At 44.7% G+C, this 144,179-nt stretch overlaps 1 protein-coding gene across 1 annotated transcript; it reads left to right on the top strand.

The window, feature by feature from the left end:
• Window positions 1-23,676: 23,676 nt before the first annotated feature.
• On the top strand, window positions 23,677-131,257 carry FKBP11 (FKBP prolyl isomerase 11). The gene is made up of 6 exons (XM_069758341.1): window positions 23,677-23,864; window positions 27,304-27,366; window positions 64,544-64,631; window positions 78,230-78,263; window positions 112,322-112,392; window positions 131,020-131,257. Exons 1-6 carry the CDS (start codon window positions 23,751-23,753, stop codon window positions 131,235-131,237), a joined length of 588 nt encoding a protein of 195 aa, XP_069614442.1. The 5' UTR covers window positions 23,677-23,750; the 3' UTR covers window positions 131,238-131,257.
• The last annotated feature ends 12,922 nt before the right edge of the window (window positions 131,258-144,179 follow it).

Here is a 144,179-nt window from a genome sequence, read left to right as displayed (position 1 = left end):
GGTTCCATCTGTTGATCCTCCTGCCCCGGTTTTGGTGGAAGGGGAGTTGGAGTATATTGTGGAGAAGATTTTGGATTCTCGTGTTTCAAGACGGAAACTCCAGTATCTGGTTAAGTGGAAGGGTTATGCTCAGGAAGATAATTCCTGGGTCTTTGCCTCTGATGTCCATGCTCCCGATCTTGTTCGTGCCTTTCATATGGCTCATCCTGGTCGTCCTGGGGGCTCTGGTGAGGGTTCGGTGACCCCTCCTCAAGGGGGGGGTACTGTTGTGAATTCTGTGGCAGAGCTCCCTCCTTTGGTCACAAGTGGTACTTCGGCGGATTCTCTCTGTGAGCTTCCGTTGGTGGAGGAGAGTGGTACTGCGGCTTCTGAGTTTCCTTCCTCAGGTGATGTGGTGAAGTCTTTAGGTGCTGCTCTATTTAACTCCACCTAGTGCTTTGATCCTGGCCTCCAGTCATTGTTCTAGTATTGGACCTGTTTCCTCCTGGATCGTTCCTGTGGCCTTCTGCTCTGCATAGCTAAGTTCTGCTTTTGCTATTTTGTTTGCTGTTTTTTCTGTCCAGCTTGCTTATTTGTTTTTTCTTGCTTGCTGGAAGCTCTGGGTCGCAGAGGGTGTACCTCCGTGCCGTTAGTTCGGTACGGAGGGTCTTTTTGCCCCCTTTGCGTGGTTGTTTGTAGGGTTTTGTGTTGACCGCAAAGTTACCTTTCCTATGCTCGCTCTGTTCAGAAAGTCGGGCCTCACTTTGCTAAATCTATTTCATCTCTACGTTTGTCTTTTCATCTTAACTCACAGTCATTATATGTGGGGGCTGCCTTTTCCTTTGGGGTATTTCTCTGAGGCAAGGTAGGCTTATTTTCTATCTTCAGGCTAGCTAGTTTCTCAGGCTGTGCCGAGTTGCATAGGGAGCGTTAGGCGCAATCCACGGGTGCCTCTAGTGTGGTTGGAGAGGATTAGGGATTGCGGTCAGCAGAGTTTCCACGTCTCAGAAATCGTTCTATATTTTTGGGTTATTGTCAGGTCACTGTATGTGCTCTGACTTCTATGTCCATTGTGGTACTGAATTACCAGATCATAACAGTATCCTGTTGTTATGGCAGTGCGCATGCGCTGCCTCCTGCCCTGGTCATTTCCTGGGGCGCTCACTCCTGGGCTGTTTGCGTTCCAGCGAGCGTTCCAGGGAGCGCAAGCCCGGAAGTGAGCTTTGATACAGGAAGCAGGCAGTAACGCAAGCGCCGCAAATGCCTGAATATCGCTCTGTATCACTCGGGATCACATGCTCCTGCCGACCGCTCACCATTGGCGGAGGGCTAGAATAAAACCCCGCACTTACCCACCCTAGGCACGCCCCCGGAAGAAGCGAGGTGCGAAACGTGCGTTGGGGTGAGGTGGAACGCTGTACTGCAGCCTGCAGGTAGATATGATTACACATATTGTTCATGTATGCTATTAATGTTATACTCTGGGCATGCTTAGGCAGCTAGTTACGGAACTTAATATGCTGTTATAATACCACTACCATGCTTAATGATGTACTGCACATAGCCTCCACCTTATGTTAGGGTGCTTGGGCTACTTTTTAGCATGTTATTTTATTTCCAATAAAGCCTTTTTGTATATTGCTCTGGATCTCTTCATTATGGTTACCCTTTGGGCAACCAGGTGTTGTTTATAGTGTATTGGAAGTGCCAGTATTATCGGACATTGGTGAGCACATATTGTATATATAGTAGCCCAAGTCTCTCTTACATTATGTATATATGGCAGGCCAAGTGTTTCCTATATAATGTATATACAGCAGCCCCAGTTTCGCCTATATAATATACTAGCTGAAGAGCCCGGCGTTGCCTGGGCATAGTAAATATCTGTGGTTAGTTACAGCACTTCACTTCTCTTATTTTCCCATCACGCCTCTCATTTTCCCCATCACATCTTTCATTTTCCCTCTCACATCTCTCATTTTCTCCCTCACACCTCTCATTTTCCCCCTCACTCATCTTATTTTCCCCCTCACTCCTCTCATTCCCCCCTAACACTTGTCATTTCGACCTCACATCTGTCATTTTGCGATCACTCCACTATTTTCCCTCACTCCTCTCATTTTGCACTCACACCTTTTCATTTTCACCTCACACCTCTCATTTTCACATCAGTATATACATGGTTGTCATCTCCCTTATATATAGTATACACCTGTATGTCATCTCCTGTATATAGTATATACCTGTATGTAATCTCCCCTGTATATAGTATATACCTGCTGTGTGTCATCTCTCCTGTATATAGTATATACCTGTATGTCATCTCCTCCCATATATAGTATATACCTGTATGCCATCTCCTCCTGTATATAGTATGTACCTGTGTGTCATCTCCCCTGTATATAGTATATATCTGTGTGTCATCTCCTCCTGTATATAGTATATACCTGTATGTCATCTCCTGTATATAGTATATACCTGTAGGTCATCTGCTCCTCTATTTAGTATATACCTGTGTGTCATCTCCTCCTGTATATAGTATATACCTGTATGTCATCTCCTCCTGTATATAGTATGTACCTGTATGTCATCTCCTCCTCTATTTAGTATATACATGTGTGTCATCTCTCCTGTATATAGTATATACCTGTGTGTTATCTCCCCTGTACATAGTATATATCTGTATGTCATTTCCTCCTGTATTAGACCTCGTTCAAACGTTATTTGGTCAATATTTTTACCTCAGTATTTGTAAGCTAAATTGGCAGCCAGATAAATCCCCAGCCAACAGGAAGCCCTCCCCCCTGGCAGTATATATTAGCTCACACATACACATAATAGACAGGTCATGTGACTGACAGCTGCCGGATTTCCTATATGGTACATTTGTTGCTCTTGTAGTTTGTCTGCTTGTTAATCAGATTTCTATTTTTGAAGGATAATATCAGACTTGTGTTTGTTTTAGGGCGAGTTTTGTGTGTCAAGTTGTGTGTGTTGAGTTGCGTGTGGCGACATGCATGTAGCGACTTTTGTGAGATGAGTTTTGTGTGGCGACATGCATGTAGCAACTTTTTGTGTGTCGAGTTGTATGTGACAGGTTAGTGTAGCAATTCGTGTGCCTCAAGTTTTGCGCATGGCTAGTTTTGCGCGCGGCGAGTTTTATGTGTGGTGGCTTTTGAGTATGTGCAAGTTTTGTGTGAGGCAACTTTTGCATGTGTTGCAACTTTTGTGCATGTGGCAATTTTTCCGCGGGTGCAAGTTTTGCGTGTGGCGAGTTTTCCCATGAGGTGAGTTTTGCACGTGTGGCAAGTTTTGCGTGAGCCTACTTTTGCATGTGGTGAGTTTTGCGCGTGGCGAGTTTTGAGCGGCGACTTTTGTGTTTCGACTTTTATGTGGCGAGGTTGGTGTATGTGTGGTGAAATGTGTGCTGAGGGTGATATGTGTTCAAGCACGTGGTAGTTTGTGGCGCATTTTGTGTGTGTGTTCATATCCCTGTGTGTGGTGAGTATCCCATGTCGGGGCCTCACCTTAGCAACTGTACGGTATATACTCTTTGGCGCCATCGCTCTCACTCTTTAAGTCCCCCTTGTTCACATCTGGCAGCTGTCAATTTGTCTCCAACACTTTTCCTTTCACTTTTTCCCCATTATGTAGATAAAGGCAAAATTGTTTGGTGAATTGGAAAGCGCGGGGTTAAAATTTCACCTCACAACATAGCCTATGACGCTCTTGGGGTCCAGACGCGTGACTGTGCAAAATTTTGTGGCTGTAGCTGCGACGCCTCCAACACTTTTCCTTTCACTTTTTCCCCATTATGTAGATAGGGGCAAAATTATTTGGTGAATTGGAAAGCCCGGGGTTAAAATTTCACCTCACAACATAGCCTATGATGCTCTCGGGGTCCAGACGTGTGACTGTGCAAAATTTTGTGGCTGTAGCTGAGACGGTGCAGATGCCAATCCCAGACATACACATACACACACACACATACACATACACACACACATTCAGCTTTATATATTAAACTAGCTATTGAACCCGTTCTACGCCCGGGTGGCGAGCATTTATATTGGTATATGGTCTCCATCCTGGTATGTGCTGTTCCATCCTGCGTCCCCATCCTGTCATGTGCTGCTCCATCCTGCGTCCCCATCCTGTCATGTGCTGCACCCATCCTGCGTCCCCATCCTGTCATGTGCTGCACCCATCCTGCGTCCCCATCCTGTCATTTGCTGCACCCATCCTGCGTCCCCATCCTGTCATGTGCTGCACCCATCCTACGTCCCTATCCTGTCATGTGCTGCACCCATCCTGCGTCCCCATCCTGTCATGTGCTGCACCCAACCTGCGTCCCCATCTGTTATGAACTGGTGGTTCAGAAACACAATGGACCTGGTGGTTAAGAGCACACAAAGTGACCTGATAGTTACTAATAACATAGGACAAGCTCTGAGACGTGGGAACTCTGCTGACCGCAATCCCTAATCCTATCACACCACACTAGAGGTAGCCGTGGAGCGCTCCTGACCAGACCTAGGCGCCTCGGGCACAGCCTGAGAAACTAGCTAGCCCTGAAGATAGAAAAATAAGCCTATCTTGCCTCAGAGAAATTCCCCAACGGAAAAGGCAGCCCCCCACATATAATGACTGTGAGTAAAGATGAAAATACAAACACAGAGATGAAATAGATTTTAGCAAAGTGAGGCCCGACTTACTGAATAGACCGAGGATAGGAAAGATAACTTTGCGGTCAGCACAAAAACCTACAAACAACCACGCAGAGGGCGCAAAAAGACCCTCCGCACCGACTAACGGTACGGAGGTGCTCCCTCTGCGTCCCAGAGCTTCCAGCAAGCAAGACAAACCAATAAAGCAAGCTGGACAGAAAAAATAGCAAACAAAAGTAACACAAGCAGAACTTAGCTTATGCAGGGCAGACAGGCCACAAGACGATCCAGGAGAGAGCAAGACCAATACTGGAACATTGACTGGAGGCAAGGAACAAAGAACTAGGTGGAGTTAAATAGAGCAGCACCTAACGACTTAACCTCGTCACCTGAGGAAGGAAACTCAGAAGCCGCAGCCCCACTCACATCCACCAGAGGAAGCTCATAGACAGAACCAGCCGAAGTACCATTCATGACCACAGGAGGGAGCTCGACCACAGAATTCACAACACCCATCCTGTCATGTGCTGCACCCATCCTGCGTCCCCATCCTGTCATGTGCTGCACCCATCCTGCGCCCCCGTTCTGTCATGGGCTGCTTCCATCCTGCGCCCCCGTTCTGTCATTTGCTGCTGCCATCCTGCGCCCCCGTTCTGTCATGTGCTGCTCCCATCTTGCGCTCCCGTTCTGTCATGTGCTGCTACCATCCTGCGCCCCCATTCTGTCATGTGCTGCTCCCATCCTGCACCCCCGTTCTGTCATGTGCTGCCCTATTCTGTCATGTGCTGCTCCCATCCTGCTCCCCCGTTCTGTCATGTGCTGCTCCCATCCTGCGCCACCGTTCTTTAATTGGCCCCCATAAGATGCTCCATAGTGTATGCCCCGTACGCTGTTCCATAAAGGTTTATGACCCCCATAAGATGCTCCATGGTATACTGTATGCCCCCGTACACTGCTCCATTATGGTTTATGGCCCCATAAGATGCTCCATTGTAGATGCCCCCGTACACTGCTCCATTATGGTTTATGGCCCCCATAAGATGCTCCATAGTGTATGCCCCGTACGCTGTTCCATAAAGGTTTATGGCCCCCATAAGATGCTCCATACTATATGCCCCCGTACACTGCTCCATTATGGTTTATGGCCCCATAAGATGCTCCATACTCTATGCCCCCATACACTGCTCCATTATGGTTTATGGCCTCATAAGATGCTCCATACTCTATGCCCCCGTACACTGCTCCATTATGACTGATGGCCCCCTTAACATGCTCCATTCTATATGCCCCTGTACACTGCTCCATTATGGTTGATGGCCCCCTTAACATGCTCCATTCTATATGCCCCCGTACACTGCTCCATTATGGTTGATGGCCCCCTTAACATGCTCCATTCTATATGCCCCCGTACACTGCTCCATTATGGTTGATGGCCCCCTTAACATGCTCCATTCTATATGCCCCCGTACACTGCTCCATTATGGTTGATGGCCCCCTTAACATGCTCCATTCTATATGCCCCCGTACACTGCTCCATTATGGTTGATGGCCCCCTTAACATGCTCCATTCCAGATGCCCCCGTACACTGCTCCATTATGGTTGATGGCCCCCTTAACATGCTCCATTCTATATGCCCCCGTATGCTGCTGCAATATATATATAAAAAAAAAAACATACTCACCTATGGTTGCTGGGCGCCGAGTGCTGAGGGGCCTGAGCAGGCGGGGACACCGGCGCGCTGTGGGAGTCAGGTGCCGGTATCACCACCAGCTCAGGCCCCCCAGCACTTACTATATTCACCTGTCCTCCGTTCCACTGCTGCTCGCCGCCATCTTCCCAGTCCTCTGGCTGTGACTGGTCAGTCAGAGGGCGGCGCCGGTGCGCATTAAGCGCGTCATCGCGCCCTCTGAACTGAAGGTCACAGGCCGAGGACCGGGAAGATGGCGGCGCGCAGCGGTGGAACGGAGGACAGGTGAATATAGCCGATACTCACCCTCCTGGCGGTCCCTGCTTCTCTGTTGGAGATCGCGGTGTGCGGTCAGTGTTAACGCATACCGCGATCTCCCGGGAGCGTCACTCTTGTCACGCTTGCGCTTGCGCAGTCTATAAAGGCTTCGGACAGAGTGACGCTCCCAGCGTTATATTATAGATATACAGCAGTCCCAGTATCGTCTATTTAATGGATATACAGCAGTCGCACTCTCCTATATAATGCATATAAATGAAATAGAGGAGGAAAAGGAGTAGTACGGTTAAAAAGATTATTTTATTATATAAATATATATAGTAAATAGTATAAAAAAAAGAAAGTGCATTACAGACGGAACAAAACCAACGGTGCAAGCTAACAGCAAAACCTAAAGGATATACAGTTAGGTCCATATATATTTGGACAGAGACAACATTTTTCTAATTTTGGTTATATACATTGCCACAATAAATTTTAAACAAAAAAATTCAGATGCAGTTGAAGTTCAGACTTTCAGCTTTCATTTGAGGGTATCCACATTAAAAATGGATGAACGGTTTAGGAGTTTCAGCTCCTTAACATGTGCCACCCTGTTTTTAAAGGGACCAAAAGTAATTGGACAGATTCAATAATTTTAAATAAAATGTTCATTTTTAGTACTTGGTTGAAAACCCTTTGTTGGCAATGACTGCCTGAAGTCTTGAACTCATGGACATCACCAGACGCTGTGTTTCCTCCTTTTTGACGCTCTGCCAGGCCTTCACTGCGGTGGTTTTCAGTTGCTGTTTGTTTGTGGGTCTTTCTGTCTGAAGTTTAGTCTTTAACGAGTGAAATGCATGCTCAATTGGGTTGAGATCAGGTGACTGACTTGGCCATTCAAGAATATTCCACTTCTTTGCTTTAATAAACTCCTGGGTTGCTTTGGCTTTATGTTTTGGTCATTGGTCGTCGTTTCATACTACAGATGGACAATCAGTTTGGCTGCATTTGGCTGGCTCTGGCTCTCAGAGACACAGTATGGCTCTGAATACCTCAGAATTCATTCGGCTGCTTCTGTCCTGTGTCACATCATCAATAAACACTAGTGACCCAGTGCCACTGGCAGCCATGCATGCCCAAGCCATCACACTGCTTCCGCCGTGTTTTACAGATGATGTGGTATGCTTTGGATCATGAGCTGTACCACGCCTTTGCCATACTTTTCTCTTTCCATCATTCTGGTAGAGGCTGATCTTGGTTTCATCTGTCCAAATAATGTTCTTCCAGAACTGTGCTGGCTTTTTTAGATGTTTTTTAGCAAAGTCCAGTCTAGCCGTTTTATTCTTGATGCTTATGAGTGGCTTGCACCGTGCAGTGAACCCTCTGTATTTCCTTTCATGCAGTCTTCTCTTTATGGTAGATTTGGATATTGATACGCCTACCTCCTGGAGAGTGTTGGTCACTTGGTTGGCTGTTGTGAAGGGGTTTCTCTTCACGATGGAGATTATTCTGCCATCATCCACCACTGTTGTCTTCCGTGGGCGCCAGGTCTTTTTGCATTGATGAGTTCACTAGTGCTTTCTTTCTTTCTCAGGATGTACCAAACTGTAGATATTGCCACTCCCAATATTGCAGCAATTTCTCGGATGGGTTTTTTCTGTTTTCGCAGCTGAAGGATGGCTTGTTTCACCTGCATGGAGAGCTCCTTTGACCGCATGTTTACTTCACAGCAAAACCTTCCAAATGCAAGCACCACACCTCAAATCAACTCCAGACCTTTTATCTGCTTAAGGGCTTGTTTCCATTTGCGAGAAACACGTCCGTCTCTCGCATGTGGAAACAAAGCTCTGGTGCCGGCACTGCGGAGCGGAGCGTGCGGCTCCATGTGTTGCTATGCGGCCGCACGCTCCGCTCCCAAGTGCCGGCGCCAGAGCTTCGTTTCCACATGCGAGAGACGGACGTGTTTCTCGCAAATGGAAACAAGCCCTTATTGAGAATGACATAACGAAGGGATTGCCCACACCTGTCCATGAAATAGCCTTGGAGTCAATTGTCCAATTACTTTTGGCCCTTTAAAAACAGGGTGGCACATGTTAATGAGCTGAAACTACTAAACCCTTCATCCAATTTTAATGTGGATACCCTCAAATGAAAGCTGAAAGTCTGAGCTTCAACTGCATCTGAATTGTTTTGTTTAAAATTCATTGTGGTAACGTCTATAGCCAAAATTAGAAAAATATTGTCTCTGTCCAAATATATATGGACCTAACTGTATTAACAGTGTTACAGTGGAAAAAGCCCTATATTTTGGACAGTGTTATATGGTATTAAAAATCCGCAAGGCCAAATAGCGATATGCATGATGCAAATTTGGGCTTAGCTTACCACAGTCAGGTGATCGGTTAGATGGTCACAAGTGACCAACAGAATGGCTCCACTGGCGCGTGCGCGCCACACCCGCTAAGTCCAGTGAACACAGTCACGACTGTCAAGCATCACTGAGCATGCGCAGGGGGAGGGACATGGAAGTCATGACCCCAGGCATGCGCATGAGGCTTGCAGATGCCGAACCGCACGCAGAAGACTGTAGCGTGGCATGCACACGCACCGCCGTACTACACTACATTTTTTCCCCAATGTGGAGCTTACTCTTTGCCACATGGTTTTTTTTTGCCTTCCTCTGGATCAACATGTTAGGGCATGTTAGGTTATGCTATGGGTTGAACTAGATGGACTTATAGTCTTCCTTCAACCTTAATAACTATGTAACTATATGTAACACTGTAAGTGCGGTCATCTAAGCAAGGTTGTATCATTTATAAATCAAATATATGAACCGTGTTGGTAATTTCAGCAATTACATAATAAGTAATCATAATCATAACAACATGAGTGGAGGCTGTAATGAGATTATTCCAAACGCCATTCAGGGGAAACAAGGTGGAAGCCAGGTGGGATGACAGCAGATGGAGAAACATGAAGGGTTGATAGTAGCACCACAGGACTGTCATGGCTGTAAACAATAACATAAAATAGAATAATAGTGGGACATAACAAAAACCTGGAAATAATTAAAAATCCAAATTTTATACTGGTTAATACTGTCCAAAATATAGGGCTTTTTCCACTGTAACACACCTGATATATCATTTAGCTTTAGCTGTTAGTTTGGCATCGTTGGTTTGTTCCGTCTATAATGCACTTTACTTATTTTCTATGATTTACTATATATATTTATGCTAGAAATAGGCCCGATGGTATTGCATCAGGATTGCGGTGAAATGACCATCCCCCTGGCGCTCAGCCAATGAGCAGCGCGGGATTCAAATCCCCCACCCCGCCAGCTGAGCCAATGAGCGGTGCCATGTGGCTTTGGGGGGATTTGAATCCCGCGCTGCTCATTGGCTCTGCGCCAGGGGCGCTCAGCCAATGAGCGGTGCCGCACGGCTTTGGCGGGGGATTTGAATCCTGAGCCGCTGATTGGCTCAGCCGGCGGCAGCTCAGCCAATGAGCGGTGCCGCGCGGCTTTGAGCGGCGCGGATTCAAATCCCCCTACAAAGCCGCATGGCACCACTCCTTGGCTGAGTGCCCCTGGAGCTCATCCAATGAGTGGTGCAGGATTCAAGTCCCTCGCCGGCTCAGCCATTGAGCGGTGCCGCGCGGCTTAGCGGAGAATTCAAAACTCGTGTGGCAACGCTCATTGGCTCAGTCAGCGGGCGGCTCAGCCAATAAGCGGTGCCTCGCAGCTTTGGCACAGGATTCAAACCCCCCCCCCAAAGCCGCGCGGCACCGCTAATTGGCTGAGCTGCCCCTGGCCGCGCGGCTTTGGCGGGGGATTCAAATACCACGCGGCACCGCTCATTGGCTCATCCGGCGGGGGATTTCAATCCCACGCCGCTCATTGGCTGAGCGCCAGGGGCTCTGGTAATTATATATTAGATAATAAAATTATCTTATTTAACCATACAGTACTACGCCTTTTCCTCCTCTGTTTCATGTTAATTATGGAGTTGGTTAGTCCCTTCCGGGATTCGTTGCACATTCAGGTGCAATTTTCATTGCAACAAATATGCAATCTGGTTCTGTCTTTCTAATAATTCACATACAGCAGTCCAAATGTCACCTATATAATGTTTATACAACAGCCCATGTCTCCCATATACTGTATATACAACAGCTCCAGTTTCACATATATAATGTAAATACAGCATTCCAAGTGTCACCTATACAGCAGCCCCCGGATCTCCTATATAATGCATATACAGCAGCTGCAGTTTCACCTATATAATGTACAGTGGCTACGAAAAGTTTTGCTTTTTTTAAAGTGTGATTGCTTCTGTCTGGTTGTTGTGATGTTGTTTTCCTGGTAACGAATTGAAAGTGCATGAAGTTGGAATCATTCAAGACCTTAATTTTAAATAAAATGCTATAAAATATAGGTATGGTCATTTAATGAAGGAAAACTGACTGCCAAAAGTTTTCCATATACTATTTATTGATCACAAAACAGAGAGTAATTCATTGTTTACATGCCATAACTTAGTATTTTGTAGTATAACCTCTTGCTTTAATTACTGCACTCATTCTTCCTTGGTGTCTGACGTCTAAGCTCAGCGGGCGCGATGATGTCACTACATGGCGCTCGCTGTGGCAATGAGGAGGAGAGACATGAATATTGTATTTTTTAAGTTGTGGTTGCCATAATACTGTATGGGAGGTGCAGTAAACTCTATGGAGGACTATGGGGAGTTAATTATACTGTACTAGATGGAGGCACGATGCTATTGCATCAACAGGGCGGTAATATCACGATGAGGGCAGGCTTTGCAGCGTTAAGAATCTCTCTCTCCATGTGCTCACTCACCTATCCACTCTCTGCTGACTTCTCCCATCTGTGCTCTCTTCTTTGACCTGTCTACCCCATGTGCTTTCTCCTTCCTGTGCTGTGTTCCCCCTCATGTGCTGTCCCGTTTCAGCTGTCTCCCCCTGTGCTTTGTCTCTCTCACCCCTGTGTGCTTTCTCTCTCTCCCATCTGCTGTCTTCTCCTCTCTCGTCATCTCTTCTTTGACCTGTGTACCCTATGTGCGCTCCTCTTTGTCTGCTATCTCTCTCCACCACTGTGCTGTCTTCTTCCCTCATGTTCATTGTCATTGGCGTACTTTTTAGGAGGAGCCATGTTGGCATTGATATTTGCTTTTTAACCCCTTAATGACCGCCAATACGTCTTTTAACTGACCTTAGATATAAGAGAATAGTATCCCCATACAGGTGACAATCCAGCATCTGTTGGTTGTACACTATAGCTGACAACTTGCTGTATCAGCCACGATCAGTATTTGCGCCTTCTAAATCTGTTTAACCCCTTAGATGCTGCTGTCAATAGTGACTACATCATTATAAATGGTTAACAGAGTGTGGGGGCTTCTTCTTTATCCCAATTGGTGCCCTCAGATCATGATTTTGTTGTCCTGATGTTTGCGATGGCAATTCATGACCAAATAGCGGCCTTAGAGTCTGCCGGCTATAGTAATCTGTTTAGAAGTTAGCAACATTTAGGTGGTAAAAATACACATTTTCATTTCTGTCATGCCATTTTGCATTAATTCCTGTAAAGCATCTGAAGGGTTAATAAACTACCTGACAGCAGTTTTCAATATGTTTAGGGGTGCTGTTTTTAAAATGGTATCACGTTTGGGGGTTTCCCAATATATGGGACCCCTAAAGTCACTTTAAACATGGATAAGTCCCTAAAAAAATAAATGTGGTAAATTTCTTTGAAAAAATGAAAAATTGCTGCTACATTTTTAAACCTCCTAAAATGCTAACAAAATAAAATAACATTTTACAAATGGTGCTGATGTAAAGCAGACATGTGGGAAATGTTATTTATTAATGGTTTGCTGTTGTATGACTATCTGGATTAAAGGGATAATCATTCAAATTTAGAAAATTGCTAATTTTTTAACATTTTTCTCAAATTTTTTATATTTTTTATAAATAAACACAAAAAATGTTGAACTAAATTTACCATTATCATAAAGTATAATGTGTCACGAAAAAACAATCTCAAAATCACTGGGATTTGTTGAAGCGTTGCAGAGTTATTACCACATAAAGTGACACTGGTCAGATTTCAAAAATTTGGCTCGGTCACTAAGGGGTTAAAGGGGTTTTCCCACGAATGAAAGTTCATTTTAAAAATTGTCTGTGTCTGACCATGTACAGAACATACCACAGCTCCTGGGCAGGGGAGGAAGCAAAAAACAATACTGACATTACAGCAGGAGATTGCAGAGGATACATTTTGTGAGGTTAAATATTGTATAAAAACAGTCAGTGAAAATATTTTACTTGACAAAATGAATCCTCTGTGATCCCCTGCTGTAATGTCAGTATTGTCTTTTGCTTCCTTCCCTGCCCAGGAGATGTGGTATGCTCCATACACGGTCAAACACAGTCAATTTTTAAAATTAACTTTCGTTTGTGGGAAAACCCCTTTAATGTGACCAGCTTCCTTTGCCTGTAGACACGTTGTGCATCTGTCACCGGGATCAGCCAAATGATTTGCGCAGGTGCAGTAAATCAGACCGCCTCCATCTTTGTACAGATAGCGGCGGTCACATTAAAACTGTGCATGTGCGCTTCCTGTACAAAGATGGTGGTGGTCAGTGAATCATTCGGCTAATCCCGATATTACAAGGTATGTATATATTAAGATGGAGGACTATAGGGAGTGCAGTATACTGTATGGAGGACAATGGGGAATGCATTATACTATATGGAGGACTGTGTGGAGTGCAGTATACTAAATGGAGGACTATGGGAAATGCAGTATACTTTATGGAGGACTGGGGAGTGCAGTACAATGTATGGAGGATAATTGGGAAGGAATCATACTGTATGGAGGACTATGGGGTGCATCATACTATATGGAGAGCTATGATGTAACCAGCATCCCTGCACGATTCCTCTTCCTCCTATGGGAGAGGACTATGGGAGTGCAGTATACTGTATGGAGGACTATGGGGATTGCATTATACTATATAGAGGACAATAGGGAGTGCAGTATACTGTATGGAGGACTATGGGGAGTGCATTATACTATATGGAGGACTATTGGAAGAGCACTTGAGTCGCCCCACGGGCTAGGGGTACTCGGTACCGGGTCCTGCGGTTCACAGAGGGATATCACGGTGGCTGCGACCCAGTCCGTGGCCCAGGGCGCCCATGTAAAAGGGGAAAGGTCTTTAAAGGGATAAAGTTTGTGTTCGTGACGCCACCTGTGGTATTCGGTCATGGTGACCGACGCTGCTTTAAGGGGTCCGCTGGGGTGATGTTATGGCAGCTAGATGGTATACCTTCCCACAGGTGAAGTATGTCCTCAGGGCTTCCCAATGTGTAGATGGTGGATGGTGAGAGGCGCAGAGAAGAACGAGGACACAAGGTTGCAGTCTCTTTACCTTTACTGAAGTACTGAAGACTTCAGCATCCACAGTCCAGGGCACTAGATCACAGGACAGGCAGAATCCGGCCGGTTTGGAGGCAAGTCCAGAGTCCCCCTATCCAGGTAGAAATCAGTAGCCATCTCCCTTGCGCTGCGGTGTTGTAGTTCCTTACTGCTTAAGGCTTCACATAAGGTCCTCACAACTGTTGTACGTGTTGTCTCTCTCTGTACCCCAACTAGGATAGGACAAACCCGTATGACTGGTGGCTTGAGGCGGTTTATAGGGACTCTATCATGCCCCAGCCTCTAAGGGGTGCCACCGTGCCACCTGGGTGTAGGGCGGAAAGGTAACATGAAATTAGCTGTCCTGCCGGTCTCTGGAGCAAAGCATAAAGTTCCTTACTCCCTCGGTGTTCCGGCTCCTGGGCTTCTGCGCCTCAGAAGGAGGCAGCCTGTGTAGGGCTGGTCCCCTTCTGGTATCCACTCCTTTCCTACGACTTCCTTGCACGCTCGCTGCAATACAATTCTACCTTCAATGCCTCTTTCTAGGAGCTGCAGCTCTGAAGGCATGCACAGCTCCGTGTCCTTCTCCTTTGCTCTCTGACAGGATCCCACCCCTGCCAGGGACCAACTAACTGAGTGGAGCTCAGCCAGCAACTGACTCACTTTCCCTACAGGCGACCAGTTTTACCAATGTGGGGAGTGACCTAATAAATAGGAGCAAGAGCTCCCCCTGGTGGCCTGGAGTATGAAATGTGTTGCATGTTTGTGATACCTGGATGCAGTTATCCTTCATTGCCTTCAAACGTAATATCACTCTCCCCGAGAGGAAAGCAATACAACTGCAACGACCAGGACCCTGGGGCGCCGCACACTATACTGTATGTAGAACTATGTTCAGTGCAGTATACTGTATGGAGGACTATGAGGAGTCCAGTATAATGTATGGAGGACAATGGGAAGTGAATCATACAGCATGGAGAACTATGGTGTGCATCATACTATATGGAGAGCTATGTTGTAATGACAGCTTCGGTGTTCCTGCACTATTCCTCTTCCTCCTCCTGATTTGCACTCACCCCTTCTGTTCCAGTCCTAGTCACATCTGCTTCCTCCCAGGGCCTGCACATCGCATGCAGGTCTCTTGGCAGTATGCTTAAGACATGCGTGAGTATTGTATTTATCTTTTAAGTTGTGTTGGCCATAATACTGTATGTAGGACTATGGGGGGGGGGGTACAATATACTGTATGGAGGACAATGGGGTGAGCATCATACTGTTTGGAGGACTATGGGGAGTGCAGTAAACTGTATGGACAACTCTTGGGAGAGCATTATACTGTATGGACGACTATGGGAAGTGCATTACACTGTATGGAGGACTATGTGGAGTGCAGTATACTGTATGGAGGACTATGGGGAATTCAGTATAATGTATGGAGGAATATGGGGATTGCATTAAACTATATAGAGGACAATAGGGAGTGCAGTATACTCTATGGAGGACTATGGGGAGTACATTATACTATATGGAGGACTATAGGCAGTGCAGTATACTGTATGAAGGACTTTAGGGAGTGCAGTATACTGTAAGATGGATTATGGGGAGTACACTATACTGTATAGAGGACAATATGGAGTGCATCATACTGTATGAAGGACTATGGGGTGCAACATATCATATGTAGAGCTATGTTGCAATGACAGTGCTGATGTCCCTGTATGATTAATCTCCCTTCTCCCGGTAGAAATATTGACATGCACTCACCTCTTTTCCAGTCACCGCCGGGTCTGCTTCCTCTCAGGAACTTCGCACAGTGCTTAGGGAACACGCGTGTACTCCCCGCTTCTTAAAGGGGCAGGGTGTTCGCTTCTGAAAAGTCCACCGCCAATAGCCAATAGTCTGATATTTCAGGCACCCTCCCCAATACGGAGGTGCCTTAGCAACTTTAGTCCTTAGTGTGTTACACATCCATTTTAGTTGTAAGGTCCCTGTACCCGTGCTCCCTACTCCTGTTCACCCTGTCAGTACCTGATCCTGCCCGTCCTCCTTATCATGTCCATTCTGTGATCCTGTGCCCCATCTGTTGCTGTGTTCCAGTTCCTGTCCTGACTACCCATCGTGCAGTATCCAACCCCCTGCTTTCCAGTTCCTCCGAGTCCAACCCTGCTCATGTACATCCCCTTAGGGGGTCTGCTGCTGTGACTCCGGAGTCTGTCCTGGAGTGGTTCCAGGCATCCACCTTAGTCCAAGTCTAAAGGTACCGTCACATTTAGAGATGCTGCAGCGATATAGACAACGATGCCGATCGCTGCAGCGTCGCTGTTTAGGTCGTTGTGTGGTCGCTGGAGAGCTGTCACACAGACAGCTCTCCAGCGACCAACGATGCCAAAGGCCCCGGGTAACCAGGGTAAACACTGGGTTACTAACGGCAGGGCCGCGCATAGTAACCCGATGTTTACCCTAGTTACCATTGTAAAAGTTAAAAAAAAACAAACAATACATACTTACATTCCGGTATCTGTCCCGCGCCGTCAGCTTCCCTGCACTGTGTCAGCGCCGGCCGGCCGTAAAGCGGAGCACAGCGGTGACGTCACCGCTGTGCTCTGCTTTACGGCCGGCCGGCGCTGACACAGTGCAGGGAAGCTGACGCCGGAGGACAGACACTGGAATGTAAGTATGTACTGTTTGTTTTTTTTAACTTTTACAATGATAACCAGGGTAAACATCGGGTTACTAAGTGCGGCCCTGTGCTTAGTAACCCGATGTTTACCCTGGTTATCAGTGAACACATCGCTGGATCGGCGTCACACACGCCGATTCCGCGATGTCAGCGGGTGATCAGCGACCAAATAAAGGTCCTGATCATTCCCAGCGACCAACGATCTCCCAGCACGGGCCTGATCGTTGGTCGCTGTCACGCATAACGATTTTGTTAACGATATCGTTGCTACGTCACAAAAAGCAACGATATCGTTAACGAAATCGTTATGTGTGAAGGTACCTTAACATACCATCAGAGGCTCTAGTGAAGCACCAGGTAGTTGCTTATTAATGCCCCTCCAGGCTCTCTCAGGACAGTGGCACAGTGGTTCCACAACCAGGGTGCATAACATATGTGAGGCCCATTATACTATATGGAGGGCTATATGGGGGCCATTATAACATTTGGAGGGCTATGTGGAAGCTTTTATACTTTATGGGGGGCTATGTACTGTAGTGGCGATTAGACTGTATGCAAGCAGTTATACATATATAACATATATATATATATATATATATATATATGTGGGAGCAATTACAATATTTAGAGGGCTATGTGGAAGCCTTTATATTTTATGGAGGGCTATGTACTGTAGTGGCGATTAGACTGTATGCAAGCAGTTATAGTGTGAATTTTTGTGTGCAGTCCATCACATTGTCTTGAGGGCTGTGTGGGGGCAATAGCACCGTTTGGAGGGATAGTGCGCGACATTATACAGTGGGGAGACATTATACTGTATGCAGGTCCATTTTACTGCATGGAGGGCTGTGTGGGGGTCACAGTTTTGGGATCATGCTGTGTTGGGGTCCGCATATTTAGCCAGTGGAGTTAATGTAGGACGCAGTTGGGTCATCATACTGCGCATGTGGAGGGTACTGTGAAGGAATTCACTGTGGGGATAACAATAGTGTTTATGGGGCACTTTTGTTGGCATCATACTTTATGGGTACAATGAAAGGGGAACCTAGGGCTTGCGTAAGAGGAACATCTATATATATATATATATATATATATATATATATATAATTGTCTAAGGGGTACTTCCGTCTGTTTGTCTGTAACTTCCGTCTGTTTGTCGCGGAAATCCCGGGTCGCTGATTGGTCGCGCCCGGCGGGCCACAACCAATCAGCGATATTGGGGCGGGATTTAAACACCTCTTCACTTTTTACTATTAATGCTGCCTATGCAGCATCAATAGTAAAAACATATAATGCTAAAAATAATAATAAAAAAACCAAACATTATATTCTGACTTTCCGGCGTCCGCGGCAGCCTTTCACGCTCCTCGTGACGCTCCGGTCCCAAGAATGCATTGCGGCAATGACTCAAGATCACGTAGCGGTCTCGCGACATGATGACATAGCGGTCTCGCGAGACCGCTACATCATCACGGGTTGTTGCCGCAAGGTATTACTGGGAACGGAGCGTCGCGAGGAGCATCGCTAAAGGCCTGGGCTGGATCCGGGGGCCACCTGAAGGTGAGTATATAACTATTTTTTATTTGATTTTTTTTTTAGCAGGGATAATGCCCATATTGCTATATACTACGTGGGCTGTGTTTTATACTGTGTGGCCTGTGTTATATACTGCGTGGCCTGTGTTATATACTGCGTGGGCTGTGTTATATACTGCGTGGCCTATGTTATATACTGCATGGGCTGTGTTATATACTGCGTGGGCTGTGTTATATACTACGTTGCTGTGCTATATACTACGTGGGCTGTGTTATATACTATGTGGCTGTGCAATATACTACGTGGGCTGTGCAATATACTACGTAGCTGTGCAATATACTACGTGGTTGTGCTATATACTACGTGGCTGTGCAATATACTACGTGGCAGTGCTATATACTACGTGGCTGTGTTATATACTATGTAGCTGTGTTATATACTACGTGGCTGTGCTATATACTACGTGGCTGTGCTATAAACTACGTGGGCTGTGGTTATATGCTACGTGGGCTGTGTTATATGCTACGTGGGCTGTGAGACTCTTTCGCCCAGGGCGCTCAAAAACCTGGAGCTGGACCTGGCTTCACTGATTAGTCGCACACAGCCGGTCGAACCCTGTGTATTCATTGCATTATTCTGAAATCTTCATAAACTGCAGTACATACATATTCTAGAATACCCGATGCGTTAGAATCGGGCCACCATCTGGTTACTTTATTAAGGTTGCAAAGTTGTGAGATATGCTCTTCTTTGATTCTACCGAATATATATATTTTTTAATATAGTGTACGCCCCTGCATGGGTCTAATCCTTATGCAGATCTGTGACATATCAACTGCACATCTGGAATAGGAATCCAAGTGTTCGCCATAGGAAAATCTGTGATGTGTGACCAAACCCTCTCTCTGTATGCATTACAAAGTCAGGGAAGATATATATCTTGGTACTGTGTTAGCCAGTAGATAGAAAAATATTTAGAATTGAGAGTCCTCAGTGGTTGATACCTTTAATGGCTAACTGAAAAGATGGTAACAAATTGCAAGCTTTCGAGACTACACAGGTCTCTTCATCAGGCAAAGACTAAAAAAAAATTCTGAATAATCACATATTTATGCACAACATAAGAGAAAAAAAATCAAAAAGGGGGAAAACCATGGATAAGACAGGTGACATGAAGCAGAATTATCATGAGTGATAAACAGTTATGTCCATAAATATTGAGGCGGCTCTTAGATAAGGAATGTTTTATTGTCCTCTGATTAGGGTCTCTGTTGTGATGACCCCTCATAGTCTGAGGGGCAAGTTCCTTAGTTGATGTAAAAAGACATAAATTCATGCGACACATTCATTCCTGCAGTGAGAGTGTCAAAGGTCATCATCAGTTTATATTCCCAGACTCTTCAGACAGACAGAGAGACAGAAAAGTCTGGGAATATAAACGGATGACGACCTTTGACACTCTCACTGCAGGAATGAATGTGTCGCATGGATTTATGTCTTTTTAAATCAACTAAGGAACTTGCCCCTCAGACTATGAGGAGTCATCACAACAGAGACCCTAGAGGACAATAAAACATTCCTTATCTAAGAGATGGCCCAATATTTATGGACATAACTGTTTATCACTCATGATAATTCTGCTTCACCTGTCTTATCCATGGTTTTCCCCCTTTTTGATTTTTTTTTCTCTATGGTGTGCATAAATATGTGATTCTTCAGAATTTGTTTTAGTCTTTGCCTGATGAAGAGACCTGTGTAGTCTCGAAAGCTTGCAATTAAAGGGACACTGTCACCTGAATTTGGAGGGAACAATCTTCAGCCATGGAGGTGGGGTTTTTGGGTGTTTGATTCACCCTGTCCTTACCCGCTGGCTGCATGCTGGCTGCAATATTGGATTGAAGTTCATTCTCTGTCCTCCATAGTACACGCCTGCGCTGTGCAAGATTGCCTTGTGCAGGCATGTACTACGGAGGACAGAGAATGAACTTCAATCCAATATTGCAGCCAGCACGCAGTCAGCGGGTAAGGAAAGGGTGAATCAAACACCCAAAAACCCCGCCTCCATGGCTGAAGATTGTTCCCTCCAAATTCAGGTGACAGTGTCCCTTTAAAAGGTATCAACCACTGAGGACTCTCAATTCTAAATATTTTTTTAAAGTCATGGAAATCATTCTAAAGGCTAGGTTCACATTGCGTTAGTGCAATCCGTTTAGCGCATACGCTAACGGAATGCGCTAACGCAATGTCCAAAAAGTGATCGCATTTGGCGATCCCGCTAGCGCAGATGCCTGATAAGTATAACTGTAACTAGAGGCAGTGGCGTAGGAAGGGGGGTGCGGGGGGGCGGTCCGCCCCGGGCGGCACAATGCGGGGGGCGGCCGGCGCTGCAGGAGAAAGGAAAAAAAGACGCCCCTTTAAATCTTCGGGCGGCGCCGTCCGCCGCCGCGACCAGGCTCCCCCCACCCCCGGGCCCCCGCCCCCCGCTCTAATACTCACCTCTCCTGGTTCCTGCGGCGCCGGCAGCTACAGCGCCCTCTGACTCTGCGACGTCTCAGAGCAGAGGGCGCGATGACGTCACTACTGTGCGGAGAGACGCTGACTGCACCGGACCTGCGCTAGGAACGGGAGAGGTGAGGATTTTACTTTTTTTTTTTTTTTTATTTATGTCTGACTCTGGGGGCAATGCTGGAGACCATTGGGCAGATTGCTGGACACACCGGGGCAATACTGGAGACCATGGGGTAGATTGCTGGACACACTGGGGCAATACTGGAGACCATGGGGCAGATTGCTGGACACACTGGGGCAATACTGGAGACCATGGGGCAGATTGCTGGACACACCGGGGCAATACTGGAGACCATGGGGTAGATTGCTGGACACACTGGGGCAATACTGGAGACCATGGGGCAGATTGCTGGACACACTGGGGCAATACTGGAGACCATGGGGCAGATTGCTGGACACACTGGGGCAATACTGGAGACCATGGGGCAGAATGCTGGACACACTGGGGCAGATTGCTGGACACACTGGGGGTAATATGCTGGACACAATGGGGGTAATATGCTGGACACACTGGGGTAGATTGCTGGACAACATGGGGGTAATATACTGGACACACTGGGGCAGATTGCTGGACACACTGGGGGCAGGACTTGGGGCATGATTGGAGACATGGGGCATGATTGGAGACATGGGGCATGATTGGAGACACGGGGCAGGATTGGAGACACGGGGCAGGATTGGATCATGGGGCAGGACGGATACGATGGAGGCTGGTGGGGCAGGATGGGGAGATCATATGGGGCAGGATGGGGAGATCATATGGGGCAGGATGGGGAGATCATATGGGGCAGGATGGGGAGATCATATGGGGCAGGATGGGGAGATCATATGGTGTAGAATGGATAGTCATGAGGGCAGGATACGAGAACATATGGCTGGAGCCAGGAATGAGATAAACGGGGCCAGGGTGGGGAATAGTGTTACCATAGGGGCTAATTAAGGGATATTATTACTGCAGTGATGTATTTATTTTATTTTTTGAGTATACTGTTTTAAATGGGGGGGCGGTACTGTTATTGTGCAGAGTGACACTATATCGCCTTTTTGTCTTCATGTGGTGTAATGTAGAAGTTGTGAAAAATTAAGTAATGTGTTCTGCAAGCGGAGCTCGAGATAACTGTGTTATTTCCTGCAGAAACGAGTCCTGGCTGGAAGGAATGATGGCTGTCTGTGCTGGATGAAAGATGAAGGACTTCACCTAGAGACGTCACTGGTGAGTCAGTGTTACCTATACACTGACACTATACACTGTATACTATATACAGAGGTCCTGTGTACAATGTCACCGGTGATCACTGTATTACCTCTACACAGACACTGCATACTAAGTACAGATCTCCTGTGAATACTGGCACTTATGGTGATAGTATTGTGGGTTTTTTTTTTTATTACTGATCAGTATTGTAGTATTCAGTCACTATGTGGTGGTAATATGTGGTCTGGAAATGGTGCGGTGGTATTTGTCCCTTGTATGTAGTATTATTCGGTCACTATGTGGTCTGGTCACGGTGTGGTGGTATTAAGTCACAGGTTTGGCATGTGGGGGTGACACCATTAGGCCCAGTTTAAAGGGAACCTGTCACCCCGTTTTTTGAGATTGAGCTATAAATACTGTTAAATAGGGCCTGCGCTGTGTGTTCCTATAGTGTATGTAGTGTACCCCGATTCCCCATGTATGCTGAGAAATAACTTACCAAAGTCGCCGTTTTCGCCTGTCAATCAGGCTGGTCAGGTCGGGAGGGCGTGGTGACATCGCTGGTTCTTCCTCAGCTTTACGTTGGTGGCGTAGTGGCGTAGTGGTGAAGACACAGCGCGCGATCTGCGCTGTCATCCCTTTCGTCGGTAGGGGCGGCCATCTTCCTGGGGCCGCGCGTGCGCAGATCGAGTGCTCTGCTGCACGGGGCTTCAGGAAAATGGCCGCGGGATGCCGCGCGTGCGCATTAGAGATCGCGGCGGCCATTTTCCCAAAGCCGAGTTTGCATCTCGGCTTTGGGAAAATGGCCGCCGCGATCTCTAATGCGCACGCGCGGCATCCCGCGGCCATTTTCCTGAAGCCCCGTGCAGCAGAGCACTCGATCTGCGCACGCGCGGCCCCAGGAAGATGGCCGCCCCCACCGACGAAAGGGATGACAGCGCAGATCGCGCGCTGTGTCTTCACCACTACGCCACTAACGTAAAGCTGAGGAAGAACCAGCGATGTCACCACGCCCTCCCGACCTGACCAGCCTGATTGACAGGCGAAAACGGCGACTTTGGTAAGTTATTTCTCAGCATACATGGGGAATCGGGGTACACTACATACACTATAGGAACACACAGCGCAGGCCCTATTTAACAGTATCTATAGCTCAATCTCAAAAAACGGGGTGACAGGTTCCCTTTAAGTTCTACAAAACAGGAAAACCATTTTTGGTAACCTTCGTGTGTATTGAGCTGGGGGGGGGGCGCCAAACTCGGGAACAGCCCCGGGCGGCAAAAGCTCTAGCTACGCCTCTGACTAGAGGGGAAGAGGAATTTCCCTAAACTCCATAGCCAAGCGACCCACCAGTGTCTTCTTCTCACATGCAAACTTAAAGATCTGCAGCGCGTAGTTCATAGTCCAGATGTCTCCAGCAGAGCAGCTACAGCAGTGATATTGAGTGTGAACACACGTATAGCTGAGTGTGGGCTGGGTTTGGCAGCAGATGACAGCGCTGGCAGCACTAGTGCTGAGGTGGACACGCTCACTCACACACACACAGCAGCCCCGCAGGCTCCCGGGAGCATCAATGAGTGAAGGTGTTCTGGGCGGGGACATACAGGCAGGGGGCGGGAGTACGGGTGGGCGGGGTATGCGGTTCCTCCCCTCTCTCTTAGCCCCCGTCTCACCGCTCTCGGTCCTCTTCTCCTGGCAGCTGTCACCTTCCCTCCATCCCGTGTGCACCATGTTCCGGGCTCCTCTCCTGCTGCTGCTCCTCTTCTCCTCCTCTGCACTGATCCGGGCGGACGCCGAGGAGGAGGACACTGAGAATGGCACCGAGCTGGTGATTGAGACACTGGTGAGTACAGGGGGCACCGGTGCACGTGTAATGTCACCCACAGGTGGCAGCTGCCAGATCCCCCTACACACCCCAGTGCCTTAACTCCCCCACTATACACACCAGCCCTATATCCCCCTGTACCATACCCACTACACACTTGGCACTGTACCCCGGTACTACACCATATGCCCCGGGCAGTATCTGCCCACATACCGGGCCGCCAGGCTCCCTGCTCCTGCAGACACAATGGTACTTGTATGCAGCCACTTATGTGCCCGCAGTGCCATGGTCCATTTACTGCTCATCTGTATGCCCAGTGTATGTGTGTGTGGTCATCGACCCATCTGCCACCTGCTCTGTGTGCCCCCTCTGTGCCCATTCTCTCTGGTGTTGTACCCCCTCTGTGGCAATTCTCTACTGTGCCCATTCTCTGTTGTACCCACTCTGTGCCCATTCTCTGCTGCGCCGCATCTGTGCCCATTCTCTCTTGTGCCCCCTATGTGCCCATTCTCTGCTGTACCCCCTCTGTGCCCATTCTCTCTTGTGCCCCCTCTGTGCTCATTCTCTGCTGTACCCCCTCTGTGCCCATTCTCTCTTGTGCCCCCTCTGTGCTCATTCTCTGCTGCACCCCCTCTGTGCCCATTCTCTGCTGCGCCCCCTCTGTGCCCATTCTCTGCTGCGCCCCCTCTGTGCCCATTCTGTACCCATTTTCTGCTGCGCCCCCTCTGTACCCATTCTCTCCTGTACCCCCTCTGTACCCATTCTCTGCTGTACCCCCTCTGTACCCATTCTCTGCTGTACCCCCTCTGTGGCCATTCTCTGCTGTGCCCCCTCTGTGCTCATCATGTCTGGTATTGTGCCATCTGTGTCCCTGTGATATTGTGCACCTTTATGTTTATTCTCTCTTGTGTTGCCCCCACAACCACCACTTTGTGTCCATCTTTTACTGTATTGTCCTCATCCTCTAAAGTGTTGTGCTGACCGTACTGGTACTGAGTCCCCTCTGTGCCATCCTCTCTAGTGTTGCCCACCCACCTGTTTCCATCCAAACTGGTGCTGTGCCCGGTCTGTGCCCATTCTCTCTGGTGTTGTGCCCGTTCTGTGCCCATTCTCTCTGGTGTTGTGCCCATTCTCTCTGGTGTTGTGCCCGTTCTGTGCCCATTCTATCTGGTGTTGTGCCCATTCTCTCTGGTGTTGTGCCCGTTCTGTGCCCATTCTATCTGGTGTTGTGTCCGGTCTGAGCCCATTCTCTCTCGTGTTGTGCCCGGTCTGAGCCCATTCTCTCTGGCGTTGTGCCCGGTCTGAGCCCATTCTCTCTGGCGTTGTGCCCGGTCTGAGCCCATTCTCTCTGGTGTTGTGCCCGGTCTGAGCCCATTCTCTCTCGTGTTGTGCCCGGTCTGAGCCCATTCTCTCTGGTGTTGTGCCCGGTCTGAGCCCATTCTCTCTCGTGTTGTGCCCGGTCTGAGCCCATTCTCTCTGGCGTTGTGCCCGGTCTGAGCCCATTCTCTCTGGTGTTGTGTCCGTTCTGTGCCCATTCTCTCTGGTGTTGTGTCCGTTCTGTGCCCATTCTCTCTGGTGTTGTGTCCGTTCTGTGCCCATTCTCTCTGGTGTTGTGTCCGTTCTGTGCCCATTCTCTCTGGTGTTGTGCCCGTTCTGTGCCCATTCTCTCTGGTGTTGTGCCCATTCTCTCTGGTGTTGTGCCCGTTCTGTGCCCATTCTATCTGGTGTTGTGCCCGTTCTGAGCCTATTCTCTCTGGTGTTGTGCCCGGTCTGAGCCCATTCTCTCTCGTGTTGTGCCCGGTCTGAGCCCATTCTCTCTGGCGTTGTGCCCGGTCTGAGCCCATTCTCTCTGGTGTTGTGTCCGTTCTGTGCCCATTCTCTCTGGTGTTGTGTCCGTTCTGTGCCCATTCTCTCTGGTGTTGTGTCCGTTCTGTGCCCATTCTCTCTGGTGTTGTGTCCGTTCTGTGCCCATTCTCTCTGGTGTTGTGCCCGGTCTGAGCCCATTCTCTCTGGTGTTGTGTCCATTCTGTGCCCATTCTCTCTGGTGTTGTGTCCGTTCTGTGCCCATTCTCTCTGGTGTTGTGCCCATTCTCTCTGGTGTTGTGCCCGTCTGTCCCCATTTTCTCTCGTGTTGTGCCCGGTCTGAGCCCATTCTCTCTGGCGTTGTGCCCGGTCCCATTCTCTCTGGCGTTGTGCCCGTTCTCTCTCGTGTTGTGCCCGGTCTGAGCCCATTCTCTCTGGTGTTATGCCCGTTTTGTGCCCATTCTCTCTGGTGTTGTGCCCATTTTCTCTGGTGTTGTGTCCGTTCTGTGCCCATTCTCTCTGGTATTATGCCCGTTTTGTGCTCATTCTCTCTGGTGTTGTGCCCATTCTCTCTGGTGTTGTGCCTGTTCTGTGCCCATTCTCTCTGGTGTTGTGCCCGTTCTGTGCCCATTCTCTCTGGTGTTGTGCCCATTCTCTCTGGTGCTGTGTCCGTTCTGTGCCCATTCTCTCTGGTGTTGTGCCCGTTCTGTGCCCATTCTCTCTGGTGTTGTGCCCGTTCTGTGCCCATTCTCTCTGGTGCTGTGTCCGTTCTGTGCCCATTCTCTCTGGTGTTGTGCCCGTTCTGTGCCCATTCTCTGGTGTTGTGCCCGTTCTGTGCCCATTCTCTCTGGTGCTGTGCCCGTTCTCTCTGTTGTTGTGCCCGTTCTGTGCCCATTCTTTCTGGTGTTGTGCCCGTTCTGTGCCCATTCTCTCTGGTGTTGTGCCCGTTCTGTGCCCATTCTCTGGTGTTGTGCCCGTTCTGTGCCCATTCTCTGGTGTTGTGCCCGTTCTGTGCCCATTCTCTCTGGTGCTGTGCCCATTCTCTGGTGTTGTGCCCGTTCTGTGCCCATTCTCTCTGGTGCTGTGCCCATTCTCTGGTGTTGTGCCCGTTCTGTGCCCATTCTCTCTGGTGCTGTGCCCATTCTCTGGTGTTGTGCCCGTTCTGTGCCCATTCTCTCTGGTGTTGTGCCCGTTCTGTGCCATTCTCTCTGGTGTTGTGCCCGTTCTGTGCCATTCTCTCTGGTGTTGTGCCCGTTCTGTGCCCATTCTCTGGTGTTGTGCCCGTTCTGTGCCCATTCTCTGGTGTTGTGCCCGTTCTGTGCCCATTCTCTCTGGTGTTGTGCCCGTTCTGTGCAATTCTCTCTGGTGTTGTGCCCGTTCTGTGCCATTCTCTCTGGTGCTGTGCCCATTCTCTCTGGTGTTGTGCCCGTTCTGTGCCATTCTCTCTGGTTCTGTGCCCATTCTCTGGTGTTGTGCCCGTTCTGTGCCATTCTCTCTGGTGCTGTGCCCATTCTCTCTGGTGTTGTGCCCGTTCTGTGCCATTCTCTCTGGTTCTGTGCCCATTCTCTGGTGTTGTGCCCGTTCTGTGCCATTCTCTCTGGTGCTGTGTCCCCGGTGTCTCCTCTTGATGTCAGCCCTTTCTCTCTTTGTACAGGTGAAGCCGGAGTCGTGTGTGGACACTGTGGAGTGGGGAGACACCATCCAGCTCCACTACACGGTGAGTACCCGGTCTCTGCTCCTCGGTAACATCTGTAACAACAATCCCACGTCAGCACTCGGCCCGGCCTGCACACCCCGGGGGAGGGGACCGTGCGACTGGGGGCGGAGAGCCCGCACACTGGAGCTCCACGTCACAGCAGAGGAGAGCCAGCACTAGGTACTACACTTCTCTGTCACACTCGTGTCTGCCGCGTGGATGCACATTCCTCACTGAAAACAGCGGGAAAGATATGTACGAGAGCTGAGGAGAATGGAGCCGCATGCAAACCAATCAGATCACGGCTTTCATTGTGAATCCTCACATGTAGGGTGAGAGTAGGAATCCTATTGGTTGCATGCTCACATGCATTACGTTTTGTTTACATTATTTTTTAACCTCTTCCCACAGAGGCTAATTTTCATTTATCCATCTTTTCATCCCCCTATAAGAGCCATAACCTATTTTAACTTTAGCAGTATGAGAGATTATTTTTTTGCAGTCGAATTTATACTTTTGAATAAGACTATTCATTTTACTACTGATAATGTGTGCAAACTGTAAAGCGCTGCGGAATATGTTAGCGCTATATAAAAATAAAGATTATTATTATTACTGTGCAATGTACGGAAAGCCAAGCTTGGGGTGAAACGGTGAAAACAACCCACAATTCCACCATTATTTTTATTTTTTGGCTTTATTTTATGCCGTTCATTCTGTAATAGTCCCATAACAATATTATTCTTCATATCACTATGATTATGGCGACGCTAAACTGAAATACAGTAGTTTGGGTTATTATTTTAGCGGTTAAGAAAAATTTGCCTTGTGACGCCATTTTCTATTTTCCGTCCATGCAGCTGTGTGGCGAGCTGTCGTTATTATTGATCCTATTTCGGGGTACAGACGATGTTTTGAACACTTTTTAATTCATACATTTGTACGAGTTTCTTACGCCCTACAGCGGTGCCGATGATAGAACACCAGAAAAAAAAAGTCATACCAGATCATGTCACGTTTTGAGAAAAAAAAATCACAGGACCCCAGAAAAACGTCACAAGCAAATACTTCTATCTAATATATAATTGCCTAGAATACTACTTCCTGCAATTTGTGCCAACTTCCATGGCTTTGTCCGGAGCTAATGTCCGGAGATTAATTGCCTAGAATACTACTTCCTGCAATTTGTGCCAACTTCCGTGGCTTTGTCCGCAGCTAATGTCCGGAGCTAATGTGCGGAGCTAATGTCCGGAGCTAATGTCCGGAGCTAATGTCCGGAGCTAATGTCCGGAGATAATGTCCGGAGCTAATGTCCGGAGCTAATGTCCGGAGATTAATTGCCTAGAATACTACTTCCTGCAATTTGTGCCAACTTCCGTGGCTTTGTCCGGAGATAATGTCCGGAGCTAATGTCCGGAGCTAATGTCCGGAGCTAATGTCCGGAGATAAGTGACGTCAACAGTGTCCAGTGTCTGATTGGTTGCCGCCTGCTGCGAGCGACCAATCAGAAACGTGCCGTACTGTGACACACTCCGCCCGCCATTTTGGTGTGATTTTTGAATTTTTACCTCACAGCAAGTTTCTACTGCGTGGAGGCGGGCCCAGTGACGTTGCTCTTCAAGCTCCTGCCGAATTTCGTCAAAAAAATGATAATACCATTTACCAAAACTATATATATTTAGTTGTGAAGTGGTTCAGTGACATTTTCACACCAATTTTGAACTTTTGTTTGGTGTTTTCTCCATATACTGCCTATTATTTTTGTTCTTTTTTACTATTATTTATTAATTGTATTATTCTTACATTTGAATAAATAAAGTATATATGGATTCTAGACTCCCGATTCTTTAGAATCGGGCTGCCATCTAGTGTTAATATAGACCTTTGGGAACATTTGCCCATAACACTTTTTGGGGAAACCATTCATGGAAAAATACCACAACTTTTCCCCAAAAAACCGCTGTTTGTAAAACCATTGACTTGCGCATGAGCCATAATCCAGAGAACCCAAACTCGTTATTTCCTTCACCAATGGTTTTGGTTTTTCTTCCAAAATCCTTTGAACCATGAGAAAACTCTTGAACTAGCACATTGACTTACATTGGTCTGTGTACAGACTTTATAATGACCAGAATTACCTTCTTTCAAAAGAAGCCTAGGGAGGGGTATGGTTCACACGACCTTTCTTCAGGCAAGATTGGAGCTGCTTCGCTTCAAAGACCACCAAAAAAGTGTTCAGAAACCACTAAAAAGAATCTTACTAATAATTTCTACGTAAAAAACGTCTTGCCGTGCATATGTTCAGGCTTTTAAGAGCCTTTTAGTCATTTCAAGTGTCCAAAGATACCAAGCAGTTAAAAGTAGTGAGTGGACTGTGTTTCAGGAGTTTTCCCCTTGGACGACGCTTCAGACTTTACAATATAAGTGAATGAGAAGGCAAAAAAAAATAAACACGGTAGACGCCTAGGCATCTTTTGGAGGGTTTTGTGAGCGTTTCCACCAAAAGGAAGCCCCACAAAAAATACTTAAGAAAATGTCCCCAAAAAAGGTTTACAAGTCGCTTCAGGAAACACCTGATAATATGCGCAAAAAGACGCTTTGGGCTACTTTCACACCATGAGCTTTTGCTGAGTTTTTGATGTTGCAGATTTCCTGCACCATTTCTGCAGCCATTGCGTACAATAGGGTACTTGAATTTTTTGGAAAATACGCATTATAAAAACTCGCCGTTGGAACGTAGCCTTGCTATAAAAAAAGATGTTTAAAAAAAAAATTCCTGAAGCGGTTTCTGCTTCAAATCGTCATCGGTTCCCCATCTGGGAAAAAAAGTCCTGTGCACATACCCCTAGGGGTCATTCAGTATGGGTGAAGATATTTTTGGGTCCTATGTTATAGAGATCACACACAGACCAACGCAAGTGAATGCTCTAATTCTCATGAACATTTTACTCAGCAAAAATCCAGCGTGCAGTATATTCTGACTCGTTTTTAAGATCAGACTCGCCCATTAAATTCAATAGATGCTTAAAAATACAGATGCCGTATGAACATCATGAATATAGTAAAGAACAGACATAATAGTGACATACGGGCGTTTTAACCGGTCTCACAGAACATCGTATGTATGAAAAGCAGACAATTTATTCATAGGTTCATCTGCACCCGGACTGATATACTTGTTAGGCTGGTTTCACGCATCCTGATATTTCCGGTACCGGTAAACTCTGTACCGGAGATATCCGTGTCTGTGTGCTACATCCAAGTGGCAACCGTGTGCCACATCAGGACCACACGGACAGCCGCCAGGAAGCAGCGCTACAGTAAGCGCTGTTCCCCTGCGTGTGGTGCTGAAGCCTGCTGTCATCCGTTCTCCCATGCTCGGCCGGCGAGCAGCGCGAGCAGGGGAAAGGGAATGAAAGAAAAAAACAACGTGGGGTCCCCCTATATTTTACAACCATCCCGGCAAAACTCACAGGTTTCGGCTGCTATTCTCAGGCTGGTAAGGGGTCATGGATATGCCCCCAGCCTAAAAAAGTAGCCCGCAGCTGCCCAGAAAAGGCACATCTATTAGATGCGCCAATTTTGGAGCTTTGCCCGGTTCTTCCCACTTGCCCTGTAGCAGTGGCAAGTGGGGTAATGAGAGGTTAATGTCACCTTCCTATTGTAAGGTGACATTAAGCCAGCTTAGTAATGGAGAGGTGTCAATAAGACACCTATCCATTACTACTCCTAGAGTTGTTAAATGGTTAATAACACACAAAAAGAAAAAGGTCTTAATGAAATAAAACAATATTTATATTTTTTCCACCTTTATTAATCTGCCATTCCAAGCAAAGCCATCGATCTCCTGGAAAAAAAGTCAAAATAATAAACCAACAATATACCATATAGTCAGTCCCAAGCAGTAATCTATATCTAGGGGCATTTACAGTTTACAACCGGGAGCGCTGCTAATCTGACTGCTCCCAGCTGTAAACTACTGTCTGCGGGTGTCTGTATGTGTGTGTCGGTGTGTGCGAATGTCTGCATGAGTGTGCGGGTGTGTGCGGTAACGCTACCGCCGGTACTGTCAGTCACAGTGCAGTGTGATCATGCTGGCAGATGTTAGCGTGATTCTGTAGCTGACTGTGACCCGGAGCGGTGACCTGCGGTAAAAAACCAGGCATGGACCAGTGAGACTACTGCTCCCATCCAACTCGCGCTTCAATACTCGGGACTGCTGCCGGTGGTTCAGACTGGAGTGTTCAGCTGCATAGAAATACATTCAGCCACACACTCCGGTCTCGAGTGCCGGTGGCAGTGCCGGGTATTGATGCAAGTTTCTCACATTGCACACACACAAGTGTGACACCAGCCTAATCCAGATTGTCCCACGGCGATCTCATGTGTAGAACAGTCACATCCGGAGATGTGACCGCTCTACCTGGCCGCAGGCAATACACTGATAGGAGCTAATCACTCCCGCAGTGTATTAGTTGATCAGCGCTCACTTGCGGCACCACTGCGTGGGAAAGTTCTCACACAGCGGTACTGCCGTTAAGTGAGAGCACCAGAGCTGATGAACTCCAGTGAGCTCTCACAGCACTGCAGTGATATACTGTGGGAGAGATTACCTCCTGTCAGTGTATCACCGGAGGCCGGGTAGAGCCGTCACATCTCCAGATGTGACTGTTCTACACGTGAGATCGTCGTGGGACACTCAGTAATTGACTACGTCGGACAGGGCGTATTATATGTTGGTTTATTACATTATTTTTGTTGCAGGTGATCGAGGGCTTCGGTGGAATTAGGCGATGTTGTAAGTATGATAAATTAAGATTAAAAAAAGAAGTCAGTGTGATTATTTCAAATAAAGGACTTTAGTCTGGCTGTGTCTTTATTTACCATCTTAGAGATGTGCCTTTTCTGGGGCGGCTGAGAGCTAATAGTTTTAGCCTGGGGGGACCAGTATACATGGCCCCTTCCCAGGCTATTAATATCAGCCCACAGCTGTCTGCCTAGCTTTTGCTGGTTCGATTTTATAAGGGGACCCATGTCAATTTTTTTCTGGGGTTCCCCTGTAAACTATGTAAACTAGCCAGTAAAGGCTAAGCAAACAGCTGGGAGCTGATATCAATAGCCTGAGAACCTTTATGACTATTGGCTCCTTCTCAGAATATTAACATCAGCACACAGCCGTCGGCTTTCCCTCTGGTGGTTATTAAAATTATGTGGGAGCCCATGCAATTTCCAAAAATTTTTTTTTGAAAAATAAAAATATTGCATTTCACACAGATTTCTGAGAGTATGTTCCCACAGTCAGTAAACGCTGCAGGTTGGACTCTGCGTACATCCACAGCGTCCAACCCATGGCATCCAAATGTTACAGCATAGTGGAGGGGATTTCAAGAAATTCCATGTCGACTATGCGTGCATCGGCACCAACGGCTTCCTTGCGAAGACGGACATGCGGCACGTCTTTCCAGACCGCAGCCTGTCTATTTATCTTACAGAGACGCTCTGCCTCCGCAAGATAAATATTACCTGTCCAATGTATAGGGCGCGGTGATTCTACACGGTTCAGTGAACACCTGCGTTCAAAATCCAGCAGTGCGTTGGACACAGCGGACATGTGCTGCGTCCAAAGCGCTGCCGATTACTGACTGTGGGGGCGTAGCCTAATAACAGTTGCTGTTTTGTTACAGAATATATAGGTTAATTATGTTAATGCTCCTACATAGGCTGGTGACTGTGTGTCTTTATTTAATTGCGTGTGGGTGTGTCTTTAGTTAATATAAATGAGGGTGTCTGGCTGAAGACATTGAACAAGGAAATTACATCATTTTTTTTTTAATAATATATCATTATTTAGCTTACAAATCCGCATGAAAATCCACATCAAATCCACGTGGAATTTCCACTGCGTTTTCTGCCAAGAGATGCAGAAAGGGTTAAATTAGTGCCCAAATTGCTCAGCATAATCACTCTTCATCTATTAATATAGCCAAAAACCAGAATACTCAATCACTTGTATCATAGGTGTAGTCCCAGCAGGTTCTTCCACATTCCCACACACAATTGTGCTATTTCTTCTGAGAGCAGCTTCATTAGCTCAAAATTAGCTCAGAGTAAGTCCGGGATCACACACAGCAAGATACAGCCGAGTCTCGCAGGTTAAAACCAACTTCTGGTACCAGCACTGCGGAGCGGAGCGTGCAGCCGCACAGCAATACATGGAGCTGCACGTTCCGCTCCGGAGTGCCGGTGCCAGAGCTTGTTTTTAACGAGACTCGGCCATAACTCGCTGTAGTGTGACTCCGGCCTAAGGCTATGTAATCTCTGTGCTTTGGACGCAGTGGATACCCCGCTCTGCCCAAAGCGCCGCCCCTTGTTGTACGCGTGGTGATTCCAGATGTGTTCATTGAACACATCTGGAATCACCACATCATATTCATTGACTGTGTTATTTATCTTGCGGAGACAGAGTGTCTCCACAAGATAAATAGACATGCTGCGGTCTGGAAAGACGCGCCGCATGTCCGGTTATGCAGGGCCGCCGGATGCGGCCCTGCACGCTTAGTGAAGATGGGATTTCATAAAATCCCCTCCATTATACTGTAACATCCGGACACTGTGGATTGTACGCTGCGGCTGTACGCAGCGTACAATCCACAGCAAATCCTGAACGAATCCTTAACATGGAAACATACCCTTAGGCTCCTTCATACGTCAGGTTTTCTCGTACAAGTGCTTTCCGTGTTTTTCATGGATAGCACCTGTACCTATGATGGCCTATGGGGTAGATCAAATGTCCAATTATTTCTTCAGACCGACAGAGTGGTTTGCACTTCTCCAATATTGATCTGAATGTCGGATCACACTTGCCAATGTGAGTCTATGGATCAGTGAAAAGATTTGGAAGGCCCTTAGAATGCTATCCATGTGCTGTCCATTTTTTTAAGACTGATAGGAGAAGCTTGAGAAACCTGTTTTCCAAGAAAATGATGAAATTCTGAACAAACTTTAAAGCTACGTTCTCATGATGAGCTTTTGGTGCGTTTTTGATGTTCCAGAATTTCTGCACCTATTTTTAAATTAGGTTACTTACGTTTTTCATTGCGTCTTTTTACCATGTGTTTTTATCTCGTTTTCAACACTGCATTTTTTTGTCTCCTTTGTGCGTCATGCTATAAAGTTGTTTTTTTTATACATTTTATACTTCCTGTTTTTTTGCTGTGCCAAAACTTTATTGATATACCGCATTTAGGTGCGGATTACATGCTTTTTTAATGCGTCTCCGCCGCACTAAAACCGCACGTGCGGTGTTTTGCTGTGGATTTTCCATATCTAATGTAAGTCTATGGGGAAAATCTGCACAGAAAACTCAGCGTACCCACAAGAGAAATTGACACGCTGTGGATTTGAAACCTGCACTGCAGGTCAGTTTACGCCACGTTAAAAAGAAGCACAGCGGGATGGAGATTTCTATAAATCCCATCTGCTTTGCTGGAACTGTAAGATGCTGGGTTTTGACGCAGCAAAAACATGCTGTGGCAAAAATGCACCAAAAGCTCATTATGGGAACGTGGCCTAATGGTAAAAACTGACACTGACCACACTGATGAAGCAGATCAAAAACACTAAAGAAACGTGGACTGTTTTTTGCATATGAGAAAAATCAATGACTTGTGAATGAGCCCTGTAGGATACATTCAAGCATCTGTGACTGTATGGCTACCCGTGTAAGGCCAGTCTCACACGTCCAGATAATTCCGGTACCGGAAAAATCGGTACCGGAATTATCCGTGTCCGTGTGTTTACGTTGAACATCAGTGTGGCACACGTGCGGCAGCCGTGTGCCGCCCGTGTGCCGACTGAGGACCACACGGACCGTGCAGGAGACAGCGCTAGAGTTAAGCGCTGTCCCCTGCATGCGGTGCTGAAGCCGGTATTCATGCCTTCTTCCCAGCAGCGTTCGCTGGAAAGAAGGAATGAATAATCTTTTTTTTTTTTAATTTATTTTTGTTTTTGAAATAAAGTTGCCGGTAATCTGCCCCCTCCCACCCCCTGTGCGCCCCCCCGCTGGCATTAAAATACTTACCCAGCTCCCTCGGCGCTTACATCCTCTCAGCGTCGCAGCTCTTCCTGTATGAGCGGTCACATGGGGCCGCTTATTACAGTAATGAATATGCAGCTCCACCCCTATGGGAGGTGGAGCCGCATATTCATCACTGTAATGGGCGGCACCACGTGACCGCTCATACAGGACAAGCAGCGACGCGGAGAGGATGCAAGCGCCGAGGGAGCCGGGTAAGTATTGTAATGCCAGCGGGCGGGCGCACAGGGGGTAGGAGGGGGCAGATTACCGGCAACTTTATTTTAAAAACAAAAATAAATTAAAAAAAAAAAAGATTATTCATTCCTTCTTTCCAGCAAACGCTGCTGGAGAGAAGAAATGAATGGGGCTTCAGCACCACACGCGGGGGGGACAGCGCTTATAGTAGCGCTGTCTCCTGCACGGCACACGGACTGCACACGGACAACATCCGTGTGCGGTACGTGTTTTACACGGACCCATTGACTTTAATGGGTCTGTGTGATCCGTGCGCTCCCACGAACACTGACATGTCTCCGTGTTTTCCAAACGGACACACGGTCCGTGAAAACACGCTGACATGTGCAGAGACATATTGATTTTAATGTGTCTACGTGAGTCAGTGTCTCCGGTACGTGAGGAAACTGTCACCTCACGTACTGGAGCCACTGACGTGTGAAACCGGCCTAAGGAAAGGTTCACACAAGCATATTTCATCCACATGACTGGAATGATTTTTTTTCTCACTTGTCATCCGTGTGCAATCCATATTTTACAATAGCTATTACTCATTTACAGGACCATGTACAGTTTTTTATAGTCTAGTGCATTCACTAGAGTGAACGATGAAGATTCTCATCCAACATACGGAAGAAACTAGTGAATGCTGCTTTTTTTTCACATGCAGATTCGGTCTGTGAAAAAAATAGCTCATCTGCACTTTCTCATTGAATAACATTGGTCAGAGTGCTGTCTGTTAGTGATAAGCAAGTGTACTCGTTGCTCGGGTTTTCCCAAGCATGCTCGGGTGGTCTCCGAGTATTTGTGAGTGCTCGGAGATTTAGTTTTTATCCACGGAGATTTAGTTCTTGTCCACACAGCTGCTAGACAGCCTGAATACATGTGGGGATTCCCTAGCAGCCAGGCAACCCCCACATGTACTCAGGCTGTCCAGCAGCCGTAAATCATGGAGCTACGTCGTCGACAAAAACTAAATCTCCAAGCACTCGGAGACCACCCAAGTATACTCGCTCATCACTACTGTCTGTTTTTTTTTTACAGACAGCACTCGGACAGAAAATACAGTCATGCTTACCTGAACAAAGGATGTATTTTTTTATGCATCTTTAACCCCTTATAGAAGCCCTCCTATAAAGTTTTTTTGGTTTTTAGTAAATCTGGGTATATGTACATGTAGCATGAGTGTATTTACCCCTTCACGACATCCGTCGTGTGCCTCTAACAGACACAAGGGGAGCTTATTATGTTAAATCCGACTATCAATCTCTGACAGCGACATTTAACATGGGTCGACAGGGGTATGTGTTTGACGCGCGTGACATGATCGCAGGCCACCGATGGCTTGTCATGACAGCCAAGGTTCTGATGAAAACCCCAGTGCCTGTCATTACGATAATTCTGTGAAAGCCATCCCTTGGCTGGTGTTTATAGGTCATGGCTTTCACTATACAATGCAGTACTAAAACACTGCTATGTAAAGCACAAACGATCAGATGATCTAAGGGACTTACGAATACAGCAAAAAGTGAGAAAAAAAGTTTTTAAAAATATGACAAAAATAAAAAAAGAACACAAAAGTTCAAATCACCCCTTAAAAATAAAACATTTAAAAAATACACATTTGATATTGTTGCATTCATAAAGTCCAATCTATCAAAATATAAAATAAATGAATCCGGTCAGTAAACAGTGTAACGAAAAAGATTAAACCCCAGAATAATTACAATAAAATGCAATAAAAGGTGGTAAAAACACAGTATCTACGTAAAAATGGTATCAGTAAAACTGTCTCCTCAGGGTGCAAAAAATAAACCATCACCCAGTACCAGAGCCTGAAAAATTAAATTGTTAAGGGTCTGAGAAAATGGCGACAAAAGCAAAATATTTTTCTTACAAATTTATGAATTTTTTTCACCACTTACAGTAAATTAAAAAAAAGCTATATATGTTTGGTACCTGAGTACTTCTACCAACCTGGAGAATTATATTGCAGGGTCAGTTTTTTGCCATATAGTGAACATAGTAAATGAAAAACCAGTTGTGAAATTGCACACATTTTTTGCAATTTCAACTCACTTGGAATTTTTTTCCCGTTTTCCAGTACACTGTGTGGTAGAATGAGAAGCGTCATTCTAAAGTACAACTCGTATCGCAAAAAGCAAGCCTTCTATGGCATATTGACAGAAAAATAAAAAGTTATGGTTCTTGGAAGACTGGGAGGAAAAAACAAAAAATAGCTGTGGTGTGAAGGGGTTAATATACTATGTTAGGCTAGTCTCACACGTCCAGATAATTCCGGTACCGGAAAAAATCGGTACCAGAATTATCCGTGTCCGTGTGCCCCTACGTTTCTGTGGCACATCAGTGTGGCACATGTGTGCCGCCCGTGTGCCCACTGGGTACCACACGCACCGTGCTGGGTACCACACGTACCAGCATCTGGTGCTGAAGCCGCGATTCATATCTTCCCTGCAGCAGCGTTTGCTGTAGAGAAGATATGAATAATTGTGTTTAAAATAAAGATCTCTGTGCCCCCCCGCCCTCCCACCCTCTGTGCGCCCCCCCCCCCCGCTGTTCTGAAAATACTCACCCGGCTCGCTCCCTCGCCGGCGCTGCTTCCTGTTCTGGCCGCATCTTCTCCTGTATGCGGTCACGTGGGGCCGCTCATTTACAGTAATGAATATGCGGCTCCACCCCTATGGGAGGTGGAGCCGCATATTCATGACTGTAATCGGCAGCCCCACGTGACCGCTGATACAGTAGAAGATGCGGCCAGAACAGGAAGCAGCGCCAGCGAGGGAGCCGGGTGAGTATTTTCAGAACAGCGGGGGGGCGCACAGAGGGTGGGGGGGCGCACAGAGGGTGGGAGGGCGGGGGGCACATAGATCTTTATTTTAAACACAATTATTCATATCTTCTCTACAGCAAACACTGCTGCAGGGAAGATATGAATGGCGGCTTCAGCACCAGTGGGGGGGACAGCGCTTAATGTAGCGCTGTCTCCTGCACGGCACACGGACTGCACACGGACGTTGTCCGTGTGCGGTACGTGTTTTACACGGACCCATTGACTTTAATCGGTCCGTGTAATACGTGCGCTCCCACGAACACTGACATGTCTCCGTGTTTGGCACACAGAGACACGGTCCGCAAAAAATCACTGACATCTGAACAGATGCATTGATTTTAATGGGTCTACGTGTGTCAGTGGCTCCTGTACTTGAGGAAACTGTCACCTCACGTACCCGAGCCACTGACGTGTGAAACCGGCCTTACAACCGTCTTCTGGGTTCCAGGCCATTCTGCTCCTCTTCTCAGTGATGTCACCACTCTGCAGGCTGTATATGCTTTGCTCTATGTGACCCCGAACTGGCTCTTAAAACGTAACTGTATAGAGCGTCAGAACGAGGCTCCATAGACTTACATTTTAAGGCCATGTTCACACGTTCAGTATTTGGTCAGTATTTTACCTCAGTACGCCAAAATCAGGAGTAGAACAATCAGAGGAAAAGTACAATAGAAACATGTCACCACTTCTGCATTTATCACCCGCTTACAAATACTGAGGTAAAATACTGACTAAATACCGCAATATAATCCTAGCCAAAGAGTGAGTCGGATAGGCTGAAGAGCGATGACCTCACTCAGAAGAGGCGCTTGAGTATATTACGGTAATACACTCACACGACACTATTTATTATGCATTGCTTATATAGCGCCATCATATTCTGTGGCGCTTTACAGATGCTACATGCACAAAAAGAAACTTCAAGGGGGGCTTCAAGGACGCAGTACATTTTTGTTTTTGCGTTTTCATTTTTACATCCTCATTTTTAAAGAGCTATACATTTTAAGATTTTTTCCAAACTTGTATGACTGCTTGCTTTTTGGCAATTCTGCAAAAAAAAAAAAAATGCTCTATGCATGCTTCGTTCAAGTCTATTCTTGACGTGCAGGTCAGACATATTTCCAGATGCATACCTCTAACTGAAAGATGTGATGGCTGACTCTATATGGCAATACAATGGCATCCTTCACATTATTGAAAAAAAAGCATGCCACTCATTATACTTTTTGGGGTGGCTACTACACTGTAGTCTGCTCCCGTTACATCAGTAAAAAATTGATGTAGTGGCTTTATATGGCTCAAAAAGAAACTCAGTTGAATGAAGCCCTATGGATTACATTAGCTGGGAATGCTGGCAGATGTTTATGTACTAGGATCTGTAGATTTCATAGGTCTGAAGCATGCGGCCCCCGAGGCTGTCATCTGCGGCCTGCAGGGCACAAAAAAGGATTGCACTGGCACCCCTTAACGATATAACGCTGCCGTATAGTGTGTTGGAGCTAAGGCTCTTTTCCCTGGATCACTGGTGGTAGGTGAATGTGGAGAGAAGGAATTTGTTTTAACGCCTTCCTGACATCCGCCGTACATGTATGGCTCAGCAGGAGGTGAATTCCCGCAAACTGCTCTACGCCGCAGAGTTCACACCATCAGTGGATGTCCGCTGTGTATCATGAATGATACCCTACAGCAATGGCCTCAATCGGCATTAGCACTGATCGTACCCATTTACCACCTTAAAGTCACGTGCACAATTTGAGTATTTGGTGAGTTTATTACCTCAGTATCTGTAATCCAAAACCAGCAGAGGAACAATGAGAGGAAAAGGTATAATAGAAACACGTCACCACTTACAAATACTGAGGTTAAAAACTGACCAAATACTGAGCGTGGTGTGAACCTGGCCTTAGATACCGCGGGCAACAGTGACGGCTGTATCAAAATGGTTATTTGAGGGAGGAAGCTTCTTCTGTAAACCATCCGGCAAACCGCCATTGTAGGGTGTTGGGAATTGCCATGACCTTTGGGTTAGTGAGCTACAGTGGCCTGTAGGGCCTGCAGTAAGCAAGGTTTAAGGCCGGGATCACACATGTGAGAAATATGGCCGAGTCTTGCATGTTAATACCCGGCATTGCCACCGTCACTCAGGAGCGGAGCGTGCAGCCGCATAGCAATACATGCAGCCGCACGCTCCGCTCCTGAGTGACGGTGGCAATGCCGGGTATTAACATGCGAGACTCGGCCGTATTTCTCACATGTGTGATCCCAGCCTAACATCTATTTTCCTGCAATACAGAAGAATTCCTGGATATTAGATAAGCGGTCAGGCAAGTATATCGCGACTAAGTTAAAAAAAAGTTACGGTAAGTGTCAAAAATGAATGTAAATATACTCTGTTGCTAAAAGATGTTGTAATATGTAAAATACAAAAGTAAACAAAGAACGTATAAGTTTGGTGTCGCTGCATCCATGAATGTCAAAATTAAATACATTTAAAAATGTAGCTTCTTCGGTACAGTGACACAAAAAAATAGAATAAAACGTGATCAAAGTGTCGCAGAGAAAAAAAATTGTATTCCTAAAAACATCATCTTGTCCTGCAAGGAATGCAGCCCGTCAACTTCTTATTTTTTCTGCCCATCTACCCAGCTGAGTTTGAGACCCCTGGGTTAGACGATACACTTGATGGAGAATGGCGATTGCAGATTTAGCATATTTTAGGTACAGTTGTGGATCAGTTAGGGGGTTTGGAAAATTACACTGCTGTACTGTAATGTGCCAGGAACCATGTTTCCTTTTCTACTCTAAACTAAAGAGAATATATCTGAGGGTGCAATATTTTCCGTGAAAACACCCAGCGGTACTGTAAAAAACATGATCTTAATCTCAGCTTGACTATCCTGTAGGTAAATTCTTGATGGAGATTCATCTGTGATAAAGCCGCCAATTACGCTCAGAATATGACAGTTTATGTTAGAAGATGTCTAGAATTGATGACACTTCGCTTTCTATTTTCCTAAAAATAGGACTACAGCATCATGAATCTAAAAGAGTATCCAAGTGGCCTTTTCAGACAGTGTGAACGGAGCAGTGGTTAGTTATCTGCTGTTATACAGATTGTATTAAATCTGTGTGTCTAGTCACCCCACCATAAAACCCAATATTGACACACCACAAATCACCATCAAGCAATCTCATAATGACTCAGGCCAACTTTCCGATATACTGACAATCTGTGGATGACACAAACAGCTCAAAGTTATTCTGCTTCTAGTTGGATTGCTGCACTGCTGCCTTTCCGACGTACAAATGTATATTTCTGGATATTTATGAAATTCTTCCTAGTCCGCACTGCTGCAAACGCTTTTGTTCAATTTTCACTGCGGGACATATGTGCCATATGTTACTAACATACACTCTGACCTGAGCGCCACATGTGACCAACATACACTCTGTGGCCTGAGCTCCACATGTGACCAACATACACTGCGGGACCTGGGCGCCATATGTTACTAACATACACTCTGAACTGAGCACCACATTTGATCAACATACACTGCGGGACCTGGGCACCATATTTTAGTAACATACACTCTGACCTGAGCACTACATGTGACCAACATACACTCTGTGTCCTGAGCGCCACATGGGACCAAGATACACTGCGGGACCTGGCCACCGTATGTTACTAACATACACCCTGACCTGAGTGCCACATGTGACCAACATTCACTGAAGGACCTGGGCACCATATGTTAGTAACATACATTCTGACCTGATCACCACATGTGACCAACATACACTCTGTGACCTGAGTGCCACATGTGACCAACATACACTTGCAAGATCTGGGCTACATATGTTACTGACATACACTCTGACTTGCGGGCCACATGTGACCAACTTATACTCTGACCTGAATGCCACATGTGACTAACATACACTCTGTGACCTGAGCGCCACATGTGACCAACATACACTCTGTGACCTGAGCGCCACATGTGACCAACAAACACTTTGTGACCTCAGCGCCACATGTGACCAACATACACTGCAGGACCTGGGCTCCATATGTTACTAACATACCCTCTGACCTGAGCGCCACATGTGACCAACATACACTGCAGGATCTGGGAACCATATTTTAGTAACATACACTCTGACCTGAGCGCCACATGTGACCAACATACACTGCAGGATCTGGGAACCATATGTTACTAACATACACTCTGACCTGAGCGCCACATGTGACCAACATACACTCTGTGACCTGAGCGACACATGTGACAAACATACACTGCGGACCTGGGCGCCATATTTTAGTAACATACACTCTGACCTGAGCACTACATGTGACCAACATACACTCTGTGACCTGAGCGCCACATGGGACCAACATTCACTGCAGGAACTGGGCACCATATGTTAGTAACATGCATTCTGACCTGATCGCCACATGTGACCAACATACACACTCTGACCTGAGCGCCACATGTGACCAACATACACTCTGTGACCTGAGCGCCACATGTGACCAACATACCCTCTGTGACCTGAGCTCCACATGTGACAAACTTACACTGCGGGACCTGGGCGCCATATTTTAGTAACATACACTCTGACCTGAGCAGTACATGTGACCAACATACACTCTGTGACCTGAGCGCCACATGTGACCAACATACACTCTGACCTGAGCTCCACATGTGACAAACATACACTGCGGGACCTGGGCGCCATATTTTAGTAACATACACTCAGACCTGAGCACTACATGTGACCAACATACACTTTGTGACCTGAGCGCCACATGGGACCAACATTCACTGCAGGACCTGGGCACCATATGTTAGTAACATGCATTCTGACCTGATCGCCACATGTGACCAATATACACTCTGTGACCTGAGCGCCACATGTGACCAACATACACTTGCAAGATCTGGGCTACATATGTTACTAACATACACTCTGACTTGAGCGCCACATGTGACCAACTTATACTCTGTGACATGAATGCCACATGTGACCAATATACACTCTGTGACCTGAGCGCCACATGTGACCAATATACACTCTGCGACTTGAGCGCCACATGTGACCAATATACACTCTGTGACCTGATCGCCACTTGTGTCCAACATACACTGCAGGATCTGGGAACCATATGTTAGTAACATACACTCTGACCTGAGCACTACATGTGACCAACATACACTCTGTGACCTGAGCGCCACATGGGACCAACATACACTCTGTGACCTGAGCGCCACATGGGACCAACATTCACTGCAGGAACTGGGCACCATATGTTAGTAACATGCATTCTGACCTGATCGCCACATGTGACCAACATACACACTCTGACCTGAGCGCCACATGTGACCAACATACACTCTGTGACCTGAGCGCCACATGTGACCAACATACCCTCTGTGACCTGAGCTCCACATGTGACAAACTTACACTGCGGGACTTGGGCGCCATATTTTAGTAACATACACTCTGACCTGAGCAGTACATGTGACCAACATACACTCTGTGACCTGAGCGCCACATGTGACCAACATACACTCTGACCTGAGCTCCACATGGGACCAACATTCACTGCAGGACCTGGGCACCATATGCTAGTAACATGCATTCTGACCTGATCGCCACATGTGACCAACATACACTCTGTGACCTGAGCGCCACATGTGACCAACATACACTTGCAAGATCTGGGCTACATATGTTACTAACATACACTCTGACTTGAGCGCCACATGTGACCAAATTATACTCTGTGACATGAATGCCTTTTGTGACCAATATACACTCTGTGACCTGAGCGCCACATGTGACCAATATACACTCTGTGACTTGAGCGCCACATGTGACCAATATACACTCTGTGACCTGATCGCCACTTGTGTCCAACATACACTGCGGGATCCGGGTGCCATATGTTACATACACTCTGACCTGAGCGCCACATGTGACCAACATACACTCTGTGACCTGAGCTCCACATGTGACAAACATACACTGCGGGACCTGGGCGCCATATGATACTAACTTACACTCTGACCTGAGCACTACATGTGACCAACATACACTCTGACCTGAACGCCACATGGGACCAACATACACGCGGGACCTGGGCACCGTATGTTACTAACATACACTCTGACCTGAGTGCCACATGTAACCAACAGTCACTGCAGGACGTGGGCACCATATGTTAGTAAAACATTTTGACCTGATCGCCACATGTGACCAACATACACTCTGTGACCTGAGCGCCACATGTGACCAACATATTACACTTGCAAGATCTGGGCTACATATGTTAGTAACATACACTCTGACTTGAGCGCCACATGTGACCAACTTATACTCTGTGACCTGAATGCCACATGTGACCAACATACACTCTGTGACCTGAGCGCCACATGTAACCAACATACACTACAGGATCTGGGAACCATATGTTAGTAACATACACTCTGACCTGAGCACCACATGTGACCAACATATACTCTGTGGCCTAAGTGCCACAAGTGACTAACATACACTGTGGGACCTGGGTGCCATATGTTACTAACATACACTCTGACCTGAGCACCACATGTGACCAACATACACTGCGGGACCCGAATGCCATATGTTACATACACTCTGACCTAAGTGCCACTTGTGACCAACATACACTCTGTGGCCTGAGTGCCACATGTGACCAACATACACTCTGTGACCTGTTCTCCACATGTGATCAACATACACTGCTGGATCTGGGTACCATATGTTAATAACATACACTCTGACCTGAGCACCATATGTGACCAACATGCACTGCAGGACCTGGGCACCATATGTTAGTAACATACACTCTGACCTGAGCGCCACATGTGACCAACATACGCTGCGAGACCTGGGCGCCATATGTTACTAACATACACTCTGACCTGAGTTCCACATATGACCAACATACACTGTGACATGAGCGCCACATGCGACCAACATACACTCTTTGACCTGTTCTCCACATGTGACCAACATAGACTGCGGGACATGGGTGCCATATGTTACTAACATACACTCTAACCTGAGTGCCACATGTGACCAACAAACACTGTGGGACCTAGGCGCCTTATGTTACTATCATACACTCTGACCTGAGCGCCACATATGACCAACATACACTGTGGGACCTAGGCGCCATATGTTAGTAACATACATTCTGACCTGAGCGCCACATGTGACCAACAAACTCTCTGTGACCTGAGTGCCACATGCGACAAACATACACTGTGGAAACTGGGCTCCATACGTTACTAACATACACTCTGACCTGAGCGCCACATATGACCAACATACACTGTGGGACCTAGGCGTCATGTTAGTAACATACACTCTGACCTGAGCGCCACATGTGACCAACATACACTGCGAGACCTAGGAGCCATATGTTAGTAACATACACTCTGACCTGAGCGCCACATGTGACCAACATTCACTCTGTGGCCTGAGCGCCACATGTGACCAACATACACTGCGTGACTTGGGCGCCATATGTTACTAACATACACTCTGACCTGAGCACCACATGCGACCAACATACACTGCGGTACATAGGCGCCATATGTTAGTAATATACACTCTGACCTAAGTGCCACATGTGACCAAGATACACTCTGTAGCCTAAGTGCCACATGCGACAAACATACACTGTGGGACCTGGGCTCCATATGTTAGTAACATACACTCTGACCTGAGCGCCACATATGACCAACATACACTGTGCGACCTAGGCGCCATATGTTAGTAACAAACACTGTGACCTGAGCGCCACATATGACCAACATTCACTGTGGGACCTAGGCGCCATATGTTAATAACATACATTCTGACCTGAGCGCCACATATGACCAACATACACTCTGTGGCCTGAGTGCCACATGTGATCAACATACACTGCGGGATCTGAGCGCCACACGTGACCAACATACACTGCCGGACCTGGGCACCATATGTTACTAACATACACTGACCTGAGCACCACATGTGACCATCATACACTGCGGGACCTGGGCACCATATTTTAGTAACATACACTCTGACCTGAGCGCTACATGTGACCAACATACACTCTGTAACGTGAGCGCCACATGGGACCAACATACACTGCGGGACCTGGGCACCGTATGTTACTAACATACACACTGACCTGAGTGCAACATGTGACCAACATTCACTGCAGGACCTGAGCACCATATGTTAGTAACATACATTCTGACCTGATCGCCACATGTGACCAACAAACAATTTGTGACCTCAGCGCCACATTTAACATGTAACTAACATACACTGCAGGACCTAGGCTACATATGTTACTAACATACACTCTGACCTGAGCACCACATGTGTCCAACATACACTGCTGGACCCGGGCGCCATATGTTGCATACACTCTGACCTGAGTGCCACGTGTGACTAACATACACTGCGGGACCTGGGCTCCATATGTTACTAACATACACTCTGACCTGAGCACCACATGTGACCAACATACACTGTGGGACCAGGGCGCCATATGTTACATACTCTCTGACCTGAGGGCCACTTGTGACCAACATACACTCTGTGACCTGAGTGCCACATGCGACAAACATACACTGTGGGACCTGGGCTCCATATGTTAGTAACATACACTGCGACCTGAGCGCCGCATATGACCAACACACACTGCGGGACCTGAGTGCCATATGTTACCAACATACACTCTGACCAGAAGGCAACATGTGACTAACATACACTCTGTGACCTGAGCTCCACATGTAACCAACATACACTGCAGGACCTGGGTTCCATATGTTACTAACATACACTCTGACCTGAGTGCCACATATAACCAACATATACTGCGGGAGCCGGGCGCCATATGTTACCTACACTCTGACCTGAGCGCCATATGTGACAAACATACACTCTGTGGCCTGAGCGCCACATGTGACCAACATACACTGCGGGACCTGGGTGCCATATGTTACTAACATACACTCTGACCTGAGCACCACGTGACCAACATACACTGTGGGACCTGGGCTCCATAAGTTGGTAACAGACACACTGACCTGAGCAACACATATGACCAACATACACTGTGGGACCTAGGCGCCATATGTTAGTAACATACACTCTGACTTGAGCGCCACATATGACCAACATACACTGCGGGACCTGGGCGTCATATGTTACTAACATATACTCTGACCTAAGCGCCATATGTGACCAACATACACTCTATGACCTGAGCGACACATGTAACCAACATACACTGCGAGACCTGGGCGCCATATGTTACCAACATACAATCTGACCTGAGTGCAACATGTGACCAACATACACTATGTGGCCTGAGCGCTACATGTGACCAACATACACTGCGGGACCTGGGCGCCATATGTTACTAACATACACTCTGACCTGAGCACAACATGTGACCAACATACACTGCGGGACATGGGCGCCATATGTTAGTAACATACACTCTGACCTGAGTGCCACATGTGACAAGCATACACTGTGGGACCTGGGCTCCATATGTTTGTAACATTCACTCTGACCTGAGCGCCACATATGACCAACATACACTGTGGGACCTAGGCGCCATATGTTAATAACATACACTCTGACCTGAGCGCCACATGTGACCAACATACACTGCGGGACCTGGGTGCCGTATGTTACTAACATACACTGAATTCAGAGCCATATGTAACCAACATAAATTGCAGGACCTGCACGTCATATGTTACTAACATACACTCTGACCTGAATGCCACATGTGACTTTCATGTACTTTGTGATTTTAGCACCATATGTGACTAACATACACTCTGACCTGAGTGCCACATGTGACCAATATGTGCTCTGTAACCTGAGAGCCACATGTGACCAACATACACACTGTGACTTGTTTGCAATATGTGACCAACATACTCTGTGACCTGTTCTCCACATGTGATCAACATACACTGCTGGATCTGGGTGCCATATGTTAATAACATACACTCCGACCTGAGCACCATATGTGACCAACATACGCTGCGAGACCTGGGCGTAATATGTTACTAACATTCACTCTGACCTGGGTGCCACTTATGACCAACATACACTGTGACATGAGCGCCACATGTGACCAACATACACTGCGGGACATGGGTGCCATATGTTACTAACATACACTCTGACCTGAGTGCCACATGTGACCAAAATACACTGTTTGACCTAGGCGCCATATGTTAGTAACATACACTGTGACCTGAGCGCACATATGACCAACATACACTGCGGGACCTAGGCGCCATATGTTGGTAACATACACTCTGACCTGAGTGCCACATGTGACCAACATACACTGTGGGACCTAGGTGCCATATGTTACTAACATACACTGACCTGAGTGCTACATGCGACAAACATACACTGCGGGACCTAGGCACCATATGTTAGTAATATACACTCTGACCTGAGCGCCACATGTGACCAACATACACTGCTTGACCTGGGCGCCATATGTTACTAACATACACTCTGACCTGAGCGTACCATGTGACCAACATACACTGTGGGACCTAGGTGCCATATATTAATAACATACATTCTGACCTGAGCGCCACATATGACCAACATACACTGCGGGACCTGGGTGCCACATACACTGGGATCTGAGCACCACATGTAACCAACATAAACTCTGTGACCTGAGCGCCACATGTGACCAACATACACTCTGTGACCCTGAGGGCCACATGTGACCAACATACACTGCATGACCTAGGCACCATATGTTAGTAATATACACTCTGACCTGAGCGCCACATGTGACCAACATACACTGCTTGACCTGGGCGCCATATGTTACTAACATACACTCTGACCTGAGCGCACCATGTGACCAACATACACTGTGAGACCTAGGCTCCATATATTAATAACATACATTCTGACCTGAGCGCCACATATGACCAACATACACTGCGGGACCTGGGTGCCACATGTGATCAACATACACTGGGATCTGAGCGCCACATGTAACCAACATAAACTCTGTGACCTGAGCGCCACATGTGACCAACATACACTCTGTGACCCTGAGGGCCACATGTGACCAACATACACTGCATGACCTAGGCACCATATGTTAGTAATATACACTCTGACCTGAGCGCCACATATGACCAACATACACTGCTTGACCTGGGCGCCATATGTTACTAACATACACTCTGAGCTGAGCGCACCATGTGACCAACATACACTGGGACCTAGGCGCCATATATTAATAACATACATTCTGACCTGAGCGCCACATATGACCAACATACACTGCGGGACCTGGGTGCCACATGTGATCAACATACACTGGGATCTGAGCGCCACATGTAACCAACATAAACTCTGTGACCTGAGCGCCACATGTGACCAACATACACTCTGTGACCTGAGCGCTACATGTGACCAACATATGCTGCGAGACCTGGGCGCCATATGTTACTAGCATACACTCTGACCTGAGTGCCACATGTGATCAACATACACTGTGGGACCTAGGCGCCATATGTTAGTAACATACACTGTGACCTGAGCACCACATATGACCAACATACACTGCGGGATTTAGGCGCCATATGTTGGTAACATACATTCTGACCTGAGCGGCACATGTGACCAACATACACTGTGAGACCTGGGCGCCATATGTTACCAACATACACTCTGACCTGAGCACCACATGTGACCAACATACACTGTGGGACCTGGGTGCCATATGTTACGAACATACACTCTGACCCAAATGCCCCATGTGACATTCATATACTCTGTGATTTGGGCATCATATGTGACTAACATACACTCTGGCCTGAGCGCCACGTGTGACTTTCATGTACTTTGTGATTTTAGCATCATATGTGACTAACATACACTCTGACCTGAGCACCACATGTGACAAGTATGTACTCTGTAACCTGAGCGCCACATGTGACCAACATGCACACTGTGACCTGTTTAACACATGTGACCAACATACACTCTGTGACCTGTTCACCACAGGTGATCAACATACACTGCGGGACCTGGGTGCCACATGTGATCAACATACACTGGGATCTGAGCGCCACATGTGACCAACATACACTCTGTGACCTTGAGGGCCACATGTGACCAACATACACTGCATGACCTAGGCACCATATGTTAGTAATATACACTCTGACCTGAGCGCCACATGTGACCAACATACACTGCTTGACCTGGGCGCCATATGTTACTAACATACACTCTGACCTGAGCGCACCATGTGACCAACATACACTGTGGGACCTAGGCGCCATATATTAATAACATACATTCTGACCTGAGCGCCACATATGACCAACATACACTGCGGGACCTGGGTGCCACATGTGATCAACATACACTGGGATCTGAGCACCACATGTAACCAACATAAACTCTGTGACCTGAGCGCCACATGTGACCAACATACACTCTGTGACCCTGAGGGCCACATGTGACCAACATACACTGCATGACCTAGGCACCATATGTTAGTAATATACACTCTGACCTGAGCGCCACATGTGACCAACATACACTGCTTGACCTGGGCGCCATATGTTACTAACATACACTCTGACCTGAGCGCACCATGTGACCAACATACACTGTGAGACCTAGGCTCCATATATTAATAACATACATTCTGACCTGAGCGCCACATATGACCAACATACACTGCGGGACCTGGGTGCCACATGTGATCAACATACACTGGGATCTGAGCGCCACATGTAACCAACATAAACTCTGTGACCTGAGCGCCACATGTGACCAACATACACTCTGTGACCCTGAGGGCCACATGTGACCAACATACACTGCATGACCTAGGCACCATATGTTAGTAATATACACTCTGACCTGAGCGCCACATATGACCAACATACACTGCTTGACCTGGGCGCCATATGTTACTAACATACACTCTGAGCTGAGCGCACCATGTGACCAACATACACTGGGACCTAGGCGCCATATATTAATAACATACATTCTGACCTGAGCGCCACATATGACCAACATACACTGCGGGACCTGGGTGCCACATGTGATCAACATACACTGGGATCTGAGCGCCACATGTAACCAACATAAACTCTGTGACCTGAGCGCCACATGTGACCAACATACACTCTGTGACCTGAGCGCTACATGTGACCAACATATGCTGCGAGACCTGGGCGCCATATGTTACTAGCATACACTCTGACCTGAGTGCCACATGTGATCAACATACACTGTGGGACCTAGGCGCCATATGTTAGTAACATACACTGTGACCTGAGCACCACATATGACCAACATACACTGCGGGATTTAGGCGCCATATGTTGGTAACATACATTCTGACCTGAGCGGCACATGTGACCAACATACACTGTGAGACCTGGGCGCCATATGTTACCAACATACACTCTGACCTGAGCACCACATGTGACCAACATACACTGTGGGACCTGGGTGCCATATGTTACGAACATACACTCTGACCCAAATGCCCCATGTGACATTCATATACTCTGTGATTTGGGCACCATATGTGACTAACATACACTCTGGCCTGAGCGCCACGTGTGACTTTCATGTACTTTGTGATTTTAGCATCATATGTGACTAACATACACTCTGACCTGAGCACCACATGTGACAAGTATGTACTCTGTAACCTGAGCGCCACATGTGACCAACATGCACACTGTGACCTGTTTAACACATGTGACCAACATACACTCTGTGACCTGTTCACCACAGGTGATCAACATACACTGCGGGACCTGGGTGCCACATGTGATCAACATACACTGGGATCTGAGCGCCACATGTGACCAACATACACTCTGTGACCCTGAGGGCCACATGTGACCAACATACACTGCATGACCTAGGCACCATATGTTAGTAATATACACTCTGACCTGAGCGCCACATGTGACCAACATACACTGCTTGACCTGGGCGCCATATGTTACTAACATACACTCTGACCTGAGCGCACCATGTGACCAACATACACTGTGGGACCTAGGCGCCATATATTAATAACATACATTCTGACCTGAGCGCCACATATGACCAACATACACTGCGGGACCTGGGTGCCACATGTGATCAACATACACTGGGATCTGAGCGCCACATGTAACCAACATAAACTCTGTGACCTGAGCGCCACATGTGACCAACATACACTCTGTGACCCTGAGGGCCACATGTGACCAACATACACTGCATGACCTAGGCACCATATGTTAGTAATATACACTCTGACCTGAGCGCCACATGTGACCAACATACACTGCTTGACCTGGGCGCCATATGTTACTAACATACACTCTGACCTGAGCGCACCATGTGACCAACATACACTGTGAGACCTAGGCTCCATATATTAATAACATACATTCTGACCTGAGCGCCACATATGACCAACATACACTGCGGGACCTGGGTGCCACATGTGATCAACATACACTGGGATCTGAGCGCCACATGTAACCAGCATAAACTCTGTGACCTGAGCGCCACATGTGACCAACATACACTCTGTGACCTGAGCGCTACATGTGACCAACATATGCTGCGAGACCTGGGCGCCATATGTTACTAGCATACACTCTGACCTGAGTGCCACATGTGATCAACATACACTGTGGGACATGGGCGCCATATGTTAGTAACATACACTGTGACCTGAGCACCACATATGACCAACATACACTGCGGGATTTAGGCGCCATATGTTGGTAACATACATTCTGACCTGAGCGGCACATGTGACCAACATACACTGTGAGACCTGGGCGCCATATGTTACCAACATACACTCTGACCTGAGCACCACATGTGACCAACATACACTGTGGGACCTGGGTGCCATATGTTACGAACATACACTCTGACCCAAATGCCCCATGTGACATTCATATACTCTGTGATTTGGGCACCATATGTGACTAACATACACTCTGGCCTGAGCGCCACGTGTGACTTTCATGTACTTTGTGATTTTAGCATCATATGTGACTAACATACACTCTGACCTGAGCACCACATGTGACAAGTATGTACTCTGTAACCTGAGCGCCACATGTGACCAACATGCACACTGTGACCTGTTTAACACATGTGACCAACATACACTCTGTGACCTGTTCACCACAGGTGATCAACATACACTGCAGGCTGTGGGTACCATATGTTAATAACATTCACTCTGATCTGAGCACCATATGTGACCAACATACACTGCATTACCTGGGCACCATATGTTAGTAACATACACTCTGAACTGAGCGCAACATGTGACCAACATATGCTGCGAGACCTGAGCACCATATGTTACTAACATACACTCTGACCTGAGTGCCACATATGTCCGGGTATGTGACCGGTAACCGCTGGCTTGTGATGTGACGAGACACATGACAAGCCAGCGGTTACCGGTCACATACCCGGTCTCTTCTCATAACAGGGAAAACATAGCCCTTTGCTCACAGGAGCGTACACTCACTATAAACAACACTATCTATACGTAACTGATGAAGGTCAGATTAACGACCGAAACTTTTTTTGTTGCTGGTAAATAAAACCGCTTTCACGTACAAGTTGAGTGCCAGGTTTCATTTCATAATGGCATTAAGTCACCCATGGCTTCTTTTCTAATATCGAGTCGTTACTGCATATTGCAACTTTTATATTTTCCCACGTTAAAGTCCTCCTGTGCGTCTTTTTTATCAAATAGAGGGAATGTTTCTTTCTCCTTAGTGTCGAGATCAGATCTTCTTTTTGATGTGAAAAAGACTAACAGGAGAGCAGATCGTCTGTACGCATTACTGTGATTTTGGTAAGTGTGAGTGTTCTGAATCCGCATGTTCTCTATATGACTTTCCTTTATGAAATTATCATTACTGTCTGAGCCTGTAATATTTATACATCATGAAAGATGACTGCATATATATTAGCTGTGGCCTATATTTGCATATAGACTATGCACTCCGGAAGGTTGCAGAAAAGACATCAAAAATAGAAGTAAGTTGAAGGAAGCACCCCTTACTGAAAATTCAGGTTGATCAGTAGGTTGTATGTTATAGAGGAGAAGGAGCGGAGTTAATATAAAGTATTTTAACCAGTAGCAGCTGGAAGAACTAAGGCTGTAGATGCAAAATGGCAGCTGGAAGAACAGAGGCTGTAGATGAAAGATGTAAGTTGTAAGAACAGAGGTAGGTGCACGATGGCAGCTGGAAGAATGGCGGTTATAGAGACTGCAAGGCAATTGGAGGAATGGAGGCAGTAGAGACTGGAGATTCGGCCTAGGTAGACTGAAGAAGCAGAGTCGTGTCAATGGCACAGTAGTGTTTGTCTGGACACTTGCTTAGCAAAGTTGTTACAGCCTAACGTTGAAGCAGAGCTGGGTTTGTAAAATCACTTAGAAAATATAACAGTACTGGCGCATGGAAGCAGACACAGAAATGGTGTGGATGCCAACTACCTGAGTACTCAGGCAGCGATCCGCTGCCTGAACTGGCCTGTAAAGTCGGAGAGCATGACGTCAGAGTTATGCGCTGGGCTGCTACAACAACCTGGTGCACCGAAGAGCAGAGAGCCAATGACAAGTGGAGGAGGCAGCGCATGCCACTGAATTCAGGAGAGATAACAATAAGATTAATATAACTCGTAATTTATTGATATACATCCTTGCTAATTGTGTGTTTAGGGGTGTAGTGCATTCAGGGCCGGCTCCAGGTTTTTGAGGGCCCCGGGCGAAAGAGTCTCAGTGGGCCCCCCCTTTAACACATACCCTGATTGATGATCGCATATAAACACAGCCATGTAGTATATAACACTGCCCACGTAGTATATAGCAGCCCATGTAGTATATAGCAGCCCACGTAGTATATAGCAGCGCAGCCCACGTAGTATATAGCAGCGCAGCCCACGTAGTATATAGCAGCGCAGCCCACGTAGTATATAGCAGTGCCACTCACTCAGGCACTGGTAGGACTAGGAGCTCCTCCTGAATCTGCCTCATAACTTCAGCAGCACTACAGCCAGCCAGGGGCGGAGATCAGAGCAGAGAACGTGCTCTCTCCGCCCACAAACAATGTCACACTGGCTGCCTTCTCTTAACCCCTATGTGTGCCTGCCTGGCTGCACTGACTGAGTGAGAATATGCTTGTCAGAGCTGGCACATAGGGGTTAAGAGAACGCAGCCAGCAGTGACTTTGTGGGCGGAGAGAGCATGTTCTCCTGCTCTGCTCTCCCAGCTGTATCTATGACAGTGTGAGTGGGCCCCCCTCTCTCTCTAGGGCCCCGGCATTTGCCCAGGTGCGCCGGGTGCTGACGCCGGCCCTGAGTGCATGCTTCCACACAAAGATTGACAGCCTTCACTGTACGAGTGCATTTAGATAGTCTTCAGTGTTATGATTCGGTGACCTTGGAGCAGCATGAAAACTTTCACTGGAGTAAGTGGTAACTATACTGACCGCAAATCCTGATCTTAACACCGCAACTGTTATGTTTGCTAATGACAGGTGTTATGAAGGCAATCCAGAAACACAGTGTGCTTAGCGATCAGAGCGCACACAGTGATCTGACAAATACCCAAAAATACAAGAACGAGCTCTGAGACGTGGAAACTCTGTAGACTGCACACCTGATCCTATCCTAAACACAACTAAAAGCGGCTGTGGATTGCGCCTAACAACTACCTAGGCAACTCGGCACAGCCTAAGAAACTAGCTAGCCTGAAGATAGAAAAATAGGCCTGACTTGCCCCAGAGAAATTCCCCAAAGGAAAAGGCAGCCCCCCACATATAATGACTGTGAGTAAGATGAAAAGACAAAACGTAGGGATGAAATAGATTCAGCAAAGTGGGGCCCGATATTCTAGGACAGAGCGAGGACAGTAAAGCGAACTTTGCAGTCTACAAAAAACCCTAAAGCAAAACCACGCAAAAGGGGGCAAAAAAAAAACCACCGTGCCGAACTAACGGCACGGCGGTACACCCTTTGCGTCTCAGAGCTTCCAGCAAAACAAAAGACAAGCTGGACAGAAAAAAAGCAACAAAAAAGCAAAAAGCACTTAGCTATACAGAGCAGCAGGTCACAGGAACAATCAGGAGAAGCTCAGATCCAACACTGAAACATTGACAAGGAGCAAGGATAGCAGCATCAGGCGGAGTTAAGTAATGAAGCAGTTAACGAGCTCACCAGAACACCTGAGGAAGGAAGCTCAGAAGCTGCAGTACCACTTGTGACCACAGGAGTGAATTCAGCCACAGAATTCACAACAGTACCCCCCCCTTGAGGAGGGGTCACCGAACCCTCACCAGAGCCCCCAGGCCGACCAGGATGAGCCGCATGAAAGGCACGAACAAGATCGGAAGCATGAACATCAGAGGCAAAAACCCAGGAATTATCTTCCTGAGCATAACCCTTCCATTTAACCAGATACTGGAGTTTCCGTCTAGAAACACGAGAATCCAAAATCTTCTCCACAATATACTCCAATTCCCCCTCCACCAAAACCGGGGCAGGAGGCTCAACAGATGGAACCATAGGTGCCACGTATCTCCGCAACAACGACCTATGGAATACATTATGTATGGAAAAGGAGTCTGGGAGGGTCAAACGAAAAGACACAGGATTGAGAACCTCAGAAATCCTATACGGACCAATAAAACGAGTTTTAAATTTAGGAGAGGAAACCTTCATAGGAATATGACGAGAAGATAACCAAACCAGATCCCCAACACGAAGTCGGGGACCCACACGGCGTCTGCGATTAGCGAAAAGTTGAGCTTTCTCCTGGGACAAGATCAAATTGTCCACTACCTGAGTCCAGATCTGCTGCAACCTATCCACCACAGAATCCACACCAGGACAGTCCGAAGACTCAACCTGTCCTGAAGAGAAACGAGGATGGAACCCAGAATTGCAAAAAAATGGAGAAACCAAGGTAGCCGAGCTGGCCCGATTATTAAGGGCGAACTCAGCCAACGGCAAAAAGGACACCCAATCATCCCGGTCTGCAGAAACAAAACATCTCAGATATGTTTCCAAGGTCTGATTGGTTCGTTCGGTCTGGCCATTAGTCTGAGGATGGAAAGCCGAGGAAAAGGATAGGTCAATGCCCATCCTACCACAAAAGGCTCGCCAAAACCTTGAAACAAACTGGGAACCTCTGTCAGAAACAATATTCTCAGGAATGCCATGCAACCGAACCACATGCTGAAAGAACAAAGGTACCAAATCAGAGGAGGAAGGCAATTTAGCCAAGGGCACCAGATGGACCATTTTAGAAAAGCGATCACAGACCACCCAAATGACTGACATCTTTTGAGAAACGGGAAGGTCAGAAATGAAATCCATCGAAATATGTGTCCAAGGCCTCTTTGGGACCGGCAAGGGCAAAAGCAACCCACTGGCACGAGAACAGCAGGGCTTAGCCCTAGCACAAATCCCACAGGACTGCACAAAAGTACGTACATCCCGTGACAGAGATGGCCACCAGAAGGATCTAGCCACTAACTCTCTGGTACCAAAGATTCCAGGATGACCAGCCAACACCGAACAATGAAGTTCAGAGATAAGTTTATTAGTCCACCTATCAGGGACGAACAGTTTCTCTGCTGGACAACGATCAGGTTTATTCGCCTGAAATTTTTGCAGCACCCGCCGCAAATCAGGGGAGATGGCAGACACAATGACTCCTTCCTTGAGGATACCCGCTGGCTCAGATAAACCCGGAGAGTCGGGCACAAAACTCCTAGACAGAGCATCCGCCTTCACATTTTTAGAGCCCGGAAGGTACGAAATCACAAAGTCGAAGCGGGCAAAAAATAACGACCAACGGGCCTGTCTAGGATTCAAGCGCTTGACAGACTCGAGATAAGTCAAGTTCTTATGATCAGTCAATACCACCACGCGATGCTTAGCTCCTTCAAGCCAATGACGCCACTCCTCGAATGCCCACTTCATGGCCAGCAACTCTCGATTGCCCACATCATAATTACGCTCAGCGGGCGAAAACTTCCTGGAAAAGAAAGCACATGGTTTCATCACTGAGCAATCAGAACCTCTCTGTGACAAAACCGCCCCTGCTCCAATCTCAGAAGCATCAACCTCGACCTGGAACGGAAGAGAAACATCTGGCTGACACAACACAGGGGCAGAACAAAAACGACGCTTCAACTCCTGAAAAGCTTCCACAGCAGCAGAAGACCAATTAACCAAATCAGCACCCTTCTTGGTCAAATCGGTCAATGGTTTGGCAATGCTAGAAAAATTACAGATGAAGCGACGATAAAAATTAGCAAAGCCCAGGAACTTTTGCAGACTTTTCAGAGATGTCGGCTGAATCCAATCCTGGATGGCTTGGACCTTAACTGGATCCATCTCGATAGTAGAAGGGGTAAAGATGAACCCCAAAAATGAAACTTTCTGCACACCGAAGAGACACTTTGATCCCTTCACAAACAAAGAGTTAGCACGCAGGACCTGAAAAACCATTCTGACCTGCTTCACATGAGACTCCCAATCATCTGAGAAGATCAAAATGTCATCCAAGTAAACAATCAGGAATTTATCCAGATACTCACGGAAGATGTCATGCATAAAAGACTGAAACACAGATGGAGCATTGGCAAGTCCGAACGGCATCACTAGATACTCAAAATGACCCTCGGGCGTATTGAATGCAGTTTTCCATTCATCTCCTTGCCTGATTCTCACCAGATTATACGCACCACGAAGATCTATCTTAGTGAACCAACTAGCCCCCTTAATCCGAGCAAACAAGTCAGATAACAATGGCAAGGGATACTGAAATTTAACAGTGATCTTATTAAGAAGGCGGTAATCAATACACGGTCTCAGCGAACCATCCTTGTTGGCTACAAAGAAGAACCCTGCTCCCAGTGGTGATGACGATGGGCGAATATGTCCCTTCTCCAGGGATTCCTTCACATAACTGCGCATAGCGGCGTGTTCGGGCACGGATAAATTAAATAATCGACCTTTAGGGAATTTACTACCAGGAATCAAATTGATAGCACAATCACAATCCCTATGCGGAGGTAGAGCATCGGACTTGGGCCCTTCAAATACATCCTGATAATCAGACAAGAACTCTGGGACCTCAGAAGGGGTGGATGACGAAATCGACAAAAATGGAACATCACCATGTACCCCCTGACAACCCCAGCTGGATACCGACATGGAATTCCAATCCAATACTGGATTATGGGTTTGTAGCCATGGCAACCCCAACACGACCACATCATGCAGATTATGCAACACCAGAAAGCGAATAACTTCCTGATGTGCAGGAGCCATGCACATGGTCAGCTGGGCCCAGTATTGAGGTTTATTCTTGGCCAAAGGTGTAGCATCAATTCCTCTCAATGGAATAGGACACCGCAAAGGCTCCAAGAAAAACCCACAACGTTTAGCATAATCCAAATCCATCAGATTCAGGGCAGCGCCCGAATCCACAAACGCCATGACAGAAAACGACGACAAAGAGCATATCAAGGTAATGGACAGAAGGAATTTGGACTGTACAGTACCAATGACGGCAGACCTAGCGGACCGCTTAGTGCGCTTAGGACAATCAGAAATAGCATGAGTGGAATCACCACAGTAGAAACACAGACCATTCAGACGTCTGTATTCCTGCCGTTCAACTCTAGTCATAGTCCTATCGCACTGCATAGGCTCAGGTTTAACCTCAGGCAGTACCGCCAAATGGTGCACAGATTTACGCTCGCGCAAGTGTCGACCGATCTGAATGGCCAAAGACAAAGACTCATTCAAACCAGCAGGCATAGGAAATCCCACCATGACATCCTTAAGAGCCTCAGAGAGACCCTTTCTGAACAAAGCTGCCAGCGCAGATTCATTCCACTGAGTGAGTACTGACCATTTCCTAAATCTCTGACAATATACTTCTATATCATCCTGACCCTGGCACAAAGCCAGCAAATTTTTCTCAGCCTGATCCACTGAATTAGGCTCATCGTACAGCAATCCGAGCGCCAGGAAAAACGCATCGACACTACTCAATGCAGGGTCTCCTGGCGCAAGAGAAAATGCCCAGTCTTGAGGGTCGCCGCGCAAAAAAGAAATAATAATCAAAACCTGTTGAATAGGATTACCAGAAGAATGAGGTTTCAAGGCCAGAAATAGCTTACAATTATTTTTGAAACTTAGAAACTTAGTTCTATCTCCAAAAAACAAATCAGGAATAGGAATTCTTGGTTCTAACATAGATTTCTGATCAATAGTATCTTGAATTTTTTGAACATTTATAACGAGATTATCCATTGAAGAGCACAGACCCTGAATATCCATGTCCACACCTGTGTCCAGAATCACCCAAATGTCTAGGGGAAAAAAAAAAAAGTGAACACAGAGCAGAAAAAAAAAAAAATGATGTCAGAACTTTTTCTTTCCCTCTATTGAGAATCATTAGTATGGCTCCTTGTACTGTTATGTTTGCTAATGACAGGTGTTATGAAGGCAATCCAGAAACACAGTGTGCTTAGCGATCAGAGCGCACACAGTGATCTGACAAATACCCCTAAAATACAAGAACGAGCTCTGAGACGTGGAAACTCTGTAGACTGCACACCTGATCCTATCCTAAACACAACTAAAAGCGGCTGTGGATTGCGCCTAACAACTACCTAGGCAACTCGGCACAGCCTAAGAAACTAGCTAGCCTGAAGATAGAAAAATAGGCCTGACTTGCCCCAGAGAAATTCCCCAAAGGAAAAGGCAGCCCCCCACATATAATGACTGTGAGTAAGATGAAAAGACAAAACGTAGGGATGAAATAGATTCAGCAAAGTGGGGCCCGATATTCTAGGACAGAGCGAGGACAGTAAAGTGAACTTTGCAGTCTACAAAAAACCCTAAAGCAAAACCACGCAAAAGGGGGCAAAAAAAAACCCACCGTGCCGAACTAACGGCACGGCGGTACACCCTTTGCGTCTCAGAGCTTCCAGCAAAACAAAAGACAAGCTGGACAGAAAAAAAGCAACAAAAAAGCAAAAAGCACTTAGCTATACAGAGCAGCAGGTCACAGGAACAATCAGGAGAAGCTCAGATCCAACACTGAAACATTGACAAGGAGCAAGGATAGCAGCATCAGGCGGAGTTAAGTAATGAAGCAGTTAACGAGCTCACCAGAACACCTGAGGAAGGAAGCTCAGAAGCTGCAGTACCACTTGTGACCACAGGAGTGAATTCAGCCACAGAATTCACAACACGCAACTAGAAGTAGCCGTGGGGTGTACCTAACAAACCCTAGACACCTCGTCACAGCCGGAGGACTAAATACCCCTATAGATTGAAATAGGAATACTACCTTGCCTCAGAGCAGAACCCCAAAGGGTAGGCAGCCCCCCACAAATATTGGCTGTGAGTAGGAGAGGAAAGACAAAAACAGGCAGAAAACAGGATTTAGCAAAAGAGGCCACTCTAGCTAAAATAGGAAAGGATAGGACAGAGTTCTAGCGGTCAGTATTAAAACCCTTCCAAAAATATCCACAGCAGATTATACAAAAAATTCCTCCATCTAACTAAAGACGTGGAACGTATATCTGCAACTCCAGAGACTCCTACACTCAGATCAGGAATACAATCAAAAAACAAGCAGACAGCTTGTGTGCCATAGAAAAAGAAACAGACACTTATCTTTGCTGAATTGGCAGCTAAGCAGGAGAAGCCAGACAGAGATCCAACACTTCCCAAGAAACATTGACAACTGGCAAGGGCTAATGAGTCCTGCAAACCTAAATACCCCAGTCAGAATTGCAATCAGCAGATACACCTGTCCAGGACTGCAGCCCAGGGACAACTGCATTACCACCTACAACCACCGGAGGGAGCCCAAAAGCAGAATTCACAACACATCAGTCACTGAGTAGGACCACCCACTGGATTCCTAAAGCCACAATCAGCAAGGATTTACATCAATACATCACAAGTTATACAGAATTTATTCCCACAAAATATATTCTGAATCTGCTCAGCTTTTACTGGTGTGTGCCAGGCAGCCCACTGCATTTTCATTGTGATGCTGTCCCTTACAACTATGCAGCTTGCAGCACAGTTGGGGCTAATTTTCAGTAGTGGTATCTTTTTGAGTGACACGTTCAGTGCAGCTATATGTTGCTTTGTTGTGCTCTCCAGAAGAAAAGCAACATTAAGCCATTTGGTAAATGTTTTTATGTGCCAGTCATGCATTGGGGTGCATACTTCTCATTGTGAGCATATATGGGATCACTAAAAAGTATTAATGTCCTTATACAGCATGTAGCATATATTTTCCATTTATTATAAATATGATTTGATATTACGTTGCTCTCTTTTTGAAAAATACAAAGAGGGACGCAGCGTGACCAGAGCTCCATCTTGTCTATTATAAGAGGAGGCCATTTATCTCTGCCCCATAAGAGCTCTTTCTCATTAGCCGGCTTTCCTGCTTCCAATAAAAGGCAGGTAATTGCAGTAATAACCGTGGTGTGATCACACAGTATTGTCATTTCTATCAGCGCAAGGAAAGACACGTTCTCCTTGGCTCTTGTTTTGTGCTATAAACATTGTAATAACTGCAGTAAACAGGGAAACAAATCTCCTTTTTGAGTGTGAGGCCATTGTATTTGATTGCAGGGATGGTCTCATGTTGGGTAATTATTGTGCGGTGTTTTGACAACCTGACTGTGACAGTCCCATGAATTTCAGCTATAAATTTACAGAACAAAAATCTCTGCTCAGTATATGCACAGTTTTACTCGTCCCTAAGATGTACGGTAGTTGGTAAGGATCTGTAGGTGGCTGTCACCTTTGGTCACCTCTATTAGACTAAATCATGTATTTGCTCATGTTTAGTATGTACGCCTGGAAAACACCCAAAGTGCATGCTAACATTTTCATTAAGCTTCATTTTCAGTTGTAGGCCAGAGTCTGGCCAGTATGAAGACATAAAACGCATGGAATAGCACCGTAAACTAGACTATTCTATCCATCCCATGGATGGAATAGAAAAAGGATATATAAATCACATATAGTACATGCGCTTCTCACAAAATTAGAATATCATCAAAAAGTTAATATTTTTCAGTTCTCCAATGCAAAACGTGAAACTCATATATTATATCGAGTAATTACAGAGTGATCTATTTCAAGTGTTTGATTAGTGTTTATCAGATTAGGTGGCAAAAACCCGATGACAAATTCCCTTTTAGCGGATTTGTTGCTAGGTTTATTTCAACTGGTATAAACCATCAAAAATAACATAAATTTGTTGTTATTTCGTTTTTTTTTCTTACTACGTGGTCAAACACCTCTTATGTAAAAGTACTTTTAGACTACTGCACTCAGCTATCCCACAGTTTGCCTTTCCAAGTCCCATGTTAGAGATCTGACTTGGGACTTAGAAGATCTGACAACTGCAAATATGCTCGTTGTGTTTAATGAGACAAGGTTTAACTCTGCTGTACTGTGTTGGTTATAATTAGGCACAGCTCTGCAGCAGAGACAAAGATCACTTCTGTTGTACTGTGTTAGTTCTGATCTCACTGCAGCACAGTGATTGATTTTGAGAGCAAAGAGTCAGTCATTACATGTCTCACACTGGTAACGCCCCCTTTATTTAAAATAAGCTCTAAAAGCAGAACGACCCTGTAGATTCACTTCCAAATAAAAGTAACTAAAACATGACAAGTAGTACACCTGAGAAAATATAAATTATTAATATTGACTGCACCCCATACGTTGGTGAGAGATTCACATCACTGTGAATAATGCTACTGTTCTTCTGGTTATCATGGTCATTATCACATAGTATTGGCAAAAACCTTTCTTGACTTTTATCGTGTCTCATTCACTTTAGCAATGAAAATATTTCTCTGTGTCTCTAGGGAAGACTTGATGATGGACGAGTGATTGATAGCTCTCTCTCTCGGGATCCACTTTTGGTGGTGCTTGGAAAGAAACAAGTGATACCAGGTAATCCAAGCTTAGATTATGGTTTCTCAAGGTTTACTCAAAGCCATGAGAACATATACCACAGGTTATATTGTATATGTTTTGTGTCCCTATGCCACCATGACAATTTTGAATACTTTAGAAGAACATTGTGCCTGAAAAGTGTATGTCTTGTACTTGAAAAAAAAAGAGCCATCACTTACCAAAAATATGCATCACAATTTTTTGCCAGTTATATGTGCCACTGTTCTCTCTCCAGTCTGGTGTTATTTTTTGTGCTCTGTTCCTCTGATATGATCTCCTCTTCCCTGTAAGTAAATGTAATCTTTTTAGCCAATTGGACGTGGTACTCAGGAGACCCATACAGAAGAATTTGAGAGGCATGCCCACTTACTAAAAAATGACCAGATTTACACACAGGGAGGAGAGGGCTACATCACAGGATCGGAGAGGTGCAGGAACAAAAGTAAAACAAAGCCGAATTCAGGAGACCAGAGACACGTACATGGATAAACCATTACATATGGAAAGAATTATATCTATAAAGAACATTTATCAGCTGTTTGTAATTGTATGTACTGTGCTAGACTGTTTCCATCCCGGCTCTTACATTGGGAACCTGTGGGTGGCCGATACGACGGTAATGCACCTGTTTGAAATATCTGTTTAGCATAGGCGTCAAATGCCTTTCCTGGTGTATACCATAAATTGTGTCCATAAATGTCATATAAAGACTTGCATATGAGCTTTAATACATTAAGATCTAAAAGGGTTTATGCTAAATATGGAATCCATAGGGGATAACTTTAATATTGTGGGGGGTGATCGCTGAGACCCCTACTAATCCTGAGAATGGGCTCTGAAAAGGCCAACCGTCCCTCAGTAAATGAATGGAGCAGAGGGCTCTTCTACGCCCTGTTCTTGGAAATCTGGAGGGTTCGCAGTGATCAGAAAGTTATCCCCTATCCTTAGAATAGGGGATTGCTTCCTCACTTGGGAAAAGAAAACTTAATCTTGATCCACAGCCAGGAAGAATAATTTCTAGTCTGGGATGCAGCATTGTGGCGGATACATTATTCTCATTTCAGGGCTTGCTTCTATTATTGTTTCAGGGAATTAGTCTACATCAGGCCATGTCTTTACTGCCGCGCATCACTTCTCACTTATGCTTCTTATAGCTTAACAGCTGCTGTATTGTAAGAGGATGGAAGCTGCTGGAGAGAGAACATACTTATTACTGGAGTGTCCAGAGCAAGAGAACATCAAACATTTTACATTTCATGCCTGATATTTCCTATCTCGGCTGAGCAGCCGCTCTAAAAGCCCATTTATTAGAGCGTCAGGAATGTATTTTACAAGCGGCACTAAGGAAACTACATGTCTATTGGTTATAGAGCTTGCTGGACCGAACTATTTCATCCTGCTTTTAGGAGACCGGAGCTCTCCTTTTTACACTCTTCATGCTATTCGTAAAGTACTGCACCAAATAGATACAAAATTAAATTATTTCCGTTTAGACAGGTTTTAAATGAACACAGAATATGATTGTGGTATTAATAAAGTAAGCAATCATTTTCCGTAACCTTCTTTTAGTTTGTCTCTTAAGTTATGTGCATAAAATAATGACAATCACACTAAATTATTTACATGATCACACACTTTGGTTTTATCATTTTTATATTGAGGAATCCGATCTAAGTTGCTTTATCACTTACATTATAAATACAACAGGGACAGTGAGGGGGAGTCACCGTTGAGATGGGGTGCCGTTTCGTTTATCCAGGGTGCCAATCTCTGCAGCTAGGCAGTACCAGTCCTAGGTATTATATTAGGGATTTGCAGGTTTCTGGATGTTGCCTGCATTATAGCTACATAAATTCTGATAATGTGTCGTGATAAGATACAGTGCTTTGTGAATATATTCACGACCTTGGGATTTTTTTGTGCTTTGCTACCTCACAACCTGGAATTTCACAGTTTTTTTTAAGGTTTGCGTCAGTTCATGTGAAGAGCATGCCTATAACTGTGAGCATTTGGTTTTCTTGGGATAAAATAACTTAGAACTTCAGTGTACATAACTATTCACACACCCCTAAAGTCAGTATTTTGTAGAGCCTCCTTTTACAGCAATTAACGCTGCAAGTCACTTTGGATACGTCTCTATGAGCTTTGCACATTTTGCCACTGGGGTATTTGCCCATTCTTCAAGGCAGAACTGTTCCAGCTCCTTCAAGGTACTGTAGATGGTTTCCTCTGGTGAACAGCAATCTTCAAATCTGACCACAGATTCTCAATTGGATTAAGGTCTATGGTTTTCAAAAATATTTACACATTTCCCCTTAAACCACTTTAGTGTTGCTTTAGCAGTATGCATTGAGTCATTGTCTTGTTGGAAGGTAAACCTCTGTCCCAGTCTCAAAACACTGACAAACTGAAAAACTCAAGAATATCACTGTATTTCGCACCATCCATCTTCCCCTCAACTCGGACCATTTTCTCTGTCCCTGTTGCTGAGAAACTACCCTCACAGCATAATGCTACCACCATGTTTCACTGTGGGGATGGTGTTCTTGGAGTCATGAGCTGTGCTTGTTTGGCGTCAGACATAGCATTTGCCTTGGTGGTGAAAAAGTTCAGTTTTAGCTTCATCTGACCATAGCACTTTCCTCCTATACATTTTTTTTTTTTTTTTTTTAATTCGTTTATTAATTTCAGAATAAAACAAACATTACACAGATTGCATTTGTCATTGTCAGTTATACCACAGGATACAGATAATTACAGAGATATATCCTATCCAAAATTTACAGGGGTAATACATTGTGCATGTTAAATCACTAGTACCTTATGAAATACCTATTGTTAACTTTAACTACTTTAACCATCTATAGTAAGTCGCCAAAAGGAAAATCATACGCAAATCCTGCTCTGCAAACGATGTCCCCAAAACCACCCATCCATCTCCCCGCACACACATCTAGCCAGTATAGATTATATAGTATGATAAGAGGAGTTCCATCTACCCCAGATCTTTTCAAATTTACCTGGACATCCTCTATTTTGGTATAGTGTTTTTTCATACGGGATAATCGAATTCACCAAATCCATCCAAGCTCTAAGAGTCGGGGGGGAACCACCCATCCATCTTAATGCCAACACCTTCCGTGCCATGAAGAGTGTCTCACGAAGGAAGATCCCAGTATAGTGATCCCACGTTTCCGCATCCCATACCCCGAATAAACAGGTCAATGGCTCAAGTGGGACAGGAATCGACAATAAAGATGTTAGTAGTGTCGTCACCTCTTTCCAGTAATGTAGAACTACCGGGCACCTCCAAATCATGTGAATAAAATCTGCATCATGTGTACAACACCGTAAACAATCTGACGAGAGGAGGCGACCCATTTTGAAAAGTCGTGTCGGGGTCAAATATGTCTGGTATATAATATATAACTGGGTCATCTTATTGTTTACTGAAGGAGAAACTTTAGTTGGAGATTCCAAAATTTCCTCCCATTCCTCCCCCAGTACATCAGGAAGAAGTTTCTCCCATTTCCCTTTGATAGAATTGATGGTGGACCCATCTCCGACAGATAATAGATATGTATACAAAGAGGAAATCAGTCCTTGGGGTCCCTGCGATTTGAGAATGCCTATCAGAGGTAAAGATGAAATCGCTCGACCTGTACCAACACTTCGCATGTGCGACTGGAAAGCTGACCTTAGCTGTAGATACCGGAAAAATTGAGATCTCGGGATGTTATAAGTTTTTTGCAGTTGTTCAAATGATACAAAAACCCCTTGGGCATGTACGTCACCTACCGAGAGAACACCACATGAGATCCAGAAATCAGTAGATGGGTGATTCAGTAGCTCTGGGATACAACTATTATTCCACAATGGCATTTCAGCTACTATATCTACAAATTTAATAACTCTTTTAATTTGTCTCCATATTAATCTTGCCAATCGGAGTAAAGGTAGTAAACGAGGAGTACTGACTTTCTCTATCTCCAAGAACCCCAGTGGGCAATCAATCCGGGCAGAGTGAAGTAAATGACTCTCAGAGTTGGGCAGAGAGTTATTGGGCATCCATTTATTTATCGCCTTAGCTTGTCCAGCAAGATAGTACAAATAAAAATTTGGTAAGGCCACCCCACCCCCTTTTTTCGGTCTCTGCAGAGTAGATAATTTAAGTTTAGGCCTAGTCTTCCCCCATATAAAGGATGTGATTAAGGAATTTAATTTTGTAAAGAAAGACTTAGGTATTGACATAGCACTATGTTGAAAGCAGTAATTAAGCTTGGGAAGCAATATCATTTTGATTAAATTAATGCGGCCTGCAACAGAGAGAGGGAGTTTGCTCCAAGTTATGAATTTAGATTTGACCATATCCAGTAACGGATAGATGTTAAATTGAAGGTCCAGCCGTATACATTGAGACATATGGATACCTAAATATTTGAAATTAGAAACGATAGGCAGAGGCGATAGAGCCTCGAGATCGGGCATCGGAGTGTGAGATAGAGGCATCAGGGCAGATTTATCCCAATTTATATAAAGACCAGAGAATTTACTGAATTTATCTATGGTCGCTATTACTTGTGGCAATGTTTCTTCCATTTTATCCATAAATATTATCATATCATCGGCATAGAGTCCTATACTGTCCACACGGTCCGCAATATTTATTCCCTTAAGATCCATAGAGGATCTTATGCGTATTGCCAAGGCCTCTATTGCAAGGGCAAAAAGGGCCGGGGACAGAGGACATCCTTGGCGGGTTCCTCTGTGCAGGGTAAAAGAATCAGAGATGGAGTTATTCACAATTATACGGGCCTTGGGATTCTTATATAATGTGTCTATCCCTCTAATAAATTTATCCCCAAAACCGTATTTCCGTAGGCACGCAGATAGGAAAGGCCACTCAAGAGAGTCAAACGCCTTGGCCGTGTCTAGCGATGCTAATGCCCAATTATTATCTAACTCCAGAGAACTGTATTGAATCACCGATTGGACCCGCCTGATATTGATGGAAGTGCTTTTTCCAGGCATAAAGCCGGTTTGGTCTGGGTGTACAAGGTCCAGTATGATTGTGTTCAGCCTAGTAGCTAAAATTTTGGTGAAGATTTTGTAATCTACATTTACAAGAGATATGGGGCGATACGATCCACACTCCAGAGGATCCTTTCCCTCCTTCTTAAGTACAATAATATTTGCATCGTAAAATGTTTCGGGCATGAATTCTCCCTCCCATATATTCCGAAGTACCTTCAGTAAAAGTGGTGCCAAGTGGCCTCGATATTTCTTATATAACTCAACGGGAAATCCGTCAGGTCCCGGGGCCTTCCCAGTGGCCATATCCGTGATAGCTTGCTCTACTTCCTCTAAGGTAAACTCAGCCTCCATGAAGGCTTGCTGGGCTGGACTCAGTGAGGGGAACGCTATATCCGATAGATAGTCTAAACATTCTTGGACACCAAGATCACTACTAGCCCTATATAATGATTTATAATAATCATGAAAACACCGGAGAATCCCTTCAGTAGAGGATACCAATGTACCGTCAAGTGCCTGGATTTGTAATATTGTATTAGAGGTGTTATGTTGGCGTACTAAAAAAGCTAGAAATGTACTGGCCTGGTTCCCCAATTCGAAGTAGGATTGACGGGTAAAGAATAATTTGCGTTTTGATTTAGTGTCTATATATTGAGTATATAACCTCTGGGAAGTAAGCCATTCCGCCCTGTTACCACTAGTTTGGTTAGCCACATAGGCGGCCTCCGAGTCTCTCAACCGTCGCTCCATCTCCCCATCTTCCCCCGCCGTTATCCGTTTGATATAAGAGATCGTGGAGGATAGACATCCCCTTAAGTATGCTTTTAGAGTATCCCAAAATAAACCAAGATTTGGAGGGTCTGGATGAGTGTAGATAAAGCATTTCAGCTGATCAACCGTTCTATCACTAGAATCTATTACTTTCAACCAAAAGGGGTTCAATTTCCAGGGTATATTATTATTTAATTTACCGTATTTAAGTTTAAGAATCACTGGACTATGATCCGATACCCCCCTATTGCCATGTTCAACACTATCCACCCATAATGCCAGGCCGCAAGATCCAAATATGTAGTCTATACGAGATAGAGACCGCTTAGTTGATGAATGGCAAGTGTATTCCTTTACCTCAGGGTGACGTATTCTCCACAAGTCCAACCATCCACTACCATCCATAAACAGTGCCAATTGTGAGGGGGACTGGGGAGAAGGCCCTCCAGATATCACGTCGTCAAGCCTCAATCTATCCATGGAATTATCCATGACTAAATTAAAATCCCCCATACAAATAACGCTAGCATCAGGATAATTTAGGGAGAAACCCATTGCCATGCGAAGAATCGATATATTGGCCGGGGGGGGGATTATAGACACATAATATCACATATTCCTGTGTGTTAATAAAGGCGTGTACAAAAACAAAGCGACCCTCTGGATCTCGTCGTGCCTCTCTAGCTTCCCATCTAACATTCCTATGTATCAGCAGTGAGACCCCTCTTGAATAACTGGTATGGAATGCGTGAAGGGACCATTGCACCCAGGGCTTTTGTGTACATTTAACTGTGTCTCTGGTCAGATGTGTTTCTACAAGAGCTACCACATGGGGATGATAGCGTTTAATCTGCGAAAAGACCTTTATTTTCTTTCGGGGAGTCTTAATACCCCGTATTTTCCACGTCATGCATATAATCTCAGACCCCATATCTACACTTAGAAAAAGGAAAAATATACACCATAATCTGAACAGGAATCAGGGACATACCGCAGAGCACAAAATTACCAATGGTGACTAACAAACTTATCAAACAATCAAAACTGGTATAAAAACCCATACAAAACAAAACTTGAACAGTAGAGGAGTATAATCCTACACTCCTACAGTCAGATAGCAAAGGGGATACCCTCACTGAAACCAGCGTCCGGTATTTTTTGATAAGCTCAGCACCTATACAAAGAGCTCCAATTTGTGTTGCCATTGAACAATTATAACAGCTCAGGAGTCCGGTACACCAGACACCTTGTATGACCGCAACCATTCGGCTGCCTCCGCCGGATCTGTAAAGAACAGGGAAGAACCCTCATGGACAACGCGGAGCCGAGCCGGATAAAGCATGGAGTAGACAATGTTTTTATCCCTGAGCTGCTACTTAACTTCCATGAACCGAACCCGCTGCTTTTGGAGCTCCATGGAGAAATCAGGGAAGATTGAAATTGCAGCATTATTGAACTTAATAGGGCCCTTCTGTCGCGCCAAGCGAAGAATCGCATCTGTCTCTGCAATTGAGGAGACGCGCCAAAAAAGGCCGGGGCGGAGTTCCGGGGGGAAGAGGTCTGGTTGGGACCCTATGAGCCCTCTCCACAGAAAATGTTGAGGAGAATCCATCTCCCAGGGAGGTTTTAAGCCAATCCTCTAGAAATTGCTCAGGTTGCTGACCCTCCGAACGTTCCGGTAGGCCGATAATTCGAATATTATTGCGGCGCAGTCTGTTTTCCAGGTCATCTGCTTTTTGTTTCCAGGCATTTACAGAACCGGCAGCCTTTGACAACTTAGCTTCCATAGGGGTAATGGTGTCTTCTATATGAGACACTCTTGTTTCAATTTCCGAGATACGTCCTCTCATAGCTTGCATATCGTGGCGCAGACGGCCCACTTCTGTGTGTACGTCTTCTATCTTTTCAGTAAGAGAAGATCTAGTGAGGGATATGGCCTGCACTAATTGCTCAGACGCTTGTTTAAGAGTCAGATCATCTTGCTCTCCCTCCTCATTACTGTCAGAGAGACGATTTTTCCCCCGTTGGTTCTGTGTAGGATTATTTCTGAGAGTGCGTATATTATCAGGGGCATCTTCTCTGGCATATTTCCTTAATTTGTCAGCAGCCCCAGCACCTTTGGAATGATGCATAGTGATCAGCAGAAGGGCCCCACAAAAGGATCACCTTTATAGTTATGGCTAGTCTATTCCACAGCAACAGTCCCAGCAGAGTTAAATATCCAAGCAGATCCTAGAAGGGTTACTGGCCAGGCAGAAAGATTGTCAGGGGTTAATGAAGTAGCAACTGAGGATTCCTCCAGGCACTGCGCCTTGAAGCAGCCTCACAGCCCCCACAGGCAGAGCAGCAGGGAGGGGGTTAATCCCTCCAGAGTTATGGCGCCAGCAGGGGTTTATCTGATAAGGGGGATGCAGGGCCCAATCTTCCAGGGCACACACCGCACCACCCCCCTACTATTTCAGGTTATCAGCTCACTCCTCAAGCTGCACCGCTGATGAACTGTAAAGCACCGCTCTCCTTGCTGCTGGAGTGCGCGCTATGATAAGGTCTGCTGCCTCCCCGGGCACTGCCGACCACTCCAGACCCCGCACCTGTTATCCGGCGTTCCCCAGCGCTCCTTCACTGCAGCGCAGGCATCTGCTGTGTCTCAGGGGAAGAGACACCCGGCTGGTGCTGCGTCCTGCCCGCCGGAGCGTGTGCACAAAAATGGCCGCTGCAGCCCAGGGATTCTGTCGCCCCTCCAGGCCGCCTCCACGTCTGTCGCCCCAGGACTCCAAAACTGCCAGTCAAAGAGACCACCGGGCTCCTGAGGTCCTGAGAGTACCGTTCCGGCCGGTACAATCAGTGGTTTAGGGTTTTTTTATGGCATGATACGAGTCAGGATGGCCGGAGCTCCACGAGGTGCGACTTCTCTCTAAAGTTACATAGCCACGCCCCTTCCTCCTATACATTTGATGAATCTCCCACGTCTTTTGGCAAACTCAAAATGACCCTTAATTTTTGTGTGTAAGGCTACTTTCACACTAGCGTTAACTGCAATCCGTCACAATGCGTCGTTTTGCAGAAAAAACACATCCTGCAAAAGTGCTTGCAGGATGCGTTTTTTCCCCATAGACTTGTATTGAGGACACATTGCAACGGATTGCCACAAGTTGCATCCGTCGTGCGACGGATGCGTCGTGCTTTGGCGGACCGTCGGGAGCAAAAAACGCTACAATGTAACGTTTTTTGCTCCTGACGGCCCGCTTTTTCCGACCGCGCATGCGCGGCCGGAACTCCGCCCCCACCTCCCCGCACCTCACAATGGGGCAGCGGATGCGCCGGAGAAATGCATCCGCTGCCTCCGTTGTGCAGTGCGTTAAACGCTAGCGTCGGAATCTCTGCCCAACGCATTGCGACGGGGAGATTCCGACGCTAGTGTGAAAGTAGCCTAAGTAAAGGCTTTTTTCTGGTCGCCCTTCTATAAAGGCCACCTCTATGGGGTGTACGACTTATTGTGGTCATATGGACAGATACTCCAGTCTCTGCTTTGGAACTCTGCAGCTCCTTCAGGGTTAACTTTGGTCTCTGTGCTGCTTATCGCACTAATGACTTTCTTGCCCTGGTTGAGAGTTTTAGTGTGCGTCCCTCTCTTGGCAGGTTTATTGTGGTACCATGTTGTTTACATTTGATGATAATGGATTTGATGGTACTTTGGGAGATCATAAGAGTCATCCCTGACTTGTACTTCTCAACAACTTTGTCTCTGACTTGTTTGGAGATCTCCTTTGTCTTCATGTTGTTTGGTTAGTGGTGCCTCTTGCTTAATGGTGTTGCAGCCTCTGGCCTTTTGAAAAAGGTGTGTATATACTGACAGACCATGTGACACAGGTAGAGTTCCTTTCTCTAGTCATATGCCTTATGAAGGTAATGGCTTGAATCAGAAATGTCTAGGGGCTTCATTGCAAAAGGGGTGAATATATATGCACATGCCAATTTTTAGTTATTTAATCCCATAAATTTGATTTATGCCTAAATTTTTCTAACGTCACTTCAACAACTTAGACTATTTAGTGCTGATGCGTTACACACAAATCAGATTACAAAAATATTTAAATACAGATTATTATGTAACAGAATAGATAAAAAGCCAAGGGGGTGAATACTTTCTCAAGCCACTGAAAAAAACACCTTCACAATACAGATGGACAATACCCCAAAACATTCTGCGAAAGTAACTCAGAAGTTTTTTTTAAGGCAAAGAAGTGGAATATTCTGCAATGACCTAGTCAATCACCAGATCTCAACCCCACCGAGCATGAATTTCACATGCCTAAGACAAAACTTAATGCAGAAAGACTCACAAACAAGCAACAACTGAAATCATCTGCAGTAAGGCTACGTTCACATTTGCGGCTTTGGACGCAGCGGCATCGCCGCAAAACAACGCACGCGTCATGTTTCCCTATCTTTAACATTGGGGACGCATGTGCGTTCGTTTTCATGCGTTTTGGTGCGTTTTGCGACGCATGCGTCCTTTCGACGCACCTGGCAGTGCGTTGCAAACGCAACATGTTGCATTTTTTCTGCGTCCAAAATTTTTAAAAAACGCTTGCGTCGCACTTGCGTTGTATTTGCGTCGTCGAAACTTCAAATCCTCCATTGAAGTGTATTGGCAACGCAGAAGACGCAAGTACTTGCGTTGTTGTGCGTTGTAGGACGCATGCGTTCTTTACTTTAAAAATAGAGAAACTGAAAAGACCCTATATATTAAAAAAGGGTTGAACGCATGCGTTAAAAATGCATGCGTTCTACTTGCGTCTTTCGTGCGTCGTGCGTCCAAAGCCACAAATGTGAACGTAGCCTAAAGCATCACAAAAGAGGAAACCCAGTGTTTGGTGATGTCCATGGCTTCTAGACTTCAAGCAGCCATTGTCTGCAAAGGATTCTCTACAAAGTATCAAAAAATTAGCATTTTATTTACGGTAATGTTTATTTGTCCGAAATGAGAAGTCTTTGCAGAAAAATGGTTGCAATTCCTAAATGTTTCACAGGAGATTTTTGTTCATCTTTAACCTCTTAACGACCACTGATATGCCTTTTAACGACAGCCGTAAAGAAGCCTTATCCCCCAGTACCAGTTTTTGATGGGGCACAGGAATAAATAAATAGCAACTCCTCCCCACAGGCGCATATTCCATGGATGACACCTGTATATGACAGCTGACACCCTGCAGTATCCACCCCAACTGGTTTTGGAACCGATCGGAGCCAATTAACCTATTAAATATTGCTGTCAATCGCTACCTCAGCATCTAAGTGGTTGAAAGGGGATTAAAAGACACCCTTTGACAGGATCAATCCCAGATCATAATTATTGGTGCCGATCATTGCCATGGTACCTAGAGGTCATCTGGTAACCCAATGGTATTGTGACCTGTTAGACCCAACTATATGCAGGGTCTAACAGGGTGTGTCAGTGAGACACTGACAGGTCTCAGACCCTGCACTACATGAGTACTGCAATGCATGAATGAAGCCAGTGATCAAAGTAAAAATTATACATGTCCCACAGTGGAACTAAGGTAAAAAGTAAAAAAAAAAGTGGAATAAAACGTGTAAAGAAGTAAAAAAACACAAAAAAGCTGAAACAAATCACAAAAAGCTGTTTTGACACTAAAAAATATGACTCTTACAAGAAGAAAAGGAAAAACGAAAGTGCAAAGCTGAAATTTGACCGCAGCAAAAAGGGATTAAAAATGTTTTACTATTTTGCTTGTGCAGATTCTCTGCAGCTCCTGTACATATCTGATTGTGCTGCTGCTTCTGATATACAGCTGACAACCACTGCTCCTTGCTGTATTATCATAGGACTGGTATTCGCTCTGTTCTTCTCCATTCTTTCACACAGCAGAGCAATCTGTTAAAAAGGACTAGAAGACCAAAAGTCCGTAGGGCAAGATATCACACAGGCTGTGAGAAAGGAGAACCCCCTGCTGAATGTGTGGGGAATGGAAGAGATCACAGCAGCAGTATAGAGGGCAGAGAATAAAGAACTGAAGATTGCACTACTAAAACTTTAACTCCCTGTAGTTACTAAAAACCTTACGTCAGATACAGGCACATTGTTTATGTTGCATTTTTCTTTTTCTCTCCAACTGGGCTGGCACTGAAAATACTGTGTTTCCAAATATAAGCTGAAAACAATTGTTAAACTTAATACATTACTCCATTTCCACAACTTCTTGGCTTTCACTGAAGTTAACCTTAAAAAGTTCAACATTCATTCTAAAATGAGACTCCAGATGCTAAAGTAACCACTATCAAATCCTGAAAACAGAGCAGCTGTCTGGTGTCTCCCAGCTGAAAATGTAATGTTTAGTCCGGAGGGTATAATGGAAATGAAGGTAATGAGATTGTGTATCCAGCTTGTATTAAATGTCATTCTCTTTTGTTTGACGGTTTAGAAGATGCAAACCACAAAAGGCCATGCATGTCTGCTACGGAGTTAACTAGTTATATGCTGCAGTTCATTAGTCACCAACATCTGATGTAAACCTCCTGGGTTAAAAGGGTTGTTTGGTCAAAACCAATAAGTCTGCAGTCATTCTATGTGACTACAGACTTATGAATCTACCCCAGCGCACGCACTGTGCACTGCGGGGATTCACCGGTTTCTGATCCGGGATCAGAGGGTATGTATTAGTTATACATCCTCCCGGGCGTGACCTCGACTCTATACAACGGTATGGATTGAGGCTGCGCCCACTGGCCAGGAGTATGTATAACTCATACATACCCTTCCGTCCATGGTCTGAAACCGGCAAATTCCCGCAGCACACAGGGGAATTCATAAGTCTGAAGTCACACAGAGTGACTGCAGACTTATCGGTTTTGACCGGACAACCCGTTTAAGGGTATATTCACACAAACCGATACTGTGTCTCACGGCGAAACATTTTCAGTTTACACCAAATTACCAGAGTTCTGCAATGCAACTTTTTCCCATATAGTTTTTACAGGTGAAACATTTTTTTTTTTTTTTGACCACTACCATTGGCCTTGTAAATGCACCCAAATAATTACAGGGGTAAACTCTTGTCATAGATTTATGGCATATCAATGTATATGTCATAGGTGTATAGTAGATGCAGATCTTACCAATGACACCGGCATCTATCATGCAAACGGGACCCTGTTAGGTGCTGCTGTCAGTGGAGAGGTGGATGGAATTTCACCTGTACAAATGAATGGGAATTTCTACAATCTTATGGCAGTTTCATGAGTCAGGTCCCTGATCTCGAGGTGGAAGCAAGTCCTATTGTTAGGATCCACGTGTGAATGACCCTTTAGCCAAAGTAGCCATCATCTGAATTTGGATAATGTCTTCTATTGCTATATACAGTATGTATTTTAATTGCTTGATTTGATTTATCTTTATTACTTTATATGTCCATATGCATCAATAGTTTTTACTTACATATTTCTGTAAAATACACTTTTTTACAGTAGGTCATGTCATGGTGTTTGGTTATATGCATTAAAAGATGGGGGATAAATATATGATGGCTGGGGGACCCACACTGGTCCTGTATCCCCATTAGAATGGAGTGGTGGTCATGAAGACACACGACTGCTTCATTCGTTGTGTGTGACAATTATAGAGATGGCCAAGTACAGCTCTCAGCGAGCTCCACCAATTCCATAGACTTTGAATGTTGCAGTAATGCACCAAAGCTAAAAGCTAATGAATATATGTTCAGTGTAGAGATTTATTCAGCCATTGAAAATATTTTTTTCTATGTTTTCAGGTCTAGAAAAGAGTCTTCTGGGAATGTGTGTTGGGTGAGTATCTCGGAATCGGAGAAGTGTCCATCTTCAACCACCTATCTCTTCTGCTCTGTACTCTCATACTAGTAATGTTAGTCACTCTGGGCTCACACAAAGCAAGATGACGCTGGATCACATAACTGGTGCATCCAATGCCACGATCCTTCGTACTAATCTACTGCTTTATGATAAAGTACACTGTCAGAGACAGTGTTGGGTATTTGGATAAATGTGAGATAAATATCTTATCCCATGTAATCTAACTATTACAAAGCAACCTGTGAACCGTGTATCAGCTTATGGCCCCCTCATATACTACAACTTTGCTTTACCTTTCTTTGTTGAGTTGTCATAGTTGGCTTTATTGAAGATTTAGTACATCATATTCTCATCTATTGATGGTATCAAATGGATAAAAAGCACTTGATGAGATTCTGCCACCGAAAAAATGAATTTCAGCTTTTACATCTCTTTTTCTCAGTCTTCTCTTTGTCCTGTAATCCAAGGCACATACAGTGGGGCAAAAAAGTATTTAGTCAGTCAGCAATAGTGCAAGTTCCACCACTTTAAAAGATGAGAGGCGTCTGTAATTTACATCATAGGTAGACCTCAACTATGGGAGACAAACTGAGAAAAAAAAATCCAGAAAATCACATTGTCTGTTTTTTTAACATTTTATTTGCATATTATGGTGGAAAATAAGTATTTGGTCAGAAACAAACAATCAAGATTTCTGGCTCTCACAGACCTGTAACTTCTTCTTTAAGAGTCTCCTCTTTCCTCCACTCATTACCTGTAGTAATGGCACCTGTTTAAACTTGTTATCAGTATAAAAAAACACCTGTGCACACCCTCAAACAGTCTGACTCCAAACTCCACTATGGTGAAGACCAAAGAGCTGTCAAAGGACACCAGAAACAAAATTGTAGCCCTGCACCAGGCTGGGAAGACTGAATCTGCAATAGCCAACCAGCTTGGAGTGAAGAAATCAACAGTGGGAGCAATAATTAGAAAATGGAAGACATACAAGACCACTGATAATCTCCCTCGATCTGGGGCTCCACGCAAAATCCCACCCCGTGGGGTCAGAATGATCACAAGAACGGTGAGCAAAAATCCCAGAACCACGCGGGGGGACCTAGTGAATGAACTGCAGAGAGCTGGGACCAATGTAACAAGGCCTACCATAAGTAACACACTACGCCACCATGGACTCAGATCCTGCAGTGCCAGACGTGTCCCACTGCTTAAGCCAGTACATGTCCGGGCCTGTCTGAAGTTTGCTAGAGAGCATTTGGATGATCCAGAGGAGTTTTGGGAGAATGTCCTATGGTCTGATGGAACCAAACTGGAACTGTTTGGTAGAAACACAACTTGTCGTGTTTGGAGGAAAAAGAATACTGAGTTGCATCCATCAAACACCATACCTACTGTAAAGCATGGTGGTGGAAACATCATGCTTTGGGGCTGTTTCTCTGCAAAGGGTCCAGGACGACTGATCCGGGTACATGAAAGAATGAATGGGGCCATGTATCGTGAGATTTTGAGTGCAAACCTCCTTCCATCAGCAAAGGCATTGAAGATGAAACGTGGCTGGGTCTTTCAACATGACAATGATCCAAAGCACACCGCCAGGGCAACGAAGGAGTGGCTTCGTAAGAAGCATTTCAAGGTCCTGGAGTGGCCTAGCCAGTCTCCAGATCTCAACCCTATAGAAAACCTTTGGAGAGAGTTGAAAGTCCGTGTTGCCAAGCGAAAAGCCAAAAACATCACTGCTTTAGAGGAGATCTGCATGGAGGAATGGGCCAACATACCAACAACAGTGTGTGGCAACCTTGTGAAGACTTACAGAAAACGTTTGACCTCTGTCATTGCCAACAAAGGATATATTACAAAGTATTGAGATGAAATTTTGTTTCTGACCAAATACTTATTTTCCACCATAATATGCAAATAAAATGTTAAAAAAACAGACAATGTGATTTTCTGGATTTTTTTTTCTCAGTTTGTCTCCCATAGTTGAGGTCTACCTATGATGTAAATTACAGACGCCTCTCATCTTTTTAAGTGGTGGAACTTGCACTATTGCTGACTGACTAAATACTTTTTTGCCCCACTGTATCTTTGTAGAGCGGAGCTAGGTGGCTTTGATATAAATAATAGGTTGTTTGATATATACCAGACCGTGCCATAAAGAATGGTATTTTAATGGTAGAGCCAGGTCAGATCTGCACTGAACTCTCAAATATGTTCAAGCTGAGTGATGTATGAGGATTTGCTTAGTTGTGATGTTGAGCTAGCCGTAGTATAAAAAGGCCTTGGATGATGTTCGATTTATTTCATTTATTGGCAAAATATTGCATTTTACTTTAAAAAAAATATGCTCCACCTGTTTCTTGTTCTTTAGCTCTTTTCTTTAAAATCCCCCTAAACAATGGTAATTTATAAGTTATAATAGAGAAAGGCTAGACCGAGGGTGATTACAATAGTTGTTTATGAAGTCACAAAAAACTAAATTACCGAAAGTATTGAACTATCTAACATGAAAACCCCCATAAAAAGAAGTACTTTATTATGACATTTAAAAGTAGACAAAAAATATGTTCTTAGATACCCAAGTACAATGTTATTAGGCTGACAAAGCTATTAGGGTGATCACAATGACAAATCACAAATCCATGCACATTTTTATGGGGGGTTAGATAGTTTTTTTATGAGAAAAAAGGCATTAGGAATTAAAATAAAGGATTATACAGTGACAAGGTCAAGGACATATGCAAGTGGCACTTGATTCAAGCATGATCTCAAGTCTATCCATCCCAAGATTGTTTTACTTTTATGTATAGAATGAAGCTGTGCTCCTATCTATCCTAAATTCCTTTATTTAGCCCTCGGTCTAAAGGTACCGTCACACATAACGATATCGTTGCTTTTTGTGACGTAGCAACGATATCGTTAACAAAATCGTTATGTGTGACAGCGACCAACGATCAGGCCCCTGCTGGGAGATCGTTGGTCGCTGGGGAAAGATCTGAACTTTATTTCGTCGCTGATCTCCCGCTGACATCGCTGAATCTGAGTGTGTGACGCCGATCCAGCGATGTGTTCACTGGTAACCAGGGTAAACATCGGGTTACTAAGTGCAGGGCCGCGCTTAGTAACCCGATGTTTACCCTGGTTGCCATTGTAAATGTAAAAAAAAAACACTTCATACTTACATTCCCGGTGTCTGGTCATGTCCCTCGCCTTCAGCTTGGTGAGCGCCGGCCGACCGTAAAGCACAGCGGTGACGTCACCGCTGTGCTTTACGGCCGGCGCTCAGTCAGTGCGGGAAGCTGAAGGCTAGGGACATGACAGACACCGGAATGTGAGTATGTAGTGTTTTTTTTTTTACTTTTACAATGGTAACCAGGGTAAACATCGGGTTACTAGGCGCGGCCCTGCACTTAGTAACCCGATGTTTACCCTGGTTACCCGGGGACTTCGGCATTGTTGGTCGCTGGAGAGCTGTCTGTGTGACAGCTCTCCAGCGACCAAACAGCGACGCTGCAGCGATCGGCATCGTTGTCTATATCAGGGGTCCCCAACTCCAGTCCTCAAGGCCCACCAACAGGTCATGTTTTCAGGATTTCCTTTGCATTGCACAGGTGATGCAATTATTACCTGGGCAAGACTAAGGAAATCCTGAAAACATGACATGTTGGTGGGCCTTGAGGACTGGAGTTGGGGACCCCTGGTCTATATCGCTGCAACGTCGCTTAATGTGACAGTACCCTTAGAGAAAGGTAAGCCTTATGTGATAAAGGTCCACTGTGAGTGATATGGATCAATGTAAATGAGATTTTTTAAGTGTGGCAGGTGGGCTCACACAATTTGGTTAAAATGTGCACTTAGAGTTCCATTACATGAGATAGTATACATACATGAGTATGCATGACATGTTTTTATTATGTATACCCCTCCTCACATGTAAAGCGCCATGGAATAAATGGCGCTATAATATTAAATAATAATAGTTGTCAGCTAAAAGGCAATCTCTCTCGAAGCCGCCATACACACTAACATTCAGCTTATGTGTCTTTAATATGGAGAAGGGCAGAAGCCTCTGCCAAAATGTTCTGGCAGTGGCTTATATATCATAAGAACCTCCTGCCTGATCCTTAAATTAAATTATATCCTCCCAAGAGCTACCGACATCCAGTCATAGGGCGTGCACGAGCAGCTATAGTCACCGCTCACAGCACGTCACTTTGATTGACAGCCAGCTCTGCAGCACATCTATGTAGAGTGTGCTGTCAAGCAAAGTGCCGGGTTGTGTTGTGCAAGGTGACTGTAGCCGCTTTGTCACGCCCCTGTGGCTCTTTTTAAAAATCATTGTTCTCAGCAGCACATCATTCTGTGTAAACAGGCCATGTGCCGCAGAGAACATGATATCTAATGCTCACAGAATGACAGTATCAATGATCAATCTGTGCGAATAGCAGTATGGTCAGCCTAACCAAACAGCTGTCATTAAACAGCCATTGTTTATCTGTCTGGATGCATCATAACTTTTTCTTTTGTGCGGTCTTCTTTTCTCCATAACATCCAAAGTCACAATAAGTAGCACTTTACATGCAGATGACAATGCTGTGATGTGTGTGGTATAAAGCCTAATCTTGGGTGTTTGTTCTTTCCACAATCCAATCATCACAATGTGTCCGCAGTGAATGACTGATTCGCTTAGACAGACCTGGCAGAACTTGAAAGGTCGTTGCTCTATAAAACACATCACCTTTCCAGTGGTGAATCATTTTCCATGCCAGGAAAAACTACTGAGCATCGGACCAAGCGATAATAAATAGAGTTATGCATGTCTCTTGTGGAAATTGCAATTAAATGAAATCATTGCTGTTGTCTTTCTTGACATTATTTAATCTTGGGTTATTAAATTTATTTCACACTCTGTGGTCTGTATGCAAATTTTATATTTCGGTGTTATAACATTATTTTAACAAATGTATCCAGGGAAATCTCAGTACCACTCCATGCACAAAATCCATTCTATTATACTTTATTAGCAACTGATTGCTGTGGTGGAGACACGGGTGGGGGTCGGCGTGCGCCTGGGTCAGCTTCCAGAACCGCATGGACCAGGGATTGACCCGCCGAATGCCCGCTCTCCCTGTAACGTGGGCATAACATTACTCAGACAATACAGGGTGAGGGTAAAACAGTATGGCAATACTTTATTGAACCACAAAATAGGCAGTTCACACATAGAACAATACCAGCACATTACCCCAGATGGTGCACATTAGAGTCTCACCCTCCCGCTGAGCCGCCGGGATAATGGCAGATGTTATGTTAGAGCGCCCATGGTCGGCTACCCCACCTGTGGTACACACACAGAGAAGAGGCAACGGCAAGCGTAGGAAGATGACAGTCCATTGAGTCCATATAAGGTACAAGGCCAGTTGACACAAGAGTCACAATCTAGCTTATCCGAACATTTCCATGGAGCCAGGCGACCAGCGGGTCCCAATCCTGGTTTTCTCCAAATGTATCCATGGTCCAGCGATAGTCAATGTGGCAAATCTGTATTCTTCCAACCGGAGCCAAAAACCCCTAGGTTGTTTCCTGTAGCATGATAGATCCGTATCCCTCCTGATGGTGCCATGATATTGGATGCTGTCCTGTCTCTGGTCCTTTAGATGTTTTTATCTTGGCAGAATCTCTGTCTCTCTCTCAGTCTCTCTGTCTCTGAGTCTCTTTATACAGAGGCATGTAACCTATTTTTATATTTACCCAGTGCCCTTCAGTCCAGCATCAAGATAAAGGGAACAATGGTGTTGAGATCAAGTAGCATTACTTTATTATTTAATCTTTTTGCATGGTTTTTCTCTCTCTGCTTTTGAAGTCAACAAACTGGCTCCATAATACAATGCATAATTAGCATATCAGCAAACATCACTAGTCATCAAAGATAAGCACACACTATGTTATATGAAATATCAGCTTAAAAGTTACTATTACAAGCTTACACCAGCAAAAGTATAGATAACAGCATATTCTTCTTGGTTTGCTAAAAATACTCATCTGGGTAATTAAGATATAATCCAGTTTCTTCACAATTGCAAACTGCATTTTTCTTGTTTAAAGAGTATCTAGCATTAACACACAGCTGTAGATGTAGTGTAGTCAGAAATGCTGCGTCTATTGTCCTAGTTGGATCCTCTGTATGCGCTGTAATATGTTCTATATTACATAGGTCTAACTCCCTAATGTGCCTTCTCTTTTTGTACTGCTACAGCTGCTTCCTCCCTTCAAATTCCTTATGTTCAAATTTAGTGTACTGCTGGTTACTGCAAAAACTAATTACCGTGTATACTCGAGTATAAGCCGACCCGAGTATAAGCCGACCCCCCTAATTTTGCCACAAAAAACTGGGAAAACTTATTGACTCGAGTATAAGCCTAGGGTAGGAAATGCAGCAGCTACTGGTAAATTTCAAAAATAAAAATAGATGCTCCATACCGTTCATTATTGCCCCATAAGATGTTCCATATAAAGCTGTGCCATATATAATGCCCCATACTGTTCATTATTGCCCCATAGATGTGCCATAGAAAGCTCTGCCATATAGTGCTCTGCACCGTTCATTATTGCCCCATAGCTGCCATATAGTGCTGTGTGCCGTTCAGTACTGCCCCATAGCTGCCATATAGTGCTGTGTGCCGTTCAGTACTGCCCCATAGCTGCCATATAGTGCTGTGTGCCTTTCAGTACTGCCCCATAGCTGCCATATAGTGCTGTGTGCCATTCAGTACTGCCCCATAGCTGCCATATAGTGCTGTGTGCTGTTCAGTACTGCCCCATAGCTGCCATATAGTGCTGTGTGCCATTCAGTACTGCCCCATAGCTGCCATATAGTGCTGTGTGCCGTTCAGTATTGCCCCATAGCTGCCATATAGTGCTGTGTGCCGTTCAGTACTGCCCCATAGCTGCCATATACTGCTGTGTGCCGTTCAGTACTGCCCCATAGCTGCCATATAGTGCTGTGTGCCGTTCAGTACTGCCCCATAGCTGCCATATAGTGCTGTGTGCCGTTCAGTACTGCCCCATAGCTGCCATATACTGCTGTGTGCCGTTCAGTACTGCCCCATAGCTGCCATATACTGCTGTGTGCCGTTCAGTATTGCCCCATAGCTGCCATAGAAAGCTCTGCCATTGCTCCTGCTGCTGCAATAAAAAAAAAAAATGACATACTCACCTTTCTTGCTTGCAGCTCCCAGCGTGCGGTCCCGGCGTCTCTGCGCACTGACTGATCAGGCAGAGGGCGCCGCGCACACTATATGCGTCATCGCGCCCTCTGACCTGAGCAGTCAGAGCGGAGCGACGCCGGGAAGATGGAGCGGCGCCCGGCGGCTGGAACGCGGACAGGTGAATATTACATACTTACCTAGTCCTGGCGATCCTGACGCTCCCTCTGCCTGTCACAGCTGTCTTCGGTGCCTCAGCCTCTTTCTCTATCAGCGGTCACCGACACCGCTGATTAGAGAAATGAATACGCGACTCCACCCCTATGGGAGGTGGAGCCGCCTATTCATTTTTCTAATGAGCAGTCCCATGTGACCGCTGAAGAGGGGAAGAAGCTGCAGCACAGAAGACCGTGGGACGGCAGGGGGAGCGTCAGGATCGCCAGGACTAGGTAAGTATACCTCAGCGCCCTCTCCCCCTCACCCGCCGACCCCACCGCTACCGTGACTCGAGTATAAGCCGAGAGGGGCACTTTCAGCCCAAAATTTTGGGCTGAAAATCTCGGCTTATACTCGAGTATATACGGTATTACAATGTGTAATGAAAATATGGATGCACAGCATTCCCAAAGCATCAGGGTGCTCATGTTGGGCACCAACCAATAGACCAATGTAAAAAATATTTGACTCCAAATAGTAATGCTGAAAAAAGTTTTAACTATAGCAATCAAAAATGTCTCAATATGGAAACTGCTCAATATGGGTGTCTCAATATGGAAACTGCTGCTGGTACCAACCTATTGCGCGGTACCACCAGCGGAACACCGTCACACCACACACACTCACTCTATTTGCTCTACGCACCACACACACACTCTCACTCACACACTCAAATTCACACACTCACTTTCACACACTCACTTTCACACTCACACAGCCTCTTGCGCGGTACCACCAGCGGAACACCGTCGCGAACACTCCGCTGCCGGGATCAGCCGAATGATTCACTGACTGCTGCCATCTTTGTACAGGAGGAGCGCATGTGCTGTTTTAATGCGACCGACGCTATCTGTCTGCACAAAGATGGCGGCAGTCTGATTTACTGAACCTGCGCGAATTACGCACAGGTGCAGTGAATCATTCAGCTGATCCCAGAGGCAGATGCGCGATGTGTCTACAGGCAGAGGAAGCCGGTCACATTAAAGGGGTTTTCCCACATCTCCTGGGCAGGGGAGGAAGCAAAAGACAATACTGACATTTCAGCAGGGGATCACAGTGGATTCATTTTGTGAGGTAAAATATTTTACTGACTGTTTTTAAACAACATTTTACCTCACAAAATGTATCCTCTGTGATCTCCTGCTTTAATGTTAGTTGTTATGAACAGGTAATTCAGAACCACAATGGACCTTGAAGTTCAGAGCACACAAGGTGACCTGACATTTACCAAAAACATAGGACGAGCTCTGAGACGTGGAAACTCTGCTGACCGCAATCCCTAATCCTAACACACCACACTAGGGATAGCCGTGGATTGCGCCTAACGCTCCCTATGCAACTCGGCACAGCCTGAGAAACTAACTAGCCCTGAAGATAGAAAAATAAGCCTACCTTGCCTCAGAGAAATTCCTCAAAGGAAAAGGCAGCCCCCCACATATAATGACTGTGAGTAAAGATGAAATACAAACACAGAGATGAAATAGATTTAGCAAAGTGAGGCCCGACTTACTGAATAGACCAAGGATAGGAAAGATAACTTTGCGGTCAACACAAAAACCTACAAACAACCACGCAGAGGGGCAAAAAGACCCTCCGCACCGACTAACGGTACGGAGGTGCTCCCTCTGCGTCTCAGAGCTTCCAGCAAGCAAGAAAAACCAATATAGCAAGCTGGACAGAAAATATAGCAAACAAAAATAACACAAGCAGAACTTAGCTTATGCAGGATAGAGGCCACAGGAACGATCCAGGAGGAAGCAAGACCAATACTAGAACATTGACTGGAGGCCAGGATCAAAGCACCAGGTGGAGTTAAATAGAGCAGCACCTAACGACTTAACCTCATCACCTGAGGAAGGAAACTCAGAAGCCGCAGAACCACTCTCATCCACCAAAGGAAGCTTATAGACAGAACCAGCCGCAGTACCACTCACGACCACAGGAGGGAGCTTGGCCACAGAAATCACAACAGTACCCCCCCCTTGAGGAGGGGTCACCGAACCCTCACCAGAGCCCCCAGGCCGACCAGGATGAGCCACATGAAAGGCACAAACCAGATCGGCAGCATGGACATCAGAGGCAAAGACCCAGGAATTATCTTCCTGACCATAACCTTTCCACTTAACCAGATACTGGAGTTTCCGTCTCGAAACACGAGAATCCAAAATCTCCACAATATACTCCAATTCCCCTTCAACCAAAACCGGAGCAGGAGGATCAATAGATGGAACCACAGGTGCCACGTATCTCCGCAACAATGACCTATGGAACACGTTATGGATGGGAAAAGAAGCCGGAAGAGTCAAACGAAAAGACACAGGATTAAGAACCTCGGAAATCCTATATGGACCAATGAAACGAGGCTTAAATTTAGGAGAGGAAACCTTCATAGGAATATAACGAGATGACAACCAAACCAAATCCCCAACACGAAGTCGGGGACCCACACAGCGCCTGCGGTTAGCGAAACGTTGAGCCTTCTCCTGGGACAAAGTCAAATTGTCCACTACATGAGACCAAATCTGCTGCAACCTATCCACCACAGTATCCACACCAGGACAGTCCGAAGACTCAACCTGCCCTGAAGAGAAACGAGGGTGGAACCCAGAATTGCAGAAAAACGGCGAAACCAAAGTAGCCGAGCTGGCCCTATTATTAAGGGCGAACTCAGCCAAAGGCAAAAAGGACACCCAATCATCCTGATCAGCAGAAACAAAACATCTCAGATATTCAGATATGTTTCCAAGGTCTGATTGGTTCGTTCAGTCTGGCCATTTGTCTGAGGATGGAAAGCCGAGGAAAAAGACAAATCAATGCCCATCCTAGCACAAAAGGCTCGCCAAAACCTCGAAACAAACTGGGAACCTCTGTCAGAAATGATGTTCTCTGGAATGCCATGTAAACGAACCACATGCTGAAAAAACAATGGCACCAAATCAGAGGAGGAAGGCAATTTAGACAAGGGCACCAAATGGACCATCTTAGAGAAGCGATCACAAACCACCCAAATGACCGACATTCTTTGAGAGACGGGGAGTTCCGAAATAAAATCCATAGAGATATGTGTCCAAGGCCTCTTCGGGACCGGCAAGGGCAAAAGCAACCCACTGGCACGAGAACAGCAGGGCTTAGCCCGAGCACAAATCCCACAGGACTGCACAAAAGATCGCACATCCCGCGACAGAGACGGCCACCAAAAGGATCTAGCCACCAAATCTCTGGTACCAAAGATTCCAGGATGACCAGCCAACACCGAACAATGAACCTCAGAGATAACTTTATTCGTCCACCTATCAGGGACAAACAGTTTCTCCGCTGGGCAACGGTCAGGTCTATTACCCTGAAATTTTTGCAGCACCCGCCGCAAATCAGGGGAGATGGCAGACAAAATTACCCCCTCTTTGAGAATACCCGCCGGCTCAGACAAACCCGGAGAATCGGGCACAAAACTCCTAGACAGGGCATCCGCCATCACATTTTTAGAGCCCGGAAGGTACGAAACCACAAAGTCAAAATGGGAGAAAAACAGCGACCAACGAGCCTGTCTAGGATTCAACCGTTTGGCAGACTCGAGATAAGTCAAGTTTTTGTGATCAGTCAAGACCACCACGCGATGCTTAGCTCCTTCAAGCCAATGACGCCACTCCTCGAATGCCCACTTCATGGCTAGCAACTCTCGATTGCCAACATCATAATTTCGCTCAGCAGGCGAAAATTTCCTGGAAAAGAAGGCGCATGGTTTCATCACCGAGCAATCAGAACTTCTCTGCGACAAAACAGCCCCTGCTCCAATTTCGGAAGCATCAACCTCGACCTGGAACGGAAGCGAAACATCTGGTTGGCACAACACAGGGGCAGAAGAAAAACGACGCTTCAACTCCTGAAAAGCTTCCACAGCAGCAGAAGACCAATTGACCACATCAGCACCCTTCTTGGTTAAATCAGTCAACGGTTTAGCAATGCTAGAAAAATTAGCGATGAAGCGACGATAAAAATTAGCAAAGCCCAGGAACTTCTGCAGACTCTTCAGAGATGTTGGCTGAGTCTAATCATAAATGGCCTGAACTTTAACAGGGTGCATCTCGATAGTAGAAGGAGAAAAAATGAACCCCAAAAATGAAATCTTCTGAACACCAAAGAGACACTTTGACCCCTTCACAAACAAAGAATTAGCACGCAGGACCTGGAACACCATTCTGACCTGCTTCACGTGAGACTCCCAATCATCCGAGAAGACCAAAATATCATCCAAGTATACAATCAGGAATTTATCCAGGTACTCTCAGAAGATGTCATGCATAAAGGACTGAAACACTGATGGAGCATTAGAAAGTCCGAATGGCATAACCAGGTACTCAAAATGGCCTTCGGGCGTATTAAATGCTGTTTTCCATTCATCGCCCCGTTTGATACGCACAAGATTATACGCACCACGAAGATCTATCTTGGTGAACCAACTAGCCCCCTTAATCCGAGCAAACAAATCAGACAGCAGCGGCAAGGGGTACTGAAATTTGACCGTAATTTTATTTAGAAGGCGCTAATCAATACAAGGTCTCAGCGAACCACCCTTCTTGGCCACAAAAAAGAAACCCGCTCCCAATGGCGACGATGACGGGCGAATATGACCCTTCTCCAAAGACTCCTTCACGTAACTCCGCATAGCGGCGTGCTCAGGTACAGATAAATTAAACAGTCGACCCTTAGGAAACTTACTACCTGGAATCAAATCGATAGCACATTCACAATCCCTATGCGGAGGTAGGGCATTGGACTTGGGCTCATCGAATACATCCCGGTAATCAGACAAGAACTCTGGGACCTCAGAAGGGGTGGATGATGAGATAGACAGAAATGGAACATCACCATGTACCCCCTGACAACCCCAGCTGGACACAGACATTGATTTCCAATCTAATACTGGGTTATGGACTTGTAGCCATGGCAACCCCAACACGACCACATCATGCAGATTATGCAACACCAGAAAGCGAATATCCTCCTGGTGCGCAGGAGCCATGCACATGGTCAGCTGGGTCCAATACTGAGGCTTATTCTTGGCCAAAGGCGTAGCATCAATTCCTCTCAATGGAATAGGACACTGCAAGGGCTCCAAGACAAACCCACAGCGCCTAGCATACTCCAAGTCCATCAAATTCAGGACAGCGCCTGAATCCACAAATGCCATGACAGAATAGGAAGACAAAGAGCAGATCAAAGTAACGGACAAAAGAAATTTCGACTGTACCGTACCAATGGTGGCAGACCTAACGAACCGCTTAGTGCGCTTAGGACAATCGGAGATAGCATGAGTGGAATCACCACAGTAGAAACACAGCCCATTCTGATGTCTGTGTTCTTGCCTTTCAGCTCTGGTCAAAGTCCTATCGCACTGCATAGGCTCAGGTTTATGCTCAGATAATACCGCCAAATGGTGCACAGATTTACGCTCGCGCAAGCGTCGACCGATCTGAATGGCCAAAGACATAGATTCATTCAGACCAGCAGGCATAGGAAATCCCACCATGACATCCTTAAGGGCTTCAGAGAGACCCTTTCTGAAAATAACTGCCAGCGCACATTCATTCCATTGAGTGAGCACGGACCACTTTCTAAACTTCTGACAATAAATCATCTCATCCTGACCCTGACACAGAGCCAGCAAATTTTTCTGTGCCTGATCCACTGAATTAGGTTCGTCGTACAGCAATCCGAGCGCCAGAAAAAACGCATCAATATTACATAATGCAGGATCTCCTGGCGCAAGGGAAAATGCCCAGTCTTGAGGGTCGCCACGTAATAAAGAAATAATGATTTTAACTTGTTGAACTGGGTCACCAGAGGAGCGGGGTTTCAAAGCCAGAAACAGTTTACAGTTATTTTTAAAATTCAAAAACTTAGCTCTATCTCCAGAAAATAACTCAGGAATAGGAATTTTAGGTTCTAACATAGGATTCTGAACCACTAAATCTTGAATGTTCTGTACTCTTATAGTGAGATTATCCATCAAAGAGGACAGACCCTGAATGTCCATGTCCACACCTGTGTTCTGAACCACCCTGATGTAAAGAGGAAAAGAAAGACAGAACACAGTGCAAAGAAAAAAAAAATGGTCTCAGAACTTCTCTTTTCCCTCTATTGAGAAGCATTAGTACTTTGGGCCTCCAGTATGATCTGAACAGGTAATTCAGAACCACAATGGACCTTGAAGTTCAGAGCACACAAGTTAACCTGACATTTACCAAAAACATAGGACGAGCTCTGAGACGTGGAAACTCTGCTGACCGCAATCCCTAATCCTAACACACCACACTAGAGGTAGCCGTGGATTGCGCCTAACGCTCCCTATGCAACTCGGCACAGCCTGAGAAACTAACTAGCCCTGAAGATAGAAAAATAAGCCTACCTTGCCTCAGAGAAATTCCTCAAAGGAAAAGGCAGCCCCCCACATATAATGACTGTGAGTAAAGATGAAATACAAACACAGAGATGAAATAGATTTAGCAAAGTGAGGCCCGACTTACTGAATAGACCGAGGATAGGAAAGATAGCTTTGCGGTCAACACAAAAACCTACAAACAACCACGCAGAGGGGCAAAAAGACCCTCCGCACCGACTAATGGTACGGAGGTGCTCCCTCTGCGTCTCAGAGCTTCCAGCAAGCAAGAAAAACCAATATAGCAAGCTGGACAGAAAATATAGCAAACAAAAATAACACAAGCAGAACTTAGCTTATTGTTGTGAATTCTGTGGCAGAGCTCCCTCCTGTGGTCACAAGTGGTACTTCGGCTGATTCTCTCTGGGAGCTTCCGTTTGTGGAGGAAACTGGTACTGCTGCTTCTGAGTTTCCTCCCTCAGGTGATCTGGTGAGGTCGTTAGGTGCTTCTCTACTTAACCCCACCTAATGCTTTGATTCATGCTTCCTGTCAATGTTCCAGTGTTGGACTTGTGTTTCTCTGGATCATTCCTGTGGCCTGCTGCTCTGCATAGCTAAGTGCTTCTTTGCTATTTGTTGCTATTTTTTCTGTCCAGCTTGTCTATTTGTTTTGCTGGAAGCTCTGGGACGCAAAGGGTGTACCTCCGTGCCGTTAGTTCGATACGGAGGGTCTTTTTGCCCCTTTGCGTGGTTTTCTTTAGGGTTTTGTGTAGACCGCAAAGTTATCTTTCCTATCCTCGTTCTGTCTAGAATATCGGGCCTCACTTTGCTGAATCTATTTCATCCCTACGTTTGTCTTTTCATCTTACTCACAGTCATTATATGTGGGGGGCTGCCTTTTCCTTTGGGGTATTTCTCTGAGGCAAGGTAGGCTTATTTTTTCTATCTTCAGGCTAGTTAGTTCCTCAGGCTGTGCCGAGTTGCATAGGTAGAGTTAGGCGCAATCCACGGCTGCCTCTAGTTGTGTTTGGAGAGGATCAGGGATTGCGGTCTGCAGAGTTCCCACGTCTCAGAGCTCGTTCTATTATTTTGGGTTATTGTCAGATCACTGTATGTGCTCTGACCTCCATGTCCATTGTGATACTGAATTGCCTTTCATAACAGCTTATGCAGGATAGAGAGGCCACAGGAACGATCCAGGAGGAAGCAAGACCAATACTAGAACATTGACTGGAGGCCAGGATCAAAGCACCAGGTGGAGTTAAATAGAGCAGCACCTAACGACTTAACCTCATCACCTGAGGAAGGAAACTCAGAAGCCGCAGTACCACTCTCATCCACCAAAGGAAGCTTATAGACAGAACCAGCCGCAGTACCACTCACGACCACAGGAGGGAGCTTGGCCACAGAATTCATAACAGTATGGTCTTTTGCTTCCTCCCCTGCCCAGGAGCTGTGGTATGTTCGTTACATGGTCAGACACAGACAATATTTAAAATGAACTTTTGTTTGTGGGACTATCCCTTTAAAAAGCAAATATCAATGCCAACATGGCTCCTCCTAAAAAGTACACCAATGACAATGAAAGGAAAGCAGCAAAGGCACAACGTCAAAGACAACAAAGGGCAAATGAGACTCTGGAAGAGCAACAGCATTGCTGGAACAAAAACAATGCCTATAATCGGAGGCGTCAAGCACGTGTCCCATGATGCAAAAGTCATTAGATTATCACAGGATGCCATTAGGCAACAACAGCGCCGCATGCCTGCCCCCATCGCGACATTACTGCCCTCCCGATGCGATAGCATCGGGCCTCCATCTAGTGTTGGGTATAAGTCACTTTCTACTCTGTAGGGTAATATTCGCTTCATTATAAGCTTGTAAATTGGAGAGGCCTATACCCCCTTTATCCTTACTTTTGAAGAGGATATTCTTACTTATTCTTGCTGTTTTTTTATGCCAAATGAAACATGATAGTTGTTTATGAAATTTTTGAACACAGGATGAAGAGATAATAAAGGGACATTCCTAAAAATATATAGAAGTCTTAGAAGGATCAGCATCCTATATATCACAATTCTACCCAACAATGATTATTATTATTTTTTGTTATAGCGCCATTTATTCCATGGCGCTTTACATGTGAGGAGGGGTATACATAATAAAACAAGTACAATAATCTTAAACAATACAAGTCATAACTGGTACAGGAGGAGTGAGGACCCTGCCCACGAAGGCTCACAATCTACAAAGGATGGGTGAGAATACAGTAGGTGAGGATAGAGCTGGTCATGCAGCGGTTTGGTCGATCGGTGGTTACTGCAGGTTGTAGGCTTGTTGGAAGAGGTGGGTCTTCAGGTTCTTTTTGTAGGTTTCGATGGTAGGCGAGCGTCTGATGTGCTGTGGTAGAGGGTTCCAGAGTAGGGGTGATACGCGAGAGAAATCTTGTATACGATTGTGGGAAGAGGAGATAAGAGTAGAGTAGAGAAGGAGATCTTGTGAGGATCGGAGGTTGCGTGTAGGTAAGTATCGGGAGACGAGGTCACAGATGTATGGAGGATGTGGATGGCTTTACGTCATGGTTAGGGTTTTGTACTGGAGTCTCTGGGCACTGGGGAGCCAGTGAAGGGATTGACAGAGGGGAGAGGCCGGGGAATAGCGGGGGGACAGGTGGATTAGTCGGGCAGCAGAGTTTAGAATAGATTGGAGGGGTGCGAGAGTGTTAGAGGGGAGGCCACAGAGCAGGATGTTGCAGTAGTCAAGGCGAGAGATGATGAGGGCATGGACTAGGGTTTTTGCAGATTCTTGGTTGAGGAATGAACGGATTCGTGAAATATTTTTGAGTTGAAGTCGGCAGGAAGTGGAAAGGGCTTGGATATGTGGTTTGAAGGAGAGATCAGCGTCAAGGATTACCCCGAGGCAGCGAGCTTGTGGGACTGGGGAGAGTGGGCAGCCATTTACTGTAATGGATAGGTTCGTTGGGGGGGTCGCGTGAGATGGGGGAAAGATGATGAATGATGAATTCTGTTTTGTCCATGTTAAGTTTGAGAAATCTAGCGGAGAAGAAGGATGAAATAGTGGACAGACATTGAGGGATTCTGGTTAGTAGGGAGGTGATATCTGGTCCAGAGATGTAGATCTGTGTGTCATCAGCATAGAGCTGATACTGAAAGCCATGAGATTCTATGAGCTGTCCCAGGCCAAAGGTGTAAATGGAGAAGAGCAGGGGCCCAAGGACTGAACCTTGTGGGACTCCGACAGATAGGGGGCGAGGTGAGGAGGTGGTGTGTGAGTGGGAGACGCTGAATGTCCGGTCTGTTAGGTATGATGAGATCCAGGATAGGGCCAAGTCTGTGATGCCAAGAGATGAGAGGGGATGTATTTGTTTTGTCATATTTATGTAGTAAGATTTGAATGACCTTAAATAATTTCAATAAGTTGGTCTCCAGGGTTTTGCTTGGTGTGTTTGGTAAACTAATTCCCAAAAAGGACATCTCTGATGCTTCCCATAAGTAAGAGAATTCATCCTTTATCAAATTCACTGTTTCTGGGTCTAAATTAAAGCTTAGGATTTTGGATTTTTTCTCATTAATTTTATAATGAGATATAAATGAGAAAATATTAATTAACACAGATATTTCATGAAGGGAATTCACTGGGTCAGTGATGGTGAGTAGAATGTCATCAGCGAAAAGACCCAGTTTCTGATGCCTCAAACCGGCTGGGATGCCTTTGATTAATTGGTTGCATCTTAATTCTACAAATGGTTCCATTATTAAAATAAAGCGTGTTGGGGATAATGGACATCTTTGATGTGTACCATTTCATAGTGTAAAAGGTTTTCAAAACTGATTATTACCATATATACTCGAGTATAAGATGACCCAAGTATAAGCCGAGACCCCTAATTTTGCCACAAAAAAATTGGAATACTTAATGACTCGAGTATAAGCCTAGATAAAAATAGATACCAATAAAAGTCAAATTAATTGAGACATAAGTAGATTAAGTGTTTTTGAATATCCATATTGAATCAGGAGTCCCATATAATGCTCCATAAAGTTCATGATGGCCCCATACATGCTCCATACAAAATACGCCCCATATAATGCTCCATAAAGTTCATGATGGGTCCCATAAGATGCTCCATAATAAAATATGCCCCATATAATGCTCCATAAAGTTTATGATGGGTCCCATAAGATTTGACAGCTGCGCTCCCCGCCGAACCCTGGGACAACGACTCGAGTATAAGCCGAGAAGGGCACTTTCAGCCTAAAAAAATGGGCTGAAAATCTCGGCTTATACTCGAGTATATACGTAACAGAAATCTTCACAGTAGATGCAGAATATAATGCTAAAATAGCATTGACTATTGGGCCTTCGAATCCAAATTTCTTTTAAGGTGGCAAACAAATAATTCCAAATAATACAGTCAAAGGCCTTTTCTGTCTCTAAAGAAAGGAGAATAGAAGGAAGTCTCTTGTTCTCAATTCGAGAAATAAGTTTGATGAATCTCCTAGTACCATCCAAAGGTTGTCTTTCCTTGACAAATCCAATTTGATCGGAATGAATTAGTAAGGGTATAATGTTTTATAGTCTTTCTGCTATAATTTTTGCATACATTTTTATATCTGCGTTAAGAAGAGAAACAGGGCGATAATTTTGGATAAATTCAGGATTGCTATCTGGTTTGGGAATAATAATGTTCGCATGTATGGAAAGTTTAGATTTGGCAGCAGTATTTAATAAAGAAACTAAAGGTATAATTAGATGGGAATGGAATGTTTTATAATAATCATTGGGGAAACCATCAAGGCCTGGGGCTTTATTATCTTTCAGTTTTGTAATAGCAGAATAAATCTCCTCTTTACTAAAAGGTTTATTCAAAGATTCAACTTGAGATGTGTTTAACTGTGGTAGGTTAATACCAGAGAGGAAATTAATAATATCTTCTAAAAGTTGGATTTGGGCAATTTGGGTCATTTTTCAAATTGTTTTTCAAATTGTAAAGACTAGAATAAAATGTACTGAATTCATCAGCAATATCTTGGGGTATGGTAAAAGATGAATCATCTGATTTTAATGAGTTTAACTCTAGATTTGTAGCGGAGATCCTTGACACTATTTCCTGTCAATTTATACATTTTGTAGTAGGATGTAAAATATTTTTGTTTCAATATTTTTAACAATTTATCATAGTCCTTAAGTTGGAGGGTTTTAAAGTCTGATCTTAGTTTTAGAACATTGGCATGAGTTAACGGAGAAGGATTTTTCAGATTTTTTTTTTCTTCAATGTTTATTTTATTTGACGTTTCCAAAATTTCCTCTTTAGTTTTCCTCTGGTAAATAGTATTGAGCTGGATAAGAACACTCCGTATGACGGCTTTATGGGCATTCCAAAGACAAGAGGGAGATATTTCTGAAGTGGTGTTTTCTTTAACCCCTTAGCGACCGCCGATACGCCTTTTAATGGCGGCCGCTAAGGGTACTTAAACCACAGCGCCGTTAATTAACGGCGCTGTGGAAAAAGTAAATAGCGCCCCCCAGAGTCGGATTTTCTCCGGGGTCTCGGCTGCCGGGCGTAGCCGAGACCCCAGAGAACATGATTCGGGGTTTTTTTTACCCACCCCGCATTTGCGATCGACGGTAATTAACCGTTTACCGGCGATTGCAAAAAAAAAAAAACGCGATCTCTTTTTAATTTCTCTGTCCTCCGATGTGATCGCACATCGGAGGACAGAGAAAAGGGGTCCCAGGTAGCCCCCCAATACTTACCTGTCTCCCCCGGTGCTCCTCGTGGCTCCCGGTGGGCGCCGCCATCTTCAAAATGGCGGGCGCATGCGCAGTGCGCCCGCCGGCCGGCCCCGCGAGAATCTTTGGGGTCTCGGTTGCCGGGGGTAGCCGAGACCCCAAAGAGCATGATCGGGGTCGGTTTTACCGACCCCTGTTTTGCGATCGCCGGTAATTAACTGTTTACTGGCGACCGCAAAAAAAAAAAAAAAGTAAAGTGTAATTCTCTGTCCTCTGATGTGATCGCACATCAGAGGACAGAGAAATAGGGGGATTCGGGGACCCTATCATACTCACCTTTGTCCCTGGATCCTCCTGCTGCTCCTCCTGGCCGCCGGCAAAAGAAAATGGCGGGCGCATGCGCAGTGCGCCCGCCATCTGTCTCCATCTGCTAGCCGGCAGGAGAACAGCAGTTGGGGCTAAAATTAGGGTTAGGGCTAGGGTTAGGGCTAGGGCAAGGGTTGGGGCTAAATTTAGGGTTAGGGTTGGGGCTAAATTTAGGGTTAGGCTTCTTTCACACTTACGTCGGTACGGGGCCGTCGCAATGCGTCGGCCCGACATACCGACGCACGTTGTGAAAATTGTGCACAACGTGGGCAGCGGCTGTAGTTTTTCAATGCATCCGCTGCCCAATCTGTCCTGCGGAGGAGGGGGCGGAGTTACGGCCACGCATGCGCGGTCAGAAATGGCGGATGCGACGTACAAAAAAACGTTTCATTGAACGTTTTTTTGTGCCGACGGTCCGCCAAAACACAACTGATCCAGTGCACGACGGACGCGACGTGTGGCCATCAGTCACGATCCGTCGGCAATACAAGTCTATGGGCAAAAAACGCATCCTGCGGGCACATTTGCAGGATCCGTTTCTTGTCCAAAACGACGGATTGCGACGGAATGCCAAACGACGCAAGTGTGAAAGTAGCCTTAGGGTTAGGGTTGGGGCTAAAGTTAGGGCTAGGGTTGGGGCTAAAGTTAGGGTTAGAGTTGGGATTAGGGTTAGGGTTTGGATTAGGGTTGGTATTAGGGTTAGGGTTGGCATTAGGGTTACGCTTGGGATTAGGGTTAGGTTTGGGATTAGGGTTAAGGTTAGGGTTGTGATTAGGGGTGTATTGGGATTAGGGTTAGGTTTGAGGTTAGGGTTGAGATTAGGATTAGGGGTGTGTTGGATTTAGGGTTTTGATTAGGGTTATGGTTAGGGTTGACATTAGGGTTGTTTTGGGGTAAGGGTTGTGATTATGGTTAGGGTTAGTGATTAGGATTATGGATCAGGTTGGGATTAGGGTTAAGGGTGTGTTGGGGTTAGGGTTGGAGCTAGAATTGGGGGGTTTCCACTGTTTAGGTACATCAGGGGGTCTCCAAACACGACAGCCAATTTTGCGCTCAAAAAGTCAAATGGTGCTCTGTTATGACCTGGTTGTTAGGAGCACCCGGAATGACCTGATAGTTAAACCTCATACAGGACAAGCTCTGGGATGTGGGAGCTCTGCTGACCGCAAGCCCTAATCCTATCACACACACTAGAAATAGCCGTGGAGCGCTCCTGACCAGACCTAGGCGCCTCGTCACAGCCTAAGAACTATCTAGCCCTAGAGATAGAAAATAAAGCCTACCTTGCCTCAGAGAAATTCCCCAAAGGTAAAGGAAGCCCCTCCACATATATTGACTGTGAGTAAAGATGAAAGTCACAAACGCAGAAATGAAACAGGTTTCAGCAAAGGGAGGCCAGACTTACTAAATAGACAGAGGATAGGAAAGGTAACTTTGCGATCAGCACAAAAACCTACAAAAGACCACGCAGAGTGTGCAAAAAGGACCTCCGCACCGACTCATGGTGCGGAGGGGCCACTCTGCATCCCAGAGCTTCCAGCTAGCAAGACAAAATCATGATAACCAGCTGGATAAGAAAACAGTGAACAAATAATGACTATCAGGAACTTAGCTTCTGCAGGAGAAGGCAGGTCACCAGAGAGATCCAGAAGCGAACTGAACCAATGCAAAAACATTGACAGCTGGCATGGAGTAACGATCTGAGAGGAGTTAAATAGAGCAACAAACCAAAGGATAAACCACGTCACCTGTTGTGAATTCTGTGGTCACAAGTGGTATTGCAGTCTCTGGGCGTCCTCCCTCAGGTGTTTTGGTGAGCTCGTTGGCTGCCTTGCTATTTAGCTCCACCTGAGTCTGTCTTCCTTGCTCCTTGTCAATGTTCCAGTGTTGGATCTGAGCTACTGCATCTTTCCTTGGGCCTGCTGCTCTGCTAGATAAGTGCTTCTAGTTTGTTTTCTGTTTTTTCTGTCCAGCTTGTTATTATCTTTTGCTGGAAGCTCTGAGAAGCAAAGGGGTGCACCGCCGTGCTGTTAGTTCGGCACGGTGGGTCTTTTTGCCCCTTTGCGTGGTTTTCGTTTTAGGGTTTTTTGTAGACTGCATAGTTCTCTTTGCTATCCTCGCTCTGTCTAGAATATCGGGCCTCACTTTGCTGAATCTATTTCATTCCTACGTTTGTCTTTTCATCTTGCTAACAGTCATTATATGTGGGCTCAATCCGGTGTCTTTTCGTCTGACCCTCCCAGACTCCTTTTCCATACATAATGTATTCCATAGGTCGTTGTTGAGGAGATACGTGGCACCTATGGTTCCATCTGTGGAGCCTCCTGCCCCTGTTTTGGTGGAGGGGGAATTGGAGTATATTGTGGAGAAGATTTTGGATTCTCGTGTCTCTAGACGGAAACTCCAGTATCTGGTCAAATGGAAGGGTTATGCTCAGGAAGATAATTCCTGGGTTTTTGCCTCTGATGTCCATGCCCCAGATCTTGTTCGTGCCTTTCATGTGGCTCATCCTGGTCGGCCTGGGGGTTCTGGTGAGGGTTCGGTGACCCCTCCTCAAGGGGGGGGTACTGTTGTGAATTCTGTGGTCACAAGTGGTATTGCAGTCTCTGGGCGTCCTCCCTCAGGTGTTTTGGTGAGCTCGTTGGCTGCCTTGCTATTTAGCTCCACCTGAGTCTGTCTTCCTTGCTCCTTGTCAATGTTCCAGTGTTGGATCTGAGCTACTGCATCTTTCCTTGGGCCTGCTGCTCTGCTAGATAAGTGCTTCTAGTTTGTTTTCTGTTTTTTCTGTCCAGCTTGTTATTATCTTTTGCTGGAAGCTCTGAGAAGCAAAGGGGTGCACCGCCGTGCTGTTAGTTCGGCACGGTGGGTCTTTTTTGCCCCTTTGCGTGGTTTTCGTTTTAGGGTTTTTTGTAGACTGCATAGTTCTCTTTGCTATCCTCGCTCTGTCTAGAATATCGGGCCTCACTTTGCTGAATCTATTTCATTCCTACGTTTGTCTTTTCATCTTGCTAACAGTCATTATATGTGGGGGCTGCCTATTCCTTTGGGGTATTTCTCTGAGGTAAGTCAGGCTTGTATTTCTATCTTCAGGCTAGTCAGCTCCTCAGGCAGTGCCGAGTTGCATAGGTAGTGATAGGCGCAATCCACTGCTGCTTCCAGTTGTGTGAGGACAGCTCAGGTACTGCAGTCTACAGAGATTCCACGTCTCAGAGCTCGTCCTATTGTTTTGGGTTTTTGCCAGATCTCTGTATGTGCGCTGATTACTGCACGCTGTGTTGCCTGATTGCCAGCCATAACAGTACAAGGAGACCCCACATATAATGACTGTTAGCAAGATGAAAAGACAAACGTAGGAATGAAATAGATTCAGCAAAGTGAGGCCCGATATTCTAGACAGAGCGAGGATAGCAAAGAGAACTATGCAGTCTACAAAAAACCCTAAAACGAAAACCACGCAAAGGGGCAAAAAAGACCCACCGTGCCGAACTAACAGCACGGCGGTGCACCCCTTTGCTTCTCAGAGCTTCCAGCAAAAGATAATAACAAGCTGGACAGAAAAAACAGAAAACAAACTAGAAGCACTTATCTAGCAGAGCAGCAGGCCCAAGGAAAGATGCAGTAGCTCAGATCCAACACTGGAACATTGACAAGGAGCAAGGAAGACAGACTCAGGTGGAGCTAAATAGCAAGGCAGCCAACGAGCTCACCAAAACACCTGAGGGAGGACGCCCAGAGACTGCAATACCACTTGTGACCACAGAATTCACAACAGTCACCTGTGTAAGGAACCTCAGAAGCAGCAGCTTCACTCATAGCCACCAGAGGGAGCCCATAAACAGAACTCGCCAAAGTACCATTCACGACCACAGGAGGGAGTTCGACAACAGAATTCACAACAGTACCCCCCCCTTGAGGAGGGGTCACCGAACCCTCACCAGAGCCCCCAGGCCGATCAGGATGAGCCAAATGAAAGGCACGAACAAGATCGGCAGCATGAACATCAGAGGCAAAAACCCAGGAATTATCTTCCTGACCATAACCCTTCCACTTGACCAGGTACTGGAGTTTCCATCTCGAAACACGAGAATCCAAAATCTTCTCCACCACATACTCCAACTCCCCCTCGACCAACACCGGGGCAGGAGGATCAACGGAGGGAACCATAGGCGCCACGTATCTCCGCAACAACGACCTATGGAACACATTATGGATGGCAAAAGAAGCTGGAAGGTCCAAACGAAATGACACAGGATTAAGAACTTCAGAAATCTTATATGGCCCAATGAAACGAGGCTTAAACTTAGGAGAGGAAACCTTCATAGGAACGTGACGAGATGACAACCAAACCAAATCCCCAACACGAAGTCGGGGACCAACACAACGCCGGCGGTTAGCGAAACGTTGAGCCTTCTCCTGGGACAATGTCAAATTGTCCACCACATGAGTCCAAATCTGCTGCAACCTGTCCACCACCGCATCCACACCAGGACAGTCCGAAGGCTCAACCTGCCCTGAAGAAAAACGAGGATGGAAACCAGAATTACAGAAAAAAGGAGAAACTAAAGTAGCCGAGCTGGCCCGATTATTAAGGGCGAACTCAGCCAAAGGCAAGAAGGACACCCAATCATCCTGATCAGCAGAAACAAAGCATCTCAGATATGTCTCCAAAGTCTGATTAGTTCGTTCGGTTTGGCCATTAGTCTGAGGATGGAAAGCCGAAGAAAAAGACAAATCAATGCCCATCTTAGCGCAAAAGGACCGCCAAAACCTCGAAACAAACTGGGAACCTCTGTCCGAGACGATGTTCTCTGGAATGTCATGCAAACGAACCACATGCTGGAAAAACAAAGGCATCAAATCAGAGGAGGAAGGCAATTTAGATAAGGGTACCAAATGGACCATCTTAGAGAAGCGATCACAAACCACCCAAATGACCGACATCTTTTGAGAAACAGGGAGATCAGAAATAAAATCCATGGAAATATGCGTCCAGGGCCTCTTCGGGATCAGCAAGGGCAAAAGCAACCCACTGGCACGGGCCCATAAACAGAACTCGCCGAAGTACCATTCACGACCACAGGAGGGAGTTCGACAACAGAATTCACAACAGTGCTCCCTCCCTTCTGAGCTCTGCCGTGCGCCCAAACAGTGGGTTACCCCCACATATGGGGCATCAGCGTACTCGGGATAAATTGGACAACAACTTCTGGGGTCCAATTTCTCTTGTTACCCTTGTGAAAGTAAAAACTTGGGGGCTACAAAATCTTTTTTGTGGAAAAATATATATATATTTTTTTTATGACTCTGCATTATAAACTTCTGTGAAGCACTTGGGCATTCAAAGTTCTCACCACACATCTATATACGTTCCTTGGGGGGTCTAGTTTCCAAAACGGGGGGTTACTACTGTTTAGGTACATCAGGGGCTCTGCAAACGCAACATAACGCCCACAGACCATTCTATCTAAGTCTGCATTCCAAAACGGCACTCCTTCCCTTCCGAGCTCTGCCGTGCGCCCAAACAGTGGTTTATGAAAAGAAGCTGCGGAGACACCATCACGTGTTTCTCGACGCAAGCAGTGAATAGCCAGGCCTATCATCTGTGCCTTTATAGCCTTTTTACTAGGCACTGCTCCTAATAGCCAGATTCCTACTCCACACTGATGAGGGGCAAAAACCCCGAAATAGCTGTCTGTGGATGGATACCATGCTTGGCATAGGTGGCTTTCCTTCATAGGATGCTGCCCTTCCCGTGGTTGTTCCTTCCTGGGGAAAGGCCTGGCTATTCACTGCTTGCGTCGAGAAACACGTGATGGTGTCTCCGCAGCTTCTTTTCATGCATCTGCATATTTCCCATAAGGGATGGGGGCAGTGTTCTGGAATCACTGCGTTGAGAAACACGTGATGGTGTCTCCGCGGTGTTGGATGTTTTGGTCTCCCCGAGGCCAATCATCTGTGCCTTTATAGCCTTTTTACTAGGCACTGCTCCTAATAGCCAGATTCCTACTCCACACTGATGAGGGGCAAAAACCCCGAAACAGCTGTCTGTGGATGGATACCAGGCTTGTCATAGGTGGCTTTCCTTCAGAGGATGCTGCCCTTCCCATGGTTGTTCCTTCCCGGGGAAAGGCCTGGCTATTCACTGCTTGCGTCGAGAAACACGTGATGGTGTCTCCGCAGCTTCTTTTCATGCATCTGCATATTTCCCATAAGGGATGGGGGCAGTGTTCTGGAATCACTGCGTTGAGAAACACGTGATGGTGTCTCCGCGGTGTTGGATGTTTTGGTCTCCCCGAGGCCAATCATCTGTGCCTTTATAGCCTTTTTACTAGGCACTGCTCCTAATAGCCAGATTCCTACTCCACACTGATGAGGGGCAAAACCCCCGAAACAGCTGTCTGTGGATGGATACCATGCTTGGCATAGGTGGCTTTCCTTCATAGGATGCTACCCTTCCCGTGGTTGTTCCTTCCCGGGGAAAGGCCTGGCTATTCACTGCTTGCGTCGAGAAACACGTGATGGTGTCTCCGCAGCTTCTTTTCATGCATCTGCATATTTCCCATAAGGGATGGGGGCAGTGTTCTGGAATCACTGCGTTGAGAAACACGTGATGGTGTCTCCACGGTGTTGGATGTTTTGGTCTCCCCGAGGCCAATTATCTGTGCCTTTACAAACAGTGGTTTAGCCCCACATATGGGGCATCAGCATACTCAGGATAAATTGGACAACAACTTTAGTGGTCCAATTTCTCCTGTTACCCTTGTGAAAATAAAAACTTGGGGCTACAATATCTTTTTTGTGAAAAAAAAATATTTTTTATTTTCACGACTCTGCATTCTAAACTTTTGTGAAGCACTTGGGCATTCAAAGTTCTCACCACACATCTAGATAAGTTCCTTGGGGGGTCTAGTTTCCAAAATGGGGTCACTTGTGGGGGGTTACTACAGTTTAGGTACATCAGGGGCTCTGCAATCGCAACATAATGCCCACAGACCATTCTATCAAAGTCTGCATTCCAAAAAGGCGCTCCTTTTCTTCCGAGCTCTGCCGTGCGCCCAAACAGTGGTTTACCCCCATATATGGCGCATCAGCGTACTCGGGATAAATTGGACAACGACTATTGCAGTCCAATTTCTCCTGTTACCCTTGTGAAAATAAAAACTTGGGGCTACAATATCTTTTTTGTGAAAAAAAAATATTTTTTATTTTCACGACTCTGCATTCTAAACTTCTGTGAAGCACTTGGGCATTCAAAGTTCTCACCACACATCTAGATAAGTTCCTTGGGGGGTCTAGTTTCCAAAATGGGGTCACTTGTGGAGGGTTTCTACTGGTTAGGTACATCAGGGGCTCTGCAAACGCAACATAATGCCCGCAGACCATTCTATCAAAGTCTGCATTCCAAAACGGCACTCCTTCCTTCCGAGCTCTGCCGTGCGCCCAAACAGTGGTTTACCCCCACATATGGGGTACCAGCATACTCAGGACAAATTGGACAACAACTTTTGGGGTCCAATTTCTCTTGTTACCCTTGTGAAAATATAAACTTGGGGGCTAAAAAATCTTTTATGTGGAAAAAAAATATATTTTTTATTTTCACGACTCTGCATTATAAACTTCTGTGAAGCACTTGGGCATTCAAAGTTCTCACCACACATCTAGATAAGTTCCATGGGGGGTCTAGTTTCCAAAATGGGGTCACTTGTGGGGGATTTCTACTGTTTAGGCACATCAGGGGCTCTTCAAACGCGACATGGCGTCCAATCTCAATTCCAGCCAATTCTACATTGAAAAAGTATTGGGTATCAGCGTACTCAGGAGAAATTGCACAACAACTTTTGTGGTCTAATTTCTCCTGTTACCCTTGTGAAAATAAAAATTTGTGGGCAAAAAGATCATTTTTGTAGAAAAAATGCGATTTTTTTTTTTTCACGGCTCAACGTTATAAACTTCTGTGAAGCACTTGGGGGTTCAAAGTGCTCACCACCCCTTAAGGGGTCTAGTTTCCAAAATGGTGTCACTTGTGGGGAGTTTCCACTGTTTAGGCACATCAGGGGCTCTCTAAACGTGACATGGCGTCCGATCTCAATTCCAGCCAATTCTGCATTGAAAAAGTCAAACGGCGCTCCTTCACTTCTAAGTTCTGCGGTGCGCCCAAAAAGTGGTTTACCCCCACATATGGGGTATTGGCGTATTCAGGAGAAATTGCATAACAAAATTTATGGTTACATTTCTGTTTTTACACTTGTGAAAATAAAAAAAATGGTTCTGAATTAAAATGTTTGCAAAAAAAAGTTAAATGTTCATTTTTTCCTTCCACATTGTTTCAGTTCCTGTGAAGCACGTAAAGGGTTAATAAACTTCTTGAATGTGGTTTTGAGAACCTTGAGGGGTGTGGTTTTTAGAATGGTGTCACACTTCATTATTTTCTATCATATAGACCCCTCAAAATGACTTTAAATGTGATGTGGTCCCTAAAAAAAAATGGTGTTGTAAAAATGAGAAATTGCTGATCAACTTTTAACCCTTATAACTCCCTAACAAAAAAAAAATTTGCTTCCAAAATTGTGCTGATGTAAAGTAGACATGTGGGAAATGTTATTTATTAACTATTTTTTGTGACATATCTCTCTGATTTAAGGGCACAAAAATACAAAGTTTGAAAATTGCAAAATTTAAAAAATTTTCGCCATATTTCCGTTTTTTTCATAAATAATCGCAAGTAATATCAAAGAAATGTTACCACTAACATGAAGTACAATATGTCACGAAAAAACAATCTCAGAATCAGCGGGATCCGTTGAAGCGTTCCAGAGTTATAACCTCATAAAGTGACAGTGGTCAGAATTGCAAAAATTGGCTCGGTCATTAAGTACCAAATTGGCTCTGTCACTAAGGGGTTAAATATAGCTTTTTCAATTTTTCTCTTATAAGTGGGATGGTTTAATGCAAAGGAATTTCCTTTCCACGCTTGGAAATTATTTTTAGGTGGGGATAAATTTATTTAGCAGGATATAGGGGCATTGACAGACCAAGTAATGTTACTGATAGTAATGTCTGAGAATTTTTGTATGGATGAGATATCTGTGAGAATTAGATTATGATTTATGGTAATTAGAATAAAAGGTGAATTCTTTAGATGTAGGATTTAAGCAACGAAAAATATATATGTTTTTAATAATTAGTTATTAAGAGTTGCTATATTACTCTTGGAGAAAGCTGTTGTGTCCAAGCTTCCATCAGTGATAATATTAAAGTCTCCTAAAAGAATAAGAGAGCCTTTCTTATGTTTATTGACTTTTTATTAGTTTATTTTAAAAGGAGATTTGACCCTTGATGGGGGCATATATATTTACTGTTGTATGCATTACAGATTCTAACTCACAAAGTAAAATATGGAATCTTCCCTTGGGATCATTAATTTAATTTATAAACTGGAATAAAGTGGTGTCTTTGATAGCTGTTAAAACACCAGCTTTTTTTTACAGATGAATACAATCTAAAGGAATATGGAAAAGATTTATGTCTATTTTTATCCTTGAATTTAATTTCCTGGAAAGTGATGATATTAGCTTTGGAATGAACAGCTTCCCGCCATGCAGAGAACCTTTTCAAGGGACTGTTAAGTCCCTTCAAGTTTAAAGAAAGAAATTTTAAAGACATAATGGCTAACGAATTAAATTAGAATCTTAGCCAGTGGAAACAAGAAGCCATGAAATGTACCTAAAAATATAATATAACCCATGTTATACCGGAAAATAAAGGTGGAAAACAATTTAAACTTGCTACAAAAAGAAAAAAAACACAAACAACAGCAATAGAAAAATCAAAATAAAGCTCAGTCCTTGAAACATCTGAGATAAACTGAGAGGATGGGAAGAGATAATTCTCACAAACCCAACCTTAAAAAAAGGGGAAAAAGTTCAGCAATGGTCTGCAGATGAAACCTGGAAAAAATATATGAATGACTTATAATAAACCGTATTCTTGAACTTTCTATGAATGATCCAGATCTATTGAGTAGCTTGGATTCTGGATTCATTCTTTGTCATAGAGGTTAATTTTTTTCAAAAAGTCCCAACCTTCATTTGTGTCTGTGATTATATGTTTTTCTATTAAAGAAAATAATGAGCTCTACTGGAAAACCCCATTTATTTTGGAGGACTCCACTGCACCTGATCCCCTGCTTCCATGTACTACTTGCATTGAATAAAGAAAGGATTGTTTTACTGCATCACGTAGTGCCACCTATTTTTTCCTCCTTGGCCTGGACTTATCACCTATAGCACATCATGCTGCACTTTTTTCCCTTTACAGTAGCTGAGACGATAAGTGAAATCAGATGGAGCCAGTTATAGTCAATATGGCACCACGTGGCTCAGTGGTTAGCACTGTTGCTTTGGCATGCTGGGGTCATGGGCTTATATCCAACCAAGGACAACATCTTCGATGTACAGTATGTTCTCCCCATATTTGCGTGTTTTTTTCTCTGGGTTCTCCGGTTTCCTCCCACACACCAAACACGTACTGATAAGTAATATAGATTGTGAGCACCAGTGGGGACAGTGATCATGATGTCTTCAAAACGCTTTGGTTTGATGGCGCTATATAGGTGAGTATAATAAATAATTATGGTCCTTATGATGCTGCTCGCATCTGTTATGAAATGGATCTGTTCCTAGAAACGGAGCTACAAAGCACAGATACGAACTGAGTCCTTAGTTAGTTATAAATTGACTAGATATTATCAGAACAGCAAGAGCACAAGAAGGGGATTCAGAGATCCTCCAAAAAATAGAAATAAACAGCAAAACAAGGCAGAGCTTCTTACCTGCCTAGGCCTCTAAACAAATGCACTATCAGGATGCAGTGGACCCATGTGGTTAAGATGGAGACAACACAGGTGCAGCATAACCGATGAGGCAGCCACTCTCAACCTACCAAACTAATGGAGGGGGTGGCTGCTTGGCACAATGCTGCACATAAAAGACTTGTATGTGGCGCTGTTCACACAATAGAGATGCACAGCATCCAGGCAAGCCTAGTAGTGACACCCTTCTATTAGATCAGGCGGGCCTGCCCAGCGCTATCCAAATGCACCCCATGTGAACAGACACCACAGTTTACAAGACAAAAATGGGCCCAACTGCACCCCGAAAAAAATGCAAAAAACACAAAAAAATATATAAGAAAATTTTTTGTGAGGTATTAGTTTATACTTTGGCCAAAATACGCAAGCTCGTAACCCGCGTCAAGGGTCCCCACGCTTACGAGTCCTAATTCTAAACAGCAAGAGCACAAGAAGGGGATTCAGAGATCCTCCAAAAAATAGAAAAAAACAGCAAAACAAGGCAGAGCTTCTTACCTGCCTAGGCCTCTAAACAAATGCACTATCAGGATGCAGTGGACACATGTGGTTAAGATGGAGACAACACAGGTGCAGCATAACCGATGAGGCAGCCACTCTCAACCTACCAAACTAATGGAGGGGGTGGCTGCTTGGCACAATGCTGCACATAAAAGACTTGTATGTGGCGCTGTTCACACAATGGAGATGTACAGCATCCAGGCAAGCCTAGTAGTGACACCCTTCTATTAGATCAGGCGGGCCTGCCCAGCGCTATCCAAATGCACCCCATGTGAACAGACACCACAGTTTACAAGACAAAAATGGGCCCAACTGCACCCCGAAAAAAATGCAAAAAACACAAAAAAATATAAGAAAATTTTTTGTGAGGTATTAGTTTATACTTTGGCCAAAATACGCAAGCTCGTAACCCGCGTCAAGGGTCCCCACGCTTACGAGTCCTAATTCTAAACAGCAAGAGCACAAGAAGGGGATTCAGAGATCCTCCAAAAAATAGAAAAAAACAGCAAAACAAGGCAGAGCTTCTTACCTGCCTAGGCCTCTAAACAAATGCACTATCAGGATGCAGTGGACCCATGTGGTTAAGATGGAGACAACACAGGTGCAGCATAACCGATGAGGCAGCCACTCTCAACCTACCAAACTAATGGAGGGGGTGGCTGCTTGGCACAATGCTGCACATAAAAGACTTGTATGTGGCGCTGTTCTTGTGCTCTTGCTGTTTAGAATTAGGACTCGTAAGCGTGGGGACCCTTGACGCGGGTTACGAGCTTGCGTATTTTGGCCAAAGTATAAACTAATACCTCACAAAAAATTTTCTTATATTTTTTTGTGTTTTTTGCATTTTTTTCGGGGTGCAGTTGGGCCCATTTTTGTCTTGTAAACTGTGGTGTCTGTTCACATGGGGTGCATTTGGATAGCGCTGGGCAGGCCCGCCTGATCTAATAGAAGGGTGTCACTACTAGGCTTGCCTGGATGCTGTGCATCTCCATTGTGTGAACAGCGCCACATACAAGTCTTTTATGTGCAGCATTGTGCCAAGCAGCCACCCCCTCCATTAGTTTGGTAGGTTGAGAGTGGCTGCCTCATCGGTTATGCTGCACCTGTGTTGTCTCCATCTTAACCACATGGGTCCACTGCATCCTGATAGTGCATTTGTTTAGAGGCCTAGGCAGGTAAGAAGCTCTGCCTTGTTTTGCTGTTTTTTTCTATTTTTTGGAGGATCTCTGAATCCCCTTCTTGTGCTCTTGCTGTTTAGAATTAGGACTCGTAAGCGTGGGGACCCTTGACGCGGGTTACGAGCTTGCATATTTTGGCCAAAGTATAAACTAATACCTCACAAAAAATTTTCTTATATTTTTTTGTGTTTTTTGCATTTTTTTCGGGGTGCAGTTGGGCCCATTTTTGTCTTGTAAACTGTGGTGTCTGTTCACATGGGGTGCATTTGGATAGCGCTGGGCAGGCCCGCCTGATCTAATAGAAGGGTGTCACTACTAGGCTTGCCTGGATGCTGTGCATCTCCATTGTGTGAACAGCGCCACATACAAGTCTTTTATGTGCAGCATTGTGCCAAGCAGCCACCCCCTCCATTAGTTTGGTAGGTTGAGAGTGGCTGCCTCATCGGTTATGCTGCACCTGTCTCCATCTTAACCACATGGGTCCACTGCATCCTGATAGTGCATTTGTTTAGAGGCCTAGGCAGGTAAGAAGCTCTGCCTTGTTTTGCTGTTTTTTTCTAGATATTATCAGAAAACAATTAATAGATTTCCCTTCAAAAAGAATTGTAGAGAAGATGAGTTCCTAAGCTATATTATTTTTTTCACCTCTTTGGATCCTAAGGTTTTGTGCACACGTTGCGGATTTTGCTGCGGATCCGCAGCGGATTTGATGCTGCGGATCTGCAGCAATATTCCATGCGTTGTACAGTACCATGTAAACGTATGGAAAACAAAATCCGCAGTACACATGCTGAGGAAAAAAACACGCGGAAACGCAGCGGTGTTTTTTCCTCAGCATGTCAATTCTTTGTGCGGATTCCGCAGCGGTTCACACCTGCTCCTCAATAGGAATCCGCACAAAAACCGCAGTAAATCCGAGGGTAATCCGCAGTGCGGTTTACCTGTGGATTTTGCAAAAACAGTGTGGAAAAATTTGCACACCAATCCGCAACGTGTGCACATAGCCTAAAACTTGTTTTGTTGACGCTGTGTGGGCTCTGAGAACTTTCCTCTTGCATATCTACTAGTCCGAAATAGACGGTAGCTCAGTTATGCAGACATTGCTAATCGCTTCCATTTACGTTACATATTATATTCAGGTATATATGCTGCAATAGCGAATATTATATTTTGTTACAAAGTTTGGTATATTATGTAGATCACCCATCTAATGCTGCTCTTAGTAGTTTGGTGAGGACACAAAATAAAATATTGGTATTTCTTCTAAAGTTTATTTTCTGTGGATTACATCTTTAGCAGAAAAATGATCAGACTTTAACACAGTGACACGTCTGATCCCCCACTGACTGCTCCCGGAGACAACTTGTTTTTGGAACCCCCGACAATCTGCTGCTGAGTCTTCCAAAGCTCCCAATTACAGCAGGATAGATTTCTCTTTAGCGCTGCCGTTATAATTGAACTCATTTTCTATCAGTATCACAGTAGGACAGAAGCTACGATAATTATCACGCTGTGTTTCTAAGCTGTTACTTGTATGTGCCACCTTGATAATCTTACTATTACTTTATCATCAGAGAGAAGCGTAAAGTTGTCATCCCACCTCATTTGGCTTACGGAAAGCGAGGATTCCCACCCTCCATTCCAGGTAATACATGATCCTCTCTAATCCGATTTTTCTTTGGCCCTTTGAATAGAATCTATTATTGTATTAGGTTTTTTTGTGTAACGAAAGTATTAACAAAACTTAATGAAAGTACTATCAAATCCAGAATATTCCACATTATTTGTGGAACAGAAAAACTCAAAAAGTGGATAGCAAGAAATGTGTGGCTGAAAATAAAACATTACAGAGAACTTCTTAATTTTATCCAAACTTCACACATATACAGTATATGAGTGGACTAACCATTTTTACAACTTTGTTGGAAAAACTATTATTAAGGCTACTGCAGACATAGAATAACTGATTACTGAACGTTAAGTTCTCAGATCTCATTAAAGGCTTATTCCCACAACAGCAATATTTATTAGAAAATATAATATTGCATGACTATAGTTAATATATTATAGTACAAAAAACAAAAACAAAAGGACCCCTAAAATATAACTTATATTAGAAAGTTAAAAAACCCGTAGGTTAAAGATAAACGACAAACAATACAAAATATTGAAAAAAAAGGGGGGTTATAAAGGTGAAAGTAAAGCAATGAAATCAACACAGTATAACAGAAATAGGTAATTAAGCCAAAAAGCCACAGATGTACAAATGTGTGAATTGGTATAGTTTAAATACTCAGAAGGTAAAGAAACGTCAGTAAACTTCCTAAATATGGTGTATTGACAACTAGCCTATTAATGGGGTTGGGAGCAAGGGGTATAGACACCACATAGTAAACGTGTCCACAAGGGATCAAGAGGATCAAGCAAAGGCACTCTGAGAAAGCCACAACCTAAACATTTACTAGGGATGCAGTTGTTGTATGAAATAACCTTTTGCTAAGCATAAATGCAGTCTATTGAAAGGAATGTCAGATCCTATTCCCCACTGCATTATAATCCAAAAGATTAGAAGTCAAACATAAATACCGTACATTTTGAAGATATTTTGACTTTGTAGAACTTTCTCCCATCTCCCTACTGCATCTCTGGACCTCATCCACAGTGATCTTGGGGTTCTTCTTTACCTCTCTCACCAAGGCTCTTCTCCCACAATTGCTCAGGAAGACTTCTGGTGGTCTCAAACTTCTTCCAATTAAGGATTATGGAGGCCACTGTGCTCTTAGGAACCTTGAGTACAGCAGAAATTATTTTGTAACCTTGGCCAGATCTGTGCCTTGCCACAATTCTGTTTCTGAGCTCCTTGGCCAGTTCCTTTGACCTCATGATTCTCATTTGGTCTGACATGCACTGTGAGCTGTGAGGTCTTATATAGACAGGTGTGTACCTTTCCAAATCAAGTCCTATCAGTTTAATTAAACACAGCTGGACTCCAATGAAGGAGTAGAACCATCTCAAGGAGGATCACAAGGAAATGGATAGCAGGTGACTTAAATATGAGCGTCTGAGCAAACGGTCTGAATACTTATGACCATGTGATATTTCAGTTTTTCTTTTTATTAAATTTACAAAAAATTCTACATTTCTGTTTTTTTCAGTCAAGATGGGGTGCAGTGTATATTAATGAGAAAAAAATAAATAAACTTTTTTGAATTTACCAAATGGCTGCAATGAAATTAAGAGTGAAAAATTTAAAGGGGTCTGAATACTTTTTGTACCCACTGCAAGTAAAGCTTCTGTCCTCAACAAGGTGGCTCTGCAGAGAAATCATTTCGTCATCCTCTCGGAATATAGTTTAAGGGACTTGGAAAGGTCTCTATTGAGTAGGGGCCTGACCTTTGTCCTTACGACAAGATTTGACCCATTTTCATGGATCAACTATATTGACCTGTTTACCAGGAAATTAAAATGGAGGAGGTTTTTCCAAAAAAAATGACCTGGTAAAATTACCAGCAACTGGGGATTTCCCCGAATGAGTTACCTGATCTTAGGTTACTTACAGAGCTGTCAGAAGAAGGCAGTAGAGCCATTGGGACGGGTCCTTTCACGAATTTAAAAATGACAAGCACACATATGCCCCCATCTAGTGAATTTGGAAGCATTGAGATTTTCCAAAAACTGGTCACGAAGGAGATAAACAACTCCAAGCATGACTCCTCTTGCCACAACCTTTAATTTGCTGAAAGGAGGGCCCTAGGTGGCTTGAGTGACAAATCCATCGTCATCAAGCCATCTGATAAGGGTGGTAACACTCTGGTAATGGATAGTGCAAAATATGTGGAAATATGTCTAAACCTATGATCTGACCGCTCCACATATGAGGTATTGAGAAGAGATCCAACTAAGGAATATATCTCGGAACTAACACTTATCCTTACACGGTCATTGCAGGTTGACTTGGTTTCTAAAAATGAATTTAACATTTTACTCCCAAAATTTCCAGTAGTGGACACTTTTTATGCATTGCCTAAGATCCACAAGGGCATCACCCCGCTTAAGGGATGACCTATTGTCTCGGGAGTTGACGCCCTTTCCCAGAACTACACTATTTATCTGGATAGACTCCTGAGATCCTTTGTGATGTCCCTCCCCTCATATATGAGAGATACCACTGATCTACTTAACAAATTGAGGGCATTTCTATAGACCCTGATACCATCATCGCCTCCATGGTTGTGGAGGCATTGATAGTAGCATTTGGCACATAGACGGACTGAATGTCGTCAAATATTTTCTCTGTAGTAGGGGTGTTAATCTAGGGCTGCTCAATCGTTTTTTCCTGGAGCTGCTGGATTTTGTGCTTGAGCGCAACTTCTTTCTATTTGATAGGAAGTTCTAATGCCAGCTTATAGGCACAGCAATGGGGAGCCCCTGTGCACCCACGTATGCCAACTTGCTCCAGGGCTGGTGGGAGGACACGTTTTAGGGATGAAGATGTCATCTGGTGCCCAAAGATATTGTTCTTGGAGCGATATATTGATCACATCCTCATCTTGTGGAACAGTGACCATGGGTCATTTTTGGATTTTATGAACCATCTTAACACTAATGAACAAGGCCTGGTGTTCACCCATGAAATCTGTACTGACCACATCACGTTCCTTGTTGCGTCCATTTTAAGAATCTCTGATGGCTCCCTCAGGACTTTGATTTTTTGTAAACCGACGGCAATGAATAGCCTCCTCAGGTGGGAAAGCCATCACCCTTTCCCCCCTGAGAAGGATTCCAAAATATCAATTCCTTAGATTGTGGCAGAATTGCTCGTCGTTGTTTGATGTTGGGACCCAATCCATGGACCTAAAAAATTGGTTCATGGAGACAGGATCTCCGGCAGGCATAGCGGATCAGTTCACAACTTCGCCCTAAGTACCAACAGATCTTCCCTTCTTGTTCCTAAATCTAGGGATGACCCTAGTCCGATCACACGCCTTATTGCTACATATGACGACCAGTCTAAAAATGTTATTGAGATCCTCAAGTGACACTTGCAAATTTTGAGATCTGATCTGGATCTTTGTGACTTTATTTCTCCTAGCCTGTCGGTAAATTATAGGAGGGGTAAATCACTAAGAGATTTTGTTGTGCACAGTCACTTTGTCCCTCCAAAGAAGGAATGTACAGGGCTTACCAACAGGTTATTGGGCACCTTCTGGTGTGGTCACTGCACCTTCTATTTGTCCCTCCAACTCCTTCACAAGTTCAACTATGAACAGGAGTTATAAAATAAGTTTTGCCAATTGTACAACTGCAGGTATGGTATATCACGTGCATGTCCCAACGATTATGTTGGTAAAACCAAGCGCGAACTGCGCATATGCATTGGAGAACATGTCGGGGACATTAGACAGGGCAGGGATACACCACTGGCACTTCATGTCAACACGATTCATGGAGGCAATATGGGATCTATATAATTTCGTGTGAAAGGTGTTATTTCCCGACTTGCTAGACAGGATGACTGGGATAGGAGGATTGTTCAACTGGAAACAAGGTGACTTTATTGGCTTGAATCCATGAGTATTCACAGTATACAAAATGTATGGAGTACAGTATATAACTAGTTCACAGAGGAAACCCCAAAATTATTATAATATACCTTTTATTACCAATTTATTAAAATACTGGTGCACTCAAAAAAGAAGAAAAATATACCATCAATAATCAAAAAACACATGATAGAAAAGGCCAACAGTAGATGCCTGGCCCTTATGTTAAAACTCAACAGCACCCTTCCTGGCAGCGGGAATGGTGCCCCCGCTCACCATTGACTGTCCCTTCTAGCCTTTACAAAACCCTATGGGAAGGGGGTAGAAAAACAATGGGACAATTAGGGTAGGTATTAGATGAATAGGAAAAATAAGGGCCCGATGCAGTGTACTGACCCTTATCTGACCCTACCTTACAGCGGAGGTTGGCACCCTAGAAACAATAAATGACAAATGACGCCCCTGCTCCTCGACGGCTATCCCAAAACTTGCCCTGATAGGATATTATTAAAGAACATGTATCTAAGAAATAAAAGGCTGGAGTGAAAAAAATGTGGCATGAAAGAGGGCGTTTTATGCAAATTAGTGTAGGGCCTCAATGATTTGGAGATGCAGGAATAACATTGATACATATTATTAGCTAATACAAAGTGTGGCAGTCATACTGAAAGATAATTTAATAATCATTTAGAATCCCCCTAACAACCAAAAAGGAGGCAATTGAGGCAGAACTCCCCAAAAACAGTTCAAACCCATATAGATAACTCAAAAATCATCCTGCAAATTGAAAACTCCACAGCCCATATAACACCAATTGCCCACATAAATGTATATACAATGTATAAACAACAAACTCGATGCATTTCTCCTCTACCTGAGGTTCTTCAGGAGTATATATACACATAACAATATGCTATTTAGCTTGAATCCATGAGCCCGTATGGGCAAAATGAGCAGTTTCGCTTTATTAGCTTCATCTAGACTGCATGTTGATACATACGGTCATTTAGAAACCACAGCCTGGTATATTTGTCCTTTGGACTGATACCTCATTTATCTAGTCGTCATTCGCTGACTGACTTTAATTCTCACATGAACTGTGTAGTATTCTGCTTGGGCCCCTGATAGGCACTGATGTTCTAGGCCTTCTACTTGTATCTGTTGGCTCTATTATAATGTGATGTAAAAGGATATATTTTTACTATTCAGTGGGTGGTTATACCTATTTTTATTTTTGCTATATACAGTGGGGCAAAAAAGTATTTAGTCAGTCAGCAATAGTGCAAGTTCCACCACTTAAAAAGATGAGAGGCGTCTGTAATTTACATCATAGGTAGACCTCAACTATGGGAGACAAACTGAGAAAAAAAATCCAGAAAATCACATTGTCTGTTTTTTTAACATTTTATTTGCATATTATGGTGGAAAATAAGTATTTGGTCAGAAACAAAATTTCATCTCAATGCTTTGTAATATATCCTTTGTTGGCAATGACAGAGGTCAAACGTTTTCTGTAAGTCTTCACAAGGTTGCCACACACTGTTGTTGGTATGTTGGCCCATTCCTCCATGCAGATCTCCTCTAGAGCAGTGATGTTTTTGGCTTTTCGCTTGGCAACACGGACTTTCAACTCCCTCCAAAGGTTTTCTATAGGGTTGAGATCTGGAGACTGGCTAGGCCACTCCAGGACCTTGAAATGCTTCTTACGAAGCCACTCCTTTGTTGCCCTGGCAGTGTGCTTTGGATCATTGTCATGTTGAAAGACCCAGCCACGTTTCATCTTCAATGCCCTTGCTGATGGAAGGAGGTTTGCACTCAAAATCTCACGATACATGGCCCCATTCATTCTTTCATGTACCCGGATCAGTCGTCCTGGCTCCTTTGCAGAGAAACAGCCCCAAAGCATGATGTTTCCACCACCATGCTTTACAGTAGGTATGGTGTTTGATGGATGCAACTCAGTATTCTTTTTCCTCCAAACACGACAAGTTGTGTTTCTACCAAACAGTTCCAGTTTGGTTTCATCAGACCATAGGACAGTCTCCCAAAACTCCTCTGGATCATCCAAATGCTCTCTAGCAAACTTCAGACGGGCCCGGACATGTACTGGCTTAAGCAGTGGGACACGTCTGGCACTGCGGGATCTGAGTCCATGGTGGCGTAGTGTGTTACTTATGGTAGGCCTTGTTACATTGGTCCCAGCTCTCTGCAGTTCATTCACTAGGTCCCCCCGCGTGGTTCTGGGATTTTTGCTCACCGTTCTTGTGATCATTCTGACCCCACGGGGTGGGATTTTGCGTGGAGCCCCAGATCGAGGGAGATTATCAGTGGTCTTGTATGTCTTCCATTTTCTAATTATTGCTCCCACTGTTGATTTCTTCACTCCAAGCTGGTTGGCTATTGCAGATTCAGTCTTCCCAGCCTGGTGCAGGGCTACAATTTTGTTTCTGGTGTCCTTTGACAGCTCTTTGGTCTTCACCATAGTGGAGTTTGGAGTCAGACTGTTTGAGGGTGTGCACAGGTGTCTTTTTATACTGATAACAAGTTTAAACAGGTGCCATTACTACAGGTAATGAGTGGAGGAAAGAGGAGACTCTTAAAGAAGTTACAGGTCTGTGAGAGCCATAAATCTTGATTGTTTGTTTCTGACCAAATACTTATTTTCCACCATAATATGCAAATAAAATGTTAAAAAAACAGACAATGTGATTTTCTGGATTTTTTTTTCTCAGTTTGTCTCCCATAGTTGAGGTCTACCTATGATGTAAATTACAGACGCCTCTCATCTTTTTAAGTGGTGGAACTTGCACTATTGCTGACTGACTAAATACTTTTTTGCCCCACTGTATATCCTCTGGGCCATTTTGTAGTTATATGCTGGGCTAGAGTCTATATTCCTTTGAAATGAGGGCTATTTTGTCTCCAACATATGGGCTCAGTCTCATAAGTTTTTTAGACTACAGTGCTCTTTCTGGAACGCACCCTGCGCTCCAATGAGGCGTTGTATCGGGAAGGTATTTCCAATACTTGCTATGAGGAGCGCTTATTATGTTCCACCGCTTCAGCTGCCAGCGTCCGGCGATGGGAAGTGATGTCACTTCCTGCATGCTACACCAAAGGTGAAACGCGCCTTGCATTCCACAACTTCTCCTTAAGTATCTGGGAGCACAGTTGACGACACTTCCAGCGCCGTGAGCCCCTGTGGAACGCATCTGCCTTCCACACCTCGGCCCACCACGGAAATTGGCCCTTGGATCAATTTAAAAATACCAGCGGTAAGCATCCACTTCAGCACACACCATTGATTGTGGCCATAGGACAGAACCAGTGATCCCCTGTTGAACCACAGTGCTTCTGGGGGAAAACACATTGGGACATTGAAAATGTAACTTACCTTATGGGTCTGGCTTAATAAGAATTTTGGCATGTCTATTATGCATCATAAGACAAGTAGATCATTACTTACCTCTGTACCTCTATTCAGAGGACTTTGTTTCTAATACTGGTGAAGTTATGTGTTTGACGGCTTTCTATTGAATATTTTTTCTATCTCTTCCATATTGGAACACTCACACATTTGGGTCATCCACATGTTTAGGGGGTTGAAATTACATCTTCAACATGTATTTGTGTTGACTTCTGTTACCTCTATCTTTTGGATTATAATGCAGTGGGGACTGCTGACTTCCCTTTCAATAGACTGCCTTTATGCTTTACAAGAGGTTGTTTCATACATAGGACTGCATCCCTAGTACATCTTTAGGTTGTGGCTTTCTCAGAGTGCCTTTGCTTGATCCCTTTGATCCCTTGTTGACACATTTACTATATGGTGTCTATACGCCCTGCTCCCAACCCCAAGGAGGTTCACTGACGTTTCTTTACCTATTACCAATTCACACATTTGTAGATCAGTGGGGTTTTTTTTTACCTAATTGCCTATTTCTGTTATACTGTGTTGGTTTCATTGATTTTCTTTGGCTGTTCCTACACTTAACTGTGTTGTTATATGATTGTGTGGTTTTACTACATGTTAGGTTAAGGGGATATTAGGGCCAGCCGCTGACGAGTGGGGGCACCATACCGCAGAAACTAAGGGTGCCAACTTCTACTGATAGGTAGGGCATCCTTGAGGGAATCCTAAGGCATATTAGTCCACAAGTATTGTGATTGTCATTGTTCCCTTGGTGGTAGACCTTTACACCCCCCTCTTTTTTTCAATATTTTGTATTGTTTGTCATATATCTTTAACCTGCGGGTTTTTTAACTTTCTAATAAAAGTTATATTTTAGGGGTCCTTTTAGTTTTTTTTTTTTACCTCATTCTATAGTTTTTCTTGGTTTAAGCTAATAAATAGTAAAAGCAAACCATAAAGTTTTTTCTTGTACCTTTTTGTTTTTTTCATGTCATTTTGCTCCTCTGTGCATCCAGCTTCCCTGAACTGAATCCTATTATCTGCTAAAACTACAGTACATTTCCCAGCAGCTCACTGCATCTTCTCAGTACTGCAGGCCCCACCCTCTGCTCTCCTGTTTGCTTTCTGATTGAGATAGATCTCAATATATGGAGAAAGAAAGAAAAAGATAGGATGAGTGAAAGAAACATTGAGTGTTGAGAGAAAGTAAAGAGAATTAGAGAGACAGAACACAATAAGAAATTCACAGAAGAGAGAGGGACATTGAGGAAAGGGGGAAATAACAGAAAGAGAGAAGGGGAACCAGAGAAGTAGTGTATTAGACCATTTATTGTACTTGGTTATCACCTCAGTTTATTTTACAAAAATATCATAAGGTAAATTTTATTAAACAAAATATATACAGTTAGGTCCATATATATTTGGACAGAGACAACATTTTTCTAATTTTGGTTATAGACATTACCACAATGAATTTTAAACAAAACAATTCAGATGCAGTTGAAGTTCAGACTTTCAGCTTTCATTTGAGGGTATCCACCTTAAAATAGGATGAAGGGTTTAGGAGTTTCAGCTCCTTAACATGTGCCACCCTGTTTTTAAAGGGACCAAAAGTAATTGGACAATTGAATCCAAAGCTATTTCATGGAAAGGTGTGGGCAATCCCTTTGTTATGTCATTCTCAATTAAGCAGACAAAAGGCCTGTAGTTGATTTGAGGTGTGGTGCTTGCATTTGAAAGATTTTGCTGTGAAGTAAACATGCGGTCAAAGGAGCTCTCCATGCAGGTGAAACAAGCCATCCTTAAGCTGCGAAAACAGAAAAAACCCATCCGAGAAACTGCTACAATATTAGGAGTGACAAAATCTACAATTTGGTACATCCTGAGAAAGAAAGAAAGCACTGGTGAACTCATCAATGCAAAAAGACCTGGGCGCCCACGGAAGACAACAGTGGTGGATGATCGCAGAATAATCTCCATGGTCAAGAGAAACCCCTTCACAACAGCCAACCAAGTGAACAACACTCTCCAGGAGGTCGGCGTATCAATATCCAAATCTACCATAAAGAGAAGTCTGCATGAAAGTAAATACAGAGGGTTCACTGCATGGTGCAAGCCACTCATAAGCATCAAGAATAAAAAGGCTAGACTGGGCTTTGCTAAAAACCATCTAAAAAAGCCAGCAAAGTTCTGGAAGAACTTTCTTTGGACAGATGAAACCAAGATCAACCTCTGCCAGAATGATGGAAAGAGAAAAGTATGGCAAAGGCGTGGTACAGCTCATGATCCAAAGCATACCACATCATCTGTAAAACACAGCGGAGGCAGTGTGATAGCTTGAGCATGCATGGCTGCCAGTGGCACTGGGTCACTAGTGTTTATTGATGATGTGACACAGGACAGAAGCAGCCAAATGAATTCTGAGGTATTCAGAGCCATACTGTGTGCTCAGATCCAGCCAAATGCAGCCAAACTGATTGGTCCTCATTTCATACTACAGATGGACAATGACCCAAAACATAAAGCCAAAGCAACCCAGGAGTTTATTAAAGCAAAGAAGTGGAATATTCTTGAAAAGCCAAGTCAGTCACCTGATCTCAACCCAATTGCGCATGCATTTCACTTGTTAAAGACTACACTTCAGGCAGAAAGGCCCACAAACAAACAGCAACTGAAAACCACTGCAGTGAAGGCCTGGGCAGAGCATCAAAAAGGAGGAAACACGGCGTCTGGTGATGTCCATGAGTTCAAGACTTCAGGCAGTCATTGCCAACAAAGGGTTTTCAACCAAGTACTAAAAATGAACGTTTTATTTAAAATTATTGAATCTGTCCAATTACTTTTGGTCCCTTTAAAAACAGGGTGGCACATGTTAAGGAGCTGAAACTCCTAAACCCTTCATCCAATTTTAATGTGGATACCCTTAAATGAAAGCTGAAAGTCTGAACTTCAACTGCATCTGAATTGTTTTGTTTAAAATTCATTGTGGTAATGTCTATAAATAAAATTAGAAAAATGTTGTCTCTGTCCAAATATATATGGACCTAACTGTATGTCCACATCAAATAATCTATGTGATGGGTAATCAGAGATGTATAGATATTTTTTTTCTACTTAAAATGTGCCCTTGGATGTTCCAGTCTCCTCTAGTAAACATGATCGTTCTGTTCTTTGCATGTATAGCAGGGCTGAGCTGTGCTACAACCTGACTGTTAGAGCAAGGAGGATGCAGTGAGTGTTTTATTGGAACAGGTGCAGGCAAACATATATATTTTCTCCTACGAGAAAATTGTCTCGATTATGCAAATAACACTTTGCTCAAAACCTGATCAGAGTTGGAGCAGAGTATAGTGAGATATGATTCTCTCAGATAAGGAGAAGATGGAGATTAAAATGTCTCCATCTTCTCCATTCTGTCAGTCTGTGGAGATCAGATGTCATCTGAGTGCAGTCCGATGGTTTCCATGCACTCATTCACCTACATGGCCTAGTGCAATCCAAATGGTGGATCAAACTCAGGCTTGCAGTGATTTTTCTTCCTTGGACCAGTTCAGTCTGAGGAAAAAATCTAACGTGCGTGGCCCAATAGCATATTATTGGTCCTGGTGTGATCTGATGTTTTGTCAGATCACACTCAGACCAAAAATACTCTGCTCCTGCATGTAGACAGGGTCATTAGGTGCATCTGCAGCTAGTATCTTTGGAACCAAGCATAGCTGAGCTGAGCTGTGTTACAACCCGGCTGTCAGATCAAAGAGAATGCTGTGACAGTCGAAAGATTGCTTTATTACACAAGGTCATTAGGTGCATAGTTACATGCTCAACCAACAGCATTAGAACGACTGAAGGATGGATCCAGTGGCAACAGAGAGTACAGAGAACCTGTGTGGGAGCGTCATTACAGGGGTGCAGATTTAAAAATAAGTTGGATTTGCACATATGATTAATTTTGTAAACATAGAAAACTGAGGCCATGTCTTGATTTTGGGGAATAGCATCGTGACTAAATCAAGACTTGATGATAGGGCTCGCTCCCACCTGTGAGTGCTTTCTGATTTTTTTTTTTTTACCAGAGAGCTCGCTGACCAATGTCATTCAATGGGGTGGTGCTGATAACCATTTTTTTTTTTCACTGACAATCTGTCGGTGAAGAAAAATCGCAGCATGTTGCAATTTCATTCTGAAATCAGCTGTCAGTCACACATTCAAGTCTACAGGTGCTTGGAATTCATCGGACTGCATTCGACTGACATCTGAGTGCAATCCAATTTCTGCTGACTCATGCAATGGAAAAGATGGAAACATTTTGTTCTCCATCTTCTCGCTTGTGCTGTGAATCTCTCATCAGAGAAAATTGGATCACACTATGCTGACACTCGGATAAAAATCTGATTATAGTGTCATTAGAATAATAGATTAAGGCCGGCGTCACACTTGCGAGTTTTACGGACGTAAGAGCGCAGAAACTACGTCCGTAAAACTCGCAAAAAATACGGCACAATTATTCTCTATGCCCCTGCTCCTATCTGCCGTATTAAACTGATCCGTATTATACGGCTTTCTACAGCCGTAGAAAATCGCAGCATGCTGCGTTTGTCACCGTATTGCGCAAATAAAACGTCAATGAAAGTCTATGGAAGCCCCAAAAATACGGATTACACACGGACCAGCAGTGTGACTTGCGAGGAATACGCAGCGCTGTTAGAGAGAAAAGCCGGTAATTCAATTACCGGCTTTTGCTTTCTCCTTCCTAAACCCGACATGATATGAGACCTGGTTTACATACAGTAAACCATCTCACATCACCATTTTTTTTGCATATTCCACACTACTGTTGGTAGTGTGTATATGCAAAATTTGGCCGTTCTAGCTAGTAAAATAAGGGGTTAAATGGCGGAAAAAATTGGCGTGGGCTCCCGCACAATTTTCTCCGCCAGAGTAGTAAAGCCAGTGACTGAGGGCAGATATTAATAGCCTGGAGAGGGTCCATGGTTATTGGCCCCCCCCCCCTGGCTAAAAACACCTGCCCCCAGCCACCCCAGAAAAGGCACATCTGGAAGATGCGCCTATTCTGGCACTTGGCCACTCTCTTCCCATTCCCGTGTAGCGGTGGGATATGGGGTAATGAAGGGTTAATGCCACCTTGCTATTGTAAGGTGACATTAAGCCTAATTAATAATGGAGAGGCGTCAATTAGGACACCTATCCATTATTAATCCAATACTAGTAAAGGGTTAAAAAAAAAAACACACACACATTATTATAAATTAATTTATTGAAAAAATCACAAAGGCTGTTGTATTAATTTATTCTACTCTCAATCCACTCACTGAAGACCCTCGATCTGTAAATTAAAAAAAAATAATAAACCAACAATATACATACCTTCCGAGGATCTGGCACGTCCAATGATGTAGATCCATCTGAAGGGGTTAAAATATATTTTGCAGAAATGAGCAGCCTGCATTAGCGGAGCTCGTGTCTGCAAAATATTTTTTGAGAGTAGAATACTCTGGCGGAGAAAATTGTGCGGGAGCCCACGCCAATTTTTTCCGCCATTTAACCCCTTATTTTACTAGCTAGAACGGCCAAATTTTGCATAGACACACTACTGACATTAGTAGTGTGGAATATGCAAAAAAAATGGTGATATGAGATGGTTTACTGTATGTAAGCCAGGTCTCATATCATGTCGGGTTTAGGAAGGAGAAAGCAAAAGCCGGTAATTGAATTACCGGCTTTCTGCTATATCGCGCTGGATGAAATATTAATATATACAGTTAGGGCCAGAAATATTTGGACAGTGACACAAGTTTTGTTATTTTAGCTGTTTACAAAAACATGTTCAGAAATACAATTATATATATAATATGGGCTGAAAGTGCACACTCCCAGCTGCAATATGATAGTTTCCACATCCAAATCGGAGAAAGGGTTTAGGAATCATAGCTCTGTAATGCATAGCGTCCTCTTTTTCAAGGGACCAAAAGTAATTGGACAATGGACTCTAAGGGCTGCAATTAACTCTGAAGGCGTCTCCCTCGTTAACCTGTAATCAATGAAGTAGTTAAAAGGTCAGGGGTGGATTCCAGGTGTGTGGTTTTGCATTTGGAAGCTGTTGCTGTGAGCAGACAACATGCGGTCAAAGGAACTCTCAATTGAGGTGAAGCAGAACATCCTGAGGCTGAAAAAAAAGAAAAAATCCATCAGAGAGATAGCAGACATGCTTGGAGTAGCAAAATCAACAGTTGGGTACATTCCGAGAAAAAAGGAATTGACCGGTGAGCTTGGGAACTCAAAAAGGCCTGGGCGTCCACGGATGACAACAGGGGTGGATGATCGCCGCATACTTAATTTGGTGAAGAAGAACCCGTTCACAACATCAACTGAAGTCCAGAACACTCTCAGTGAAGTAGGTGTATCTGTCTCTAAGTCAACAGTAAAGAGAAGACTCCATGACAGTAAATACAAAGGGTTCACATCTAGATGCAAACCATTCATCAATACCAAAAATAGACAGGCCAGAGTTAAATTTGCAGAAAAACACCTCAAGAAGCCAGCTCAGTTCTGGAAAAGTATTCTATGGACAGATGAGACAAAGATCAACCTGTACCAGAATGATGGGAAGAAAAAAGTTTGGAGAAGAAAGGGAACGGCACATGATCCAAGGCACACCACATCCTCTGTAAAACATGGTGGAGGCAACGTGATGGCATGGGCATGCATGGCTTTCAATGGCACTGGGTCACTTGTGTTTATTGATGACATAAGAGCAGACAAGAGTAGCCGGATGAATTCTGAAGTGTACCGGGATATACTTTCAGCCCAGATTCAGCCAAATGCTGCAAAGTTGATTGGACGGCGCTTCATAGTACAGATGGACAATGACCCCAAGCATACAGCCAAAGCTACCCAGGAGTTCATGAGTGCCAAAAAGTGGAACATTCTGCAATGGCCAAGTCAATCTCCAGATCTAAACCCAATTGAGCATGCATTTCACTTGCTCAAATCCAGACTTAAGACGGAAAGACCCACAAACAAGCAAGACCTGAAGGCTGCGGCTGTAAAGGCCTGGCAAAGCATTAAGAAGGAGGAAACCCAGCGTTTGGTGATGTCCATGGGTTCCAGACTTAAGGCAGTGATTGCCTCCAAAGGATTTGCAACAAAATATTGAAAATAAAAATATTTTTTTTGGGTTATGTTTATTTGTCCAATTACTTTTGACCTCCTAAAATGTGGAGTGTTTGTAAAGAAATGTGTACAATTCCTACATTTTCTATCAGATATTTTTGTTCAACCCTTCAAATTAAACGTTACAATCTGCACTTGAATTCTGTTGTAGAGGTTTCATTTCAAATCCAATGTGGTGGCATGCAGAGCCCAACTTGCGAAAATTGTGTCACTGTCCAAATATTTCTGGCCCTAACTGTATACAGTGGGGCAAAAAAGTATTTAGTCAGTCAGCAATAATGCAAGTTCCACCACTTAAAAAGATGAGAGGCGTCTGTAATTTACATCATAGGTAGACCTCAACTATGGGAGACAAACTGAGGAAAAAAAATCCTGAAAATCACATTGTCTGTTTTTTTAACATTTTATTTGCATATTATGGTGGAAAATAAGTATTTGGTCAGAAACAAAATTTCATCTCAATACTTTGTAATATATCCTTTGTTGGCAATGACAGAGGTCAAACGTTTTCTGTAAGTCTTCACAAGGTTGCCACACACTGTTGTTGGTATGTTGGCCCATTCCTCCATGCAGATCTCCTCTAGAGCAGTGATGTTTTTGGCTTTTCGCTTGGCAACACGGACTTTCAACTCCCTCCAAAGGTTTTCTATAGGGTTGAGATCTGGAGACTGGCTAGGCCACTCCAGGACCTTGAAATGCTTCTTACGAAGCCACTCCTTCATTGCCCTGGCGGTGTGCTTTGGATCATTGTCATGTTGAAAGACCCAGCCACGTTTCATCTTCAATGCCCTTGCTGATGGAAGGAGGTTTGCACTCAAAATCTCACGATACATGGCCCCATTCATTCTTTCATGTACCCGGATCAGTCGTCCTGGCCCCTTTGCAGAGAAACAGCCCCAAAGCATGATGTTTCCACCACCATGCTTTACAGTAGGTATGGTGTTTGATGGATGCAACTCAGTATTCTTTTTCCTCCAAACACGACAAGTTGTGTTTCTACCAAACAGTTCCAGTTTGGTTTCATCAGACCATAGGACATTCTCCCAAAACTCCTCTGGATCATCCAAATGCTCTCTAGCAAACTTCAGACGGGCCCGGACATGTACTGGCTTAAGCAGTGGGACACGTCTGGCACTGCAGGATCTGAGTCCATGGTGGCGTAGTGTGTTACTTATGGTAGGCCTTGTTACATTGGTCCCAGCTCTCTGCAGTTCATTCACTAGGTCCCCCCGCGTGGTTCTGGGATTTTTGCTCACCGTTCTTGTGATCATTCTGACCCCACGGGGTGGGATTTTGCGTGGAGCCCCAGATCGAGGGAGATTATCAGTGGTCTTGTATGTCTTCCATTTTCTAATTATTGCTCCCACTGTTGATTTCTTCACTCCAAGCTGGTTGGCTATTGCAGATTCAGTCTTCCCAGCCTGGTGCCGGGCTACAATTTTGTTTCTGGTGTCCTTTGACAGCTCTTTCGTCTACACCATAGTGGAGTTTGGAGTCAGACTGTTTGAGGGTGTGCACAGGTGTATTTTTATACTGATAACAAGTTTAAACAGGTGCCATTACTACAGGTAATGAGTGGAGGAAAGAGGAGACTCTTAAAGAAGAAGTTACAGGTCTGTGAGAGCCAGAAATCTTGACTTTCTGACCAAATACTTATTTTCCACCATAATATGCAAAAAAAAAATGATAAAAAAACAGACAATGTGATTTTCTGGATTTTTTTTTCTCAGCTTGTCTCCCATAGTTGAGGTCTAACTATGATGTAAATTACAGACGCCTCTCATCTTTTTAAGTGGTGGAACTTGCACTATTGCTGACTGACAATACTTTTTTGCCCCACTGTACATATATGTGTCTCCCTGACATATAGAGAGAGAGAGAGAGAGAGAGAGAGCGAGACAGTATATATGTTTGTTTGGTTTTTTTTAACACATGGATCCCTTGTATAGCCGTATGTCGGTTTTGCAAGCCTGCGATAAAAACACGCATTACAGCTGCCATACGGATTACATACGGAGGATGCCATGCGCAAAAAACGGTGACACACCCTGCCTATGGAGGAGCTACGGACCACTATTTTCGGGACTTTTCAGCGAATTACGGCCGTAATATACGGACCGTATTTTCATACGCTGTGTGTGACGCCGGCCTAAGACAATCTATAGTCGAATGACCCTGTCCTTTGAGTACATTTAACATCTCCTTCAGATACTACAGGATTATGCTTTTAAGGCTGCCGTCACACTAGCAGTATTTGGTCAGTATTTTACATCAGTATTTGTAAGCCAAAACCAGGAGTGGAACAATTAGAGGAAAAGTATAATAGAAACATATGCACCACTTCTACATTTATCACCCACTCCTGGTTTGGGCTTACAAATACTGATGTAAAATACTGACCAAATACTGCTAGTGTGATGGCAGCCTAATACGTTTATTATAAATAATACCACATTGTATAGTTTTTTACTGGATGTTTCTGTATAAAATAGCTGGCTTATCCTTAGTAACAAAAAAATTGAGCTTTATTTACTCTGCCCAGGTCCAGCACTGAGTCTCAGTGGCTGCTCCCGGTGTCTGTTGTCTGCAGCACTAATGTCACGTTGACAGTGCTGCAAACTGAGTTCGGCAGCTCTGGCTGAGTAGATTGTACAAGCCTCAGTGGTCTGCAGCGCTGTCTTCATGATGTCAGCTCTGCAGACAACAACAAACATGGGGAGCAGTCACCAAGATGCAGAGCTGGACCTGGGCAGGGTCAGTAAAGCTTTTTTTTTTTTTTTAACTACTATGTGAACTTATAGGAAAATTATTTTTGAAAGGGAACATCCCCTTTAACATTGCTGTCCTATCCATATGTTAGTATAATGTTTGATTGGTGAGGGACAAATGGCAGGAACCTCTTTTAGGCCGGGGTCACACTTGCGAGTGCAATGCGATAAACTCGCACATCAATACCCCGCACAGCCGTCGGTACTCGGGACCGGAGCGTTCAGCTGCATAGAAATACATGGAGCCGCACACTCCGGTCCAGAGTGCCGGCGGCAGTGCCGGGTATGGATGCGAGAGACTCGCGTGAGTTTCTCGCATTGCACTTGCAAGTGTGACCCTGGCCTTATAGTGAGACCGGGGCACCATAGATGTTTCATTCTATTAATTAGATTTGTACCTGAGGTTTGGATCTACCATGTTTCAAATGTTTATGGCTTAGCCTATGGACAGACCATTAATGTTTATTAGGATCCGTCGGGCATTAGAGTTTATAGAGTACTTTATTCTCACTGTCCAACACACCACAATCCAGGTGAACCATAAGAAAGCTGTCATGAGCAGAGCCTTATCTGCCAGTGAAATAAAAGGTAGAATCTACCTTCCCTCTACCTTGGTGGTCTGCCAAGTCATATTGCTATGAATTGTTCCTATACAGCCATACATTCACTTTTTGCATTGCAATTCTGATGGCTTACAGTATAAACAATACTTTTGGACATCACTTTTGAGGGTGTGACTTTGAGCTGATGGATCAGATTGTTGATGATCAAAGAGATCCCTTCAAACCCCACTCCAGAGGGTTTTTTTCCTTGCACCACCAGAGTGGTGCTTCTAATCTAAGTTCCCTGCCCCTAGTCTTATACTTACACACCACTGTCTTCACCTTCTATCACTCCGGTTGGACCTGCCAGATCTCTCCAGTAGTCGCTGGAGCGAGCTGGAGGTCACTTTTCAATGCAAGTCTATGAGAGCCTCGTACTAGGTCTCATAGATTTCTATTGAGAGCCTGCAACCGTTACTTCTGACTTCCGGACAGTCAGACGTTTCGGTCACAAGATGGCACCGCGAGACTGGAGCAGCACCAATAAAAGGTGAAGATGGTGGCAGGTAAGTATAAGACTATGATCAGTGACGTAAGTTTAGAAGCACCACTCCAAAAAAAGAAAAAACACTAGAATGGTGCTTTAAGACTTTCCCTGTGTGGAATATCGGATTTTTTTTTGTTTTATTGCTTATCAAGAGCATAATATGTATTAAAAAAGCAGAACTTGTTTTATTTTCTAATTTATCATTTTCTTTTGTTGTTACTTACTATTGCTGTACATTAAATCCCAAATGTTACTTTGTTTTCTCATAGCTGATGCTGTGCTACAGTTTGAGACTGAAGTCATATCATTATCGAAGCCCACCCAGTGGCAGACCCTGGTAAATGATGTACTTCCAATGCTCTGCATTGCATTAGTGCCCACCCTTTTAGCATTGATAGGTTACCATCTATATTCCAAGTCCAAGTCTCCAACTGTGTCCAAAAAGAAAATGAAGGAAGAAAAAAAGAACAAAGCAAAAAGGAAATAAAGAACTCTAATTTTCTCAAACTCTTGAGTCGAATTTCTTAATCTTAAGGCTGCTCTTGTGGGTCTTGGAGAGTAGATTAGAATATGTGCTGGTTGCTTTTGTGTTCTCAGCTGTCATGTAAGATTATTATACTGTAGTTTCCCTTCAATATACATATTAGGGAAGTACATGTCCAGTTAGTTTACTTTGAAATTTGGGTTTTCTGCTAATCATAGACACTTTGGTACTAATGGTAAATTTAAATACGGCACCATTTTTGAATTATTACTAAAATTACCGGTATCTAAAACAATATTCCAGTCTCCACGTACTAAGACTCATTTTCCTCATTACATTAATCGCAATTAGTGAAAAAACAAAGATGATATTTATAAGTACAAAGGGTCCTTATAAATTTACAACCAGAGGGGAAAAAAGCTAAAAACATGTCTTTATCTATATATACAAGAGGCATCGTGATTACTCGCTAATCCCGCCCCCTGCACAGTAGCTCTGCCCCCACCACATCACCACACATAATCCCGCCTCCCCACATTACGACACGAGGCTCCGTCCCCACACATTACGACATGAGGCTGCGTCCCCCACACATTACCACACGAGGCTCCGCCCACACACATTACCACACGAGGCTCTGTCCTCACAAATTACCACACGAGGCTCTGTCCCCACACATTACCACACGAGGCTCCGTCCCCACACATTACCACACGAGGCTCTGTCCTCACAAATTACCACACGAGGCTCTGTCCTCACAAATTACCACACGAGGCTCTGTCCCCACACATTACCACAAGAGGCTCCGTCCCCACACATTACCACACGAGGCTCCATCCCCACACATTAACACACGTTAATTTTCCACCTGCGTAAGCGCTATTGAATGTTGTCATTATTTACTTTACTTTAATCACCAGCAGCGTTAATTAGATAGCAATGAGCGTGCCGAGCGTTAGCTGGCTGGAAACACCTAGTTAACTATATCAAACATAAAAAAAAAGTGCACAAAACACACACAAGCAGATACGGTAAAAAAGTGAGGGAAATGAGACAAAGGTGACTACATGCCATCTTAATATATATATATATATATATATATATATATATATATATATATATAGTAAGTAAAAGAGATATGGCCTGATTATCCTAGCTTGTTTGTTGCAGCATTGTCCCGACACATTTCCCCCTCTAGTTAATCCAGTAATTCATCAGGGGCACATCCCAAAAGATGGGTATGGTTAGGATCGGCCACAAGTCAGGAAAATGGAGGAAGAAGAAAAGAACAAAGCAAAAAGGAAATAAAGAACTCTAATTTTCTAAAATACCCGAGTCTCAATTTATTAATCTGAAGGCTGCTCTTGTGGGTCTTGGAGACTAAATTAGAATATGCGCTGCTCGTTCTTATCTTCTCAAAAGTCATGTAAGGTTATCGTTCTGTAGTTTCCTTATACAGCGGGCGGGGGTGATAAATACAGAATACACCACCGATTTTCTAAGCAAATATATTTGTAAATGTGCTATTGACATGAAATTATCACCAGCTGTTGTGGTAACAACACATTCAACCCACACAGGCAAAGACATCAAACCATAGATGTCTATGAATTAAGTTATGTGTAATAATAAGAAATGACACAGGGAAAAAGTATTGTGCACATGAAGAAAGAGAGATGCAAAAACCATGATGTCATAACACAAGCTGAAATCTGTCAGTAATTAGAAAGCAATCCTGACACTTAGTTAAACCATCTGATGTTATTTTTGACTGATGGCCTATAAAAATGATTCTTAAAACCAGTGAGCTGTCTCAAAACCTTCACAACCTTATTGTTGCAAAACATACCGATGGCATTGGTTACAAAAGAATTTCCAGTGAGCAGTGTTGGGGCCGTGATCCAGAAGATGAAAGTACATAATTTCACCATAAACTGGCCACAGCCAAATGCTCCCCGCAAGATTTCAGACAGAGGAGTGAAAAGAATTATCAGAAGAATTGTCCAAGAGCCAAGGACCACCTGTGGAGAGCTACAGAGAGATCCAGATTCAATTGTTTCACAAAACTATAATTAATGCACTCAACCTCTGTAGCCTGTATGGACACTCATCACGCAAGACTCAAGCTCTGAACAAAAAGCATGTTTACAATTTGCTCAACAACATTTAGACAAGCCTGTGAAATTCTGGGAGAATATAGTCTGGTCAGATGAGACACCATCATAGACACCATGTTTGGTGGCTAATAGCCACTGCATATTATTGCAACGTTATGCAGTTGGGTACATCTCACTTAGAATAATATGCAAACAATTTCAATCAGCCACTATAAATGCATCTTTAATAGTGATGAGGGAATATACTCGTTACTCGAGATTTCCCGAGCACGCTCGGGTGACCTCCAAGTATTTTTTAGTGCTCGGAGTTTTTATTGCCGCAGCTGAATGATTTACATCTGATAGCCAGCATAAGTACATGTGAAGGGTTGCCTGGTTGCTAGGGAATCCCCACATCTACTGTACTTATGCTGGCTAACAGATGTAAATCATTCAGCTGCGGCAATAAAAACTAAAACTCCGAGCACTAAAAAATACTCAGAGGTCACCCAAGCGTGCTCTGGAAATTTCGAGTAGCGAGTATATTCGCTCATCACTAATCTTTAATTTTACTTTAAGGTGTGGACATAATAATGAACATTTCTCTCCATTAGGTGTCATTTGGGAACACTTGATAATGTTTTTGATAATAGATGCTTAAATTAAAAGGGCGGTCAAATACTGGTAATAGGTGCTCTTTAGGCTTCTTTCACATTTCCGTCGGTACGGGGCCGTCACGAAGCGTCGGCGCGACGTACCGACGGAAGTGTGTGCTTTCACATTTCCGTCAGACTGCAGGGTGAGGAAAGATCGTGAGAGCGATATTTCCTGCTGGGCATGCGCAGTCTGAAACACTGGATGCGACGTACGGAAAAACGTTTCCTTGAACGTTTTTCTGTGACGACGGTCCGCCAAAACCTGACGCAACCGGTGCACAACGGACGCAACGTGTGGCCATACGTCACGATCCGTAGGCAATACAAGTCTATGGGAAAAAAAAACGTATCCTGCGGGCAAATTTGCAGGATGCATTTTTTCCCAAAACGACGCATTGTGACGAATTAAAAAAAATGTGAAAGTAGCCTTAAAGAGGTTTTGTCACATTTTGCTCATGTGTTATGTGATTGCCTTCAAGTTTGCATGGGCAGATAATTGAGAACAAGTGTTCATACTGTCGTTGCCTTGTAATGTTGGACATTCTGAGACATTGTGCCTGCTCCAAATTCGTAAATAGAAATATGTAGTCAGCTCACCGTCCTTCTCACTCCAGGGATCCGACTGTCAGCCAGGGTCGCGGCTCGGCAGCCGCAGCAATGAAATTCAGACAAAAAATATATGACCCGGTGATGAAGAATTCGCTGCACCTTCAGAGGTCTTAATTGTATAAAACTTCCATTTTATTAAGAAATAGTAAATAGAAATAGTAAAAAAAAACCTTAAAAAAACAGTTACATGCAGTCAGATCAAACCAGTGGACTTCTAGAGCAACATGTTTCGGTCTACACCCACCTTTTAGAGTTTAGGAGTGGTTCTTCTTATCCTTCACTTTCCTATATGCTCTCTTTTAGTTTTATTTGACAAAGAAATGAAAGTTACTTTAACCCCTTTACCCCCAAGGGTGGTTTGCACGTTTTGGACCGGGCCAATTTTTACAATTCTGACCACTGTCCCTTTATGAGGTTATAACTCTGGAACGCTTCAACGGATCCCGGTGATTCTGACATTGTTTTCTCGTGACATATTGTACTTCATGATAGTGGTAAAATTTCTTTGATATTACCTGCGTTTATTTGTGAAAAAAAACGGAAATTTGGCAAAAATTTTGAAAATTTCGCAATTTTCTAACTTTGAATTTTTATGCAATTAAATCACAGAGATATGTCACACAAAATACTTAATAAGTAACATTTCCCACATGTCTACTTTACATCAGCACAATTTTGGAACCAAAATTTTTTTTTGTTAGGGAGTTATAAGGGTTAAAAGTTGACCAGCAATTTCTCATTTTTACAACACCATTTTATTTTAGGGACCACATCTCATTTGAAGTCATTTTGAGGGGTCTATATGATAGAAAATACCCAAGTGTGACACCATTCTAAAAACTGCACCCCTCAAGGTTCTCAAAACCACATTCAAGAAGTTTATTAACCCTTCAGGTGCTTCACAGGAATTTTTGGAATGTTTAAATAAAAATTAACATTTACCGTAACTTTTTTTCACAAAAAATTTACTTCAGCTCCAATTTGTTTTATTTTACCAAGGGTTACAGGAGAAAATGGACCCCAAACGTTGTTGTACAATTTGTCCTGAGTACTCTGATACCCCATATGTGGGGGTAAACCACTGTTTGGGCGCATGGGAGAGCTCGGAAGGGAAGGAGCGCCGTTTGACCTTTCAATGCAAAATTGACAGGAATTGAGATGGGACGCCATGTTGCGTTTGGAGAGCCACTGATGTGCCTAAACATTGAAACCCCCCACAAGTGACACCATTTTGGAAAGTAGACCCCTAAGGAACTTATCTAGAGGTGTGGTGAGCACTTTGACCCACCAAGTGCTTCACAGAAGTTTATAATGCAGAACCGTAAAAATAAAAAATCATTTTTTTTCACAAAAATTATCTTTTCGCCCCCAATTTTTTATTTTCCCAATGGTAAGAGAATAAATTGGACCACAAAAGTTGTGGCACAATTTGTCCTGAGTACTCTGATACCCCATATGTGGGGGTAAACCATTGGGCGCATGGGAGAGCTCGGAAGGGAAGGAGTGCTGTTTGACCTTTCAATGCAAAATTGACAGGAATTGAGATGGGACGCCATGTTGCGTTTGGAGAGCCACTGATGTGCCTAAACATTGAAACCCCCCACAACTGACACCATTTTGAAAAGTAGACCCCCTAAGGAACTTATCTAGATGTGTGGTGAGCACTTTGACCCAATAAGAGCTTCACAGAAGTTTATAATGCAGAGCCGTAAAAATAAAACAAAAATTTTTTCCCACAAAAATAATTTTTTAGCCCCCAGTTTTGTATTTTCTTGAGGGTAAAAGTAGAAATTAGACCCCAAAAGTTGTTGTCCAATTTGTCCTGAGTGTGTTGATACCCCATATGTGGGGGGGAACCAGCGTTTGGGCGCATAGGAGGGCTCGGAAGGGAAGGAGCGCCATTTGGAATGCAGACTTAGATGGAATGGTCTGCAGGCGTCACATTGCGTTTGCAGAGCCCCTAATATACCTAAACAGTAGAAACCCCCCACAAGTGACCCCATATTGGAAACTAGACCCCCCCATGAACTTATCTAGATTTGTTGTGAGAACTTTGAGCCCCCAAGTGTTTCACTACAGTTTATAATGCAGAGCCGTGAAAATAAAAAATTTCTTTTTTTCCCACAAAAATTATATTTTAGCCCCCAGTTTTGTATTTTCCCAAGGGTAACAGGAGAAATTGGACCCCAAAAGTTGTTGTCCAATTTGTCCTGAGTACGCTGATACCCCATATGTTGGGGTAAACTCCTATTTGGGCACACGGGAGAGCTCGGAAGGGAAGGAGCACTGTTTTACTTTTTCAATGCAGAATTGGATGGAATTGAGATCGGTCGCCATGTCGCGTTTGGAGAGCCCCTGATGTGTCTAAACAGTGGAAACCCCCCAATTATAACTGAAACCCTAATCCAAACACACCCCTAATCCCAACGGTAACCATAACCACACCTCTAGCCCAGACACACCCCTAATCCTAATCCCAACCGCAAATGTAATCCAAACCCTAACCCTAACTTTAGCCCCAACCCTAACTGTAGCCTTAACCCTAACCCTAGCCCCAACCCTAACCCTAGCCCTAACCCTAGCCCTAACCCTAGCCCTAACCCTAGCCCCAACCCTAGCCCTAACCCTAGCCCTAACCCTAGCCCTAACCCTAATGGGAAAATGGAAATAAATACATTTTTTTAATTTTTCCCTAACTAAGGGGGTGATGAAGGGGGGTTTGATTTACTTTTATAGTGTTTTTTTAGTGGATTTTTATGATTGGCAGCCGTCACACACTGAAAGACGCTTTTTATTGCAAAAAATATTTTTTGCGTTACCACATTTTGAGAGCTATAATTTTTCCATATTTGAGTCCACAGAGTCATGTGAGGTCTTGTTTTTTGCGGGATGAATTGACGTTTTTATTGGTAACATTTTCGGGCACGTGACATTTTTTGATCGCTTTTTATTCCGATTTTTGTGAGGCAGAATGACCAAAAACCAGCTATTCATGAATTTCTTTTGGGGGAGGCGTTTATACCGTTCCGCGTTTGGTAAAATTGATAAAGCAGTTTTATTCTTCGGGTCAGTACGATTACAGCGACACCTCATTTATATCATTTTTTTATGTTTTGGCGCTTTTATACGATAAAAACTATTTTATAGAAAAAATAATTATTTTTGCATCGCTTTATTCTGAGGACTATAACTTTTTTATTTTTTTGTTGATGTTGCTCTATGGCGGCTCGTTTTTTGGGGGACAAGATGACGCTTTCAGCGGTACCATGGTTATTTATATCCGTCTTTTTGATCGCGTGTTATTCCACTTTTTGTTTGGCGGTACGATAAGAAAGCGTTTTTTGCCTCATTTTTTTTTTTCTTGCGGTGTTTACTGAAGGGGTTAACTAGTGGGACAGCTTTATAGGTTGGGTCGTTACGGACACAGCGATACTAAATATGTGTACTTTTATTGTTTTGTTTTTTTTTATTTGGATAAAGAAATGTATTTATGGGAATAATATATATTTTTTTTTCATTATTTAAGTTGTTTTTTTTTGTTTTTTTTTTACACACTTGGAAATTTTTTTTTTTACTTTTTTACTTTGTCCCGGGGGGGGGGGGGGACAATACAGATCGGTGATCTGCCAGTTTGCACAGCACTCTGACAGATCACCGATCTGTCAAACAGCGCTGCAGCGTTACCAAGTGCCTGCTCTGAGCAGGCACTTGGTAAGCCACCTCCCTCCCTGCAGGACCCGGATCCGCGGCCATCTTGGATCCGGGACTTGCTGCAGGGAGGAGGTAAGAGACCCCCGGAGCAACGCGATTGCTGCGGGGGTCTCAGGGAAGCCCGCAGGGAGCCCCCTCCCTGCGCGATGCTTCCCTGCACCGCTGGCACATCGCGATCATCTTTGATCGCGGTGTGCCGGGGGTTAATGTGCCGGGGGCGGTCCGTGACCGCTCCTGGCACATAGTGCCGGATGTCAGCTGCGATAAGCAGCTGACACTCGGCCGCGCTCCCCCCGTGAGCGCGGCCGATCGCGCTGTACGTAATATTCCGTCCTTGGGAATTAAGGCCCACCCCACATGGACGGAATATTACGTCCAATGGCAGAAAGGGGTTAAATCTACACACATAGTCAGCCTCCATTTCACAAGAAGGAGATGCACGTAGACACATCTAAATTCAAGACCATAGATAAATAAATCCTGGTCTCACAATACAACAATTGTCTAAGCTGCTGCCATTTGTAAATGTGTCCACATACTTACCAATGCCTGAACACTAATGCACTGCCGGATGCAGCAAGCCCCCAAGATTAAAGGCAGAGGTAGTGAAGGATGGTGACGGGCTGAAGAAGGCGCCGAGTCAACAAGACGGTTAATTTTGTTTTACTAAGGTACCGTCACACTTAGCGACGCTGCAGCGATACCGACAACGATCCGGATCGCTGCAGCGTCGCTGTTTGGTCGCTGGAGAGCTGTCACACAGACCGCTCTCCAGCGACCAACGATGCCGGTAACCAGGGTAAACATCGGGTAACTAAGCGCAGGGCCGCGCTTAGTAACCCGATGTTTACCCTGGTTACCATCCTAAAAGTAAAAAAAACAAACACTACATACTTACCTACAGCCGTCTGTCCTCCAGCGCTGTGCTCTGCACTCCTCCTGTACTGTCTGTGTGAGCACAGCGGCCGGAAAGCAGAGCGGTGACGTCACCGCTCTGCTTTCCGGCTGACCGACGCTCACAGACAGTACAGGAGGAGAGCAGAGCACAGCGCTGGAGGACAGACGGCTGTAGGTAAGTATGTAGTGTTTGTTTTTTTTACTTTTAGGATGGTAACCAGGGTAAACATCGGGTTACTAAGCGCTTCCCTGCGCTTAGTTACCCGATGTTTACCCTGGTTACCAGTGAAGACATCGCTGAATCGGTGTCACACACGCCAATTCAGCGATGTCTGCGGGGAGTCCAGCGACCAAATAAAGTTCTGGACTTTCTTCCCCGACCAGCGACAGCACAGCAGGGGCCTGATCGCTGCTGCGTGTCACACTGGACGATATCGCTAGCCAGGACGCTGCAACGTCACGGATCGCTAGCGATATCGTCTAGTGTGACGGTACCTTAAGTTCATTGTGACTTGTTATTAGTTTGTGTGATAAAAGTGTGTTGTGCTTTGTCCCTATGTACTACGGTTCTCCTGCAGGCTTCGCCTGTAAGGCCGTCCCTGGGAATGCAGGAGGTTTGTACACTAGGGGAACCATACAGCAGATAGGGATACAATTTGCATTAGATTGCATAGGACACTAGATAGCTGACATTGGGATTAGCTCACCAGTTGGGTTAAGAGCAGTTTTATAGAAAATGTTTTTTGGGTTACAGTGTGTGAAACAAGGGCTGTCACACAGTCTAGTCAGAGTCCAGGACTCATTAAGTGGTAGTATAGGTGGAGTGGAAAAGCAAGGTTTGCAGGTTCTAGTGCAGCTAAGCTGTAGTTGAAGAGAACGGGTGCGGTCAGTATTAGTTTCCTAGGAGGACACAGCTTTGGTCATGTCTGAACACCAGGAGAGTCTTGAACCTAAGGTTTGAAAGAGGTATAGAGAGTCATGCCGCTATCTCCCTGATGAGGAAGAGGTCAGCCGAGTTACAGGGTGAGGTGAAGATAGTGGATCTCAGGACAGGATGGAGACCAGGACTGATGGATCACAAAACCAAGGGAACATCACTAAAAAGCGACTTTGTCTTAATCTGTATGATGCAGCCACGTGTAAATGAATCGCACAGTAAAGTCTAACCTGGAAACCTGCACCCAAGTGCTTCTGTCTTGTTTGTAGCCAGAACTGGTCCTGTGGACATGGAGGTAAGGATGGGACCCAAAGTAAAAGTGATTTAAGGAATGTACGTCACCAGATCACACACTCCACCCAAATATCTGCTTATATAGGGGTTGTGTAGCAACCAGAACTCATTTCTGGCCCACAGCAGATGCAAACACGCCTGCCCAGGAAGTGGACAGAGGCACAGATGTGCCAGTATGATTGCCTTATCAATGAGCCAAGCAACGACTGGTACATATATTATTGGGCCAGAGATACAGTTGCTGTGATAAATTAAAACCTTCACACTAAAAGTTGCTTTAGTTGGCCAAAAATGGAAAGAGAAGCTTTAACCCCTTTCCTACCTTAGACGTTCAGTTACGTCTAAGGTTGGCTCCCCCGTTTGCTGTTGGCAACTTTTCCAGCACATGTCAGTTGATTTCATTAGCTGACATGGGCGCCTAAGCCACGGGTGGAATCGCGATCCACCCCCGCCTGTTAACATGTTAAATGCTGCCATCAATCTCTGACAGCAGCATTTAACATGCGCCAGAAGTGCATTACAAATCCCGTGTCACATGACCACGGGTCGCAGATGGGTTGGCATGACAATCCAGGGTCTGCAGGAGACCACTGTGCAGTGACGGAGAGCCTCCCATTGGTATGGGTCTCTTCTGCTTCTCTGCAAAACTAGATTGTGTTTTTTTCTGTGGTCAAAAGGGTCATTTCATTGGGGTTTGTTCTGCTTTACCAAAACACAAAAAGCTGTCAGAAACCTTCTAACTCCAGGTTTTGTGGAGGATTTCATCTCCTCCACATGGGTATCTCAGTTTGTCTTACCTGTGGAAGTGGTTATAGGTATGAAAACTGGGATAATATTTATCCTCTTGGATATATGGGCAGGAGCCAATATGGCGAATGCTCACTTTACACAGGACATTGGTCTTTCCTGTAGTACGCTGGGGAAGTCCATCCTCATATTTGCGATAGACTCTGCACCTCTCGGTCAGTGAAATTTTGCACAAGTAGAACATAATGTGAACCTTCGCATACGGGCTCTTCCAAGGGAGCTCCTTTCTTGTTATATCTTGGAAGGTCTCCATACTCCTATGGAGTTAGGCCTTCACTGGCTAACTGTGCATAATTCGGTTATTGATTGGCAGTCCAGAGAAATAGTTGAGTGCAGTGATTCATGCATAAATAATTGTCTGTGTACCATCACTTCTACTGTTTCCACTAAAGCCATACACTCTTTTCTGTCTTATTTTGTGGATGTGTTCCCAAAAAGAGGTGCTAGGAACTGTCTAACCACCATGTGTATGATTGCCCTGTAAACTTGCTCCCTAGAGTGAAATTACCCAAGACCAGGTCTTGAACTGGTTAACCCCTTCCCGACCTTTGACGCCACATAGGCATCATGAAAGTCGGTGCCAATCCGACCTGTGACGCCTATGTGGTGTCATGGAGGGATCGCGTCCCTGCAGATCAGGTGAAAGGGTTAATGTTGTGAATTCCGTTCTGCAGCTCCCTCCTGTGGTTGCTAATGGTATTTTTGTGAGTTCTGCCCTTGGGCTCCCTCTGGTGGTTTCGAGTGGAACTGCTGCTCCGTTAGGTAGCTGTAGCAGCTGCCTTCACTAATCGCCTTGCCTGGGTTTGTTATTTAAACCTGCTCTGGGCTTTAGTCCATGCCTGCTGCCAATGTTCTTGGTTGGATTTTGTTCTCTCCTTGGAATTTTCATATGGCCAGTCCTTGTCTGCAAAAGATAAGTTTTTGCTTGTTTTTGTTTGTCCATTCGTTTGGACTCTATTGCTTTGCAAATATGTTTCTTTTTGTCCAGCTTGTCACTATGTCTTATTCAGGCTAGCTGGAAGCTCTGGGAAAGCAGATTTGCCCCTCCACACCGTGAGTCGGTGTGGAGTTCATTTTTGTAATCTCTGCGTGGATTTTGTAGTTTTAATTACTGACCGCACAGTATCCTTTTCTCTCTGTCTATCTAGTTTAGTTTTGGCCTCCTTTGCTGAATTCTGATTTCATTTCTATGTTCGTCATTTCCCTCTCCTTTCACAGTCAATATTTGTGGGGGGCTATCTTTCCTTTTGGGGGTTTTCTCTGAGGCAAGATAGTTTTCTATTTCCTTCTTTAGGGGTAGCTATTTCTTAGGCTGTGAAGAGGTGTCTAGGGAGAGTCAGGAACATCCCACGGCTATTTCTAGTGTTGTTGTTAGGATTAGGGACTGCGGTCAGTAGAGATACCACCTTCTCAGAGCTCGCTCCATGTTGCGTTTTAGCCACCAGGTCATCTCAGTGTGGCCTCTTAACCACCAGGTCATAACAGTACAGCAGGCCAGAAATGAATTAAATGCATCTCAAAAGAAGGAAAAGAAAGTTCTGAATCATTTTTTTTTCTGTGTCCTGTTCTGTCTTTTTTTTCCTCTTGATATCTGGGTGGTGCTGGATATATGCTCTGGTATGGAGGTTCAGAGTTTGTTTTCTCGTGTGGATCAACTTGCTGCAAGGGTCCAGAGTATCCAAGATTATATTGTCCAGACTCCGGCTCTAGAGCCTAGAATTCCTACTCCTGATTTGTTTTTTGGGGACAGATCCAAGTTTTTGAACTTTAAAAATAGCTGCAAATTGATTTTTGCTTTGAAACCCCGTTCTTCTGGTGATCCCATTCAGCAAGTAAAAATCATCATATCCTTACTGCGTGGTGATCCTCAAGACTGGGCTTTTGCTCTTGAAACAGGGGATCCGGCATTGTTGAGTGTGGATGCATTTTTTCAAGCGCTCGGATTGTTGTATGACGAACCTAACTCAGTAGAGCATGCTGAGAAAACACTGTTGGCCCTGTGTCAGGGTCAAGAAGTGGCAGGGTTATACTGCCAGAAATTTAGAAAATGGTCTGTGCTCACTAAGTGGAATGAAGAGGCTCTGGCTGCTATTTCAGAAAAGGTCTTTCTGAAACCCTTAAAGATGTTATGGTGGGCTTTCCTACGCCTACCGGTTTGAGCGAATCTATGTCTCTAGCCATTCAGATTGATCGGCGCTTGCGTGAGCGCAAGGTGGTGCACCATATGGCAGCGTCCTCTGAGCAAAGTCCTGACTCTATGCAATGTGATAGGATTTTGACTAGAGCAGAAAGACAGAAATTCAGACATCAGAATGGCCTGTGTTTTTACTGTGGTGATTCTGCTCATGCTATTTCTGATTGCCCTAAGCGTACTAGGAGGGTCCCTAGGTCTCTTACCATTAGTACTGTACAGCCTAAATTTCTCTTGTCTGTTTCCCTGATTTGCTCATTGTCGTCCTTCTCTGTTATGGCATTTGTGGATTCTGGCGCTGCCCTGAACTTAATGGACTTAGAATTTGCCAAACGCTGTGGTTTTTCCTTGGAGCCTTTGCAGAGTCCTATTCCCTTAAGGGGGATTGATGCTACGCCATTGGCCAAGAATAAACCTCAGTATTGGACTCAGTTAACCATGTACATGGCTCCAGCACATCAGCAAAATATTCGCTTTTTGGTGTTGCATAATTTGCATGATGTTGTTGTGCTGGGTTTTCCATGGTTACAGGTACATAACCCAGTGCTGGATTGGAGATCTATGTCTGTAACTGGTTGGGGTTGTCAGGGGATACATAGTAATATTCCTTTGATGTCCATTTCCTCGTCCCCTTCTTCTGAAGTTCCTGAGTTTTTGTCGGATTTCCAGGATGTATTTGATGAGCCCAAGTCCAGTTCTCTGCCTCCTCATAGGGACTGCGATTGTGCCATTAATTTGATTCCTGGC

The sequence above is a fragment of the Ranitomeya imitator genome, chromosome 3 (assembly GCF_032444005.1).
Source record: "Ranitomeya imitator isolate aRanImi1 chromosome 3, aRanImi1.pri, whole genome shotgun sequence".
Classification (NCBI taxonomy): Eukaryota; Metazoa; Chordata; class Amphibia; order Anura; family Dendrobatidae; genus Ranitomeya; species Ranitomeya imitator.
Note: the sequence above shows the minus strand (reverse complement) of the source record. Positions and strands in the feature narration are given on the sequence as shown.

What these genes read in the sequence shown, in the direction of transcription:
- FKBP11 (XM_069758341.1), top strand. Translation starts at nt 23,751, where the DNA reads ATGTTCCGGGCTCCTCTCCTGCTGCTGCTCCTCTTCTCCTCCTCTGCA. An exon ending in AGCTGGTGATTGAGACACTG is followed by an intron (nt 23,865 to 27,303) that starts GTGAGTACAGGG and finishes CTCTTTGTACAG; the next exon opens with GTGAAGCCGGAGTCGTGTGT. An exon ending in AAAGAAACAAGTGATACCAG is followed by an intron (nt 64,632 to 78,229) that starts GTAATCCAAGCT and finishes CTATGTTTTCAG; the next exon opens with GTCTAGAAAAGAGTCTTCTG.